Raw genomic sequence first — 144,179 nt, forward strand, 5'->3', positions numbered from 1 at the left:
TTTATAATATACGCTCTGTATGATATCATGAAAGTATCATACTGATATCATACTCATATTATGCTGGTTTTCTCGACCAGGACAGGGTGGCATGAAACGTAAGAAAGAAATGAAAGATTAGAAAGTTCAGTGAAATATTTCGTGCAATCTCACTAGGCTGTGAAATGTTTCATATTTTTCAGGGGCTAGAGTATGCAACCCGCACTCAAACACACAAAAATAAAAGAAAGTCACAATTTTTACATTTTACGAAACACGAAAAGGAAGCGGTATTTGCCACCTGCACCAGGATGTTATCATAATGATATCGTGTTAGACCAGCATGATATCACACTGCCCTGGTAAAAGTGGAACATAATGACCTCGTCATTGAGAAATCACAGTGCTTCATGAAACAAATCATTATAATGTCACTCTGATATCATTCCAATGTCACTCTGATATCACTCCGACTTCACTCTGACTTCACTCTGACATCACTTCTGGCATCTTTCAAACATCTCTCTGACCATTCAGGCATCAATATGATGTCATTGCGATGGTAGAGTGTTCAGCAGACATGCAGACTTCACAGTGACGTCGTAGGTCGCACTGCTGCAGTGGCGTGGCGTGAGTGATCGATTATCGATATTTCTCCATTTGAAGCTATGGTAAAGAATCGATTATTAAGGTGTTCACTGCGAAAACCCTGTTTATCGACCCTTTTCCAAAGGTTTGAATGACAGATCTATCGATATACCGCAAAGCACGCCACGCCATTGTTATGAAGCACATAGTGGATGTCTTCATGACATCAGAATGATGTCGCAATGCCCCACTTTTACGAGGGTGACTTGGCATGATATCATGCTGATTGACTTAACCATTCTCATTTCTTTCTTTTTCTCTCCCTGTATTCCTCGATATTAGTCTGAGGGGCAGGCAATCAGCAATGGAGATGTTGCATGTGTGAGGGATTTGCGATCTGACTGCTGTTTCTTATGTAAAAGTTCGCGAGAAACACGATGGTGCCACTGGTTTTTCTCTGAAATTAACTCCCAAGCTCAAAAAAAGCTCTCAAGTTGAGGCCAAAATGGAGGGGATATCCCACGCTATCCTGAGAGTCCACCTCTACATCAAGACAAACTCTCCATGCAAAGATAGGGAGCAAATACATTAGCACGGTTGCCGTGTTTTCAGTTTTGGAGTCCCCAAATAAAGTGGCAGCCCTGTCAATATGTATTTGTTCCCTATCTTTGCATGGAGAGTTTTTTTTGATGTAGAGGTGGACTCTCAGGGTAGGGCGGGATATCCCCTCCATTTTGGCCTCACTTTGAGAGCTTTTTTTGATCTTAGGAGATGATTTCAGAGAAAACCAGTGGCACCATCGTGTTCCTCGCGAACTTTCACATAAGAAACAACAGTCAAATCGCAAATCCCTCACACATGCAACATCTCCATTACTCTTCTGTTTTAACCCGCCTGGTGAATAATGGATGGAATTTGTAGCGTTGAAAATACCTTCGACGATTTTGTTCTTGACGTATTCGTTCTTGGCTGGATCCCTGAGACTGACCAAGTCCATGCATCTCTGCCTGCACCAGTTTCTGCCACCGAGCCAATCGTGCTCCTCTCCCTGAGTCGCTGGCTCTTTCCAAGAGAAGTAGTAGCCTAAGCCTTTGAAAGTTTCGTGGATTTTCCCTGGAAAACAGATTAGACTTCAGTAAAATTGTTCGTTCTCTCATTTCCACACATAATGCTTTGTGATCGTACATAGGAGAAGGGACCACATTCCACAAGAACATAAAATGGGCCTGCAGCTAGTTGATCATTGAAATCGATGGACAAAGCAAAAGACTGATAAGAAGACAGAAAAATGGAGCGATCCTACACTGAAAAAAAATCTCGGTGTATTTACTAAGAAAAGGGTAAAATTACCAAGAATTCAGGGTTCCATTTGATCCCAGTTTTTTCTTGGTAAAATTACCATTTATGGAATTGGTAATTTTACCGAGAAATCTCGGTAAAATTATTGAACTTTCTCAGTAATTTTAATAGACCTTGGTAAAAATGCCAATATTTTTTATCGACTGTGGTAGAATTACCGAGATAAAATGGCAAAGTTACCGGGAATTGATTACCAATAAAAGTGGTATTCTTACCTGAAAAATACAGTAAAAATACCGGTTTTTAGGTAAGCTTACCAATCTGTCTTGGTAAAATTACCAATAATTGATAAAAAAAAAGTGAGATGATAAAGGTACCAACGGACTTTGGTAAAAACGCCGAGAATTTTTTTTCAGTGTATTGATTGAAACGAGTGGTTGTTATGGACTAAGGTGAAACATTTTCACTCGCTCATTTCCGCACATAACATTATGAGACCTTCCACCGAAAGAGGGACCTCATTCCACGAGAATTCACATTTTTTTTTTGTTACTAATGTTCCATCCAGGAGACGCATCAGTTCTGACAGAGAGATAAGCTTGGGGACTTAAACGCACAAGTAAAAAGATAAACGCGGCAAGATTTGAACGTTGAATGAAATGCTCGCACGAGGATTGACATCGACATTTTTCTCAAGAACCAGTTTTTCTAAGATACACGGAAAGAAATTAAATGTTGATTTAGCATTTATACTGTTAAAAAGATGTCCGACAAGTTTCAAATGCTGATTTAACATTTTAACAAATGCTAACGTAACTACGCCCACTGCAAAACGTACAAAATGTTATGTTAGCATTTTTGTATTGTAAAATCAGCATTTGAAACTTGTCGGACATTTTTTTAACAGTATGAATGCTATATCAATATTTCATTTTTTTCCGTGTAGAGCTCAAACATCCTCTACAATAATCTTGGGTCCAATTTAATAAACTTATTGCCTTGCTCAATCCATTCAAAAAAAGAAAAGAAAAGAAAAAAATAATTAACCAACAGAGAGGGTAAGAAATTCAGCAGATTGACACATGTTTTTTCACTAGTACGGTAACTCTTGATTATTCGACACGATATGGTGGTTGGGGTTGTGAGATGAAGAAAATGTCAGATAATCGAAACCATAAAAACAAAGACCGAAAAACACTAACTCTGAACTCCTTTTTTTGTATCTATGTTTGATGCATATGTGGCAATCCTCGCAAGTTGACAAATTATTCGTCCATTTAAATCAATTTAAAATATCGATTTGCCTAGAATCGATTGTTCGCATGCAATTAAATGGAGAAAAAACACGTTTGCCGCACCATACGAAGATTTTCACTGGTTGGCGGCGTCACAAAAAGAGTAATTGCGATTATCTAGAGATGAAATCTTTCCCCTCTCAGGAGTTTTCAATTTTTTTAAATATCAAAGTAATTAAAGAGGTCAGAGCCGGGAGTGCCCAATTATACTGCTCACTTTAACATTATAGCAGTTGACTCATGATCAAAAGTATGCCTTTCCTCCTAAAATTCTATTGTTGTATCGCTGAATTTCTTTATTTTTAGAAAATAACTATAGAAATTAAAATCTCTGGTCCTAACTTTTTCATATTATTCTTTGATTCAATGAAATGATTAATGTAAGAATCTTCCAAATCTCTCTTGTATTGATCACTATTGTTTACGATATTTTTCAAATTTTATAAGACAAGTGACTTACTTTGAGCGCAAAGCTCGGGTTTTGGCTGTTCCAAGAATCTTCCACCTGGGAAAGAACCAGCCGCCAAGGCAGCGGCAACACACACCGAGCTGATAACTAGGAACTTGAACATTTTTACCTTCAGAAAAAAAAGAAAAAATTCATCTAAAATGTGATACTCTAATATTTTTGGTGTACTGGCTTAAGAAAAAGTTGAAGTTGGTATGATGCAATGAGACATCGAGTTTTAAAATGTCATTTTTTGGACATGGCCAATTGGCCAAGCTATGATAGGGCATGTAGCCAATATCATTACAGTACTTTCAACCTTTTCATTTATAATATTTTCGGTGATAGTATTTAACGAATATTTTCAGATATTATATTCTCTGATGTAAGTGTACACGAATGAACTGGACCACATTTTGCAACAAGGGACTTCTTTTTCTGGATCATTCTAAATACAAAATATCGACGGTGTAAGTCCGCAACCACATACCTCGGTTTGCGACGTTGCAGATTTCCTGTTATACTTTATTTTTTAAACGGAAAACTACTCAACGGCAATTATTTAAGACTGCCGTGATTTTTCTTCTCCGAGCGAAGAAAATCTGCAAAAACTTCGAGGAATGATGTCGATTTGCTCTCCGTTAAAAAAATAATTCAGAGGCGGAGATTTTCAAACACCGCAAACGGGATATGTGATTGCGGACTTACGCCGTCGATTTAGCCAATATCTTCATAATATTTCCAACCTTATCAGATATTGTATTTTCGAAGATAGAATTTATGAATATTTTCAGGTATGATATTCTCTGATGCTAATGAACAAAGGTGATTCGATGGACGCCATATTTTGTGTCAGAACGCCATGCGATATATCGCATCAATTAGTTCCATTTTTTCAGCTACTCGTCATTTTTCTCCAATTTTGAGATCGCAATTCTGTTGTCAGGAGACTAAAGCACTCACTTACCAATTTTAACAAAGAAATTCAACGTAATAAAGGCGTGGTTTTTTTCAGAGAGAAAATGTCGCATTCGAGTGCAGTTTCGATATCAGTATCGAATGCGATATTTTCTCTCTAAAAAAACCACGCCTTTATTACGTTGAATTTCTTTGTTAAAATTGGTAAGTGAGTGCTTTAGTCTCCTGACAACAGAATTGCGATCTCAAAATTGGAGAAAAATGACGAGTAGCTGAAAAAATGGAACCAATTGATGCGATATATCGCATGCCGTTCTGACACAAAATATGGCGTCCATCGAATCACCTTAATAAAACTAATAAAAAAATTAAAAAAATACGAAGAAATGAAGAATAAACACTTACCTCCGTTATTAACAAGGACGGAAGAACAGTCGCCGGTGAAGCGGGTGTAGATTCTTTATATAGGCAAAACTCACCTTGAAACCTTCTCCCAAACCAACCCCATGTTTTCGAAGCCGTCCGATCATATTTCACGAAAGCAAGTCATGAGTCGAAGCGCATGCAACTTTCACAACTTATTTTTAGGCGAGAGCAATCTTTCCGCTATTTTCTCATGGCATTATTCATCCGACTCAGAATCCTCAACCCCCCTGATGTAAGGGCGTAAATCCATTTGCATGTGAGCCCTGAAACACGTGAAGCTATCCGGAGATCAGGGCTCAACTCTAGATACGCCCTTGCGTAACCGAGCGACGAAATTACGGGCCGCGGGCAAGATTCCTCCGTGGCGTGGGTATCGCTATCGAATGCCCTCGATCGATACATAGCATTGCTAAGGTAGAGATCTATCGATCGATTTTCGATAACGATTGGATAATCGACTCGTAGCGGGCCATCTCGGATGTTTTCGGCTACGCGTGGTGAGGAGCATCTGATCGATGGGTGATTAGCACCGGTGATTACTCATTAGACATCAGTATTATTCTGTCGTGCTAAGGAAACACGCCGTATGAGCCTTCAGGTGTTGCCAAATTTACTTTCATAAAACGCGAATTTCCTGTTAAACTTATGAATATTTTCCTTCCAATTTTTCAGATAATTTTGTTCGCAATTTCACATAAAGTCCCTGAAAATTTCAATGAAAAATACTCATACACTGGTAAAAAAAAACCTCTTGGTTCAAGAGTGCAGTTTCTTGTCGCCGGATTCAAGAGTCTGGACTCTTGTTTCAATGCAAAATCCGCTTGAATCAATGCAAAATCCGCTTGAAACAAGAGTTCAAGACTCTTAAATCCGGCGACAAGAAACTGCACTCTTAAGTCAATGCACCGCGGCATTGGTCCAAGAGGTTTTTTTTACCAGTGTATCTTCCTGCAAAAATATACATTTTATTGAGGGAAATTTGGCAACTCTCGAATTTTCGTACGGCGTTCTTCCTCAGCACGGCAGTATTAATTTTCGTGCCTCATTCACATCGTCACTTGAAGCCAAAGTGGATGGGTTTAGCCAAAATCAGCTGAACTGCATTGGACGTGGCCTATTGCATTTTGCAAAAAGGAGCCAAAGGCATATCGATGGAGGGGCTCGGAGGACAATGCGCATAAGTGTAGTTTTTGCAATTTTGAGAAATACATGTTTGAAGTTTCAAAATTACGTGAATGCTTATGGCGGAAAGAAAGTTCGAACTGACTTTTTAATGCTCAAGAATCGGAATTTGAGTGCGAATTTTTCACAGAATACGCTTTAGACTAGTTTTACTTGAAATCATGAGTACTAACTCAATTTTTTTTTTCAAAAACTGCACTATGGGCCTTGTCCTCCAAGCCCCGCAATATTGCTAGGATTGTGCAACTTACGTTCTTTGCAGAACAAGTACTGAGATCATGCAAAAAATTAAATTTACGAAGGTAATTTTCGTCTTGAACTCATAGTTTAATGGAAGTAAAGATAAAACTTCTTTAGAGGATCGGTTTATATTTGAAGGTAAAAAAAGTTGCACCATCTTAGTAACATCGGAATGCTCTTGTGGTTCCTTTTCGTAAAATGCAATCCAACTTTCCCTCTTGTAGTGGCCGTCACCAAAAACTTTGCTCAAACCACCAAAACTTTGAAGTGGAAGGGGGTAAATTTACTTTTTTTTTCTTTCGATCTACAGTCAAAATAACACGATACCAAATCGATGGCGAAACTGCGGAAATGCATATATCGGTTTGCGGCGCTGTAGACTTCCTGTCATACTTCATTTTCTTCGTGGAAAACTACTTAGAAAACTTTGGTGATTTTTATTCTCTGTGTGATGAATATTCTGTGAAAATTTTAAGTCATAATGTTGGTTGGGTCTCCTTGTAAAAAATACAGTACAAGCGGAGATTTTGAAACACTGCAACTAACATACGCATTTTCGCAGTTTCAACGTCGAAACGCTTGGGGATCGATTTTTCTATGAAGACGTCTTTTCCTCGAACTTTTACTTCAATTTAGTGAAGTTGCATTTTTTGAAGGGGATTCCTTACTGCCGTAAGGAAGAACGCCGTATGAACATTCGAGCGTTGCCAAATTTCTCTTGATAAAACATGTATTTTTGACGGCATTCATGCATACTTTTCTTCGAAATTTTCAGATAATTTAGATTAAATTGCGTACGAGAGTGACTGAAAATTTTGGAAAAAAAAAATATTCACAAATATCCCAGTAATTTCGGTTTTTATCGAAGGAAACTTGGCAACGCCTGAAGGCTCATACGGCGTTTTTCCTTAGCTTTTGGGGGTCAGTATTTTGGACATCAATTGGCCGATTTTAGACTTCTTGGTGTTGATTTAGGTTGCAATTTTCTGTACTCTCTGATTCGTGAAAATTTTTCAAAATTTTGATGTTAACTCCAACTTTTGAGGTGAAAAGTTCCCCTTTCAATCTCCAAGGGACGGGGGGGGGGTAGGGGTTCCCTTTCCGTACTCGTGGTCCTGGACTTGTTGTCAGTCCGACTTAAAATGAGCGAGGAAACTGCCTGGTACGGAAGGTTTGGACCATCCTGTATAAATAACTTCGTTAATATTGTTATTTAAAATGGGGAAAATACCGTCAAAATATACTTATAATTGAGGACACCGCACCAAGAACAGCCTATAGGCGTATAGGTCGTTATTACGCCCATCTGCTTTTTGGATTCTACGTACTCTGGACTATGCTGTGGTAGCGATAGAATATAGATAGGTAACGGCTCGAGGTCGAAAAACCTTTTTTTTCCGAGTTAAGTCAGGCCTCTGGATCGATGGGTGCAAGAACGACCTATAAACGGGCCTATAAGGTGCTACTTACCCCTTCCTTTACTCACTATCGATATTCTTTCATTTTGCGTTAATCATGCGTGATTAAAATGATCTATACTTCATATTGCCACCAAAATGACTGTTGGGCATAATCATGGCCTATAAATCGCTTTTTTAAATTAAATATATGAGAGTATAAACCCAAAATGTATCGCAAAATCTACCCGGCATCCTTCAATAACCATAATAATAAGAACTTTGCAAAACGATAATCCGGGTATCGGAACTTGGCTCTTTTGAAAACGCCTTCAAATGCGGCGCGATACCTCAGGCATTCCGGGGAGTTCAAATAGTTGTATCATTGCGCCTTAGAAATGCGACGGAAGATTAAAGTGGAAATAGCCTCCATGCACTCTGGGCTTGTCAATTTCCTTTGACATTTTTGCAGTGGTGAATGCATAGCTGAAGTGCGCTCCACCTAGAATTGTATTTAGCAAATGGAAAGTTTTTATACGAGGATTAAAAATAAAAAAGTGGTACGGAATATAACAAAAGAATATGAACTATTCAAAACGAAAATCCGGGTATCGGAACTTGGCTGTCTTGAAAACGCCTTCAAATGTGGCGTGATACCTCACGCCTTCCGGAGAGTTCAAATAGTTGTATCATCGCGCCTTAGGAATGCGACGGAAGATTAAAATGGAAATAGCCTCCATGCATGCTGGGCTTGTCGATTTCCTTTGGCATTTTTGCAGTGCTGAATGCATAGCTGAAGTGCGCTCCAGCTAGAATTGTATTTATCAAATGGGTAGTTTTTATACGAGGATTAAAAATAAACAAGTGGTACGAAATATAACAAAAGAATATGAACTATTCAAAACGATAATCCGGGTATCGGAACTTGGCTGCTTTGAAAACGCCTTCAAATGCGGCGTGATACCTCCCGCATTCCGGAGAGTTCAAATAGTTGTATCATTGCGCCGTAAGAATGTGACGGAAGATAAAAATGGAAATAGCCTCCATGCACGCTGGACTTGTCGATTTCCGTTGACATTTTTGCAGTGGTGAATGCATAGCTGAAGTGCGCTCCAGCTAAAATTGTATTTAGTAAATGGGTGGTTTTTATACGAGGATTGAAAATAAACAAGTGGTACGGAATATAACAAAAGAATAGGATCTATGCAAAAGGATAATCTGGGTATCGGAACTTGGCTGTTTTGAAAACGCCTTCAATGCGGCGTGATACCTCACGCATTCCGGAGAGTTCAAATAGTTGTATCATTGCGCCTTAGGAATGCGACGGAAGATTACAATTGAGGACACCGCACCAAGAACAGCCTACAGGGGTATAGGTCGTTATTACGCCCATCTGCTTTTCGGATTCTACGTACTCTGGACTATGCTGTGGTAGCGATAGAATATGATAGGTAACGGCTCGAGGTCGAAAAACCTTTTTTTCCGAGTTAAGTCAGGCCTCTGGATCGATGGGTGCAAGAACGACTTATAAACGGGCCTATAAGGTGCTAGTTACCCCTTCCTTTACTCACTTTCGATTTCTTTCATATCACTTTCATCTTTCATCATCTTATCATCTTTTCACTTTCGATATTCTTTCATTTTGCGTTAATCATGCGTGATTAAAATGATTTATACTTCATATTGCCACCAAAATGACTGTTGGGCATAATGGCCTATAAATAGCTTTTTTAAATTAAATATATGAGAGTGTAAACCCAAAACGTATCGCAAAATCTACCCGGCATCCTTCAATAGAAGGGTTAGATCACCCAAAAACACCAAAACAGGGTACCTGCATAGAAAAGTCTGCGCAGTACATCAAAAACAAAACTTTAAATGCGTTTTTCTCAAAACGCGGTTTCCAGTTATAGGCTGTTCTTGGTGCGGTGTCCTCAATTGGACCGCGTTAAGCAGAAAGGAGCCAAGCCACATCAGCTATTGCGAAATTTAACTGTCCAATTTAATTTATTAGGTACATGAAAACGGTGAAGCGGATTGGTTTGAAAAGTTCAGTGAATTTTCTGTATGTTACAAGGCAGATCCCCTAAAATTTTCAAAAAAATTCGCACAATCGTTTTCTTGTAGAAAATTAAATACCTCAGTTGAATGTGGTAACAGGCCATGTGGCTTGGTTACTTTCTGGTAAACGCGGTCCAATTAAGTCTAGAAAAAATAATGTTTCTAAGAACTTTTTTTTTTTTTTTTTGGGGGGGGGGTCTAACCGTGAGGTTAAAAGTGGTGAATTTGGCGCAAATATGACAATTTAAGCCCCAAATGCACATCATCCCATTTCAGCCACACCCACGCAGGGGTTTAGTTTCGGTCTGGGCTGATCTGCTCGGGGCTTAAACTATCATATGCCGGATTGGCTCGGAAGTTTAAAATAAAGGTGGGTTTCTAAAAATGTGAAAAGCAGGAAATTAAACCATCACCTTATGTTGAACACGGAATAAAAATCTGTCTATAGTGAAGAAGATAATTTTATTGCCGAGGAAATGCCAAATAATGATAAACGAAGGGGAAGAAATGTAAATACATCAGCCAAGACGGAAAATAGACAATTCAATCACAACAAATGTACCCAACTGAAGGAAGTCTAATGAAGGAAAACATCAACATTTTCTTTTAACCAAAGAACGAGTAATTATGATGCTATTCAGTATATAGCAGTAACCAGATAAGTAACACTTAGTCACCAAAGCTTACAGTTATAAAAGATGTGGAATTATAAATGCTTCGAAAAAGAAGTGTCTACAGGAAGGGGACAGTAAACGTTACAATGAACCTTCAGCACACCGATAACTTAAGTGCGAAATGACGTATCTTCATTGCGGCGTTTCAAAAATTCCGCTTCTACTTAATTTTTTCGACGAGAAACGAGCAAATCAAATAACTTGAAATTTTCGCAGAATATCCTGCTGGAGGGAAAATAAGGGGAGCTTTCAAGATATTACGTTGGTTATTTTTCCGGAGGAAAAATTCAGTATGACAGAAAGTCTGCAACTTCGCAAACGGAGATACGTGGTTTTGCACTTTGGCCATCGCTATCGGAGTGAACGTACTTAAGTTATTTGCAGTTAAGTAATAATCTTCAGCTTGAATTTTTTATGTTGTCAGTTAATGTAATTAAAATCTTAGTATGGAAAACTGCCCTCTGAGTTGGCAAATATGTAATTAGTTAGTACCTAAAGCTTAGTAAACTTGGAGCACAAGGCGCATTAAGTGCAGTTTTTGCTATTTTAAGAAATACGTGTTTGAAGTTTCGAAATCACATGGATCCTTATGGCGGGAGGAAAGTTCAAACTGACTTTTTGATGCTTAAAAATCGGAATTTGAGAGCAAATTTTCCCATGCATTAAGATTAGTTTTACTTGAAATCATTAATATCTCAATTTTTTCAAAAACTGCATTTATGTACCTTGTCCTTTAAGCCCATCAATCTGTGGAGATAAGTGGTTAGCCCTGGTAAAAATTGGCGATAGGAGCTGCGTTTCAAAATACCATAGGAGCTCTAATAGTCGACTGAAGAAGGCGATAGAAAATCATATAGCTGGCTGTAGAAAGTGGAAAAAATCATACGGCTGGGCTACACGAAGCGATAAAAAATTATAGAGCCGGGCTGTAGTTCCTATCGCCGGGCTTTACACTTCATCGCCTGGCCGTTGCTTTTTCGCCATCGGCTATAAAAGGCTATAAGAAATTGTGTAGAAATTCGTGTGCTTTGTAAATCCTTAAGTTTGTACGGAATCACCTTAATATTTACAAAACGCACATTATATTTTCCTTTACTACATATTTTTTTTTCATCAATTAAAATGAGAATAATACATACAGAGTGTGCAAACATTTCAAAGTCATGAGTTGAAAAACGCTGACCCCACGAGATTAAATATTAGAGCCTAACACAAAGCGGAGCGGCGGCACACTGGCGCCTACAAACCTAACAGGGATACTTCACGCATTCCGCAATGCGTGAAGTATCCCTGTTAGGTTTGTAGGCGCCAGTGCGCGTTTCGCGCTGGCTGCCCGCCCGCCGCGCGGCGTCGCAGCGTACCACGGCGTTTGAAGCAACTATTTCACACCAGAGGTATTGCACAGTATCATACGAAATTGCAGGCGCTCCAACATGTTAGGAATGGCAGGCATCCTTCAAAAGTACGGAGCTTTCCTCGCAAAATAAATCAAGATACTACTGCCCAAAAAGAGAGCGGTAGTCCAAAAACTCACCAAGTCCTGCCTAGCATCCGTAAGTAGTAACGTTTAGCATACACTTTATCGCCAGGCTGTTGCTTAGTCGCCATCGGCTATAAAAGGCTATAAGAAATTGTGTTGCCGGCTATAGAAGCTATTGGAAATCGTATAGTCGGCTGTAGATCTATGGTATTTTGGAACACAGATTCTATTGCCAATTTTTACCAGGGAGCATAGAGTGCTCTCAGACTTCAAGATGTTATTCTCGTTTAGTATTTAGGTCCCTAGATCTTGTTATCTCTTTTTATATGCTGTCAAATGGGTAAGATGCGTCGGTCATAAAATCGTGTTTTGGATGTTGATTCTTGTAGATTAGCTAAAAAGAATAAGAACCGTCCAAACAGCAACTTTCTGCGTTCAATTTAACCGAGATATCGCCTTTGGAAAAGTCGGGTTTTGAGTTTTTGACGTCATCCACCGCGGTGGTAGCACCGGGCACCCTTGGCTCCTTCCACCTTGCTTTCATCAGTCAGTGTGACGCACATTTACCAAAGACAACATTAATTGCACTAGTTGCCTTGAAACTCGACGGTAACATGAAACTCGGATGACAGCAAGGTGGAAGAAACTAAGGGTTTCACTACCGCGGTAGGTGACGTCAAAAACGCGACTTTTGAAACGACGATAAATCGGTTACCTAATATCGAACGTAGAAAGTTGCTGTTCGGTTGGATCCTATTATTTTTAGTGAGGCTACAGGAATCGAGCATCAAAACACGCATGACCAGCGCAACTTACCCATTCAAACACATGTTTCAGGGATGGAAAGTGAAATTTCATAAGGCTCGAATAAAGTTCGACAAAAGTTGAAATTTATTAACTTTTTTTTGCATTATTAATTAAACCTTTGGAGGTCTGAAAGCGTTTCAGATAGTCTTTCTGTTGATGCTTGCGGTATTATGCAACTCTACTGAAGGTGCCAAACACAGAGGGGGGGGGGGGGGGGCAAAAAGGGGAGTTTAGAGAGAGAAACCCCAACCTAACCTCTAAACTAAACGAAAAAATCTGCTACGCGCGAATGTTTTAGGCTCGGGGTAAAAAAATTCAAAATTTAGAATCACTGTTACTAGGCGTTTCTTGGCATCCTGAAGGTGATTCGATGGACGCCATTTATTGTGTCAGAACGGCATGCGATATATTGCATCAATTGGTTCCATTTTTTCAGCTACTCGTCATTTTTCTCAAATGTTGAGATCGCAATTCTGGTGTCAGGAGACTAAAGCACTCACTTACCAATTTTAACAAAGAAATTCAACGTAATAAAGGCGTGGTTTTTTTTAGAGAGAAAATATCGCATTCGATACTGATATCGAAACTGCACTCGAATGTGATATTTTCTCTCTAAAAAAACCACGCCTTTATTACGTTCAATTTCTTAGTTAAAATTGGTAAGTGAGTGCTTTGGTCTCCTGACAACAGAATTGCGATCTCAAAATTGGAGAAAAATGACGAGTAGCTGAAAAAATGGAACCAATTGATGCGATATATCGCATGCCGTTCTGATAGAAAATATGACGTCCATCGAATCACCTGAATGCATCCCCAAAAGTTTCAAAAAATTCCATGACATTTTCCATCTCTGGATATGAGAGTGTTCCTTGAGAAATGATATTGTTGGTTCTTAATTTGATTTGCGTGGATCCCTTGGGTTGGGCTTGTCGGGGTGTTTTTTACTCACGTGATTGTACATTGTTGCCGGTCTTCCAAAACTTTCGGGGCAATAGGGACAATCTGCTTTTCCTTCGTGGGATTTCAAGTGCTCCTTCAGAGTGCTTTTTCTGTCATAACTTCTGTCGCATTCAGGGCATTGAAACTTTTTTGGTTCTCTCGGTGGTGATGGTGCTGGAAAAAGAGGAGATAGAAAGTGATGGTATTTGAGAACAGGATAGCATGGCTGATGCGATAGCAAAGACAGCAGTGAGTGCAAAAATGAAGTTTTGAGAAAATGGGCTAGGGAGCGTCTAAGCGGATAATTTAATCGAAGAAAGTCTCCGTTCTTTGTCAAATTGCCACTAATCATCCGAAAGACTCCTAGAAATTGTTTGGATGATTAAATATCGACCGATTTTAAATCATTTGCATAAAAAGGGAACAATTCAGTTTCATGTTAGGCATGCTTTCGTGATTGCATTCTGGATACAAAACAAACACATTTTCAGGTTTAAAAGAGGGCGGCACTCTACTTAAAAGCTCTAATTTCATTGGCTCTCCGGAGGAATAATGCTACTCAAGGCTGTTTTGCCTACAACAACGTTATTTTTTGCGCACTTGCGGTTTTCTCGTTTGTCTCGTTTTTAAACAAATAAGATGGATTTTGCTGCTGTAGCTATTTCAGTGATTTCATCTAAAAGAGATTGGACGAATTTTAAAAGTACATGAAAACAACATGAAAACTGAAAATATATCTGCAGAATCAAAGAATCAAATCTGATTCATGTTGTCAATGGTAAACAATCAACAATTCCACATTGAAATAAGTAACATACACCAGTGGAAAATGAGATAGGATAGTGATTTGACTGCCGCAGTAGGTAGGTACTTTTTGGTACGTTTGAAATTTCTCCGAGGCTTCGAGCTTTTTAAAAGTGGGCATGTCCAAGATTTTGGCTCCAAAATACGCAATAAACGCACCACGCAATCTACTCACCTGGTACTTTCAGAATATTAAATAAAAAACAGAAGGTTTAGTGACCCATTCCGCCGTGCTTAGGAGAGAAGCCGTGTGAACATTCGAGAGTTGCCACATTTTCTGCAATAAAATGTTTATTTTTGAAGAGAGTTATGACTATTTTTTATTGAAGTTTTCAGATAATTTATATCTAAATACAAATTAAATTCTCTGAAAAAATTAACGGAAAATATTCTCCAATTTCCTGAAAATTCGTATTTAGTAAAAGGGGATATGGGAACTAACGAAGGTTCATACGGCGTTTTTCTTTAGCATGCACGGCACCATTGTTCTGCCGTGCTAAGGAAAACCTTCGTGTGAGCCCTCAGGTGTTGCTTAATTTTCTCTGATAAAACACGAATTTCCTGGTCAACTTATGAATACTTCCCTTCAAAGTTTTTTGGCGCGTATACGTAGTATACCGCCTTTTTTTAGATATTCTATTTGCAATTTCATCAATAGTTCCTGAAAATTTCAAGGGACAATATTGATAACTTCCTTCAAAATTAAACATTTTATCGAAGACAATTTGGAAATGCTCGAATGTTCATACGGCGTCCTTCCTTAGCACGGTAGTATGGTTGCACACTACTGTGAAAGTTTGAAACGGTATCTGAAGTACACTCACCTTGGAAGTGCCCTGTCGATTCTTGATGGCGTCTCAAGTTTGCCCTCGAGGAAAATCGTCTCTGGCATTTGGGGCAGATTGTTTTACCTTCCTCGATCACTTCGTGCTGTCTAATGTGCTTCCGGAGCTTTTTATCAGTGTCATAAGCCTTTGTGCATCCGGGTCTATCGCACTCGTACTGTCCTCCTTCCACAGCTTCGTCATCTTCTCAATAAAACATAAAATCCATTTTACAGCTCAACTTATAGGTTTTACAGAAAAAAAAGAGGCTGTCGTAATTTACAGCCGCATCAAAAATGCAAATTTGTCCGGAGACATTTTCTGCCAAAAATGACGAGAAGTGAAAGCTCCTCTCTACTTACAAACCAAAGGCTTCAAAAGCCTGTGTCACACGATCAAAATATTTCTTCAAAATGTCTTACTGCCACGCTAAGGAAGAGCGCCGTATGAGGCTTCAGACGTTGTCAAGGTTTCTTCAAGAAAAAACGGATTTTCTCAGAAAATTCTGAATATTTTTCCTCCAGTTTTTTTGGAAATTTTTATACAGTTTAATATAAAACATCTGAAATTTTCAAGAAAAAATCTATATATTGAATATCCTAAGAATTTTTTGGTCCTCCTTCGATCTCGGAGACTACTCGACCGATTTTCCTCGGATTTGTTTTAAATGAAAGCTCTCAGACTCTAGATGTGCCAGTATCCCTTGGTTTTTCACGGATGAAATTGTCCCTAAAGGTAGGCGTACAAAAAAACATCGTATTCAAGGAAGTCCTTCAATTCCTTAAAAAGGCAAAATGTTTGTAATTTGTAATTACTCGCTCCGCGAGTGACTGGGGGCCCAGGGGGCGAAGCCCCCGGCTAGCGGCGCAAGCAAGCGTAGCGAGCTGAATCAGCTATTATGTATAACTTCTCTCAAAAATATATATTTTTTGGAGGAAATTTGACAACAGCAGAATCCTCATACGGCGTTCTTCCTTAGCGCGGCACCATAAACTTACCTGCATCAGGATCACCCGCTTGACTGCTGCTGCCTTTACCTTTGCGCCTAACGTCTGTAACATATCAGCAAAATATGAATGGGGACAAAATATTGTGAACAGTGGCGTGGCGTGAATTGCGATGTATCGATTGTTCTGCCATTTAAACCTATGGAAAGGAATCGATAATTAAGGTGTTCGCTGCGAACACCCTGTTTATCGATCTTTTTCCATAGGTTTAAATGGCATAACAATCGATATATCGCAAAGCACGCCACGCCACTGCTACCGTCCACAGCAAAAACGCGGCAACTCTAATCAACACTCTGCAGTTTTCTTCCGCCCATACTGTTCTCTTACGAGAAAACCTGATCACGAAGATGTTTCATTTTGTAAATTTTAAATGGACGACTAGACATGGTACGAATTTAAGCATTCTGATACATGTTTCTTGACCAGAATTTCACGTAGAACACGATACGTACAAAGGAAATCACCGAAATCGACTCCTAACAAAGTTATTAACGTTTTTATTTCACACTGGTTACGAGGAATTTGAACTGCGCGCTTGCGAGGAACTCAAAGCTCTATGTGAGTCAAATCGTGCACTACAACGGTTTCAGCAAGCTCCTCGATCGAGCAATGTTTATCTCCCATCATGTGTTGTTCAAACTATAAACAACTTGCTATAGCCAGGGCCGGATTAAGGGAGTGGCCACATGGGCCGCGGCCCATGGCGGCAAATCTAAGGGGCGGCAAACATTTGAAATTTTTTAAAGTGTATGTATAAAAAAAAAAAATCGGATTTATAAAAACAAAATTACAAACGAGAAAAGGCGACAAAATCTCTCATTTCCTGATTTTATATTAATTTCTAATTTTGCCGTCTCTTAGTGATACAAGAGACAGCACCTTCAATAAGTCGAGTTGAGAGAGAGACCAAACACGCAATTTGGCCCGGAACGGCGCGACTTAGAGAGGAATGATAACGAGGACTTGAGATGAAAAGGAGAAGTCCTCGGCGCGGCGATCGGCATGTAACACAAATTAGCGCCTACAAGACTGCACGAATACTTCACGCATTGCATCAAACACCGTGCGGTCATTTCGGTCAGCGTGAAACGGATAGGGCCTATAAGAATGCATGAATACTTCACGCATTGCGCCAAACACAGTGCGGTCAGCGTGAAACGCATAGCGCCTACAAGACTGCGTGAATACTTCACGCATTGCGTCCAACACGGTGCGGTCTGCGCGGCGCGGCGGCGGAAGTTAAAATCATTGAACCACATTCATGTTTGTTCTTTCATAATTTTTTCGTTCATTTCTTATGCATGGAAGGCCTCGTCCGCACAGAGTTAGGTTTACGGAACTTGACTTTCGCGCAAATTTTCGTGAACTTTTGCTAGTAGTGTTGCCAGGGCTCTCCCAAAAAATGTGTTCAACACGAGTATATGCGTCTTATGCACCCCTCCCCCGCTGGCACGTTCATTTGATGGTTTTTATCGAGTTTCAAAACGAATGAGAAGGGGGCGGCAAAATATAGGCGGCCCATGGGCGGCAATAGTAGGTGACTCCGGCCCTGGCTATAGCTGAGCCAAAGCGTCAAGATTGAGGTTTCCAGATATTTATATCGCAGAGACTAGCATGATAACGTGTAGCGCGCGATGTGACTCACGTAGAGCATTGAGTTTTCATGAGCGGGAGGTTTGAGTTCATGCATCAAGGAACATTAAACATCTTTTTCAAGCGTTGATTTCAGTAATTTTTATCGGTTCATGTTCTGCGTGAAATTTTGGTTGTGGAACATGTAACGGAATGCTTGAATTTGTGCCTTATCTAGTAATCCATTCTCAGTAGTATACCACTGTTATTTTAGAACTAAAAAGGATAAATGGTCGTTGGTTTTTTGGTAATAAAACTTTTTTTCGGTAAAAAGCTGCAAAAAATCTAGAATGGAGTTACGGTATTTTTACTGAGGATGGCAGTATTGTTGGGAGGCTGAATCTTGCCTCTTATTTTTCTCACCTCCTACTCCCTCAAAGCACCTCTTAAACAACCCCATCCCTAAAAATTACACCAGCTGAGCCTAACTTTTTTTTCTATCTTTCATAGGACCTCGATACATTTTTTTCCGTTTTTTTTTTTTTTTTTTTTTTTTTTTTTTTTTTTATGATAAGTAACGGCTCCGTAATAATCCGTAAAATTATGAGGGCATTAAATATTACCGCAGATCATTTGAAAGACGTCAAACGCAGACATCAAAATGCCCCTGAGTTCTCGAGTGCAATTTTAGGTATTTTTCAAAAAAAAGTCAAAACCAATTTTACTGCCACCTATGGATTTTCCGGAAAATCGACTTTTGCTTGGACAGCAAACAGGCTCAAATTTGAATTAATAGTGATTTACGTAAGGAATAATAATTAGCTTTAGTTCCATTTGGGAGTGTACTTTTAATGATGTGTTGTTTGCTCGAGACCTTTCCATTTCACATATAATCATCATCACAGGCATTAAACAAGTGAACGCTACAGTGCACATAGTAGAATAAATAATACGACAGTCACTACATAAGCAATTAAATAAAAGGGAGAATGTCAAGATATTTCAGTGATTTTATCTAAAAGAGATTACCTAGACAATATTTGAAAGTGCACGAAAACAACATGAAAACTGAAACTATATCTGTAGAATCAATGAATCAAATCTGATTCATGTTATTGATGGTAAACCATCAACAATTCTACATTGAAATAAGTAACGAACAACAGTCGAAAATGAGATAGGATTAGTGTTTTGACTTCCGCAGTATTTTCCCGCGGTTTTGGCAATTGGCACGATGAAATTCCTCCGAGGCTTCGAGCTTTTTAAAAGTTGGCATGTCCAAGATTTTGGCTCCAAAATACGCAATAAACGCACCACGTAATCTACTCATCTGGTACTTTCAGAATATTAAATAAAAAACAGAAGGTATAGTGACCCATTCCGCCGTGCTAAGGAGAGAAGCCGTATGAACATTCGAGAGTTGCCACATTTTCTCCAATAAAATGTTTATTTTTGAAGAGAGTTATGACTATTTTTTATTGAAATTTTCAGATAATGTATATCTAAATACAAAGAAAATTCTCTGAAAAAATGAACGGAAAATATTCTCCAATTTCTTGAAAATTCGTATTTAGTAAAAGGAAATATGGGAACTGACGAAGGTTCATACGGCGTTTTTCCTTAGCACGGCACCACTGTTCTGCCGTGCTAAGGAAAACCTTCGTGTGAGCCTTCAGGTGTTGCTTAATTTTCTCTGATAAAACACGAATTTCCTGGTCAACTTATGAATACTTCCTTTCCAAGTTTTTTTTTACATTATTTTATTTGCAATCCACCCATCCATGAGCTCCGAGACCTCCTAATTTTGCATTTTTGCATAACTGGTAACGCTTAATTCCAGCCTTCTACCAAGGCTGATTTGCATGATTTTTGCGGCTATCGACAGGCAATGATCTCTAAAAGAGCCCGCTTTATTCAGATTTTGAAAACATGACCCAGGTTTTTTTATATTACGCGTGGTAAAGTATAGTTGTGAATTCTCCCATTTAAACATTGTATATATAGATTTTTATTTTTTGTCATAGTTCGTTTGAGTGTTCTAGTTGGCCGATTTTTATGATTTCGCGGCTACTGACAGGTGATAGACCCTACATGAGCCCGCTGTATTTAAGAATTTGAAGATAGGACCCAGGTTTTTTTTTACATAAGAGTAGGCCAGAGAGCTTAGGAAGGGGGCAAATTTGAAATTCCCGCCAATGAAAAATGGCGGGAATTTAAAATTAGCGGAAAATTTGAACTAAGCGGGAAATGTTGAATCTTGTCTCTAATAGGATAATGAATTGAGGTATGGTCCCAGTGCGTGGCGTGGCGTGAATTGCGATATATCGACTTGTTATGCCTTTAAATCTATGGAAATAGATCGATAAACAGTTTCGCTGCGAACACCTTAATAATCATTCTTTCTCATAGGTTTAAATGGCATAACAATCGATTTTATCGCAATTCACGCCACGCCACTGGTATAGTCCATTGCTACAGAACAGACCATCTAAAAGCGACGATGCGCTCCGTTCCGTTTCGTTTCAGTCTTGGCGTGAAGTTCGAAATAAATGCCGATTTTTTCATTCCTTTTTTATTGGTCCAACCGCTTCCGGCTGGAGGGAGATTGGACAAATGAGGGTCGGGTATGAAATCGTTTCATTTTTTTGGTCGTTCTTTTGTTGACGTGGGCCTAAGAGAGCGGAAGCGCCCTTTGGGGGTTGCACCGCCGGCAGCTAGGGGGCATAGCCCCCTAGTTTCATCCATGGCTCCTGAAAATTTCAAGACAATATTCATAACTCTCTTCAAAATTAAACATTTTATCGAAGACAATTTGGCAACGCTCGAATGTTCATACGGCGTCCTTCCTTAGCAAGGTAGTATGGTTGCACACTATTTTGCGAGTTTGAAACGGTATTACGGTAAACGGTTTGAAGTACACTCACTTTGGAGGTGCTCTGTCGATGATAGATGGCGCTTCAAGGCTTGCTTCGAACAGAAGCGTCTCTGGCATTCGGAGCAGATTGTTCTACCTTCCTCGATCACTTCGTGATGTCTAATGTGCTTTCGGAGCTTTTTATCAGTGTCATAAGCCTTTGTGCATCCGGGTCTATCGCACTCGTACTGTCCTCCTTCCACGGCTTCGTCGTCTTCTAAATAAAACATAAAATCCATTTTACAGCTCAACTTAGGTTTTAGAGAGAAAAAAAAACAAGCCGTCGTAATTTACAGCCGCAATAATGCAAATATGTCCGGGGACGTTTTCTGCCAAAAATGACGAGAAGTAAAAGTTCCTCTCTACTTACAAACCAAAGGCTTCAAAAACCTGTGTCACACTATCAAAATACTTCATCAAAATGTCAGGGTCAAGTGCTGTGATTAGTCCACGCTATCGAATAAGCTAATCACAACCCTGCCACGCTAAGGAAGAACGCCGTATGAACCTTCAGACTTTGCCAAATTTCCACCAAAAAATGTAATTTACTGGGAAAATCGAAACCAATTTTCTTCAAATTTTACAGACAATTTTGTTGGCAATTTCGTCTAAAATGTCTGAAAATTCCAAGGATACATACGTTTAATCCTTTTCAAAAATACATGTTTTATTCGGAGGAAATCTGGCAACTCTCGAATGTTCATACGGCGTTCTTCCTTTGCTCGGCAGTACACCTGACCTTGATATTTTGATGGCTAGCTTTGGTAGTGTGACACACTGTGTCACACTATCGTAGGAGTACTGTAAAAAGCATCTAAGCGCTTTTTTGAAGCCTCTAATATGTAAGTTGAGAAGAACTGGAACAGGTACAGAAATCTGCTAATATCTATAGGCAAATTATCGCGAGTGGATTTGGTTCGAGTTTTTAACTTCCTGCCAACCTCTATTATACAACAAAACAAAAAACCCTCCGGGCGACGGTGCGCCTACAACATTTGGTTTTCATGCTGGCGGCATTGACGACCACATCCTGGTATGTGGGGTTAATCGCTGCGACAGTCAATACATAAACGATTAAATGAAAGGAAGAATGCCAAATTCAATTCAGATTTCCTTGCACAATTCCACAAGACCCATCTCTCTTTCGATCCTTTCAATCCGCATTTCTCTAAACCATTCCACATGCAACACCGCCCATCCGCCCACCTTAGTTTTGATATTCATTATCAGGGCCGGATTAAGGGGGTGGCCACATGGGCCGCGACCCATGGCGGCAAATCTAGGGGGCGGCAAATTTCGCAATTTTTTAAATGAAGGTATGAAAAAAAAAAACGGATTTAGAAAAAAAATTATTACAAACGAGAAAAGGCTACAAAATCTTTCATTTCCTGAGAGTATAGTAATTTCTAATTTTGTCGTCTTTCAGTGATACAAGAGACAGCACCTTTAATTAGTCGAGTTAAGATAGAAACCAAACACACAATTTGGCCTGGAACGGCGCGCGACTTAGGGAGAAATGATAACGAGGACTTGAGATGAAAGGAGAAGCCCTCGGCGCGGCAATCGGCATGTAACACATATTAGCGCCCACAAGACTGCACGAATACTTCACACATTGCATCAAACACAGTGCGATTATTGTGGTCAGCGTGAAACGGATAGCGCCTACAAGAATGCATGAATACTTCACGTATTGCGCCAAACACAGTGCGGTCAGCGTGAAACGCATAACGCCTACAAGACTGCGTGGATACTTCACGCATTGCGCCAAACACGGGCCGGTCGGCGCTACGCAGCGGCGGAAGTTAAAATCATTACACCAAATTGTGTGTTCGTTCTCAAGGTCGATTTACACAGGTATGGAAAAGTTGAAAATTTCCCATGAGCCTCAGTACGTGTCACATGACTACGTGACGTAGGTTACGGGGCCCGTTTTTTAATTAAATTACAATCATATTAACATTCAAACGTTTGTGCGTTTAAACAGTAAAATTAATATCGCATTATCAAAATTGTGCAAAAAATCCCACAAAATTTTGACAAACGATAAACCGAACATAATAAATCAAAATAATCAAAACATTCAAAATGGCTGACGTTAAGGGGCCGCTGGAGAGCCAATCAGAGGCCAGTTGTTAAGTTCTGTCCATACCTGTGTAAATCTACCTTGGTTCGTTCTTTCATAATTTTTTCGTTCATTTCTTATGAATGGAAGGCCTTGTCCATTAGAGATAGGTTTACGAAAGTTGACTTTCGCGCAAAGTTCCGTGACCCTTTGCTAGTAGTGTTGACAGGGCTTTCCCAAAAAATGTGTTCAACACGAGTAAACGCGTCTTATGCAACCCTCCCCTCCGGCACGTTCACTTGATGGTTTTTATTGATGTTTCAAAACGAATGAGAAGGGGGCGGCAAAATACAGGAGGCCAGTAGGAAAATCCGGCCCTGTTCATTATCACGTACAATTTGGCAAAGTTGCTGTTCTCAAATTCCCACATTGACCACTCATGAATGGATCCCTTCGTGTCCACCCTCTCTTTATTCAAGTACTTTAAACATCACTTATGTCGAGAACAAAAAGAGGTAGTTACATTTCAGGCAATTTGGAATTCGTTGATGACGTAGGTGTGGCACACAGAAAAATTTTGTCTTCGACTTTTTGCTTCTTAGTTTTTTTTTAAAACTTAGAAAGCCGCCGGTTTTACCTTTAGGTTTCACGCGGGGGGGGGGGGGGGGAACTATAGGTGTGGTGCTTGGAGGACAATGCGCATAATTTCAGTTCTTGAAAAAAATTGAGATAATAATGATTTCAAGGAAAACTAGTCTAAATTCAAGGAAAGCTCCCATGCATTATTTAATTTTCACGTCCGTTAACGTACCTGCATGCGCTGGGTCATCACCCACAAATATAGGTGAATCGTACGGTATGTCATCCACACATATGTCAGGCTCAGGAGGAGACGGAGGTGTTCCATACGGTACGTCAGCCACACTAAAATTCTCATCCCTCACGAGGTTAGAATCCGCAAGTCCAGGTTCTTGAGTTGTTGGAGGCAGTGAAAAATCAAAAAACGAGCTTCCCCACCTAGAGATTTCAGATGCTGTAGGATATTGAAGATTTGAAGAAGATGGAGAATATTCTCCCTGTCCAGATGATTGATACTGCTGTGGGAAGGGATTCTCGTATGACGGAAAATACGGGGATGGAGGATTTTGATGAGATGGTGGAGGTGATGCAGGCTGTGGGGAGGGATAGTGGTATGACGGAAAATACTGGGATGGAGGATTTCGAGGAGATGGTGGAGGTGATGCATGCTGTGGACTGGTGCGACCTGAGCCGCTGGCACCAAAGTAACCTGAGCCGCCGGCACCAAAGTAACCTGAGCCGCCGGCACCAAAGTAACCTGAGCCGCCGGCACTAGTATAACCTGAGCCGCCGGCGCCAGTATAACCTGAGCCGCCGGCACCAGTATAACCTGAGCCGCCGGCACCAGTATAACCTGAGCCGCCGGCACCAGTATAACCTAAGCCGCTGGCACCAGTATAACCTGAGCCGCTGGCTCCAGCATAACCTGAGCCACTGGCACCATCATCACGCCGTGGGCGTCTCCTGTTGAGCAAATTGAAGAGGTTACTTTCGGCGCATTCGAGGAGGGTCCTGGGTCTCGGAGATAGATTGGCCCAGCAGCGTGGCATCTTAACGGTGCATTCGTAACGGCTGTGGCCTGCAAGTCTGCGGCACTTGGCCTCGGACCCCCCGTGGCAGACGTTCATCCCGGCCTGATCCAGCATGAGGAAAGCCTGACGACAAGTCTCGGATGCCGTTGTTTTGATCGTCCCTGGCGTGCTTGAGGTGATACCGCTGCACTGGCCATCCGCGATGTCGTAAGCCTGGATGAGTGGCTGGTAGTTGGGCGGCGGTCCCATCATCTGCTCATCGACGAAAGGAAGAAATAGATCACCAAACCAGGAAAGAATGGAGATGTTGCACGTGTGAGGAATTTGCAATTTGACTGGTGATTCTTGTGTAAAAGTTCGCGAGAAACACGATGGTGCCACTGGTTTTCTCTGAAATCAACTCTCAAGCTCAAGAAAAGCTCTCAAAGTGAGGCCAAAATGGAGGGGATATCCCACGCTACCCTGAGAGTCCACCTCTACATCAAAACAACCTCTCCATGCAAAGATAGGGGGCGAATACATTGACAAGGCTGCCACCTTATTTGGGGACTCTGAAACTGAAAACACGGCAACCCTGCTAATGTATTTGCTCCCTATCTTTGCATCGAGAGTTTGTCTTGATGTAGAGGTGGACTCTCGGGATAGCGTGAGATATCCCCTCAATTTTGGCCTCAACTTGAGAGTTTTGTTTGAGCTTGGGAGTTGGAGAGAAAACCAGTGGCACCATCGTGTTTCTCGCGAACTTTTACAAAAGAATTAACAGTCAAATCGCAAATTCCTCACACATGCAACATCTCCATTGTAATAATAAATCACTCTGGATAATTCGAATTCATAGATTGGCTGCCCTTTTGGGCCATAAGAGCTCCTTCACCGAATCCACAAATTATCGACATGTCCGTACTCTCCCTAGGTGGGTCATGACAACTGATGTAGGTACTCTAATTCGGAGGGTAAATGTACAATACCTTTACAGGGAGAGTATGACCACTCCTGGTACCACCTCTGATTGACTCAGTCATCTTAGGCTGACCAGAGCCTTCTAGTGCCCAAAAATGGCAGACGCTGTTAGTTAATGTAAATACAAAATGACTCAAATTGTCAATCAGAAGATGCAGATTACATGGTGCGGAAGTTGGTCGAAGAATATCGGAAATGAGGCATTGATGTTAGTGTGTCCAAGACAGAGAAGCTGCAGGTTGTGGGAGCAGCGCATCAACGGGAAAGCATGGAGCTTGAGGATGGACGGCGCATCGAAGAGTGTGACGATCATAAGTATCTCGGTGTCTGGCTAGATCAGGATGGAAGGATGGATAGGGCAATTGAGGACACCGCACAAGAACAGCCTATAGGCGTATAGGTCGTTATTACGCCCATCTGCTTTTCGGATTCTACGTACCCTGGACTATGCTGTGGTAGCGATAGAATGTAGATAGGTAACGGCTCGAGGTCGAAAAACCTTTTTTTTTCCGAGTTATATCAGGCCACTGGATCGATGGGTGCAAGAACGACCTATCAGCGGGCCTATAAACTTAAGGGCCTATAAGGTGCTATTTACCAACTCACGATCGATATTCTTTCATTTTGCGTTAATCATGCGTGATTAAAATGATTTATACTTCATATTGCCACCAAAATGACTGTTGGGCATAATAATGGCCTAAAAGCCGTTTATTTAAATTAAATATATTAGAGTGTAAACCCAAAATGTATCGCAAAATCTACCCGGCATCCTTCAACAGAAGGGTTAGGTCACCCAAAAACACCAAAACAGGGTACCTGCATAGAAAAGTCTGGGCAGTACATCAAAAACAAAACTTTAAATGCGTGTTTCTCAAAAGGCGGTTTCAAGTCATATGCCGTTCTTGGTGCGGTGTCCTCATTTGAAATAGCCTTTATGCACGCTGTGCTTGTCGATTTCCTTTGACATTTTTGCAGTGGTGAATGTATAGCTGAAGTGCGCTCCAGCTAGAATTGTATTTAGCAAATGGGTGGTTTTTATACGAGGATTAAAAATAAACAAGTGGTACGGTATATAACAAAAGAATATCAACTATGCAAAACGATAATCTAGATATCGGAACTTGGCTGTTTTGAAAACGCCTTCAAATGCGGCGTGATACCTCACGCATTCCGGAGAGTTCAAATAGTTGTATCATTGCGCCGTACGAATGTGACGGAAGATTAAAACGGAAATACCCTCCATGCACGCTGGACTTGTCGATTTCCTTTGACATTTTTGCAGTGGTGAATGCATAGCTGAAGTGCACTCCAGCTAGGATTGTATGTAGCAAATGGGTAATTTTTATAGGAGGATTATAAATAAACAAGTGATTAGAAATGAAAACAAATGAATATGAACTATGCAAAACGATAATCTAGATATCGGAACTTGGCTGTTTTGAAAACGCCTTCAAATGCGGCGTGATACCTCACGCATTCCGGAGAGTTCAAATAGTTGTATCATTGCGCCGTACAAATGTGACGGAATATTACAATTGAGGACACCGCACAAGAACAGCCTTTAGGCGTATAGGTCGTTATTACGCCCATCTGCTTTTCGGATTCTACGTACCCTGGACTATGCTGTGGTAGCGATAGAATATAGATAGGTAACGGCTTGAGGTCGAACAACTTTTTTTCCGAGTTATATCAGGCCACTGAATCGATGGGTGCAAGAACGACCTATCAGCGGGCCTATAAACTGAAGGGCCTATAAGGTGCTAGTTACCCCTTTCTTTACTCACGATCGATATTCTTTCATTTTGCGTTAATCATGCGTGATTAAAATGATTTATACTTCATATTGCCACCAAAATGACTGTTGGGCGTAATAATGGCCTAAAAACCGTTTATTTAAATTAAATGTATTAGAGTGTAAACCCAAAATGTATCGCAAAATGTACCCGGCAGCCTTCAACAGAAGGGTTAGGTCACCCAAAAACACCAAAACAGGGTACCTGCATAGAAAAGTCTGCGCAGCACATCAAAAACAAACCTTTAAATGCGTTTTTCTCAAAACGCGGTTTCAAGTTATAGGCTGTTCTTGGTGCGGTGTCCTCAATTAAGGACAGGATTATCCAGGGCAGGAGAGCCAGCGCGATACTGAACGGGGTGCTCTGGGATCAGAGCATTTCAAAGGTTTACAAGCACCGGATATATGACGCCATCGTTAAAAGGATCGTGCTCTATGGTAGTGAAGTGTGGCCTTTGACGAAAAGAACGCACGACATGTTGAGGGCAACTGAAATGGATTTTTGGCAGCGATCTGCCGGCATTTCGAGAGCTACATACACTGGAAAAAAAGTCCCTCGGATTCCGAGTCCAGACTCTCGAAAAATTTTGCTAGATGAAATACTATTGATTTAATCGGATTTTTGCTTGAATCGAGAGCCAAGCCTATTAATCTAAGCGAATTTCCTTTTTATTCAAGCAAAATTTGATTGAATCGATAGTATTTTTTTTGTCAAAGGTTTTAAGATGTTAGACTCTGGGTTCAGTGTCCCGCGGGTTCAAGAGCCGTCCATAACTTCAGCTGCTCACTCATAGGTAACTTATTATGAGAGCTGCTTTCTCCTCTAACCGACCGTTTTAGATATTTACATTTTTATTCGAGGGGCTTGGGGGACAAGACGCTTAAGTGGAGTTCTTGCTATTTCGAGAAATAATTAGTTAGTTAATATATTTTAAGACATTCAGCGTCACATACGTATTTGAAGTTCCGAAATAATGTATCCGCATGGCGGAAGGAAAGATCAAACTGACTTTTTGATGCATTCAAATTGGAATTTAGGAGTGAATTTTTCACAGAATATGCATTTAGATTAGTTTTACTTAAAATCATTATAATGGACCACTAGACAAGGTACGAATTTATGCAATCTGATACATGATCTTTAGCCAGAATTTCACGTAGAATACGAATTGCGCAACGAAAATTACTGAAACCAACTCCTAACGATGACATTGACTTTTTATTTCACACTGGTTATAAGGAATTTGAACTGCCCGCTCACAAGAAACTCAAAGCTCTACGTGAGTCAAATCGCGCAACTACAACGGTTTCAGCAAGCTTCTCAATCGAGCATGTTCATTGCCCACCATGTGTTGTTCAAACTATATGCAATTTGCTACAGCTGAGCCAAAGCGTCAAGATCGAGGTTGCCAGATTTTTATATCGCAGAGACTGTCATGATGACGTTCAGCGCGCGATGTGATTCACGTAGAGCATTGAGTTTTTATGAGCGGATGGTTTGAATTCACGAATCAAGAATCATTAAATATCTTCGTAAGGAGTTGATATCGGTAATTTTTGTTGTACGCATCGTGTTTTACGTAAAATTTTGGTTGAGGAACAAGTATCAGAATGCTGAAATTCGTACCTTGTCTAGTGGTCCATTCTCTATTTTTTCAAAAACTGCACTTATGAGCCTTGTCCTCCAAGCCCCTTATTGATCCATGTATGTAGTGTGCCAATCGTTCAATACCGAATTTTTTACATTCATGCTGACTTATCTGCTATAATTTGTATTCTACTTTTCGCTCACCGCCTCTCCATTGTGGTAGAGAATTAACGAAACCGACGCAATCAGTGTGTAATAGAAGGCCTCCATTCTCCTCTGGCACGAAGTTTCAATCCCAGCCCGACGACTACTAGAGCCACTAAGCTTTAAATACCTTTTATATACCTACACACACTTGAGGAAAAAAGAGGAAAAAGGAGGCCGAGGTTACTGAAAGTTTCAGTGACAAGTCTCATGTTACCTCTTTCTGCCACAGTATTTTAGTCCTCAGGAACACGCACACACGAAATATTTTATCCGACGGCATTTCCAAGGAAAAATATGCCGTATGCAGACGTTGCCAAATTTCTCAGGAAAAAATTGGGTTTTGAGAAGTTATGTCTTTTTCATCTTGAAATGTTCAGATCATTTAGATTTTTCGCATGAACTCTCTGCAAAATTGGAATAAAGTATTCACAAATTTTCCTGAAAATTTTAATTTTATCAACGGGGATTTGATCGATTATCGATATATCCTCATCTGAAGCTGTGGTAAAGAATCGATTATTAAGGTGTTTGTTACGAACACGCTGTTAATCGATCCCTCACATGGGTTTAAATGGCAGATGAATCGATATATCGCAAAGCAAGCCGCGCCTTTGATTTATAATTACGGAATATTTTTAGGGGGTGTGCACCGCTCTTATACGTAGGAAAACGCCGGTTTGGCGAGTTAGGTTAGGTTAGGTTAGGTTAGGTTACGTTACGTTAGGGGATAGATATTTGTAGATACAAGAAGAAGAGAGGTAAGGAATGGTCGCCCGAAACTTATACGACAAAAACACAAAAAATCAGTGGGAAACAAGGCTAAAATCAAAGATTATTATTAAATTAGATTATTCGTAGATATTGATAGAAATTTATAGTGAAAGGGGGTTGCGTACCCTCTCAAATATTAACTGACGACACCAAAATTTTGCATAGCTCTACTTCGGTATTCTGTTCTTAGATCTTCTGCGAAGAGCCAATATTCCGAAAGCACTAAATGTCTGTCGCATGATGTTGTTGCGTCATTCCGTGTGGCACATCAGGGTAAAAACCGCCTTCAAATACGATTGATACTGTGCAACACGGAGGAGTTGAAATATTTGTATCAAAGAATCGAACCCAACGTCAAGTGTCAGACTTCTCATAACGTCGCGTCGTCGCTGGGGTGTTGTATCATTGCGTGTAGGACATCAAGACATAAAACGCCTTCAATTACGCTTGATACTGTGCAACACATAGGAGTTGAAATATTTGTATCACAAAATCGAACCCAACGTCAAGTGGAAGCTTCTTAGCGATCGCTTTGATGAGAAACCGAAAGCACCAGGTCGTGAAATTCCTCTCGTCTGACCAGCCTACCACGGTTATGAAAGTAATCCTACTTAATTTATTGAAAAATAATTTCTGAACCTTTCCACATCCAGATTTTGGATTGTGTAATTTTTCTGAAATTTTACTCGAATGGTTTTAATAGACCACTAGACAAGGTACGGACTTAAGCATTCTAATACATGTTTCTCAATAAGGATTTCACGTAAAACACGAGTCTTGCGTCGATAATTACTGAAGTCAAATCCTAACTAAGATAATAAGGCTTTTCTTTTACCGGTTGAGCACAGGGGAGACTTTCATGAGCCGCGGCACACTACGGCCCAAAACTCAAGAGTAGGAAGAAATAAGTCTGATAATGACTGAAACATCACGAAAGTTTCGAGACAGATGCATTTTGAGTCGCTAATTTCGAATTTGATGTCAAATTGCCGACATTTTATCAACCTGACCTAGAAATTGTGGGCAAGTTCATGGCACGCTGCGGTGGGGCGTGCTGCCAGCTCGAAAAGCGTACTGACGCCTACAAACCGAAGGGGATACTTCAAGCATTGCGCAATGCGTGAAGTAGCCCTTTAGGTTTGTAGGCGTCTGTGCGCGTTTCGCGCTAGCAGCACGCCGCGGCTATCCCGGCGGGCGGGTGGTGACCAATTTCTTGCGGAGAGGACTCCCTGACAAAGAGACTCGTGTATCGTGTAATTTTTTTGGCGCGTATACGTAGTATACCGCCTTTGCGATCGTTTCGAACCCTGCTCGATACAATAACCGAGTCCCTTAGTTCCTTACCGAAAAGTGACTACCGCGAACTTCTGAGATTTTCCAAAGCGTGTAAAAAGTTTATTTATCCGTCAATAATTATGATTTAAAGTTGTTTCTCATTCTAGGGCTCGCTAGTTTATGTGCAGTGAATACCAAGAGTCTACGTTACTTGGTTTTTTTAAAAAAAGCCTAAGAGTACGACGCGCTGATTTAAAATATGCATATATAAGCGGAAGCAAGCGAACTGATTCGAGGATGGCTGACCAGCAGGCTGATTATTTTCCGCGTCGATATTGAAATCGTTACGTTAACGCCGTCGTTAGCGGCAAAAGTATAATCGAGCGATTATTTCACTCCGCGCCGATCGTTTAAACCGTGGCGGGATATTTGAGTCCGTCGATAAGTTAAAGGTTGCTCTACGGCAACCTCTAAGCTAACGATTCGCGGCAAGCTAACCTAACCTAAAAACATACCCGCGTGACGTCAAGAAAAGAGATGCGTTGTTTTCAACTTACGCCGCCGCGCAGTTGGAGCGCTGCTTGTATCGTAAACGCTCTCTGATTGGTTGATTATTATCTCTCACGTCGGCAACGTGGGGATCCAGATCGCTAACTTAACGACGGTAAGTTATCGAACGATGAATAACGATCAGCGGAATTCGATGTAAATGATCACTCGGCTAAAGGACGTCGTTAGAATTCAGTCGTTATCCGTGAGTCGCTAACTTATCGACTCGGATATCGACGCGGAAAATAATCAGCCTGCAGTTCGGCACTCCTTGAATGAGAATTTCACTCACTCCGTTTTGTTCAAAACGTTGCTTTGACATATCTCCACACCACTGTTATCCTTTTCAAAAGTTGGTACTCCTTGCTCTGATAGCCGGGGCCAGCAGGATAGTGGTAAGTGCAATCTGTGATGAGCCTCGAGACTCATTAGACCATTTGCTAAACCTGGCTCATACAGGAGTCCACTCAGCCCTCTCGTCCCCACGCTCCTGATCACTGCGTCGGCGTCACGAAGAACAATGGGCCTTGGGCCGCCTTGGGTCCCAACGCGGCCGATACCCGTACCCCAATTACTCACGCTTCATTAACCATTTCACCGTCACGCTAGGATTCGTCCAATTTTCAAAAAAAATTGTTTCGCGTGTATTTAGCAATTTTTTCCTTACTCTCCGTTAAAACACAAATAAAAAGAGACCTCATTCATAAAAATCGGCCGAATAGAAGAGAAGTTACAGTAATCGAAATCCGAAGAAATCAACAAAACCTCGACTTCTCGATACGAAAAATAAAATGAAGGGGAAAAAAAGAAAGTATAAATTACAATTAAATATAATTGACCTCAGAATTTGACAAGCAATTCATTTATATACCTAACGCTGAAAAAACTGGGAGAAATTACAAAAAATTCGCCTCTTGCAAGGGGCTTCTTTGTAAGAATTTTGACCTGAAGACAACGGTCGAATAACAGCAGTACTCCATACAATACACGGTGTGCCTGAACGAGTTAAACATTTTTTATACGTCCAAATCGAAAAATCGTTATATTTTTAACTACAATGTCTCTTGAATCGTTTAAGCCAAAAAAAAAAAAAAAAAAATTCCGTCGAGATTCTGGAACGCAAAGCCGCTTTAAAAGTATTCTGGGGCTATAATAGCTAAATCACCGGTAGTAAATCCCGTTATATTATTAAAAAGAAATTGACTCCATAGTTTAATTCCTTAGTTTCTTGAATACGATTATTTTAAGAACTTAAACATTTATACCACCAATTTTAGACATGGGGTGATTTCCTGAGAGCCGATAATATCACGAATTTCTCATAGAACCCTTCAACAGTGGCTTGCTTTTTTGGCAGCCGATTCGGCCATCGAACCGGAGTTTAAATGGAAGCTGATAATAACCCAAAGCTCTGAGAAAAATTTTGAGATGAGTATAAGAACGGTTTGTTGTAAGTAACGAGGAGAGGCGGGCAAAGCGGCTAAAATCCGATCTAATTTTTACAGTTTTTCTGTTGAATTAATGTTGCCGCGGGCTTCTGACTGTGTCCACACATAGTTTCTGTTCAGCATATCGATACATAAGTATTTACACACGTAGAATCTAATTTTCACGTCGGGGAGTCGACATATTTTGATTTTTTCGATTTTATACGGAAAATTGATGGTTTTTCGGGATTGAAATTATTATTGTTTCATGAAAAATAAATGCACCCAAAATGACTATAGCATATTGATTTTTACACATTTGCACTCACGAAATTGGTTGGTAAATTCAACGAGTGGGTGCATCGACCTGGTATATCAAGTTTCTGCAATTTTTTACGGCAAATCAGTAGATTTTCGGGATGTAGATTGCTTACTTTCAATTCATGAATGAATAAAGCAACGACATGGTTGAACTTCTTTGCATGGAAAGACGTTTAAAATAACAAAATCAAGACGTCTTTAATGCAATTGCATTTATATCGAGTCAATTTCTTTTCAATAATATAACGGGATTTTACTACCGGTGATTTGGGTATTTTAGCCCCAGAATACCTTTAAATCGACTTTATCTTCTAGGAGTTCGACAGAATTTTTCCTTTCTTCGCTTAAATTATTCCGTAGCACTTTTCTTCAAGAATCTGATAAGATTTTGCTTGAGGCAGATCAAAAAACTTAAATTCGATCGAATAGCTTTCTACATTCACAATACACGGTCTCGTCAAGGTGCGTCTTTGACCTCGCAGTGTTGGATCGTGAATTCTCTTGTTGTGCTGTTTGCCTGTTTTGAAATCTCTGTAAATGAAAACTAAAGGGGTTGATATGTGCGAGTTAATGACGCGCCTTATCAACACATTGTGTTGGAGTTCACTGCTTGTTTTTTTTTTTTTTTTTTTTTTTTTTTTTTAATTTTCGACTTTTAAAATTACACACTGGTCGTGTAAAGTAATTAGTGAACTCTCAACGCTAGATGAAGTGTAATAATGAAAGGCAGGTTGTGCGCCTTGCGCGCTGCGAACGGCTCATGAGCTTCTCCCCTGTGCTCTGTCGTTATTTTACATTGGTCACGGGAAATTTGGATCGCCCGGTCACAAGAAACGCAATTCTCTACGTGAGTCAAATCGCGCCTCACAACAGTTTCGGCAGGTCTCTCAATCGAGCATAAACAATTTGCTGTAGCTGAGCCAAAGCGTCAAGATTGAGGTTGCCATATTTTCATATCGCAGAGATTGTCATGGTAAAGTTTAGTACGCAATTTGACTCTCGTAGACTATCGAGTTTCCATGAGTGGGAGGTTTGAACTCACGCGTCAAGAAACATTAAATGGACGTATTTATGCTAAAAAGAACTATGCGCATAGGGTTTGCGTAGAACATATCTTCTTTTAGGTTAATTCTTTAGGTTATCCTCGTTTAAGTACGTCCAAATATCTTAATTAGGAGTTAAAATCAGTCATTTTCGTTGCGCAGCTCGTGCTCTACGTAAAATTTTGGTTAGGAAACATGTATCAGAATGCTTAACTTCGTACATTGTCTAGTGATCCATTGACTTTTTAACTCCTTTTGCAATTGGACGTATTTCTACCAAACGGAACTATGTGCATTAAGACATGAGCCCTGAGACCCATAAGAATATGTGTATAACAGAGCTCACGTCATAATGCACATAGTTCCGTTTGATAGAAATACATCCAACTCATCCACCGCGCGCATTCATCAAATACGCAGTTTTTCATTTTTGTGGCAAATAACAGCAAAAAAGCGTTTTCCAAGCGATTTAGAAAAAAAGCTGATTTCCTCTGTATTTGAGCTATAAGTACGTGACTAATGGACAGGAGCAAAAAATGTTGGAAAACTTGAATTTTCTACGATTTTTCTGTTAATTCTTCTCTCGGTGTTCTTGGGAACGAAAAAAATCATTGAAATGGGTCGACGTGTCATGAAATCGTTTAGATCATTTCTTCGGAGTGCTTTTAATTAAACAATTTTTTGCGTGTCTACATGACTTGGTGCTATCCAGACAGTCGCGACCACGGGATTTTTTAAACATTTCTTCTCGTGTTTTTGCGTCAAGGTTGCGGAAAAATTGATAATAGGATGTAATTTATGGGCTCAACCACGCTGAAGGAAACAACAGTACAAAAATTTGAGTGTTTTGTAAAATCCACCTCGCCAAATGAAAATTAATACCGAGAGAAGTAATGGACATTTGCCTTGAATTATTAGGATACGCCAGATTCTACTGCGAAAATAATTTTCTGCCAAATTTAAAGAAAAAAATTCGGCTAATTTGTAATTTATGGGAAGAAATATGGTAACGCTCGGATGTGAACACATCGTCTTTGCAGTCCAGGATGTATGAGAAAAGAGATTCAACCACTTTCTTTTTTTGCTGCGATAATACCTTTGACTTCCCCTCTATTGTGATTCACTGTTCATGGTGACCTACCATTTGAAGAGATAGAACTTTACACCAGTGGCGTGGCGTACTTTGCGATATATCGATATTCTGCCATTTAAACCTATGGTAAAAGAATCGATTATTAAGGTGTTCGCTGCGAACACCCTGATTATAAATCCTTTTCCATAGGTTTGAATGGCATAACAATCTATATATCGCACAGCACGCCACGCCACTGCTTCACACCAGTGGCGTATACAGGATAAGGTTCTGGGGGGGGGGGGGGGGGAGAGACAAACATCCCACCGGGGGGTCTGGGGAGTATGGAATACCCCCCAGATGCAGGTTGGGTCGGGGGGGGGGGCGCCTCCGGAAAATTTTCAGGATTTAAGCCCGGTAAAACCCCATTCTCTAACAATTTCAGTCATGAAAATTGATAAGAAGTTCTCCACTATTTTTCCCCTAAAAGACCTTAAAAAAGTGGAAAACTATTTATACAACTATGTACCATAGAAATAATCTAATGATAGAATTACACATTAGCCACTATTAACACTTATATACTCCTTAAACGTAGCTGACAGATACCATTATTGTAAAGTAGGTAGTGGCGGCATTTAATGAATCAATTATGTTAAAAATAAAAAAAAAATCTCTGAAAGGCTTTCTGAATTTTTTGGGTAAGCACCGATGAAGTGCTTTGAAAAAACTGATTTTTTACCAACCTGATCCCAAGTAGTGCTGTGCAATGGAAGTATTGAAATAAAGTTGCGCTCTCTTTCAATCAAATTGCGAATTTTTCTTTTTACCATGAAATTGCAATATTTTTACATTATATGATCGATAAATGCCAATTTTGAACAACATTCAACAAAGTGAGTCCCATGTGTCAGAAAAATAGGTAACACGATGTGCAATGACTGTGGAAAAAAGTTCACGAACAAGGGAGTTTTGAGATGATGGTTCACATTTAATATCGCGCCCCCTTTTAGTTGCGTTTCACAATCAAGATGGAGCATGTAGCGCCCTCATTTTATCTAGCTGCAACTTCTCCTCCTTAACAGTGTTTTATACTTTTCCCTCTTGAAAGGCGATCCATTCTCCGTTTAGTTTATTGTTCGCATCGACTTTTGAGTTTTGACTGCGATTCACTCATGAGTACTCATGAGTAATCTATGCTGTAGTTGGTGACTTGGTGAGAAGATCTATGCAATGGAAATATTCGCCAATGAGAAATATTAAACACTGACAATCAATAGATAAAATGAGAGAAGTAATGTACTTCAGGGTGTACTGCAGTGCTAAGAAAGAGCACGATTCATAAAAAATGACAGTTGTGAGAAAATGGACAAAAGACTTTTATTCATTTTTGCGCTTTTATTCATTTGAAAAATTTGTCCGTAAGGTCCAAAAAAAGGTTGACCAAACACTAACTTGTATTCTTCGGGACGCATAGAAAATTATCTGTCGCGCTCAATCACCCCACAAAAAAACGAAAAAACACTGAAAACAGGAAATGAATCACAGAACAAATGCTTACTATAGTTTTAAGTTTTGACGATTCTAAGTAAGTCGAATGGATGGAAGACCCATATGGCAGACGGTTGACTGACCCCAGATCTTTATCGAGAACTTATGAAACGCCTTCAATCCAATTGGATACAATTTTCGCTACTTACAGAAGTCAGCCGCCGATACCTGCATTATTTGAAGGGATTTTATAGGCGGACTATATCTAGATTTTACGCAAGTTGTCAAGTTTCTTCCTTAATTTAGTTGCTAAAGCATCGCTTTAAAAAACCTATATTACTACTACTACTTTCTTGCTTTCTTAACCTTCCTCCTCAACCCTTTTGTATTTTCAACGATGTAACCTTGATTTCCATGTAAACACACAGAGGTGGAAATGGCCTTAGATGCTAAAGCACCGCTTTAAAATAAACTTATCTTACTACTACTACTTTCTTTTTTTCTCTCTTTTTTCTTGCGAAGCAGTACTTAATTTACACCTGCTTCTTAACAAATGTGCTAGTAGCCACACATGTTAAAACACCTTTTTATTTCAAGCAATTAAAGATTCACTGAGTATAATTTGTATGTGTTACAGGTTGGTGCGCAGAAATAGTAAGTTATATGTGCTCATGTTGCTCGTAAAATTTTCGTGATCGCATATTTTCCTTTTCACATGCGTTTATAATTTTGTTATTTTGCTACAAGATGAATGAAAAAAAAAAGAAAAGAAAAGAAAAGAAAAAAAAACACTCAAAACTCCTTTTAACCCATTTTAATTATATTTTTGTAATTTAGTATATTAAAACTATACTCAAGCATTATACGATTCAATCTCTATTTACTGGAAAAGATCCTATCAGCGGAAAATCTAATGATGATAATTTCTTTGAAAAACTGTAAATATATTTATACAGTCAAAAAATAGATAATAACAGAAATAAATTAATAAATAAATGCATGCGACTGGCGTGGCATGCTTTGCGATTATAGATCGACCTGCCTTTGAATCTATGGGAAAGGATCGATAGACAGGGTGTTCGCAAGGAACACCTCAATAATCGAATGCATGTTTACCATAGCTTCAAATGGGGAAATATCGATAATCGATCATTCACGTTTCGCCATTGAACTAGTCTATGATAGTTACAATATAGTATGGTAGTGTTTCTGTATGCATGAAAAGAAAGCAAATATATATTTTAATTATATTTTTTATCATAGAAATGTGAATGAAAACCAGAGCTGTAGTCTGAAAATTGTCAGATGGAGTTGAAAATAATCTAATGCGAGGTAAAATTTGCAGACGTTACCACATGAATCTTCGATTAGATAACTAGTGATATTGCTGCAAGAAGTATATTTTTTTGGTCTACTTCAAAAATTGAAGGGGAAACGATAGCGTTCATACCCTTGCCGTAGGGCTTAGTTCCTCCAAAATTTAACCCAGAAATTGCTATTGAAAAATAATTGGTCTTTGTTTCAAGGGCTCCATAGTAGAAAAAAAAAAAATAAAATAAATCAACACGAACAAATATATAGAATTTGTATATCCTAATTCTGCTCTTGCTACGTCTATCGGGAAGCAATCGTCTTTTTTTTTTTCCTTTCTTTTTTTTTTTCTTTTTAATCGAACTTGGAAACGAATGAGCCATGGTTCCACCTGATACGTGAAATTCTTTATGGCACATGTATTGTGTTTCGTCCCCCCCTCTTTCATCCTTGATAAATGATGCATTTCTTCGATCAGTTCTTTTAAGAAAAAACTGAATTATGCATTAAAAATGTATACACAATTTCATTGATGAAGTATTTGAAAGTAACAGTCGATGGAATAAAGAATGCACGCCCCGAGAAACTTAAATCGGACGTATTTCTGCCAAACGGAAATGTGCATTATGATGTGAGCCCTTATGCACGGGCTCATGTCTTATAATGCACATATAGTTCCGTAAATTTCATGAAATAGTTCATGATATTTCACAGCCTCGTGAAATTCCATGAAATATTTCACTGAAACTTCCAAGCTTCCATTTCTTTCTTACGTTTAATGCCACCCTGGTCCATCATTTTCTCTCTTAGTCCATGAGAACCACCCAAATTAACCAATACATTGAAAAAAAAATCTCGGTGTATTTACTAAGAAAAGGGTGAAATTACCAAGAATTCAGGGTTCTATTTGATCCCAGTTTTTTCTTGGTAAAATTACCATTTATGGAATTGGTAATTTTACCGAGAAATCTCGGTAAAATTATTGAACTTTCTCGGTAATTTTACTGGACCTTGGTAAAAACGCCAATATTTTTTATAGACTGTGGTAGAATTACCGAGATAAAATGGCAAAATTACCGGGAATCGATCACCAATAAAAGTGGTATTCTCACCTGAAAAGAACAGTAAACATACCGGTTTTTAGGTAAGCTTACCAGTCTGTCTTGGTAAAATTACCAATAATTGGTAAAAAAAGTGAGATAGTAAAGGTACCAACGGACCTTGGTAAAAACGCCGAGAATTTTTTTCAGGGTAGGATCGCTCCATCCTCCCCATGTCTTCTTTGTCTATCACTTTGTCTACCAATTCCAACAATCAGCCCGCTGTTTACGGAGCGACTCCGGAACAGGAATAGCTATCGGATCGGGCACAATCTCGCACACCGCGAATAGCGAATGGCGAGCTGCGAGTGTGAAAAGACATAAAAAGACCCGGAGCACAAATTGTTTTTTACATCTTTTCAATAGATACGGCCGCGGCTCAGACGCGGCGTTATAAACGAGGATATTATCCGCGCCGTGACATCTACATCTCGCTCGGCGGCGCGGGCCAATCGCGCGCCGGGGGGCGGGGCCTCGCTGGGCCCCACCCCCGGGCCCCGCCTCGCCCCCTCCCCCTCGACGGGCCCCCACCCGGCCCAGCGCCAGGCATTAGCATCAATTTGTTCCTAAGTGCTGGTCAGTCGACATTGGACCGATTAGCTCCGCGTTCCTTGGTTCCGCGTTGTGCCTTGTGCGTGCGCCGTGGATTATACCTCCCCCGAGTGCCACTTCCAAGTGCCACCCCGAGTGCCAGTGCCACCTAATTGCTCCGCTTTGTGTTAGTGTTCCTCGCCAGTCGCGCACCGAACCCCCGAGTCTCAAGAGGCTTTTTCACACCGACGAGCCAGGATTTACAGTGAACCGAATCAGTGACCGGACTCAGTTCGTGATAATTATTCTTCAACCCCGGTTTCAACCCCGAGGAGAACTGTACTTCAAATCGTGCAACTGCCACCCGTAGTGTTACGCAGCGAATTCGTAGCGGTCGAATTGTCAGTGGCCTTGCAACTTTATTTTCCCACCCTCTCTCCATCAGTGTATTTCTCAATTGTTCTCCAATATCAAACTAGTTCCTATCGAAGTTTTTCAAATTTCCCTCGACTGCTGTGAAATCTCCCGACGATTTTCATCTCAATTACGTGGAACGCCTCCGTCTCAAGTTCTTCGTGCTCATCAGTGTATATTCACGTTAAATTTCCCCCGGTGTAATCGTCTAATTATAAACCAAAAGTTCCTAAAGAAGAAAAACCCTGAAGACTTTAACTATCTCCAATAAATATATATAATTCTTATATATATAATTATATATATAACATAAAGAAATATTCTAACTCACGCCGTTTAAGTTAGTGCAATTTTGACGCCGGATAGACTTACTTTCCAGCATCCCCACGAAGAAAAACCCTGAAGACTTTAACTATCTCCAATAAATATATATAATTGCGTTTTATATATATAATTATATATATACTATAAAGAAATATTCTAACTCACGCCGTTTAAGTTTAGTGCAATTTTGACGCCGGATAGACTTATTTCCCAGCATCCTCACGTATGAGATCTCCCTAATTAGTGCGACGATCCGAAGTGCAATTCGTGTTCGGGGATGAAGCGGTATAAAACCGGCGAGAATGTGCGCGGTTAGGACTTGAACCCTCGTCGTGTGCGGGAACAGAGACCCCAGGCAATGATGCCTCTAGCACCCACCCCGATCGTGGCGGTGCCGGCCAAGCCCAAAATCGGCTTCTCCATCGACAGCATCGTCGGGAGCAATGAGAACCAGAACCAGAACCAGAACCAAAAAACCTCCCTCTCGGTGAATTCCTCCCCGAGGAGCGACTCCATGTCGCGGACGCCCTCCCCGATGGACGACCGGATCCGGGTGAATTCCTCCCCCGAGTCGCACCGGTCGAGTCGGTCGGTGTCGCCGACCCTGGACCCGGGCCGGTCGCCACCGCCGGTCATCCGGCCGTCGGCCCTGCCGCCGGGCCACGTGCCCGGCTTCCAGAAGGGCCTCTGGCCGGAGCCCCTGGTCCACCCCGGACACCATATTCTGGCCGCGGCCGCCGCGCAGCACTTCCAACAGCAGCTCCTGAACAACGGGTCCTTCCCGGCGCACCCCCCGACCTCGGGGGCGCCGGCCCTCATGCCCTCTAGTCATCACCCCTCGCACCCGCCGCCCAGGGATACCTACCCCCTGTACCCGTGGCTCTTGTCCAGGCATGGACGCATCTTCCCGCATAGGTTTCCTGGAGGTAAGTCGAGACTATTTTGTACACCTTAAAGCGAACACACAATGAAAAAAAAAAAACACATTGTATCTAGAGTCTAGACTCTTGAAAACACTGACAAGAAAAAATATTCTTGATTCAATTGGATTTTTGCTTGAATCAATAGGAAGGAAATCCGCTTAGATTGAGAGGTTTGGTTCTTGATTTAAGCAAAAATCCGATTGAATCAAGAGTATTTTTTCTTGTCATTGTTTTCAAGAGTCTGGACTCTACATCCAAGCTATTTTTTTTTCCAGTGAACACTGAAAAAAAGGTGCTTGGCTCAAGCATGAAGATTCTTGAATTTGCCGCCAAGAATTGTTTTCATATTGATTTAAGCTGATTTTTTCTTGATGCAAGGAAAATAAGGCTTGGTTTAAGCATAAAAAGTAGTTTATATTGAGCAGAAAAATTCTTGATTTAAGAAAAAATACTTCGTGGCGGCAAATTTAAGATTCTCTTTTTTTCAGTGAATTTTATTTAGATGTACGGTACTACTTTTGTGCCCGAACCTCCGAGCCGCTATTCTATTTGAGTTCGGAACTTCCAGTTCGGTGACTAGCGATACAGTACAGAAGGATTAAAGTTTCCTGGGAAAGTCTCCGGTAATTATAAGGGAGGCTCCCAGAAATGATCGGAAAAGTCGTCGGAAAAGTTCGCGGGAACTACAGGGGAAGTTCACAGAAATTATCAAGAAGGTTACCGAGAATAATAGAGAACGTTTTCGAAAGTTATTGGAAACGTCACCAGGGATTACAGTGAGACTTTCCGTTCCGGGAATTTCTCGAAAAAATTATTAGGAATTACAGGAAGAGCTCTCGGTAATTATGGGAAAAGTTCCCAGGAATCATCAGGAAAGTTCCCGGAAACGTCTTCGCGTAGAAGTGTGAGAGACTATCATTTTCATGTGCATGAGTGTGCATTTTTGTAATAAAATACTTTCCCCTGGTTGTAGGTTTAAGACGGGAGTTATTGGGATCAATCCTGGGAAAATTCCACTTTCCTGGGATCGGAAACTTCCCACTAAGATCGCACACATCTTGTTAAATGCCTGTAGGGAGTCAGTCACGTTTTTAAAGATCTAACAAGTTTTTCAATCCTTTGTTATGGGACTCTCGAGTTTTGAACAATTTAAACGTGTATATCTTTCGGACTACGAAATTTTATCAAATTTTATCATTTCATTTGTTTCTGAGAAACTTTCAGAAGTTAAAATTGTGAGTACGTTGCATTTGCTAAAATAATGCCAAGCAGAAATGTTAATTTTAGAGCTCAATAAAATAATATGGTCTTTAAAGTGTCCAAGATTCACCTGATAATTTCTCTTTACATTTTCAAAGTATTCTAGTCGAAATAAGAGAAATATTCAAAGTTCCAATCTGAGTGAGAATATTTGACCATTTGCTTAAGTTGAAAACTTGTTTCATGCAACTACTGTACTTATGGCATTGATGGCATTAAGCATGTCAGGCCGTCCATAGAAAATTTGCCTCAATCCGCGCAGGCAAAATTTCAAGTAGAGGAATTTTTGTGCAGTTAAGTCAAGAAATCGAATTTTAAAGATTATTTTGACGAAAAACTCTTTTTCGCATCCTAAAAAATGAGTTTGAAAGTTATCCAGTTTCTTTTTGTACCTAATGAGGGTGCAAAGTTGAATTGGACAGATTATCTAGAACAAACTTTGCAACATTCATCATGCTGCTTAGTTTCCTTTCTAGTTTTATTATCTTGTTCACCGGGAGGAGCAAAAGAATGCCCGGAAACTTTCTGCGAATCTCATAAAATTTCAAGTTGAACTATTGATTAATTTTGGATGTAAGAATAAAACACGAGAGGAAATAATACAAAGTTTGATGCAGTTAGGTTGATTCTTCTTACACGCGTTCAGCTATAATGGATTATATATAGATAAATTAGATAGTTGGATTAGATAGATGTAGATTCGTGCACTTAACATGGGAAATTACATTTGAATTGCGCTGGAACTACTAATCACCTAAAATTCTCGATCCTGTAAACTTAATTTTACAAAATTCTTTCCCTGAAACTTCGTTCTTTTAACTGCAAACTTCAGACCGGCATCACTCAGCATTCTCGGCGGATATTTTATCTACACTTTTGTAGATCACTCGTCTAACTCAATTTAATGTCTTCGCGATTTTGGTTCTCTTTACTAATGACGATAATATTCAATGTATGGCCTGTAAGACCTGAAAAAGTACGATTTATCAGGAAATCGGTTCAAAGTAACGAGATTTCCTTTTCTTCCCTCTTCGAGATCAAGCTGCTCTTAAATTTGGTGCTGTGTCTTGACTTGGCGTAGTGCAATTACCTAAAAGATAAGAAAACCCATAAATTTTGCGTTCAAATTCGGGGAAGAATATAGTTCCGTAGAAAAGTTCAATAAAACTTATTTATTTTTCTCTATTTACATCCACTTTCTTATCACTCATAATTAGAACGACGATGGGAGAATGAAGAGCCATTCTCATGTTTAAATTATGATTTCAGTAAGCTATGACTGAATGTCACACGTAGTAAGTTTTTGTCACGCATTCTTTTCATAGATGAAGGATAGTTCAGATAAAATGTAAAAGTTTAACTGCCTCTGAAAAAAAATCTCGTTGATTTTATTTTACCACTTAATATCGATGATTAGTTCGGTACCTAAAGCTAAGCGCAACTAGAAATATTGTAAACCCCGAGCGCCTCTTTATCAGTATAGATATCATGTGATAATAATACAACAAGATAATATATCTGATAAGTTTCAATTAACTTGTCCGTTAGTTTAAACTCCATTGATATGGCCTTATAACGCTGGTACATTTTTACAGAGATGTAGCCAAAAAATACGATCACTAATATGATGAATGGCGTATTCTTCTAATAGTTTTTCGGTCTATTACTGTGCGACCTCGTAATTATTTGCAAATTTTTTTCTACCCGGGAAATATAGACCCACTTAAATTAGGTAGCAGTTTTTGATCATGAAATTTATGCCACAGCTTAAATTAATCAGTGCACAAATTATTGCCTCAAAATTACTATCGTTGAGTTGTTTCACACCCGCGATTTCGGAGCACTAATTAGGTATTTTACAGCAATGTATCGCTGTCAAAATTTTACTTACAAAAACTGTACTGGAAAAAAATGTTTTGAAGATATTATTTTGACTTAAAGCGTTGACTTTCAGCACGAATTGACTTATAAAACCCAAATTTTGTGGACAAGAAACGTCGCTTATAGTCAAAATAGTAGCTCAAGAGAATGTTTCACCAGTGTGTAGCATTGTGGTTATGGTGCATGTTTAAAGCAATATCTATCAAAAAATTTGCGAAAGATTCCGAATGCCAATTTAAAAGAATTTCCTTCAATTTGAGACAAAGATGTTGACAATACGCTATGACCATGGGTGCTTGTTTTTGTCGAGCAGAAACATTAATTTCAAGAAAGAATCATGCTCCTAATGGGTTTCAACGAGCATTGATGACTAAGTAATGCCAAAAACTATTTTAAATTGGACAAAATTAGACAAAACTAAATAAATTAGACAAAGTGAGACAAAATGTAGTTAGTACCCGTAATTTTCAATTCTCATCTGCATGTCCTTAGATTATGCATGTATTTGCTTGTAGTCTGTGATCCTCATGTAGACCACTGAAGATGGCCCTATGGGCTGAAATGCATTTGGGTAAATAAAAAATGTAATTTATGCATCTACTTGGCGTACCTTACTCGCTCCGAATCAAGTTTCATTGCAATATGCGCTCCTTCAAAACCTACTAAGTAAGACAAAATTAGACAAATTAGACAACATTAGACAAATTTAGACATATTAGAAAAAATTAGACAGAATTAGAAAAAATCGGACAAAATTAGAAAAAATCGGACAAATTAGACAAAACGCCTAATTTGACATGGACATCGGTTTGATCGTGTGAACGAAGCTTACAACGAGTGACAGGTTCTGGAGTTTTTGTCACGTGGCCCTTCATTTCTCCGGCGAGAGCACTTTCTTTCGAGCCTGGATTTATATTCGCGACCTTTCCTGCCGTTGTTTCCCCCTTTTTGCCGATAAATTTTAACTAGAAGAAATTAGACAAATTAGCAAAAATCGGACAAAAATGGACATGGACATCGGTTTGATCTTGTGAACGAAGCTTACAACAAGTGACAGATTCTGGAGTTTTTGTCAAGTGGCCCTTCATTTCTCCGGCGAGAGCACTTTCTTTCGAGCCTGGATTTATATTTGCGACCTTTCCTGCCGTTGTTTCCCCCTTTTTGCCGATAAATTTTATTGGCAATGACAAGAGAGCGCATCGGCGGAAGGCGGCTGTGCGGGGAAACTCACGACTGACCTGGAAGTGGACGATTATTTGATCACAAACTGACCCTTCTCCCCATTTATTTAGTGTAAAGGAAGAAGAATTACACGTGTAGACCGCCGGGAAGAAGAATAAAAAGCATGCCTAACGACTCTCCAGGCCCTCATCACAAGCTCAATTCACCACGGGCATAAAAAAGAGAAGATACTCGAGGTTAGATAGTGGGGATTTTTTACCTTCGGTGCATACAAATCGTCCCGGCTATTTGTCTGTATTTTATTTTAGGGCTCTGATTTACTACTTTTGATACCAGTATTAGAGTTCCGTTCAGTGGAAAGCGACCGATTTTTTTTATTTGACCTAGCTGTCTGCTCGTTGAAAGTGCCACTGAAAAAAAAATCGCTAGAAGAAGTTTTTTTTTTTTTTTAAATGATAAATAGAGCTGTCTCTAATGGAGGGAAAACTTTTTTTTACCTTTATTTCGAATTTTTTATCCATACGAGGAATATTTAATATTGATTAATATTTATTTTTAGTGAAAGAAATTCCATTCGATTCAACTAACGTCTCTGTTTAGAACTATTTTTTTTAAAAGTAATTTTGGTGTAAATGGCCAAATTTAGTTTCCTGTGTATCAGGAGACTTTTTCACTGAAAAAAAGAAAATTATTCTCATGTAAGAGAATTTTTTTTCTTGATGAGACATTACTTGTACGCACCAATTTCGTTTCAAATGGAGAATTTGCAGATGGCTAAAATTTGGTGTATTTCAGATTTATTTAAGATGGAACTGCTAAGAGAAGTACGAGACCATCTTTGGTTTTAATTGAACACTTATTGGAGGAAATATGACGAAATAACCGAATCTGCTGAAAAACGTGTGTTTAAATGGGAAATGCCGCCGGATGACGCCACAAAGGCGGGTATATTTTCTCAATTTTAAATCACTATTTCCACAATTTCCCGTGGAAAAAAAGAAGAAAAAAAGAAAAAGGAAAATACGTGAAAAATACAGCGAACTTAGGTCATTAAACACTCTCGAATGAAGCAATACAATTTTTCGTGCAAATTCTCCATTAATAATTATGTTTTTTTAAATTAAAGTGGTAATTTCTTTTTCAGTAAATAGGATAATCTTGAGGAAAGAATTGACCATAGATCACATTTTTTACGCACTTATTTCTATTATTTTACTCCGCTGAATTTCTGTGCGAATATTTATTTCAAGTCGAGGTAGTAATCAAATATAGACTCGATGAGACATTTTTTTTTTTCTTCTTCTTCACAAGATTCAAGTAGCCCCTATAGGCTAATCCCACGCTTTGCAACCAGCCCCAGGTGACCATCGTCTGAGACCATAAAACTCAGGTCACCTGGACGGGAGTCGAACTCAGGACCTCATGGTTATCGGGCCAGCGCTACAACCACACTACACCACAGGAGGCCGACTTTCTGGAAAGGAGCGGTAATTTGTTTAACAAAAAATGGCAGTGTAATGGCAACCAGGTCTAGTTTCAGCCGAGGACAGCTAGATCACGAAGAGGAGTAATGTCGCACCTTTACAAATTGATTTGATGCGCCAATTAAACGGGGCGAAAACGTGCGTGGCGCTGAACTTTCAAGCCGTGTGAAACTTTCAACTGTTCCCGAGCCGCCTGTCAGAGGGCAAATTTAATAGCAGTCGAGGAGCTCTGAAAGTGGGGAGACTTGTGGAAAAAAGTAAATACCAAAGATTCGCGTTCTGACGTACCACGGAGAAACTTGCTCAGTCTTTTTCAACAAAGCTACATTTTTAGTTATTCCAGTTCATAGCGGAGTATTTGGCCCTCACAATATGTTCAAAGAGCAGTTGAAATCTTAAAATTTTAGCATCTCAGGTTGCATTTCAAAGCCCGTTTGTGCAACGTACTAAATATTTTACTTTAAAAAAGCCATATTTAATTTTTGAATACCAACGATGTAAGTTACTAGTTACTCAGTTGCTAGCATAATCAACTTTATTCAATATTTAATAACATTGTATATAATTCTGTTCCCAATAAGTTAACCATAATCTAATACAAAAAAAAAGAAAAGCCATAACGACGATGATACCACCAGGTGGTGAGCGCCGCGCGCATATAGTCGTAGCATTATACTTTAGAATTTCAGGTGAGATTTTGTTTCATCAGTCATCTACATCTATTTACTCTCAATTTACTGATTTGTCAAGTATAGATTATATACTCCCTATGCTTCAGTGAGAAATAAATTGTATTCAGACCCGGGATACTCAAACATCTAAAAGGAAAAAACAAAACAACAGCAAATATTGCAAAATTTTAATTGAGGGCCTTGGAGTTTAAGGCGCATGAGTGCAGTTTTTGCTATTTTGAGAGAAATTTTTTTGAAGTTTCGAAATTACACGGATCCTTATGGCAGAGAGAAAGTTCAAACAGATTTTTTGATGCGCAAAAATTAAAATTCGGGAGCGAATATGCATAAAGACTAGTTTTTTCTTGAAATCATTAATATCTCAATTTTTTCAAAAACTGCACTTTCGCGCCTTGTCCTCCAAGCCCCTAGTTATTAAAACTCAAATCTCTCCTCGCGTGGTGTAGCTCTTTTAGAGGTTTATACAAATCAATAATAGTTTCTATAAATAAAACTGCAATTCCGATATTTCGTTCCGCGTTGTTTCTCAGAATATGGCGCGTTTTATTCCTCATGTTTCTGCCTGTAAGTTTAGGTTCCATATCCATTTAATTTTAGATTCTTTACTCACTTTATTTCGCTCTCAACAAATTACCTACTTAGGTCACATGCGCGACCGAAACCAACGCAACTGTGACAATTTGATCTCTCAATTATCAAGACCTCAACAATTCCGTGTGATTAATGATCTAGGTCGCAGCGAGAAAAAAAAAGCGAGGTGCAGGTCGGAAAAAGCGGAATGGCTAAAGCATGCGAAACGACGCGCAGTGGATCTAGTCAATAGGAGAGGTCGGACAAAATTTGGAAATTTTAAACGCTTATAACTCCCTTAAATCAAAACTTTGAGATTTTAAAGTGGTTCCAATGGTTTCCTCGTGAAATTTTCTTCTCGAAGCACCCCTTAAAATTTAAAATGTGACTACACGGAAAAAAAAAGAATTGCTGACTCAGCAATTCAATTGCTAAAAGCAGTGAGTGCAATGTTTCAATGTAGATTTTACAACACAAAAATGCTACTTTAACCACCTCCATGGTTAAATTAGTTTACAATGTGGTTAAAGTAGCATTTTTGTGTTGTAAAATCTACATTGAAACATTGCACTCACTGCTTTTAGCAACTGAATTGCTGAATCAGCAATTCTTTTTTTTCCGTGTAGACAAACATCAAAATTTGCGATTTGTGTCAAAAATGTCATGTCCTACTTCTGTCAAATTCTTGTTCCACTGTGCGACGGAGCTGTCATTGTGCAATGTTGGAAGAATTCGAAGGGTCCTCTTCAATCACCGCAAAAAGCGCACTTTTGTGGTATCCGGCCTGCCATTTAAACTCATTAAAAACGGTTATTTTTCAAGATTAAAAATTAACGTCAAATTCGGTAAAACATAAAAGTCACGAAAAAAACGGATGGATTACGCCTGTTGCTTAACGGACGGGCTGTTTTCCTCGTCTTGATGCATTTTTGCGCGAATCGCATTGAAAACGTTGCCGCTTTTTGCTAGTTGAAAGTTGCAATTTGTTGAACTCAAATCGCTATTTTTCCGTTATTTTATAGCATTAAAATCGCCAAAATCATCCATATATTTGAGGCGCTGGGCGCGGAATCGGTCTCTCTCTCTCGCACAGTGTTTCAAAATTCCAACCGTTATTTTTTATTTTATACTAAAAAAAAACATAAGAAAACGGGTAACCAACGCTATAAAAAACAATAAACACAAAGCCTTGGACGTTCCAGGGTGCACTGAAATTTTCGCTTGACATATCGTTTGGACTTAAATCATCGTTTCTTGTTGACAAAATTTGGTTTTTTAATTTTTTGAGTTAAGAAATGTTGTTTTGTTATCGTTTTTTTAACTTTAACTTGAGTATGGTGAAACGACGCTTTTTTAACTGAAAAAACTGACTTAAAGCTACTTCAGCACGTATATAATTTAAAAAAAAAACAAAGTTTGTCGACAAGAAACGACGGTTTAGATCAAATTAGTAATATCTAAAGAATTTTTTTTTTTTTTTAGTGCTCGACTAAGACTATCAAAGAGTTGCCCGTTGAAATATCAAAATCCGACTTTTTTTCTTTACTAAATTCGAAGAAATCGCTCAACTAAAAATTTTCGCCCCGTGGACTAGGTTCCTCTCTCCTATGAATGAACACAGTAGGTGTTCCACTGTTCCAACCCTTTTTTTTAAAAATACAAAATCGCAAATTCATTCAAATTCACCGCACATTTTTACCGATACACAGAAAATTGGCATTGACAAAGTAGTAAGTTCTTGCTACGAGAGTATACCCATTATTCTCGTCGATAAATCCGCAAGAATCAATCAATTTGATCGCAGCTCACGGGGCACTCGATATGTTCACTCAAGTGTGAATTGGACTAATTTATCGGAGATCTGGCAAATACCCCGATTTTAAAAGAGGGAAAAAACGCGACTAAATTCGCAGTCGCGATGCAGTTTTTGCGCTGGAAATCCGCGAGCAAATTCGACACCTAATGAGAGGAGATTGCATTGTCTCGTTACATATAATAGCGAGAATTTATGCTTTAATTAGGAGTTATCAGCATCGCGGAGCGGTAAAAAAAAATCCGTTTATCTCCCCCGATTTTTTTTATCTCGCCGCGAGCAGAGTTCTGTCGAGGAGGAAGGAAAAAACAATAAATAATGATAAAGAACAGTAAACAATGGATGAGTAACACTCGCAGCTTCGAAAAAATACACGCGAATTTAAAGCGAGCACGTCTTAATTATGGGCATTGCTGTGACAAACAAGAATTCCAGGCATGTGTGTTAGTGTGAGTGAGGTCGAGCAGAAAAATTAAAACCAGGAACAATATAATTTAGGGCTTAGTCGCTAAACGGCGGGAAAATAGCGATTATTGCGGCATTCGAACAATTAGGATTTGACTTATTAGGCGGTTTAGTTTTCGGCGGAAATACAAGAGGCACCGTTCGAAATTTTTTCCTTGCGCTAATTTTAAAGCTACGAGGGTCAGCGTGGCTCCTCTTTAGTGCTAATGGAGAATTTCCTCGTGACAATAATTCCATGGCCTCGTATGATAATAGTGCTCGATGAGCTGAGCTCACAGAAGTATCTACAAAGTTGTCCCTGCTCTAGTGGAATGAGGAAAAAAGGGTTTCAAAATTCAGAAAATCAACCACTCTGTGAAGTCATAGGGAAGCATTTTCGATTGGATTTTTTGTGTTAACTCTTTCAATGATTGTTCGATTTTTTTACACCTGCTTCGCTGACTTAGTAGTTTCCATTTTATGAATGAACACCGTTTAATTTAGACATTTGTGAATTCTTCAATTTTTTTGGAGAGATCGAAGAACGATTGAAAAACTGTGGAAAGGTGGAAAAAAATAATGATAAATAAATTCAGCAAATCAGAATAATTTAATCCTTGGAATCTAATTATAGATCAACTATTATGTAAAATTTAGTCGGAAATAAATGGCGTAAAAAAATAAAAAAATGTATATATTTCGCTCTAAACAATTTTTCGTAATAAAAAAAAATCCAGTGACATTTTTTTTAAATTTTTTGGACTTGAATAAAACTTCCGACCATTTTTTTTTCAATCCATGAAAATTGCAAGTTCCCGACGAGCTAACGTCCTGTAATTAACAGTAGGAATCTGACGGGCAAAGCTTTTGTTACGCACACTGGAATAAATGTCTAAGATCTAAGAGTTCAGACTCTTAATAAATTTGACAGGGAAAAATGCTCTTGAACCAATCGATATCGATACAATCTCACCCGTTCGATGTATCGAATACGATCTATCGGGTTGTTTCCTTAGGTTTTTTAACGTGGCACCAGCGGGTGAAATTGAAACGCCTCAACGCCTTCCTGAGCTTAGATGACACTCGTCATACGCGCCTTTTTGATTGCCTTTTCGAACCCGAACGAGGCGTTTTAGAGTCGGGGCCCCTCTCTGCTCTGCCAAAGGGGCAGGGCGCAGGGCGATGCGAGCACAATAAAGCGACAGGTATACCAACATAATAAAAACTTGATTTAACTTTCCTGCCCGCGGGATAAAAGTCAAGTCAATCATTCCGTATTCAGGTCCCATTTTTGAGGCTGTTCTCACTCCAGAAGGCATTCACGCGCCTCTGCCGGCGGCATCGTTGTCAAACGGCTTAATAATTCCCGAATTCTCCCATCAAAGTAGTGTTAAATAGTGGAGTACCTTTATAGGGAGAGTATAGACAACTCGATTTATGTAGCACTTTGAGCTCAAAAGAGCCACAACTAGAGTCCCTTTATACTGAGAGTAGTGAGAGTCAAGACAATGTGAATCCATTTCTGATTGGGTCCCGTATTTTAGGCCTTTACAGTGTCACAAAAGGGGAATAAAGATTACAGTTTCACCGATTGCAAAGATTATAATCTGGAATGGACCAGGGAATTACGGGTTCGGCAAGGAACAAACGGAATGAGAGAAGGAACGGAGAAAGGAATTTGAGAATGGGCCGATCAAAGATTACAAAAAACGTCCAATTTCTATAATCTTTATTCCCGTTTGTGACTTCATGAGGGGGTGTTGTCTTGACTCTCAGTATAAAGGGACTCTAGCCACAACGTGAAAAACGAAAACCACTAGAAAAGTGCCGCTGCCAACCTATGTGTTTGGAAGAATTACTCAGTATGGCCGACAGCGCATTACGAAAAAGCGTCTTTAAGGATTTGAAACTGAGTAAATGTCAGCGAAATCAAACGAGAAGCCATCCCACAATTTTTTCAGCGGTAGTTTTCCAGAAAAGGCGAAAAATGATGGCATGTAGACCTTAAACACCTAGAGACCAAAAAAAAAAAAAAGAAAGAAAAAATATGCATATTTTTTATTTCATGGAAGAGGAGGAGGGGGGAGGATCCAACCGCGAATACCCAGTGCTGCCATTTCCTGGTATTAATTCCGAATTTCAGAACTTTCAAAATAATCCGAAATTTTCCCGGAATTTTGGGGATTTTTGTCATTTTGGCCGATTATTAAATTAAATTTTACATTGTTCTCATGGAATTTGACGATCTTTGGAACTAAATCCAAGCGTATGTCGGAATTGTTTCCCGGCACTTTGAAAAAATCGGAATTTGTCTCGGAACTTTAGGGAATCGGAATTCTTCCCGGAACTTTGGGAAATCGAAATTAATTCCGGGAACCCCGGAACTTTCGGTAAAAGAAAATGGCAGCACTGCGAATACCAAACTGTGCGCAACCGAAGGAAGGCAACCGTCCGAGCCGAATGAAGAGACTAACGATTCGCTGAAAGAGAATAAAAACAAAGAAATAAACCCGCGATTAGAATCGCCTACTAAATAGTGGCCTCAGTGGGGGGGGGGGGGGAAGGGGGGTAGGCGTGGGGCGGGATTTGAATGGCTAATTGCCCAACGTAGGATTATCAAGCCGGGTCATTTGCTCTTATCTTGGGCCAGGATTTTCCACATTAAGAATTCAATAAATTAATCACCGGTGTGACTTCAGCTCCTAATTACTCACCCCCCTCCCCCTCCACCGCCTATCCGCGGATCCTCCGATGAGAAACGGATATTTTTCGAGGGTGCGGATTATCAAGGCGTAGAGGAAATCGTGCGTGTTCCGCTCCCACCCCCCTTCCTCCCCCTTCCGTGTTTCCGCCTTTTTCGCTCTCTGCTCGGCTTTCTGCTGCATCAGGGGGCCTCAACTTTTGAGTCGAGAAAGAAGTTCCCGCTGTAGCGTAGCGCTCTGAATCTGGACTTGCACGAAAAACAAATGAAATTGCCGATTTTACAACTTGATATTTAAAAAAAAGTCCGTTATATTGCAACGTAGATAAAACATTGCTAATTTAACCACCCCCGTGGTTACGTAACACGTCGGACACATTTTATTTTAACTACAAAATTGTTAAATCAGCAATTTATTTTTTTCCATGTACGGTAAAGCCGTTTGCTAGAGATGTTTGTCTACTTTTTTTGTTCTCGTATTTTTGTTGACTTTTGTTTTTTGGTTTTTTTTTTAGTTTTTTTGGTTTTTCTTCGTTTTAGTTAAACTACATCTTGCACTTAGGAACTAAAATCTTCTGGCTTGGTTTAGAAACAACGTATGTACCATTGGTTTTCCTTGCAAACTGAAGACCAATTATTCCTCAAAATTTTAGACCATATTTTGCAAGTAGGAACGACAATGTTAGGCTTAGTTTAAGAACAACGTATGTGACATTGGTATCCCTGTGCGCATACGTGTTCATACAGATAAACCAGATATTATAGCAGTCCTGTGTTGCAAAATTTAATGCATTTGTTTCTTTAATATCAAAATACAATGTTTCTAAGACAAACCTATTTTTCGGTGTGCTAATAGGGTTATTTTGGGGGCTTTCTCTGTCTCATGTGTTTTTGCTGCTTTTTGTGGTTTAAACATTCATTATAAAAATTTCGCTTTTTTGGTATCCTTCTGTGGTCGAACCCACATGATTTGCCTGAGACATTTCTGAAAAATAAATGTAAATAGAAGTGCACTGAAAAAAAAATCTCGGTGTATTTACTAAGAAAAGAGTAAAATTACCAAGAATTCAGGGTTCTATTTGATCCCACTTTTTTCTTGGTAAAATTACCATTTATGGAATTAGTAATTTTACCGAGAAATCTCGGTAAAATTATTGAACTTTCTCGGTAATTTTATACTGGACCTTGGTAAAAACGCCGATATTTTTTATCGACTGTGGTAGAATTACCGAGATAAAATGGCAAAGTTACCGGGAATTGGATTACCGATAAAAGTGGTATTCTTACCTGCAAAAAACAGTAAAAATACCGGTTTTAAGGTAAGCTTACCAGTCTGTCTTGGTAAAATTACCAATAATTGGTAAAAAAAGTGAGATGGTAAAGGTACCAACGGACCGTGGTAAAAACACCCAGACTTTTTTTTCAGTGTGCCTGAGACAACATTTCTGAAAAATAAATGTAAATAGAAGTGGGAAACTGAGATGAGAAACCACGTAGGAAAAAAATGAGGAAAAAAGGAGGGAAACTCGAGGGCTCAGCGAGCCCTGACCTACCCGACACGTTATCAGTTTTCATTGTCATCGCCTTCCGCTTCCCCAGCGTTCGTGGGTACCGAGCTGCCGTGATAGCGAAGAGAGCAGTAAGTGCATGCTGGGTTGAACCTCGAGACACACTAAAGTATGTAGTAACCGTGGCTCATTCAAAAATGCACTCACTGCTCTCTTTGCTATCACGGCAGTGAGTAGGGCCTCTTCGCATAAATACTCATGACTTGTCAAGCTCAGCCTCGTATCAACGTTTCGATGACCTACGGCGCACAGTGGATCGAGTCAATCAGAGAGGTCGGACATGAAATTTTTGACAATAACTGCAAATTTGGATGTTTATTCCGTCACATTTTATAGTTCAAGGGTGCTTCTGGAAGAAAATTTCACGAGGAAACCAATGGAACCACTTATAGAACCTCAAAATTTTGTATAAATGGAGTTATGAGCGTTTCAAGTTTCCAAATTTTGTCCGACCTCTCCTATTGACTCGATCCATTGTGCGGCGCCGAGTAATGAGATGCGGGACATCTCGGCCTCTCTTTTTTTCTGTTTTTCGTTTTTCCAAAGTTGGGTGATCATTAAAGCAAGCGGGTTCTTCATTGACGGAGCCAGAAAATTGGCAACATTCTTTTTTCTCCATTTGAACCTATGGAAATTATCGGTTCTTGAAGGAGCCGGGTGATCCCACAAGAATCGATTATTTAGCATAGATTTAAATAGTGGAAATTCGGTATTGCCAAATTGCTGGATCCGCGCCCTGTCTTTAGAGTGGGCAAATACAACTTTACATCCCACTTTTCTAGTGCTGCGTTAAAGTCTCTTGGCAAGTGGATGAACATGGGTCAAACCAGGATACTTAAGCGGGGAAAGGCACAGTAAGCCTTTTCATCGAAAAGGATCTGGGAGGCTCAGACGGAGATCCCACTGTGAAGAATCCGAGACTGCTCACTAAGGGGGGGGGGGGGGGTCTGAAGGGCACCAAGAAAATATGTCGAAAATTGAGCCGTGTTAAGAGCAATTTTGAGCTGTTTTCACCTTAGAACTGATTGACCTTTGGGAATTTGTAGGATTTAAAACGCTCCACGAAAGATTACACTGAAAATATCTACTGAAGAGAAAAATTAACGCCAAGAGCGACAACGTTGTTGCCGCTGACGTCTCTGGCGTTTTATAATTTTCATTCTTTCTTACGACCCTCGACTAACGAACACACCCCTTCTTTCCCACCTATTTCTGGCTTTGTGCGGCAGAAATACGTCCAAATCTCTGGTAATGAATCATAACCAGGCGTATTTGAGCATTGACTTCTAAAAGTAACTTTAAAACGCGTAAACAGTATGCCGCCGTGCTAAGGAAAAACGCCGTATGAACCTTCAGGCGTTGCCAAATTTCCTCTTATGAAACTCGAATTTACTGGTAAACTTACGAATACTTTTCTTCCAATTTTTTAGATAATTTTGTTCGCAATTTCATCTAAAGTTCCTGAAAATTTTAAGGAAAAATACCCATAACTTTCGTCAAAAATTAACATTTCATCGAAGGAAATCTGGTAACTCTGAAATGTTCATACGGCGTTCTTCCTTAGCACGGCGGTATAGTAATGCGGGGCTCCTAGAGTCTCCAAGACAAATGAGGGGAGGCTAGAGTCCCTTTATACCCAGAGTTAAGACAACTCACTTTTGTTTGGACTCTGGTTGGGCTAAAAGTGGCCTAAAAAAAAATCCAATTCTGATTGGTTCTCGCTCATGGAGGCCGAAACGAGTGCACCAATATGGCGGTACCTCGAATGTGAACAAGAATAATGAAAATATTACCTAAATGTGGTTTATCAAGAGTAAATTGTTATTTCCATCGGTCCAAAATGAAAATAGATTAAGAAATTATTCACAAACCAATCTCATTTTCTTTTTAATTGATCAATTTGTTGATGTTGTTGTTTTTGTGTGACAGACATCGCAGGATTCCTGATCCTTATCCCTCAATATCGTTCGTTTGGGTAAACTCGTTTCGGCCTCCATGGCCAGCCAAAGCCGGCTGCCAGTCAGCTGATAATCGAGTTGTCTTAACTCTGGGTATAAAGGGACTCTAGGGGAGGCTTGAGAACCCCTGCGCGGGGGTGGCGAAAGGCGAAAGGGGTGCCGGGTGGCGTGACCTCTGACCCGGTTACAACTTGATCAACTCGACAAGATGCGGCAAATTGATAAGAGCGAGTTTACAACGGTAATTAACTGCATCAGCTGTTGGATCGCTCGCGCTCCCGGCCGAGACACATTTCAGCCGAACACGTCGACACTTGCCGTGATAACGCCGATATTATTAAATCATTTAATAGGTCCCACTTCACCCCGCAACTCGCCCTGTCCCGCGTTCTTACCCCGTTTTGTTTATTCTGGCTTCGTGTGAGAACGTCTCTTTAAGACGTTCAAGACGTGCCGCGTTGCGAAATCACACTAAAAAAAAATTCTCGGCGTTTTTACCGAGGTCCGTTGGTACCTTTACCATCTCACTTTCGTTTACCAATTATTGGTAATTTTACCAAGACAGACTGGTAAGCTTATCTAAAAACGGGCATTTTTACTGTTTTTTTCAGGTAAGAATACCACTTTTATTGGTAATCAATCCCCGGTAACTTTGCCATTTTATCTCGGTAATTCTACCACAGTCGATAAAAAATATTGGCGTTTTTACCAAGGTCCAGTAAAATTACCAAGAAAGTTCAATAATTTTACCGAGATTTCTCGGTAAAATTATCAGAAAAAACTGGGATCAAATAGAACCCTGAATTCTTGGTAATTTTACCCTTTTCTTAGTAAATATACAGAGATTTTTTTTTTTCAGTGCAGTGCTGACATTTTATGTTACCGAAGATTCTGTGGGGCTCCCGGAATTATTTCCCTAAGTTCCGAGACAACGTCCGATTTTTCAAAAGTTCCGGGGGAAAATTCCGAAATACGCCCGGATTTGGTTCTGAAGATTTTTCTAATACGGTAAAAAAAAGAGGAAAAATCAACAGATTTGATCAAATATTCGTCTTGGGTCTGTAAGACTCGAATCCGTCAGAGTAGTATTGAGGCTGAATATATTTAACATAGTGTCCCAAAATTTCCAACCCCTTCGGGCAATATACTATTCAAGATAGGTAGTATATGCTTTGAATACTAGAGAATAAAATACAAACTTCAAATCAACCGTACTTATAGAAAACGGTTTAAGAAGTGTTTCTTCATTATGTGACAACACTGTTCCGTTAAAACTTGGAGCTTTTAATTGAAGTCAAAGTTGGCGCCACGAGCTGATGTTTTCATTTCGGCCGTGTGAACTTGGCCACCCCCGCACTGCCGTGCTAAGGGAAAACGCCGCATGAACATTTGGATGTTGCCAAAATTCCCTCATAGATAAGTTATTTTTTAGGAAATTTGTGAATACTTTTCCTCGAAATTGTCAGGTACTGTGGATCAAATCGTAGGTTAAATTCTCTGAAAAATTGAGCCAAAAGTATCCGAAAGTTTTCTGAAAAATTCGTATTTTATTAGAAGAAATTTGGCAATGTGTGATGGCTCATACGGCGTTTTTCCTTAGCACGGCAGAGCAGTTCGAACCTTGCTCACACTCCTTGGTCGCACCCCTTTCAATTTTTCACTTTAAGTGATTGACAAGACGCTCTTCACATAGCTGCCGAGTAGACCGTTGTATACCGCGCGGTGGCGTGGCGTGCTTTGCGATAAATCGATTTATCTACCATTTAAACCTATGAAAAGGGATAGATTAATAGGGGGAACAACTTAATAGTCGATTCTTTACCGTAGCTTCAAACAGGAAAATATCGATAAACGATCATTCACGCCTCGCCACTGGTACACTGAAAAAAAAATATCGGTGTATTTACTAAGAAAAGGGTAAAATTACCAAGAATTCAGGGTTCTATTTGATCCCAGTTTTTTCTTGGTTAAAAGTACCATTTATGAAATTGATAATTTTACCAAGAATCTCGGTTAAATTATTGAACTTTCTCGGTAATTTTACTGCACCTTGGTAAAAACGCCAATATTTTTTATCGTCTGCATGTGGTAGAATTACCGAGGTAAAATGGCAAAGTTACCGGGAATTGATTACCAATAAAAGTGGTATTCTTACCAGAAAAAAACAGTAAAAATACCGGTTTTTAGGTAAGCTTACCAGTCTGTGTTGGTAAAATTACCAAAAATTGGTAAAAAAAGTGAGATGGTAAAGGTACCAACGGACCTTGGTAAAAACGCCGAGAATTTTTTTTCAGCGTATACCGCGACCGATGCAACTTCTTTGTTGCTTCTTGCAACAATTTTACAACCAAAATTGCTTCTTTTTTAAAATTGTAAATAAAAGCGAAAATGCCCAACAAGCAGACCCTTTCTTACGAAAAAAGAAAACAAAAATTGGTTCTCTGCTGCTAAACTCGATCTAAATATGAATTCATCTTCACGCTAGAATACTTTGTTTTGTGGGGGTAGCTAAGGTAGCATTATCATTGAAGATGGAAATTGATATGTTTGGCAACCGAGCCTTCTGTTCCCGAAGAATTTTCCGCTTTAGCAAGGCGTAATAATTAGAGAGTCTGGAGTCAATTTGCCGTCTATCGATTTAGTTACGTCAACATCTAGTGATTACTCTTCCCTTTTTTTCCCTCTTCTGCCCATCATTTTTTCGCCGTGATATTTTAATTATCTCTTTCTATCAGCTCTCGGAGCTCGCGTTTGACATGCAAAGCGAGGAGACCTGTCACCTCCGCTTTTTTCATCGCTTCGGATAAATTCATCCACGGATTACTAAAGTGTGCGCAACTATTAGTGATTATAGAAGAGCACCTTGCGTGAAGTATTGTTTCCAGGAGGGGAAAAAACACTCCGCTATGTTAGCACTTTGCAAGGTCCGTTAGGATTTCGCACACAAGATTTGACGAAGAAACACTTTGTGACGAAGAAAAACCTAGTGTCCATACTTTCCCTATAAAGGCACTCTACTTAAAGGAACTCTTTTTTAGCGGAGGCTAAAGAGTGGCATCGCATAGAGTACCTTCATAGACAGAGTATGGCCATTCGTATCTTTTTACTACAGATAAACTGTGCCGCTTTCTGATTGGTCAACGAGTTTTAAGGTTTCATGATACTCTTACGGCCGTAAATAAACAAACAAGATGGCGGCTCACCGTAACATCGATAAGAAGCTAAAATTTGACAAAAAATCCAATTATACGGCAGTAACAATTTAAACTAGCATGTCTACGAATAACACACGAAAAAACACATGAAAACACTGTTAAATCGCCTTTCGCCTTAATCACAGGAGGATGTAAGATGTGCATAACCTCAAACTTGCTCGCTGATAGCAGCCATCTTGTTTGTTCATTTACGGCCGTAAGAACATCGTGTCAGCCTATTTTCACGCGACCAATGAAAAACCGGCACAGAAATGGCCATACTCCGTCTATAGGAAAGGTACTCTAGCATCGCATGAAGCATGTTCTGCGAGGAGAGCGTATCGTGTAGAATCCCGAGTCTCCTGGTTGGCATTCCCGCCGGCAGAGCGCGCGATGAGCCGCGGGCCACGCTCGTGCGTGTTGACACTACGTATCGTCATTATAAGCGTGAAGCGTTTGCTAAACCTCGTCCAGGATAATTAATGACGGCCTCAGAGCGCGGCCACCGAGTTGTGCAAAAATCCGGCCTCTGCCCCTCGCAAACCGATCCGACAGGCGAATAATCCCGCTCAAAGCGGCAACGGGTCATCGTTCATGTTGCCAGATGCGGGAAAAATTTACAAAATTCACCTGAAATGCGGATTTTTTTTTAAAAGAAGGCAGAAAGAAAAACAAGCAGGAAGCTCCAACGCATTCGCGTCGGAGAGCGGCTCTGGCGACAGTAGTTGTAGTCAAGAATGAGGGCCTAGACACATTTTGTCACTGATGTACAATCCGACAACTGTCGATTCATGTTTTGTAACTTAGCAGATTTACGTAGCCGGTGTATAAATGTGTATTGGCCCTTGATATGCAGAATGCATGGCACTATCACTTGTTGTATACTTTTAATTTTGAAGGCTCTTTGGAGGTCCGCATCCTAAAAAATTTCTCCCACAGTATTTTTTTTAACTTGTCGTTGTGATTGGGCGCCAATTTCTTTCAATTGAGTGATCATCTTCTTTTTTTGTCAAATAACTAGTTTGTGCAACAATAAGACTGAAACTGACTGTAACTGAAATTTTGTCTTTTTAGATATTTGGTTATTTTGTATTTATTAGATTGTATATTTTCACAGCCCTGTGATAAGAAACTTTGGAATGCATGGTTGATAAGTCGTTTAGCGAGGCTGCAAAAAATTTGCATTTTTATATCTGAAATTGTAGGTAATGGTTTTGAATATCGAATTGCGATATATTACACGGTTAAGATAGGGCTATATGTCTTGTCGTAAGCGGCGACATAGAGTCGATGTCATTTCAATAATCGCCCCGATGGCCACGGTAGTTGTGTGCCGTCTGCCCACGTAGCAAATGGGAGGCGAAAATGGAAGTCATCAGTGCATCGGTGAGTGTTGAACGTGAAAATTGCGCGGGCCGCGCAAATTTCGCGATCATCGATGTGTCGGGGCTGAGCATCCATCATTTTCTATCTTGTTTTGAAGCTATGTGAGTTGTGATAAAGTACATAATTTTTTTGTATTATATTACTGTATAAATAGTGTAAAATTTGTACAGAACTGTTGTACAAAAATAGTTTTTGTAAAAAAGTGGGACTACTGGCACGTCGATTCCATTCAAACTCCCCCAATACGCCGCAGTACCACAAAGGACCATGTTAACCAAATCACCTTCATCATCGCCCATTTTTAAGGACACAATTTTTAATTCAAATCCAACTTACTTTTATCAAAACTCCATTCGTTTATCAAATCACATTTATCGAGTTCATTTAACAAAATCAATGACGGCCAAATATCATTATCTCACAGCCAAAAACCTAACCTAGAATCCACGGATGTTTACAAAACTCAAATTAGAGAACACTCATTGGTTCCATTAATAAAAATTGATTTGGCCGCCTTTTTCTTTGCAAGCAAAACGTGTTAACATGTCTGAAAATGGATCGGGCGTCAACACTCAACGAGTGCACTGATGGACTTCCCTTTTCGCCTCCCATTTGCTACGTGGCAGGACGGCATTTGACGTTTTACGGTTTCCTTGGTAACCTTTGTTTGCTATCAGTGATATCGAGTAATATGACTAGGGAAGCTCCAACAGTGGTTGGAGCTTCCTTAACCGCGAAACTTTAAAATTCAAATTTTCAAATTTGATGTAAAGTACATTTTTTCCATTACGAGATTAAAGCACAGACAAGTTTTGAATTATTGACGTATCACCATGATTACAAAAATACATACACAACATTAGCATTGGTTACATAAAACAATATGCCAATTAAAATAAGTCATGAAAGGAACATAGCCGAATGGCGCCGATTCCCATTAACCAACGCGCGGTTCTCCAATGTAACATGGTCCAATGATACTCCAGCTGGGGGACCGTCCGGAATAGCAAGCTCCCCTAGTGCAAAAAAAAAGCACCAGAGCGCTAATAATAAGAGGAAGAAAAAGAAATAATGCAAAATCTCTTTTTTCACCTTTGCCTGTCTTTTTTGTTGCTGTTCACAGTCTCCTTTCCGAAGACGAAAACTTTGCTCTTCTACACTGCCGTGCTAAGGAAGAACGCCGTATGAACCTTCTGGCGTTGCCAAATTTCCTTTGATAAAACACGAGTTTCTTTGTAAACTTCTGAAGATTTTCCTTCCAGTTTTCCAGATCATTTTGTTCGCAATTTCACCTGAAGTTCCTGAAAATTTCATGGAAAAATATTCATAATTTTCTTTAAAAATAAACATTTTATCGAAGGAATTTTGGCAACTCTCGAATGTTCATACGGCGTCCTTCCTTAGCATGGCAGTACATCCGAGTCTGTAAGACCACACTGAAAAAAAAAAAAATCCGGCCGTGAAAGTCGCACTTACGGGCTATATATTCATATCGTCCGGTTTCTGGGCTCCGAGGCCGAAAGAGCCGAAAGTACCGGGCGTAGCACCCGGAGCGATCGAAGCTACGGCTCCAGCACCCTCAAGTTTCGGCCTTTGAGCCCGGAATGGACGGAAATTCTACATAGCCCGTAACTTTCTTTTCCTGTTTTCTTCGTCTTCTTTACGAAGACGAAGACTTCGCTCTCCTACACCCGAGTCTGTAAGACTAGGATTAACCCTTGGTTAAAGAACGAGATGTGACAAGGATGTGGGGTGCCCGGGGCATCGATCACTGTCAATAGCGTCTGGTCTCGAGCTTGGGTTTGCGATCGGGGATTCGCGGTTGCGCGCTAATAGCGCGGCCCATTAGGCCCAGTCTCAACGCGACGACTGCCGTGTTACGGAAAAGAGCAGTAAGTGCATATCCGTACGGGTCATGTTTAGCACGTGCGTTTATGCGTCTCGAGACTCGCGCCGGACCGCACTTACGGCTCTTTTCCGCGAAACTGCAGACGGCACCGCAAACCAAAACCGAATCAGTCACCGGTCGGCCACGACTGCGACCACGGGCCCGATTCCCGATTCAGGTGTGAAAGCTCCGCGAGGGCCCAGCTCTGAGCGCGGGTAGGAGCTTGGGCTTGCCATTCTGAGCGGGCCCGCGTTGTAATAGCAAAACTCCGCCGTGATAGTGAAGAGAGCAGTAAGTGCAAAGATGAAGTCTTGAGAACACGGGCTCAGAAGCGTCTGACCGGAAAATTGTAACGAAAGAAGCCTCCGCTCTTTGTCGAATGGACCACTAGACAAGCTGCGAATTTCAGCATTTCTGATACATGTTTCTTAACCAAAATTTCACGTAACACACGATGCGCACAACAAAAATTACCGAAATCAACTCTTTATAAAGATATTTGGACGTATTTATACGAAAGGGAACTAAGCGCCAAATTTCCAAATTTCAGTTTTTAACGGATCTGGATTCTCCATGTAATAGGCTGCTCTCACACGTAAATATGCCCCCAAAATACTAATTTCATCCCCTGGAATCAGCCCCTGAAAAATCGCAAAACAGGGAATCAGCGATTACGAATAAAATCAAAAGGAACTATATGTAATTCCCTTTGATTTAATGCGCTAACCCGGATTCCGAATTAAATCAAAAGGCGCTATCTCCACTTGAATCACTTGATTGCCGCGCTCGCGGCGAAGCTTGGTGGAAACTTGGTGAAATTTAGTACCGGGGGGTATTTTTGGACGGGAAACTCGAATTTTGGGTCAAATTTTGAAAATTCAGAAATCCAAGATGGCGGACATGGCCTAAAATGCTATCTCGGCCCCTATCCAGCCGATCTTGGTGAAACCCAGTACCAGAGGGTATTTTCGGACGGGAAATTCGAATTTTGGGTCAAATTTTGAAAATTCAGAAATCCAAGATGGCGGACATGGCCTAAAATGCTATCTCGGCCCCTATCCAGCTGATCTTGGTGAAACTTGGTATCAGGGGGTATTTTCGGACGGGAAACTCGAATTTCGGGTCAAATTTTGAAAATTCAGAAATCCAAGATGGCGGACATGGCCTAAAATGCTATCTCGGCCCCTGTCCAGCCGATCTTGGTGAAACTTGATATTAGGGGGTATTTTCGGACGGGAAACTCGAATTTCGGGTCAAATTTTGAAAATTCAGAAATCCAAGATGGCGGACATGGCCTAAAATGCTATCTCGGCCCCTATCCAGCCGATCTTGGTGAAACTCGGTATCAGGGGGTATTTTCGGACGGGAAACTCGAATTTCGGGTCAAATTTTGAAAATTCAGAAATCCAAGATGGCGGACATGGCCTAAAATGCTATCTCGGCCCCTGTCCAGCCGATCTTGGTGAAACTTGATATTAGGGGGTATTTTCGGACGGGAAACTCGAATTTCGGGTCAAATTTTGAAAATTCAGAAATCCAAGATGGCGGACATGGCCTAAAATGCTATCTCGGCCCCTATCCAGCCGATCTTGGTGAAACTCGGTATCAGGGGGTATTTTCGGACGGGAAACTTGAATGTATGTATGTATAAAGTCGCTTTTATAGCGCTCTTTGGCGCTCTGCGACCCCTAGCCGCCAAAGTCCCCTATCCTCCCACAGCCCTTCAGGGAGTTGACAAACCCTCATTTCTTCTAAAATCCCCTGTCGCCACCCTTTCAATGGGCGTCCCCTTCGTCTCCTTCCAGGAGGAACCCAATCAAGCAACTTCTTTGGCAGCCTTTCGTCCGTCATTCTATTGACATGACCATACCAGACAAGCTGTCTGGTCATGACGTCGAATATGATGTCATTTTCGACTCCCATGATCTGACGCACTCTTTCATTGCGGACCCGATCTCTCCTAGAAATTCCAGCAGACCTCCTCCAGAAATCCATCTCCGTTGCTCTTAGCATCCCCTTTGTCCGCTCCTTCAGCTGCCAAACTTCACATCCATATGTAAGAATACTCTTGACTACAACGTCGTAAATTCTCCTCTTGTTCTCCTTGGAAATCCGAGGGTCCCAGAGGATTCCATTTAACATCGCTGTAGCCTTCCTTGCCAGGGTGTTTCTTTCCTTAATCGCTTGATCAGTTCTTCCATCCTGGGTCAACCGCACTCCCAAGTACTTATAGTGCTCGCAGCCTTTGATCTGCTGCCCATCCTCCAACTCAATGCTTTGCTGATCACCGCCAAAAGTCATCTTCTCAGATTTGGATATGCTGACTTCCAGACCCCACTTCCGATACTCTTCTACTAACTTGCGCATCATGTATTCCGCGTCGTCTTGATCTTGAGCAACCACCACCTGGTCATCAGCAAAGCACAGAGTGAACAGAGTTTCAAGATCACCCAAGGGGACACCCATACCAGAACATTTCTTTTTCCATTCTTTTAGCACGCACTCGAGATAAATTTTAAATAATGTTGGCGACAAACAACATCCCTGTTTTAAACCCTTAGTAACATAAAATCCCGCTGACAACCCCCCATGGCACTTAATTTTGGTAAAACTCCCTTTATAAAATCGCTTAACAGCATCAATCAACCCCCCGTTAAAATTCGATTTTTCCAAGGCCTCCCAAAGTTTCACCAACGGCACACTGTCATACGCCTTCTGGAGATCCACAAAAATTAAATGCAGCTCCTGAGCTACGGCCATTTTCTTCTCAATGACCTGGACAATAACAAAGAGGTGATCTATCGTTTTAATGATTCCAGATGCGTGAATTCTAACCATCCGCTAATTAAAAGTCAATGCTCTACGTGATTCACATCGCGCGCTAAACATTATGACAGTCTCTGTGATATAAAAATCTGGCAAGCTCAATCTTGACGCTTTGGCTCAGCTATAGCAAGTTGCTTATAGTTTGAACAACATATGGTGTGCGATGAACATTGCTCGATTGAGAAGCTTGCTGAAACCGTTGTAGTGCGCGATTTGACTCACGCAGAGCTTTGAGTTTCTTGTGAGCGGGAAGTTCAAATTCCAATGTGAAATAAAAACGTTAATATCTTCGTTAGGAGTTGGTTTCAGTGATTTTCGTTGTGCGAATCGTGTTCTACGTGAAATTCTGGTCGAGAAACATGTATCAGATTGCTTAAAGTATTACTTTGTCTAGTGGTCCATTGCACCAGAATCAACTCAAAATTTGTGTTGGTTTATGTTTCACTTCCTGTATTAACCAAAAATAACACAATCACACATATATTCCTATCAGCGAGTGGTCAATTCGCAAAAATCGATACCAGCAACAGCCGAGGGAGGGAGCGAAGGGACTAGAATTGGGATACTCGGTACGACGTACACGCTATTAATGAGACCCTGCTAAAAGCTGGGCCGGATTGTATGTTTAACTACCAGCCTGTACGACTAGTTTAACAAACAAGGCAGGCCATAAAGGGAAAACAAAGTAATAGGGCCATCTAATTGCCCAATTATCCTGTTGAGGCCATGATCGGGGCACCGTGTGATTATCTCCGACCTGGAAGGTGCTGTTCTGGAGAGCTTAATATCCACTGGTATTATACCATCCGGCGTTGTCGTTTTTCACGGGTCTCAACAGCCCCTCGCGGGAAGGAATCTCAGGAATTTCAACCGCCCGGAGCGAACTTGAGGGCGCTTTCCAAAAATTAATCCCACTGAAAAAAAATATCGGTGCATTTACTAAGAAAAGGGTAAAATTACCAAGAATTCAGGGTTCTATTTGATCCCAGTTTTTTCTTGGTGAAATTACCGTTTATCGAATTGGTGATTTTACCGAAAAATCTCGGTAAAATTATTGACTTTCTCGGTAATTTTACTGGACCCCGGTAAAAACGCCAATATTTTTTATTCACTGTGGTAGAATCACCGAAAGAAAATGGCAAAGTTACCGGGAATTGATTACCAATAAAAGTGGTATTCTTACCGGAGGAAAACAGTAAAAATACCGGTTTTTAGGTAAGCTTATACCAGTCTGTCTTGGTAAAATTACCAATAATTGGTAAAAAAAAGTGAGATGGTATAGGTACCAACGGACCTTGGTAAAAACGCCGAGAATTTTTTTTTCAATTTATATAAAGCGCTCTAAGCGCATAGATACAAAATATTCCAGTGGGCTGATTTTTTAAATTGATGGAAAAAGTTATGGACAACACTGCGAAATAGTATTTCGCTCAAGCATAGTGATTTCTGAAATTGGATATGATGATGCTCCGCAGCCCGCGACAAGACATACAGGGTGTCCCAAGATTAAGTGCGAATATTGAAGGAGTCGATTCTTGGGGTCAAAAGAAGCCGTTTATGTGGTATAGCTAGGATTGTTTTATTATTGTATTTCTGAAATTGCTACCGAGAGTTTGTTCGTCTTGATTCAAGCGAATCTTCCAAAGGAACCAGAGAAAAAATGATTAAGATAAGCAATATACATAAGCAATGTACATTGAACAGCATCATTCTTGGTTCGAGAAAAAATATTTCTTGGCGGCAATATTTAAGATGTGTTTTAAGTGAGAGAAGACGAAGGGGAAATGGAGCAATCCTATTGGTTAAAACGAGTGGTTCCTATAGACTAAGGGAGAAAATTAAAATAGACTAACTACTGTGTGTGTTGTTACTTAGCTCCTTTTTGCATTGCAACTACCCGTTTCCACTAACAGGATCGCTTCCATTCTCTCTTTGTCTTCTTTGTCTACAGCTTTTCTAACAACTTCAATAATCACCCTGCAGTCGACTAAAATAAGACAAATAACTGTAGAGTTACGAAACTGACTCGTATCCGATAGCTTATTGTAACGCATCGTGCAAATTATAACTTATTTACTCTCCACTTTCCTACATTGGCGTTAAAGTCTCCAAGTCTATTTGCAATCATTCAATGATTCGTCTTCCTTGGTCCATTGCAACCGTCCGGTTCCACCAATGAGATAGCTACATTTTCCTTTTGCCTTCTCTGCCCGCAGAGACCAAACAAAGTGGGGACGACTATCCTAGTTTGTTCCGTGTACCTTTCCCCGCCTTTTAAATACAAAATCTGTGACAATCAGAGCATTTTTTTAAAAAAAAGATCTAATTGTAGAACTCGTGCAGGAGTCGTACCTGATTATAATAAAAACGGCAACTGCGCATGTGTCTGAATGGAATCGGCTGCCCACTTACCAGAGGATGGACCCTTGTACACACACGTACATTTTACTTTAAATACGAGGTACTTACCTATTTTATAGGCTCGTATTAGTGAGCTCGTATCGGGACTGGGTCCGTATTTTTCTAAAATTCTGCCCGTGGAATAGCTCACGGTTTGGAATTCCTCTGACACCTCTCCATCACTGATTGACTCCAGGTGGTTCGTTGATGATACTTAATGAGATCCCACGTCCATCCAGATTTTTCTTCGCTTCGACTGATTTTCTCAAGAGGGCAGATTTTTAATGGACGCATTTCTGCCAAACGGAACTATGTGCAGTAAGCCACGAGCCCTGAGACCCATTAGAATGTTTGCATAACAGGGCTCATGTCATAATGCACATAGTTCCGTTTGGCAGAAATACTACATTTTGCAATAAAGAGCTATTATTACTGCCTCATTTCATAAAGAACATAAGTTGCATTAGGTTCTCTGTGCATATATAAATGATTTTATACACGAGCTGAGAATAGTAGTCCCTTATTGTAAAATAAAGTACAAATGAATGGTATTATATAAGAAATTGAATAAATTTGGCGAAAATCCTCTCTGCATAGACACATTACTTTTAGACTTCTTAGATTAAAGTACGAACGGTTATACCTCTGAAAAATCAGAAGAGAAATATTCACAAATTTTCCTGGAAATGTGTGAATTGTCGAAGGAAATGTAGCAACGCCTCATAGCTAATACGACGTTCTTCCTTAGCACGGCAGAATAAGGGAGTGAATTAATAGGAGAGAGTTATTCGACGGTGAAACTACCAAACCACGTATCTCGTTTGCGGTGTTTAAAAATCTACGCTCACATTTTATTTTTTTGAAGTAGACCAAATCAATATCATTCCTTGAAATTTTCACGGAATTTTCTCCGCACAAAGAGGAAAAATCACAGAAATTTTCAATACTGGATGTTAAGTAGTTTTTCATTTAAAAAATAAAGTATGACAGGAAGTCTGCGACGTCGCAAACCGAGATACGTGGTTTGGTAGTTTCACCGTCGTATTGTGGTTTGAAAACTTTCAAAGCTTATACGTAACGTGAAAGAAATAGGGGTTTCCATTAGCGTTCTCTTAGAATCAGCTTTAAATAACAACCCTTAGCATTTAAAATATGAAGAAATGAACACACAAATGTGCAATTTTAGTAACAAATTCCGTATGCAACCGTTGTTTAAGTTTCGTTTCACCGCGCGGTGGAGAATATGGGCTCGTATTAAAATAAAAAGGCTTAAGTAGACGCTGCGACTGTAAGTACACATGCTCACTTGCATACGCGCGGGCAGTTGCGGAGGGGAAGGGGAGGGGGTAGAGGTGGAGGGGGGGGGAGAAATACAATACAGCTACATTCATAAACGGCAATTAAGGTTTTGAGGGAGACGGGAGACGGGCAACTTGTTTATGGCGGAGTAGACTCTCGAGGAAAGGAAGGGCGGGCCTTGAATTCCTGGCTGCCAGATCGTGCCAAAAATGCCAAAATAGGCGCCGTCTAACCCTAGTCTGACATACTCCGGCGGGCCTCGCGACTCATACAAACGCACGTCGGATGAGGATGTAGTATAAAAGAAATAGCACACGGAAAAAAATGAAATGTTGATTCAGCATTTATACCGTTAAAAAGATGTCCCACAAGTTTCAAATGCTGATTTTACATTTTAACAAATGCTAACGTAACTACGTCCACTGCAAAACGAACAAACTTAAATGTTATGTTAGCATTTTTGTAATGTAAAATCAGCATTTGAAACTTGTCGGACATCTTTTTAACAGTATAAATGCTAAATCAACATTTAATTTCTTCCGTGCAGGAAGGACGAGCAGGAGGAGAGGGAATAGAAGAACAGAAGGGACCGGAGGAGGAAAGAGGAGGAACGGGAAAATGAAGAAAAAGGAGAAGAATACTAAGAGGGAGTAGAAGAACAGAAGAGACATAAAGAGAAAAAAGAAGGAAATTAGAATTAGAAAACCCTTGAGAGGAAAAGGGAAAGAGGAAGGAGAAGAGGTAATAGAAGAACAGAAGGGGTCAGAGGAGGGAAGATGAGGAAGAGGAAGATGAAGAAGGGGACGAAGAGAGAAACAAGAAGGAAATTAGGGAGAGGAAGAAGGGGAAGATGAAGGAAAAGAAGGAAAATGGCAAGAGGGAGAAGGAAAACAGAATAGACAAAGAAAGAAACGAGAGGAAAATTAGGAAGTGGAAGAAGGGAAGAGGAAAAAAAGAAGGAGAATGGTGAGAGGGAGTAAAAGAACAGACAAAGAGGAAGAGGAGACAAGAAGGAAATTAGGAAGAGGAAGAAGAGGGCGCAGGAAAAAGGGAAACAACGAGATGGAGGAGCTGAAGGACACGAAAAAAAGAAAGAAGAAGAGGAGGATGTTGAAAAAGAGAGGATAAGGAACAACAAGAGGAAGAAACAATGGAAGAAGAACAGGGATCGAGAAATTAAGGTGAACATAGAGAAGGAGAAGATTAAAGAGAAGAAGAGGAAAAAGAGGAGAAAAACCGGGGGGAAGAGAAGGAAAAAAATCAGGATGAAAAACAGAAAAGAGAAGGAGAGGAGAGGAAAAGGAATAATGACAGAATGGAATAGGAAGAGTAGAGGAGGAAGAAGAGCAAGTAAAAGAAAAGAAGAAGAGTAGGAAGCAGAAAAAGGGCCGAGAGAATAATCCCTCGTTTTTTCTTCCGCTGTCGTCCTACGTTTTCTCTTTTCTTCTTCTTCGTCATCTGATTTATAACGCTACCTCTTCTGACGTATGCTAGGATTTTCACACCTTAAGTCTATCAAATTGGAGTTAACCTCAACGATTTATGAAAAAAGGCAACACTGGAGGGACGTCACCGGGATCAAGCGACGTTTAGCGAGCAAGCTATTAATTACCGAGGGCATCTAATTAATGATTAATTGCCGAGCCATAAGCAGATGCTATCTATGAATATTCTGAAATATATAATTATACACTTGCGCTGGCGCTCTCTGGATACGTAATTAATTACCCCGTGTTTGTGCTCCCGAGCAGGGGAAAAAACAAAACAAAACAAAACGAAAAACAATAAAAACAAATAGCTCAAATCCTTGCGCCAACAGCTTTTGACGGGCGCTCACAAAGTTAACGCCGAGGTGAAGGGGGGGGGGGGGTTGTGACTGGGCAAACCGCTTATTTAATTCCTCGCTTTTCGATCAAGCTTTCCAGATTTTGCGATAAAATACGGATATTTTACGTGGGATTTTGTAGGGAAATATGCTGATTTTTCAGCAATAGCTGGCAATAGTGTTTTCGATGTATTTCATTCTGCCTTCGCGTGGTCACTTCAGGGCCGGATTTCTGACGAGGGTTCCTTAGGGTTTGCTACTAAGCCGAATGGGTGTGGCCCATGTACTTAAATAGGCTCCAGGGTATGGTTTTTAAACCAAAAGTGTACTTCCATCATGGTATCAAACAGGAATCTATCGGAAAATTTCCTGTTGCACGGCTGAGTCTTGCTAGAGTACCTGGATAGGGAGAATATGGACAAGACGGTAGTTTGGAGGATAAATGGATCGTATTTGATAGTGGTTCGATGTATCGTTTGGTTCAAAACATTAGAACACAACCTGAAACAAAAATTTTAGGATTTAAGTTGAAGAGCGGAAGATTAGAAAATTCCCAACAATTTCACTTTTTATTGCCATTTTATACTGGTAAGAATAAAAAATCTATCCTAGGGTACTATCCTCGTACTAGGGAAGAACGCCGTATGAACATTCGAGAGTTGCCAAATTTACCTTGATAAAACACGTATTTACGACGAAATTCATGCATATTTTTTTTTTAATTTTCAGATATTCTAGATCGAAATGCGTACAAAATTGTCGGAAAATTTTTGAAAATAATATTCGTATTTTTCTCGGTAAATCCGGCTTTTATCGGGAGAAATTTGGCAACGCCGGATGGTTCATACGGCGTTCTTCCTTAGCACGGCAGTACGACTCCACGGCGATGGAAACAATACGCACTTAGTGAAATTAATAGACTCTAAACGACGGGCAGGAACGGCAGATAGAGCGGTCAAAATGAAACATGAGTTGCAATATGCGCTATCCGGGTGCAATAATAGCGCATCGTGCTCCTCCTCGGATTGAAAATCTCGGCAACAATGTCGGCAGACGGCGAGCAATTGTTGCATAATTACTTGGCGCACTGCAGTGTCGTGTTGCGGAAAAGAGACGTGAGTGTATTTCTGTATGAACCGTGGACATCATATGCACTTATGTGGTTCGAGGCTCATCCTAGAATGCACTTAGTGATCTCCTCCATAACGCGAGAGTATGGTGCGGGTCCGGGCGAAGAAGGCGTCGTGTGTACGAACATGCGTGCTCGCCGGGCGTAAGGAGTGAGGAGAAACCGCTGGGCCCAGTTGATAAATCAATTACAAAACGGGACAGGACAATGCTGCCCATCCTAAGCAAAAACATCGTATCAACACCTAGACCTTGCCTCATTGAAGAGTGTGTTATACTGCCGCGCTAAGGAAAAACGCCGTATGAGCTGATTTCACAGAATATTTTATATTTCCTTCTGATTCGCGGAATAGTATAAAAATAGATTTAAAATTGAGAAAATGCACCGCCTAGTGACGTCATCTGGCAGAATTTCCCATTTAAACACACGTACTTTAGCAGATTAGATCATTTTGTCAGATTTTCTCCAAAAATTATGTTCAATTCATGAACCAAGGGTAAATGTGTTTGTTGTGTGTCCTAAACGCAACCATGAAAGTATGTAGAAGATTGACTTACGACTGTCTTGCCTTACTTTGACCTACATTGAAAATGAAATAAACCCTTTTTATGTAATTGAAATTTTTAATCGTCGAACCAAGGGTATCCTCGAGTTCAGTTCATTCAGTAGTTTCTAATGAAACACAAAATTCAGCCAATTTCAGACACCTGCAAATTCTCTATTGAAAGAAAGCGTGAAAATTGGATAGTTTCCTCGTAAAAAATAAAACAGGTGAGTAGACCTGCAACGTTGCGATCGGAAATACTTTTTTACATCAATGATCGATATTGGGAGGGGAGGGGGCTTGATGGTAAATCGATTAAAAATCGGACCCTAGCGAGACTATTTAAACGGAGACGAGGGAAGACGGCCCCTCCATTAAAATCTGCAAATGTAATTGCATAATTATGAAAGCCTTCGACTGATCAATCCGCAGGGACTATTCTCGACGAGTAATTTATTCCTCTGATTTATTCTATCCGTGCTCTTGCCACTCCTTCTGAATACAAGTCCATTTCCATAACCGCCGCCTAAATGCACAAATCCAAAGGTTCGGGGTGGCCTTGTCTCTTCACGTGGCAAGTAAAAAGTATACGAAGAAAGAGACACTTCGGTATCAATCATTATACTCGTGCTATAAAACTACCCTTCTCAGCAAGGGTGTGTTTGTGCGTGCGTACATACTGCACTCATACATCGCATTACGGCGCGCTTCGAGGAAGAGGAGGGTTGAAACCAAAGTGCTAGGTAATTTCCTCCAAATCGGAGGACAAAGATTCGGGTTCATTAGACCCGAGTTTGTCAGGTTAGGGTCAAATCGGTTCTTGGGATTCTTGCGTAAAAATGATCGAAAGCTGCCGTGAAAAGCAAAGAGAGCAGTAAGTGTCAAATTTTCGAAATCGAGTTTCCTTCAAAACTCGTATGATCTCTTTTAGATGCAATCACTGAAATAGCTAAACCAGCAAAATTCAACTTAATTGTGTCGAAACGAGGTTTATGAGAAAGCCGTAAGTGCCCTAAAAATGACGTGGTTTCAGGCAAGACAGCAGTAAGTGACAACATTTCTCGAGAGAGCCAATGAGAACAGTGCTTTCAAGTGAGTTCCGCCCTCCTCTGCCAATTTCTAACCTGCAAATGTGTTTGTTGTGTGTCCTAAACGCAATCACGAAAGCATGTAGAAGATGATTTACGACTGTCTTGCCTAACACTAACCTAGCATGAAAATGAAAAAAAAAATCCTTTTTATGTAATTAAAATAAAATCGGTCAATTTTTAGTCCTCCAAACGATTACTATGAGTCTTCCGGACGATTATAGTGGCAATTTGACAAAGAACGGAGGCTTCTTTCAATGCAATTTCTGCTCCGAAGTCACTGAGCCCATTTTCTCAAAACTTCACTTTTGCACTTACTGCTCTCTTCGCTGTCACGGCAGCGCAGTGGCGTACGCACAATGAGTGAAGTATCCATGCAGTCTTGCAGGCACTAACAGTGTGCACCGTGGAGTACGCGCAATGCGTGAAGTCTTCACGTAGTCTTGCAGGCGCTAACATTGCCGTGATTGTAATAAATATAATAAAATCGGTCAATTTTTAATCATCCAAACGATTTTCTAGTTTTCACAAAACTTTATTTTTGCACTTGCTGCTCTCTTCACTATCACATACAGAACAGTTAAACATACCTCCGTCTCCATTTCCGCGCAGCCTCCTAGCCAACGCAACGCAGGATGAAGATAGGCGTCGCACATAGGCTGTAATTAAAGGAGGTAAATGCGTATAGATTTATAATTATCGTGCAAGGAAGGCCCCGAGGGTGCGAGTTTACACTGTAGCTACAATTACGCGCTCGGTGTACCCAGCTCGGCGTGGCTAATCAATTGGCTCATTACATCACTACCATCCAAGTCCAAACAGCCTAACCTCATACGATACCCATCGCATTCACGCGATTCTATCCGGCCCGAGGGACCAACGTGTGCTCTACTGGGCAAAAACCACCCAATGCAAAATACTCTCAATCGGCAGTTATGCGGTTTTTTCTCGCTTAACACGCAGCGGGTTCCCGTTTAATTCGCACCTATCAAAAAGATTTTCATGCAGATTGTCGAGCCTTAAAAGCCTTTAATTGGCTGTAGCTAACGGCCAGTGGCGTGGCGTGCGTGAATGATCGATTATCGATATTTCCCCATTTGAGGCTATGGTAAAGAATCGATTATCAAGGCGTTCGCTGCGGACACCCTATCTATCGATTCTTTTTCATAGGTTCAAATGGTAGATAAATCGATATATCGCAAAGCACGCCACGCCACTGCTAACGGCGAACGGGAAGCCGGTGCGTGGGGGATGAATTAAAAAACCGCGTAAATGCTAATGAAAACACCCCTTAGGAAACGCGTTCTTCAACAGAAGTGCCGGTTGGCTCCTCAGACTTGGTAGAAAGGCGTAAATGTTGTGAAAATTGTATGGAGATACGCGGTTTTGCATCTGAGGGTCGAATCGGTGGCAGGATCGATCGGTAATAAAACTCCCTGTAATTGAGCGCAATGTTTTATGGGTTATGAGGTTTAATCCGGCTGAGAATGAATACACATGCTATTACTGCCGTGCTAAGGAAGAACGCCGTATGAACATTCGAGAGTTGCCAAATTTCCCTTGATAAAACATGTATTTTTGACAACATCCATGCATATTTTTACCTGATATTTTCAGATATTTTAGATTTAATTGCTTACAAAAATATCTGAAAATTTTGGAACATAATATTCACAAGTCTCCCGGTAAATGCGGATTTTATCGGAGGAAACTTGGCAACGCCTGAAGGTTCATATGGCGTTTTTCATTAGCACGGCAGATTAGCGCGGGTAAGTAAGAGGTGTGCAGAAGGGTTAATGAGGGTAGATTCGTATTATTTATGTTGCTCGGGTGAAAAATGGAGAGAGACAAAGTACCTATCGTTATTTTTTTTTAAACGGATGTGACTTTATTGGCCGATGTGTATATCATTTCGCAGAAAGTTCAAATGAAAATTGACCAAAATTTGAGTATGTTCCTATTATATCTTATCGTGTCAGCGGGCCGATTATTGAAATTGATGAAATTGATAGACAAAGCTATAGGCTATGAAGACAAAAAGGATATGGTGGAGTCCTATTGGTAGAAACAGGTGGTTGCAATGGACAAAGGAGGTAAGTAATAGACTAACTAACGACGACCGACAAGAGACCCGACAGATAGTCCATCATTTTCCCCCTTAGTCTACAGGATCCACCCGTTTCAACCAATGGGATCGCTCCATACTCCTTATGTCTTCTTTGTCTATAGCTTTGTCCATAAATTTCAATAATCAGTCCGCAAGGCGTATCTCTAGTTCAACATGAGCTCCAGGCTCCGGGAGCATGGAGTTGTACGGAGAATAAGGTTCACGTGGAAATTTAGGCACGCTCTTTGGTCAAAGAAGCGATGAAATTGGACATAAAGTATTCCTCCCTCGTGATTTCAGCTACTCGCATAATCATCAGCGCAAACCGCTTCTATAAATCTTGAAGTTTCTTTTCTGTGGAAGTTAGCACTGGGTATCTAAATACCTCACTCAATTATAATCGGTAACTGTTTTGGTCGTAAACTCGGAGCCCCGCTGAAGACAAAGCGGTCAAGGCAGAATTATTGCCGAGGAAGATCTGGAAGTCGGTTACCTACCCCACGCTATTTCGCTAGTCCCGGAAACACGTAGCAGGCTATCAATGTCATTACTCTTACGTGCTTTCCTGAAGCTAAGATAGGAGCGATTCCTGAGAGCTGGCAGCACTGTTTTTCCTCCATTTAAATGTGTGTAAAATAATCGATTCTCGGTGAGGTAGCTTGTCTCCTCTGAAATCGATATTTTTAATGGATTTAAATGGAGGAAAAAATGTGTTGCCAACTTGCACAATCGCCATTGTTAGAGTCAGTGGTAAGTTTGGGTGCTTCATGCTTTGTTAATTTTCGGAGATCGGCCGTCTGTTAAAATGTGCGTTCGCGCAGAAAGGGACCTGAAAAACGGCACAATTTTCAGTCAAGCAATTTTTGCTGCATGGGATGACTTGAAGTTATCGAATCAAAATACAGTGCCACGCTTTCAGCGGACACACGGGTGAAAAAAAGTAGGTAACCGACATTTTGTGTTGATATAGGAAGTAGAACGCGAAGTAACCTAAGCGGGGGGCTAATATTTATAAAAAGTTTTTCTTAGGGTTACATTCATCAAATATTTGGGTTGGATTGACTTAATCATTGGACTAAAAATTTCCAAACTCGTCTAAAATCAGAGGCGAGTCGGTGGCTCCGCTCTTTCAGTCCAGTTACACGCTCAAATTGAGCCAACCAATTAGGCCTCTCATTGGTCGCATCCTCACCTCAGGTCTTTTTCCACCAATCAGAGCTTCAGTTTGATGGCTCAATTTGATTGTGTAACTGAACCTTTTGGCGATTGATATGTTCGTGCAGCACTTTGCCGCAAAAACCACCACAATGAAGATTTCCCGCAGCGTGGCAATAGGTCAGTTGCGCTGGACACAGAATCGTGTTTTGATGCTTATTTCTCGCAGATTAGAAGGAAATAATAAGATCCGTCCAAACAGCAGCTTTCTACGTTCAATATTAACCTATTCAATTTCGCCTTCAATTTTTAATGTAAGCAACATGGGCTCCCACGTGGTCGAACAGTGGTATCATCGTTAAGTGTCACGCTTAATCGGATCACATACAGACGATGTCAGAAACCGAATTTTTCAAAACGCGACATCTAGGTTAATATTGAACGTAGAAAGCTGCTGTTTGGACGGATCTTATCATTTGCAGCTAATTTGCAAGAATTTAGCATCAAAACACTACTCTGTGACCAGCGCAATTGACCTATTGCCACGCTGCTGTCGGGAAATCTTTATTGCGGTGGTTTTCGGGCCCAGTTTGGCAGCATCGCGACGGTGGCGCAACGTGTATGTGCGAGTGTTTGTCGCCATTTTCCCCCTAATTGCGCTAATTATCCTCAATTACGCGAAACGGTGAGCTTCGTTCTGCGCCGCCCTCGGCTCCCAGGTGGAGTTGTACTTGCACGGTGAGTTACACTACGATTTACTCACCGCCATCCTGCCGTGCTAAGGAAGAACGCCGTATGAACATTCGAGAGTTGCCAAATTTCCCTCGATAAAATGTTTATTTTTTAGTAAAGTTATGAATATTTTTCCTTGAAATTTTCAAAATCTTTAGGTAAAATTGCGAACGAAATTATCAGAAAAATTGGGAGGAAAATATTCATAAATTGACCCGGAAATTCGCGTTTTATCCGAGGAAATCTGGCAACGCCTGAAGGTTCATACGGCGTTTTTCCTTAGCACGGCAGCATCGCGCCCCACACGGATTTTCCTTTTGATGACCTTGCTAAAGGCACAGGCACAGGCAATGGCCAGTTCATTCAGGTTCGTATTCATAGTACTCAGTGCTTACAATGGAGAATTTGCACGCAATTTTTTTATTGCTTCATCTGAAAGTGCCTAATGAGCTGAGTTCGCAATATTTTTCATAATTTTTTTCTGACATGGGAAATTGGAGAAAAATTGATTTAAAAGTGAGAAAATGCGCCGCCTTGTGACGTCATCTGGCGGCATTTCCCATTTAAACACAAGACATGAATTTTAGCAGAATCGGTTATTTTGTCATATCTCCTCTAATAATCGCTCAATTTATGAATCAAGGGTATCTTCGTGTTCAGTTCACTCAGAGGATTCCACTTAAACAGGAAATTCATCAAATTTCAGACCCTTGCAAATTCTCCAGTAGTGGCGAGGCGTGCACGCTCGATCATCGACACTCCCCCTTAAAAGCTATGGAAAAGAATTAATTATTGGCGTTTTTCGCTGGTCACAGAATCGTGTTTTGATACTTGGTCCTTGTAGATAGGCTAAAAATAATAAGATTTGGTTAAACAGCAACTTTTTACGGTCAATTTTAACCGAGCTATCGCGCTTTGAAAAATTCGGTTTATGACGTCATCTACCGCGGTAGTGACACCCTTGGTTTCTTCCACCTGAATTTCCTCTGAAGAAATGTTTAGGTATTTTCGAGAAAAGTTTCGAATATTTTCCCCTGAAATTTTCAAAATATTTACGCTATATTCTGAACAAAATTATTTGGAAACTTTGAAGACAATTATTCACAACTTTCCCTGAAAATTAGTGATTTGTCACAGGAAAATTGGCAACGCCTGAAGGCTCATACGGCGTTCTTCCTTAGCACGGCAGTTTAGGTTTTAGGAGATCTTTAGTAGAGCACCATACCCAAAACCAAAACCGACGTAAGTGTTTTTTTAAAATAAGTCCGTGCGATTAGGATTCTAAATTCGTTAAATGGAATATTGAATATTGTGATAGATTTGAAGGATATCCACTCAGCGCAGCGGAGTTTATTTCCTCGTTCACGGTTTCGTGGCGCGGCGCGCAGGCGCGTGGACATTAATCGGTATCCAGCCGAGGCTGGCATTAGTAAGAACGACGTAAGTGCAATGTATATTCCGTGCAGATTCGGGTTTTTTCCATAGCATGGCATCATTCGACTGGAAACGGCGACCGGGAAGGGAGTGAAACGGGCAATTGATAAAAACGGACGTCCAACTTGCAAATCGTGTAACGACCCAACCACAATCGCTCCGTTATGATCTCGCAGTGTAGCCAATGTAACCTCTCTTTCCCTCATCCACATACGAACTCTTGGGCCCAACCAGAGTCCCTTTATAATGGGAGTAAAATACAATGCGAATCCATTTCTGATTGGTTTCCGTATTTTAGGCCCTCACAGTGTCACAAACGGGAATAAAGATTACATTTTCACCAATTCCAAAGATTATGAACTGGAATGGTCCGGGAAATTGGGGGTACGGCAAGAAACAAATGGAATGAGAGAGGGGACGGAGACAGGAATTCGGGAATGGGTTGATCAATGATTACCAAAAACGTCCGATTTGTGTTATCTTCATTCCCGTTTGTGACATCCATAAGCCGCGTTGTCTCAATTCTCTCTGTAAAGAGACTTTAGGCCCAACAAGGATAGGTACACAATTTCCAATATCCAAAGAGAGGGGCAATACTCAATTGTGAATAAATAATAAATTTAAAAAATAACTTGCAGATGTTCACGGTATCAACCATGAAACTCCCAACAAACAAGTCGTCGACGTCATGGACGTCGTTATAAGAATTGGATTTCTGAAGTAATAAAACATAAAATAATATTTGAATAATAATACTTATATATAATAATGCACACAACTTTTCTTAAATACACACAACAAGAATTAGAAAAACATAAAAAGTTAAGAACACAGAAAAGAATGATAAAAAAAATAAAAAAATAATGATAATAATAAAAAATAAAACGAAATGAAATGAAATGATATAAAATGAAGTAAAATGAAATGAAATAAAATGAAATAAAATAAAATAAAATGTAATTTAAGGAAATAAAATAATATATAACTAAAATAAATAAAATAAAAATAAAAATAATATAAGACGCACAAAATTAAAATAATAATAAATATACATATACATGAAAACACCCCATTTAATATATATATTTTTTTAAAAAAAAACAATTTCTTTGCCCAATGAAACTTGTATTGGATCGGTAACAATGTCCGATCTCGCGTGCAGTGTGCCACGAAAGCGGTTGTCAAACTTGGAGTAGAAAACGGCGATTTCGTGGGCGCGCGAGGGGGGTTTTGGGGGTGGTTCTGGCAAGGCTGGGCGCACTGAAACGCACCCCGGGGCGTGTTTACTTGGCGGACGAACGTGGCGGTGACAAACGGGGGACATTTGGCGTACTTACAAATGTCCGTGCATTAATAGAGCTCGCGCGAAACGCAGAGAGTGTGAGACCATTCGTGTCTCAACCAATAATTGCTCCGTGGCAGGAGGCTGGTCAGTACTGGTCACCGCTCCACCATTTCACCACTGTTGCCGGCAGCCGTAATGGACCACTAGACAAGGTACGAATTTCAGCATTCTGATACATGTTTCTCAACCAAAATTTCACGTAGAACACGATACGCACAACGAAAATTACCAAAATCAACTCCTGACGAAGATATTTAATGATTCTTGATGCGTGAATTCAAACCACCCGCTCATGAAAACTCAATGCTTTACGTGATTCACATCACGCACTAAATGTTTATCATGACAGTCTCTGCGATGTAAAAATCTTCAACTTCAATCTTGACACTTTGGCTCAGCTATAGCAAATTGCTAATAGTTTGAACAGCACATGGTGGGAAAGGAACATTGCTCGATTGAGAAGCTTGCTGAAACCGTTGTATAGTGCGCGATTTGACTCGCGTAGAGCTTTGAGTTTCTTGTGAGCGGGCAGTTCAAATTCCTCGTAATCAGTGCGAAATAAAAACGTTAATATCTTCGTTAGAAGTTGATTTCGGTAATTTCCGTGGTGTGAATCGTGTTTTACGTGAAATTCTGGTTGAGAAACATGTATCAGATTGCTTAAATTCGTACCTTGTCTAGTGGTCCATTGGATTAAATTTTGCAATGGGCTACAACTAGACAAGATTTAAACTAAAAAAGAAAAGAAAAAAAAAACCTCATTATCCCTCAAAAAAATCTTACAAAGAATACGATTCCCACATCGGGGAATCCAAACATCAGCTCCTAAAAAAGATATTAACAAGAGTTTTTCCACAGATCGAATGGAAGTCGAAATATAAAAATGACGTCATTTGAGGGGCTTGGAGGACAAGTCGCATAAAATTGAAGTTTTGAAAATTGATGTACGAATTATTTCAAATAATACTAGGTACAGTCTGAATGCATATTCAGTGAAAAATTCGCTCCAAAATTCCAACTTTTAAGCATCAAAAAGTCAGTTTGAATTTTCTTTCTGTCATAAAGTTCTCTAAAACTCTAAAAAATCTTACAAAGTATACGATACCTACTTCGGGGAATTCAAACATCAGCTCCTAAAAAAGATAGTAACAAGTGTTTTTAACACAGATCAAAAGTTGAAGTATAAAAATGACGTCATTTGAGGGGCTTGGAGGACAAGTCGCATAAAACTGAAGTTTTGAAAATTGATGTAATACTAATTATTTCAAAACTACAGTCTTAATGCATATTCAGTGAGAAATTCGCTCCAAAATTCCAACTTTCAAGCATCAAAAAGTCAGTTTGAATTTTCTTTCTGTCATGAAGCTCCGTGTAATTTTGGAACTTCAAACATGTATTTTTTAAAATAGCAAAAACTGCACTTATGTGCCTTGTTCTCCAAGTCTCTCATTTGTATTTTGAAGTTTCACCATCATCAGTTCTAAAAAAATTCGTACTGATGGTTAAACTACCAGACCACGTATCTACTTGAGCTTTCGTGATTTTTCTTCTCTGCGTGCGAAGGTTGCTCTGTTACACCTTCAGGAAATGATATTGATTTGTTCTTTTTTTAAAAAAATGAACGGGGGTGAAGATTTTTAAACACCGCAAGCGAGATACGTAGTTTGGGAGTTTCACAGTCGATATATTGTTCTGAAGTTGATTTGCGATTCGTTCTCCCGAAATTTCGAAGGGGATGCTTAATTCATACCTTTCAAGTAGGTAAACTTGCATACCTATAAAAATGAAGGGGACATTGGTCTCTTTTTCGTTGACTCGGAGACTTAAACGCAGAGCAGAAGAGTCGACGAAGCGAAAAGTTAGATGGGTCAAAACAAGTGATACAACTTCATTAGTACAGAGAACGAAGGGAGAAATGGCATTTGTCGGCCTCTTGTGGTAGAGTGGTTGTAGCGCTTGCCCTGTGATCGGGGGGTTCCGGGTTCGATTTCCAGTCAGGTGACCCGAGTTTGATGGTCTCGAACAACGGTTATCTGGGGCTGGCTTGATTAGGGACGGAGGGGGATTGGGCTCTAGGGATGGTAAAGCGCAGGATTATCCCTCGTGGGATACTTGAAAAAAAAAAAAAAAAAAAAAAATCAACCGTATAGCTCTATGTGTTATTTTTCGATGAGAGTAAAGGGCGAACCCCAATTGGCAACGTGATGTTAACGCCTGGATAAAATCAGCGATTGGCGGAGTAAGTTTACTTATTAGTATATAAACGGCCCGGGCAGACGCGAGAGATATCAATCTTGAAGCGTAATAAAACACGCTCCTTTTCAATTGAGCTTGTTTCTCTATTAGAATCGGATTTGAGTGAGAATTTATTCCCGCCAGGATCCAACTGGACGGCCTCATTGCCAAACTGTCACCGGGTCACCGTAGAGTTTTCTCCCTCCCTGTCTATATTTTATACTGTTATCAACAAATTTGATTAACTTCAAAGGATAATCGAGGGGCTTGGAGGACAAGGCGCGTAAGTGGTGTTTTTGAAAAATTGAGATATTCGTGAACTCAATTAAAACTAGTTTGAACGTATATTCTGAGAAAAATTCACTACCAAAATCCAACTTTAAAGCTTCAAAAAGTGAGTTTAAGCATCCTTTCTGCCATGGCTCCATATAATTGCGTTTAAACGCGCATATTTCTTGGGGGAAAAAAAAAAAAAAAAAAAAAAAAAAAAAAAACTGCACCTTGTCCTCCAAGCCTCGCAATTTACACGTTTTTTGTCAAAAAATGAAAAAGGTAAATTTTGTGGATATCTTTTATCAGAAATCAGCGAACAATTTTGTTTTAAAGAATATGAAGTTGGTTTCATTGCTGCAAACTTGAATACATTCCGAATAATTTTTTAATATCTAAGGATCTTTCAAACATATTTAATGATATCTCCACTATCTCAGGAAATAATGCCGAGGAAGCCTACCAAATACTCGAAAAATAACCTGAGTTTACCACCGTAGAAATGCCACTGAATGACGTATAGCTGCGTAGCGCCTATTGGGGTTGTACCGCTTGATGGCTGGAGGGCCCGTAGTTTTTCAAAGCTGATCATTTGCTAATTTGTATAAAAGTACACTTAATTTTTCTTGTTTGTGAGTGAAGTAATTCTTAATTTATCGTGGTTTTTGTTTCGTTCCAGGTCCAGACATTCCAGGATTTTTATTACAACCTTTCCGAAAACCAAAGAGGATACGAACGGCCTTCAGTCCAAGTCAACTCTTAAAATTAGAACACGCGTTCGAAAAGAATCACTACGTTGTCGGCGCAGAGAGGAAGCAGTTAGCCCAGTCACTTAGTCTAACCGAAACTCAAGTAAGACTTTTTGCCCAATTCCTTTTAATTTATCAAGAACTTGTATACTTTCAGACGTGAGGGGTCGAATTTTCTCCTTCGATAGGGATGCTCCTCCATAACGGGCTCAACTTAGATACATTCCTTTGAGCTTAGGAGTTTTATAAAAAGAAATTAAAAGGCACCATCTTATCCCTCGAAAAATTCAACGAGGGAACAGGAAAGAAATCGACAACCCTCGATTTATACAACTAAAAAGCTATATTTTTACCAACACTTAGTAAACTGGAAAAAATTGACTTGTAAGCAGATGTTTTTTGGAATTAAAAATAGATTCCGAAGCGTAAGGCGCCGTTCGTAAAATACGTGACGCTCTAGGGGGGGGGGGGGGTTTAAACCATTTTTTTAAAAGGGTGAAATGATAGAGTATTACGTCAAAAACGAGGAAGGAGGGGGGAATTGGAGCAGAGGCGAATTTATATATTGTTACGTACGCCATGAACGGTCCTAATGTCCGTTATATAGTTAATCTTCAAAAAAATAAAATCTGAACGGATACTTTTGAGCTCTTTGAGTGACTTAAGTGTTTCCAGAATTTAGCGATCGTCATGCTCGCAGACAGAACAACCCCCTATACTGCTGTGCTAAGGAAAATCGCCGTATGAACACTCGAGAGTTGCCAAATTTACTTCAATAAAATATTTATTTTTGAAGAAAGCTATGGATATTTTCCCTTGGCATTTTCAGGAAATTTAGGCGAAATTGCGAACAAAATTATCTGAAAAATTGGAGGAAAAACGTTTACAAATTTTCTCGAAAATCCGTGATTTATTAAAGGATATTTAGCAACGCCTGAAGGTTTATACGGCGTTCTTCCTTAGTAGGGCAGTATACGGCCCGATTGGCGGAGGGGGATGATCGAGGGGTAGGGTGAGGAGGGGCGGGGGTGGAAGGGATCGATTGCGCGGGGAGGGGGGGGGGTCGGATCGGGAGTTATTTCGGCGTAAGATGTAAACTGTAAAATGTTCAAGGACCAGATTATCGGGGTAATGGAGCATGGCGGGGGGAGGGGACGGCGCGGTGATAATTGGCGTCTGTTGTCGAGGATATGCCTCGTTAAAGCTCCGCCGCTCACCCCTCTCGTTTCATCCCCTCCACGGCTCCACCCCACCCACCCTCAGGGCCCCGCCCTCCGCAAACTTTCGGTCGGGACCGTCTCCGGACTCCGGCTCGGTGGGAAGTAATGGTCGCATGCGGTGGCGCTATTATTTGGACTTATTAATGCTAAAAGGAACGAAGCTAGTGAGTTGTGACCGGATCTGTGAAAAGCGACCGTATTTTCCGGGGAGAAGTTTTCCTCAACGTTTTGCAAATGCGCAAGGGATGAAAATCTGATTTTTAAGTTACTACTAAAGTGTAATATTGCCTTGTTCTAGTGCTACACTGAAAAAAAAAGTTCCGTCGTATGAACCAAAGTTCGGTGTTCCGTTTCGTTCTAACCAATTCGGTTTGTCAAACCAAATTTTCGGTCCCTCAAACCGAACTATCGGTTCGCATAACCGAACTTCAACGGTAAAGTGAACTGAAGAACAAAGTTCGGTCATATGAATTGAATGTTCGGTTACACGTACCGAAAGCTTAGTTTGACGAACCGAATAGTTGGGATGATATGGGACACCAAACGTTCGGTTCATAAGACCGATTTTTTTTCAGTGTATCAAAGAAATACATTGTAGAACTTTGGGATCCTTATTGTATACGGCACACCCCTAAAAGGGAACTTTGATATAGGTAGAAGTCAAGTTTGACCCGCAAATCTCAAAAATTGAAGGGAAATATTAGTCTTGAAGTTCAAAAGACAAAAATGTTTAGGTCGCAGAAAAACGAGTCTACAGTGTTTGCAAAAAGTTGAGGTTAATTTTTATCCCGGAAGATAAGGCTCCTTTTCACGATCCGTAAATCAAAAGAGACCATGCAAAAAAGAAAAATTTTGCACGCCGAAAAAAGGAAAATTGATCTTCTTGGAAATAAACTCGTAAATTCGAGCGGATTTTAACAAATAGAACCATCCGTATCTCTCATCATCACAGTTCGCTCGCAATAACGCAATAATTCCCTTCGCTACCTATACTATCAACAGGGTATATGGATTGCATTTTGCAAAAAGGAACCACTAGCATTGCAATGATGCTAAGATTGTGCAACTTCATCTTTTGCAATAAAATTGCGGAAATCGTGAAAAACTATGAAAAGATGGTAATTTTTGTCTTAAATTTACAGTTTTTAGCGAGTAAAATGGAAACTATTTATGGATAATCGGGTTTTTCCTCCAAGACAAAAGAATAAGTTGCACAATCTTAGCAACATTGCAATGCTAGTGGTTCCTTTTTGCAAAATGCAATCCATATGTACTCTTAATGTTCTTTCCCCCAATTGGAAAATATAGGTACATCGACAGTGGCGTTGACAAAAAATATCTTAATTGGATTAGTGTAAATCGATGCAGGAGGAAAGCACGTAGGTTCCCACGAGACCACTTTCTTCCCCCCTTCCCTTCTCACCTAATGATCTACGAAAAAAAGAGAAAAAAGACCCGAAATAAAGAAAGCGCACTGTCCGCGGGGGGACAAGACCCCATCGGATTCGGTTGTATCCCCCGGGGGACACGATTAAGATGAGCGCGGCCCAGAATTAAAGCATTAACGGCCAATCGGAGTTGGATCTCGTCGAATACACCAATAAAATCGGACAAGTCCCCGGTCCTTTTCCGTCCAGGCTTGCCAACTTGTCCCGGCTTCGGGTGACGGGGATACATCCGTGCTAAGGGCAAACGCCGTATGAACCTTCAGGGGTTGCCAAATTTCCCCTGGCAAATCACTAATTTTCAGGAATTTCTTTGAATATTTTTCTGCCAATGGAGATGTAGCATGTCGACGGTGAAATTACCAAACCACGTATCTCGTTTGCGGTGTTTAAAAATCTACGCTCACATTTTATTTTTTTGAAGTAGACCAAATCAATATCATTCCTTGAAATTTTCACAGAATTTTCTTCGCACGAAGAGGAAAAATCACAGAAATTCTCAAGATTGGACATTAAGTAGTTTTTCATTTAAAAAATAAAGTATGACAGGAAGTCTGCGACGTCGCAAACCGAGATACGTGGTTTGGTAGTTTCACCATCGATGTGTGAGAAGTTTGCAATTTGACTGTTGATTCTTATGTAAAAGTTCGCGAGAAACACGATGGTGCCACTGGTTTCCTCTGAAATCGTCTCCCAAGCTCAAAAAAAGCTCTCAAAGTGAGTCCGAAATGGAGGGGATATCCCACGCTATCCTGAGAGTCCACCTCTACATCAAGACAAACTCTCCATGCAAAGATTGGGAGCAAATACATTGACAGGGCTGCCACTTTATTTGGGGACTCCACAACTGAAAACACGGCAACCCTGCTAATGTATTTGCTCCCTATCTTTGCGTGGTGAGTTTGTCTTGATGTAGAGGTGAACTCTCAGGGTAGGGTGGGATATCCCCTCCATTTTGGCCTCACTTTGAGAGCTTTTTTTGAGCTTGGGAGATGATTTCAGAGAAAACCAGTGGCACCATCGTGTTTCTCGCGAACTTTTACATAAGAATCAACAGTCAAATTGCAAATTCCTCACGCATGCAACATCTCCATTCCTCAGTATATTTTGTCAGTAATTTGATCTGAAGTGTCTGAAAACAAGGAAAAACATTCATAATTTTCCGCCAAGATGAACAGTTTATCCGAGGAAATTTGGCAATTCTCGAATGTTCTTCCTCCTTAGTACGGCAGGATGGGGAATTTTCCGCCCGACAGCCTGGCAACGCCGCGCGGGGCTGATTATCGTTCGCCCGTTATCCCTTGTCCAACATTTTTACGAGGCTCCGATTCCAATTGCGTTAGCATACGGCCCCTTTTCCGAGACGTCATGGCGTTATCGCACGAATTCGGAGTCCCCGCTGTCGCCGAACCGACGGAAGACAGCATTAACTGCAAAAGTTGCGATCTATTACTTTGAACGTTGCGACGAGAGCTAACGAAGCCTGACCTAACCCAACATTTTAAATTAAGAAAGTTAATGATTCAGAGTTCTCGAGCAAAGTTACATATAGAATCATTCAATTCATACACATTTTTTAAGACTGAAAAGAGCAATATAAGCGAAGTATATGTACGCCCTAATTATTGCAAAGTAGAAAAGCAAAACATACCAAATTTAACGTATACTGATTTGAAATAAATCTAGATCAGATTACTGAAGTAAAAAGAGGTTAATCAGAATTATATTTAAATTTAATATACACAATGCATGCAAAATAGAAGATTGTTGATTGGACTGCATTTTGCAATTTGGAACTATAAATTCTGGCTCTTCTGGAAAAACACGTATGTGCAAAGGAAAACTAATGGCACATACGTTGTTTTTAAACCAGGCTAGAATTTATAGTTCCCAATTGAAAAATGTAGTCCGATTAATCCACGTGAAAAGGAAGAGATAAGCCGTAAAAAATTATTGATCACGGGTTGATAGTATCTTTTCAGTAACTAAAGTAATTTTATTATATTCTTTTTACTATAAAGTTATCAGAAATCAGGAAAAAATTTTAAGAAGGAAGCTATCACATAGGCTTGAAAATTTCATCCGTCAGTGACTATCAAAGGTAATAAATTATCTGATCGGCTTTTCATACAATATCATGATGAAGTGAAAAGCACACCAATAGGTATCCAGTAGCGATACAAAATATCTCCTGAACTGCACAATTGACAACAGTGGAGGGCTCTTTAAAAAGATGTCTGCGGATGACCGAAAGTCAATAAGAGTAAACGACAGCAATAACAATGTTATAATGAGCGCTGAAAAGACCCGTGTTATGACTTCCTTTCCTGAACGAATGGCCAATCACAGGACTTGAGTTTGAAGAAAGCTCCCGCGGTGTCGAAATAAGAGAGTGCTTTCCCTGTTAAAGGTGACCGTAAAAGACAGGTCATCGCGATGAAGTTGCCCATTGAATACGAAACAAAAAACCTTTGGGGAATATGAGATGCGAGTTGTGGAAAGTTACTTTCGGAAAGACATCAGTTGTGAGAGCTATGCTTATCTTTGCAACATAAAAACCCATCGGAAAAGAATCGGCCTAACTACTGTGCATTCCAAAAAATAATGCAACATCATGACTTGAACTGAAAGAAACGATGTGCTAAGCGCCTGAATGCAACTATTCGTGTCTAACAGATGTCCAAGTTGCAGAGCCAAGGAATTGAAGGCGCGCTGGTTTTCTCGCGCGCACCGAAATGACAACTTAAGCAGTATAGATTTTTATCTCTCATTCAGGTTTTGTGTAGGAAACGATTTGCGGAATGAGCATGTTTCCATTAAATTCTGAGAGGCTTTTTATGTTTTTTACATTCGTCAATATTCGGATGTCCCGCATTAAAATTTAGCTACTCGAGCCCATCCGCGTGCGAAGAAACAGATCACAGCCCCCTAACACGTAGCAGATGAGGCAGAAATGCAAAGAAGGGGAAGAAGGAGTGAAGAAGAAAAGGTAGAAGGAAATAGAAAAGAAAAAGAAGGATAGAGGGAAACGGGAGCAGGAAGAAAAACAGAAGAAGAGAAAGATGGAGGGAAATAAGGAAGAGAATAGAAGAGAGAAAAGAAGAAAAACTAGAGCAAAATAAAAAAGAAAAAGAATGAGAGAAATACAAGGAAGGGAAAAGGTTCAGAGAAAAATAGGAAAGAGAAGAAGTGAAGAGGACTAGATAGAAAAGAAAGAAGCATGATTACACGAGGAGAAAGGAGAAGAACAGTAAGAAGGTCAAATTTAAGAGGAAAAGAAGAGGAAGAAGAGGAATGGAAGGAGAAGAAGAAGAGACAAACGAGACATAGAAAAAGGAGTGGAAGGAGGAGAGGAGAGGGAGAGGACGAAGACGAAAGTGAAGAGGAAGAAGACGTAGAGGAAGACAAATAAGAAGAAGAAGAAGAAGAAGGAGAATAAGAAGAAGAAGGAGAATAAGAAGAAGAAGAAGAAGAGAGTAGAAGAAGAAGAAGGAGATAAGAAGAAGAAGAAGAAGGAGGAGAAGAGGAAGAAGAAGAGGAAGAAGAAGAAGGAGAAGAAGAAGACGACGAAGAAGAAGAAGAAGGAGAAGAAGAAGGAGAAGAAGAAGAATAAGAAGAATAAGGAGAAGAGGAAGATAAAACGAAGAGGAAGAAGAAGAAAAGGAAGGGTTGGATTTGAAAGAAAACAACCTGATGGAAAAATACGAAACGAGACAGATATTCGTATGATAGCTCGTCGGAACATGGCGTGGACTCCCCGTGGAAAATATGAGGAAAAGCGGAGCGTGACGAATAAATCACCGAGCAATTTATTCACATGCACAGCGGAGCATTTTCGCGCGGAGAGGCGGTTGTCATGACGACAAAGGACCTTATTTCCCGCCAATAACATTGCATACGATTTTCCTCGGCTCCCCCGCCCTCCCCCTTCCTCCCGTTTTTTCTTACTTTTTTATTGTACGATCTTTACATCCTGTTTCCTGAGTGTAACAATTCAATCACTCTTCCGCCCCGGGTCCCCGTCTGCAACCCGCCCGGGCGGGGGGAGTGGAAACTTTTAGAGGTTGTATATAACGAGGGTTGTTCCAGTCGGGTTCCAGAAAGATATTAGTTTCCCAAATACATAAAACCGTAGCCATCGGGGTTATTTTCGCTCCGTATTTCATCGCCTCCGTCCCTCCAACGCCCGGGATTCTATCAGATTTTTTCTAATGTATTCAAGTCTATTTGTCTGGAAACTTTGGTCGAAAAGTACCTTGCCGAGGCATTCTTTACCCTCCGAGGTTTGTTTCCTCCTATTGTCGATCAATCTTTGCGTCTCGATTTTTACGAGGGAGGAAAAATTAGTTAAATTCGATATGGCGCAGTAAAGGAAGCGAGCAAAAGGAAAATGAGGAAATATGAAAAATGTAAAGGAATCCGAGGCAGGGTACGAATGGAATCACCTCGCCCCGATACTTTATCGCCGAAATTTCTCCCTGAATCCGTTGAAGCGAAACAAAAATTTTCAAAATCAATCCTTCACATCATAAAGAATGATTCACTTCAGAAAGGGCAAGAATGAAAAACACCATAAGCAATATTTCCTCATCAACTGCGTGATTGCAACGAAGTCCCCCTGGTAGAAAGATCATTCCTCTAATTTTGAGTCGAACTTTTCTTATGCAAAAATCAGAGACATTTTTGACAAAAATTGCCCAGGCTCATTCTTATGAAAAATCCAAATTTTCGCGCCAATTCTGCAACCTGGACTGGAGTTACGTTGTCTCGTCCAAAAAATTCTCTACAAAATGTGCTTTTAAGAGTAATGACCAATTTTTTGCCAAAAATTTAGTGAGACACGTACTATTATTTATTCCAAAATGTATTAGATATTTTAATGTATAGTTAATTCCGGTCTCGAATCGCCTTTAGGGGCCTTTCAAATATTACGGGGAGGGGGGGGGGGGCGTTTGAGCCAGCGTTACAGAGCGTTGCGGGGGGGAGGGGGGTAAAAAATCGGAAAAAATGCGTTACGTAATACTGCCGTGCTAAGCAAGAACGCTGTAAATCCATCAAGACTCTCCCTCGTTTTTTGGAACTTAACACCTTATAAAATAAAAACTGTTCTGAAGTTCTGAAGTTCTTGATTGTACTTGCGAAACAATCCTGTAATAACATTGCTCCAAGGTATACACTGGGGAAAAAAACGCATTGGATCTAGAGTCCAGACTCTTAAAAACATCGACAAGAAAAAATACTCTTGATTCAATCAGATTTAAGCTTAAATCAAGAACCAAGCCTCTTAATTTGAGCGGATTTCCTTTTGATTTAAGCTTAAATCTGATTGAATCAAGAGTCCTTTTTCTTGTCAATGTTTTCAAGAGTCTGGACTCTAGATCCAATTTGTTTTTTTTTCCAGTGACACAGGTTTTTTTGCTATGATACATTGTTTCCAAAAAATTTAAATTGGCGTTTACGGCGTTTTTGCGTTGCGCGGCAGAGTACCTGAACGGCCCCTTACCGTGAGAGAATGTTACGAAAGCAGCGAACGGACACGGACAATCGGACCAAGCAACGGCCATGATAGCCCCGCGATCCGAGGGGTTGGACCATGGCGCGCGGGCCGGGCGATGCGCACGTGCAGGGATGAAGCGAGAATCCGGGCGAGCACTTAGCCGCCGCGCGCTCTAATGGGGGATCACGGCGTTTTAATGGAGCCCTGCCCGAAGAGACTCGTCCGAGGGGTGTAGCCGACTCATGGCGACCTCAATCCGCAACCCCTCCCAGCGCCAGCTTATTTTTTCCCGCTCCTTAAGTTATTTCACCGGGCTCATAACTCACATACGCTCCGAGCTGAGTCAATATTATCTTTCCATTCTCCTCGCGTACGCAACCCGCAACACACCCGGACTCTGTTGTCGCTTGGGTTTGATATTTGGAGTGCCCCCTGCAGGCTGATTGTTGAAAATAATAGACAAAGCTAGAGTATTGTAGCTTTATAGACAGAGTATGGCCATTTCTGTGCCGGTTTTTCATTGGTCGCGAGAAAATAGGCTGACACGATGTTCTTACGGCCGTAAATAAACAAACAAGATGACTGTTATCAGCAAGCAAGTTCTGAATTTTCTGAAATTTGACATTTTCAGCACTGTAAATTCATAAATTATATTCAGTAACAGTTACAACAGGTACATTACTTGGTTACAGCAAAATGGGTATATTATTTGGACGTATTTCTATCAAACGGACCTAAGCGCCATAGGGTGAGTAAGGTAGAGGGGGGCTTGGATTGGCGGCGGAATCGGGCGTCCGGCTTATTCCGTCCTATACTCGCAATGCTTTTCCATGGCGCTTAGGTCCGTTTGACAGAACGCGCTATCCGGGATTCTAAATTTCTCAAAAGGAACTCAAATTGGCGCTTTGTTCCGTTTGATAGAAATACGTCCATTTTGCATCCTCGATGCGAAAAGCACGGAGAAAAGTTTTTATTAATCCGACCTGAAGGACCATGAAGAGGCAAGTTCGTTGATTCGGTCCCAGGGACCTTGAAGAAAAAAGTTTGTTAGCGAGCTCGACGAGCACCATCATATTCCGATCAAATTCGTATCAAATTCGTGTCAAGATCGTGTCAAATTCGTATCAAACTCGTATCAAATTCGTTGAGCAAGCGTTGCACCAAGTTCAAAAAGTTAAATCTGGGTAAAAAGTGGCAACACTGGTACGAATACTCTGCGACATGGAGCGCAGCATGAAGAGCCAATTTTCACAGTTCGTCAAAGCACGTTTAGGAGATAAAAATCTTGGCCGAGCGAGGCTGAAGGGTTGAAAAATGACGGGCTGAAAAGGCTATTTGCTCGCTTATTTCGTTTTCATTACCCCCGGGACCTGCGGCTTCGGGGCGCGATCCTTTTAAAGCGGAAATTCTCTTAAAATACCCTCCGCTTGTTTTGCTTCGCAATCGCTTCGTTAAAATAACACCCCGTCTCTCGCCTTGAGAGCCTTTCTCCCGCCGAACTTCGCGCATAAGCTGGTGACTCCCTTTGAGTTTGTGCAATTAAGTGACTCATCGCTTCAATTTTCATTATATTACTTTGGATTTATCCAATCCGTCCTTTTATTTCTAAGTTTGCAGCGTCGGTTATTAAACAAATACTAGCGGCGCATTCTCCGAGAGTCCTTCGCGCCATCAGAACGCTGAGCTGCTTAGTGACAATGGAACACTGGCTAATACAAAAATTAAAATCCTTGTCATGCAGCAATGGGCTAATTATGTTTCTTGTTTTATGGAAAATTGACCTTTGAAGTCATTGAATAATTAATAACAAGCACGCGTATGACCTTCATTTTGAGATTGTTGGTAGAGGTATAATCAAACATTCGTTAAAATATACGTGCATAAACTTCAATTCGGAAATTTGAAGGCCATGGTGTAATTTCCTCAAAGAGAATGCAGAAATTTCCAAATCAGCTTCGTAGCAATAAAAGATTTTGCGATGTTGAAGATAATTATAGTTGGATGAGGAAAGACATATTCAAGACAACAATCTGTAAAGAAAGTAATATCCAATTTATTGAGGAAAGGCTTCATCCTCACCCAATGTTATCTCCAGAGACAATTTATTTTAGAGACACCTCACAGGTATTTTTGCTTGTAGTGTAACGGTTTATTTCGGAAATCAACACTCAGATTCGACCAATGATGACGCATGACCAGGAACTTGGTCTAGGAATCCTAACTTAAGGTCTCGATAACGATCATATTCCCGAACCAATTACCATCAAAGTGTCGGGAGTCATCAGTCTTAAACTCGTTAATTTGCTTGAGTTTAAAATGAAAACTTAGCAGAAATGTTTCCTGAGGCAGGAATTGATGAATGGTGGCACTCCATTCTGATCTTACTTTGAACAAAATAGTGCGGCTCGTCAAAATTTGATGGTAGATGGTGACCATCAGTCATCAGCATGTCTACTTTGATCGGAATTGGTTCGGAATTTGATCGTCTATCCAGGGCTTAAATTCGCGAAACCCGGCTAAGCAAAGTGCTCACCCCCACATCCATCAGGCATCGCATTGGGCAAATTATTTTCGACTTTTTGCCCAACACGTTGCTCATCAACCATCATTAGGGGCACCAAAGCGGTGAGCTTCGAATTTAACTTTTGCCTCAGCTGATTACATTTTTGAGACTGTTAGTTCAAACTCTCCAAAATATATTCTTCACAGTTATCTCATTTAAAAGTCAAAAGCGCACTCTCTATAATCGTTTAATTAGCTGTCAAGATGTGACCCCCCCGCTCCGTCGCTGCGACAGCTTTTTCTGTGGTCTCAAATGACATCTCACGAAGGAGCCTAAATTTGCATCAGAGGGTAAGGAAAAGCGAGAAAAAAATCCCAACTCGATTCGGAGCGACCCCTCGTATAATCAAGCTATCATTTGCCCTCATCGCGATCCATTACAGGGACGAGAATCGTCCCATGTGTGAGTGTGCGCTCCAACAAAAACACCACAAGAGGTGGGGGGGGGGGGGGTGCGAAAATGGTGTTATGAACCTATTATGATTGCAGCCCTTCGCGCGATAATAAAGTACGCGCAGTGATTAAACACAATGAGAGCACGTTAGCTCGGAAGCATGAATTATTCACGTTTTATATATATAAGCGTCATATATATATAAATAGGTGTTTTTACCCCGGCGGAGGGTGCTTAATTGTAACCGGTGGCCGTTGATTGGCGCGCGGATTTTTACAAGCGTGATGATTGGCCCCCGAGGGGTTGCGGGGTTGCGGGGTGCAGTTGCAGTCCCGAGGGGAGGCCAGAATAAATAGTTGTCATCTGCGCGCGTTTATAAAACGTCCCCTCTCGTATTTAAAGTTTTATTGGACCAGTTAGAATGGGAATTACAACCCTCGTCCTCTCGACCACCCTTCCTCCCCCTCTCGGCTCCGCGCTCGGCGCACGCTGGGCGAAAGTCGAGTTTTTACGGATGAAATGGATGGATTTGACGTCTTTATGCTAAAAGGAACTATGTGCATAGGGTTCGCATGCAACATAGTTCGTTTTAGCATGAATACGTCCGATTTGACGTCTTTAAATCAGAAGGAACTATATCCATCCTGATATGAGCCCTAGGATCCATAAGAATACATGCATGACAGGGCTCATGTTATAATGTATATAGTTCCCTTTCATTTAAATACGTCAAAATACACTGTGAGAAACTATGCTGCCGTGCTGAGAATTAAAAACCGTCATAGAGCATCAAAATGGTCTGCAAACGCTTTCGATAGATACAGTATTTTCAAGAGGATTATTTTTCATATAAATTTCCAGAAATAGATAAATTTCGAGACAACTTTGTTGTACTTCAATTCAGGTTAAGGGTGAAAAGCAAAAGAGGGGTGATTAATGTTATTTTTTCTTTATGAGACCTTATGTAAGGTAACAATATTTAATTAGGATTGTCTGTAAATATACCGATTTTCAGCATTCGGCCCATTTTCGGTTTCATTCCATTCATTTTACGGTCTTGCCGAAAACTCGGTCCAAAAAGGTTTTTTTTTTAAAAAAAAAGCCTTTTATTCGAAGCAAATACTTTTGCTTAAAATGAGGAAAACTAATGAAAGGGAAACTATTTAAAGACATTTCTTCAGGTCCAATTACACGCGATCAAATTGAGCCATCAAATTGGGTCTCTCATTGTTTGCATCCTCACCTCAGGTCTTTTTCCACCAATCAGAGCTTCAGTCTGATGGCTCTCAATTTGATCGTGTATCTGAACCTTTTGGATTTGTTTCTGTTTAACATCTTCCGATCTCGGCCCGCGGAACGAAGAGCGCGTACAACTGCGCGGCGAGGTTCCGCCAGTTAGTAACTGGCAGAAATTCGTCTCTCTAAACTGGGCGAGCTTTTGATTTACATTAGACGCTCGTTTTGGCTTCGCTCCGGCTCCGGGCCTTGAAATGGCGGGCATCGCGGGATGCTGTGAATAGCGCCCAATTAAAGCCGCTCTTTTTGCCCCCCCCCTTCCCCCCACCGCCGCCGCCGCCGCTCGTGGATGCGAGTTTAAGTTGCGCATTGCAGTCACCGACTCCGGATTATCCGCTCTTAATTTTCTAAAATCCGCCGTCCGATTCGGCGGGGGTAAAATATGCATGCGCACACAAATCAAGATCGAGTTACATTTCAAAATGAGGCGCCTGCACGCTCTTGGATCCGCGATTTTATGTACGGGGTGTTTCGCCCGACGATATCTATTTTTAGCTCTTTCATCCTCTGGGTCCGTATCTTTAACGGATTGCGTTGAGCAAAAAGAAACCAAGACACACCGGCTATTGTTTACTGGGGACATTTAGTTTTTACACGAAAACAGTTGTGCGGATTTTTGCGCATATTTTAGTGAGTTTTCTGCATGGCACGAAACAAATTCCTTAAAATTTTCAAAGGAATACACGCATACGTTCTCTCGTAAAAAAATATGGAGCGCCCAAGCAAGCCTTTCTTAACCACACTTAGCACACCACAACATAACGTAACCTAACCAAACTTAACCTCACCTAACCAAACCTAACCTAACCTAACCTCGCCTAACCAAACTTAACCTAACCTAACCTAACCAAACCTAACCTCACCTAACCAAACCTAACCTCACCTAACCAAACCTAACCTCACCTAACCAAACCTAACCTCACCTAACCAAACCTAACCTAACCTCACCTAACCAAACCTAACCTATTCAAAATCCGCCCGCGACAAAAATAAAGCTCAGATAAAATGTGTTAATTTCATGTACAAATGTGTCATATCACAGCTTTTGAAGCGCACCTAACTTAGTCCGATAGCCATCGTCGATGGTTGATACCACAGAAGACGCGTTGATTTTAACGCGAATTTTCTTTGTTGCAGGTGAAAGTTTGGTTCCAAAACCGGCGGACGAAGCACAAGCGGATGCAGCAGGAGGAAGAAGCGAAGGCGCAGCAATCCTCGGCCAACAAGAACTCGCACCACGTCAACAAATGGAAGCAGGAGACGGCGCAGTCGGCCAACAATAACAACAACAACAACGAGGCGAGCCCGACCAATGAGCGACCGCCCTCGAGTCAGTACGGCACCGACGCCGGCCCAGGACCAGGGCACGGACGCTACGGCTCCGAAAGCCCGACCCACCTCAGGCACCGCGAGTACAGCGAGGGGTGTAGCTCCGGCTCCGAGGCGTAGGTACCGTCGGGGGAAGAGGGAGTAGCGCCGTGATGCTCTTTGAACACGGAAAAAATCAAATTGCTGATTTCAAAATTTTACAGTTCAAAAAAGTGCCCGACATTCACTGAAAAAAAAAAAAAAATCTCGGTGTATTTACTAAGAAAAGGGCAAATTTACCAAGAATTCAGGGTTCTATTTGATCCCAGTTTTTTCTTGGTGAAATTACCAATCATGGAATCGGTAATTTTACCGAGAAATCTCGGTAAAATTATTAACTTTCTCGGTAATGTTACTGGACCCCGGTAAAATAAAAATGCCAATATTTTTTATCGACTGTGGTAGAATTACCGAGATAAAATGGCAAAGTTACCGGGAATTGATTAATGATTATCAATAAAAGTGTTATTCTCACCTGAAAAAAAACAGTAAAAATACCGGTTTTTAGGTAAGCTTACCGGTCTGTCTTGGTAAAATTACCAAAAATTGGTAAAAAAAAGTGAGATGGTAAAGGTACCAACGGACCTTGGTAAAAACTCCGAGAATTTTTTTTCAGTGTTCGATGTAAATCGCGGAAAAAAATAGAACTACGCCGAGCACCAACTTTGCTTGAACTTCTGCCGGATGTGGTATAGTGCATGAAAACATGTCGCTTTTTAGAGGAAGTAAGTTCGGAAGTACAGGAGGAATGTGCTTAGGACAGTCGGTGACTGTGCTCAGAACAGTCGCCGGCTGTGCTGAGGTGCAGATTCTGGTGTTCAGCGCGGTTCTATTCTCACCGTGATCTTACAATAAACAATGTTAATTTATCCGCCCTCGTGGTTTAATGCTTTCCACTATTCTGCCGTGCTAAGGAAGAACGCCGTATGAACATTCAAGAGTTGAAAAATTGCCTCCAATAAAATTTTTGTTTTTTAGGATAGCTATGGATTTTTATCCTTTAAATTTTCAGGAACTTTTGGTGAAATTGTAAACAAAATTATCTGAAAAATTTGAAGGAAAATATCCACGAGCTTACTAGGAAATTCGTGTTTTATCAAAGGGAATTTGGCGACAGGCTGAAGGTTCATACGGCGTTTTTCCCTTGCACGGAAGTATTGTAAAATGTACATTTGAAACCAGTCGGACATACTTTCTTTTGCAATTTAATTGTCAAATCAGCAATCCAATTTTACCGTGATAACCATGTTGAGTCCGTGTTTCAGTCTCCCTCACGGCAAAACCACTTTCCTCGCAGGCCGGGCCAAACTTAGCTGTGTTTCAATTTTACCTAGGTGTAAGTAATACTTTGTTCCTTTTCGTAGGTTGTAGGTTTTTAGCCGGTCAATGAGTTTTATGAGTTTAAAATGTCCATCATTTGTGACATTGACGCCAAAGGCGCATAAAAAATTGAAAGCAAACGGATAGTTTTTTTAATCTCCTATCATTCGGACACTAATTGTAAAGTCAAAAATACATAATGTGGTATGAAAAAAAAAAAATCGGAAATATGTTGTAAAAAGCAGCCTGTTGTCGTTCTCTACAATCTATGGTCCGAAAATCGTTTCGCTGCAATTTTCGGAAGTTGGCAACACTAGATTTTACATCCATTTAAAGCTATTTAAAATAATCGATATCCATCGAGGCAGCCTCGCTCAAAATCGGTCATTAATAACGCATTTGTATGGAGGAAAATTAATGTTACCAACTTCAAAAAATGCCATTCCAATTGTGCAAAGCGATTGAATAATGACGACAGTTTTGCTTTGCATAATAATTCTCTCAATTGTAATATTTGTTTAAGTTAAAGTTACCACTGAAACTGTGTCTCTTTGAGACAAGAGCCGGAGATTTAAGTTTGTTGTGCAATCACGAATTTAACGAGCGAAGTATTAATAATCGTTCAAACTTTAGAGACTCAGTCACGCTTTTGTACGCAAATTACACGTAGTTTGCACCGAATGAGGCGCAAACATTATCTCCTATTACGCAACAATAAGATTTTTTTCAATACCTCGATACGAAAATGAATAAATATCATCGAAATTTTCAAGCTCAAAGCATGCCCTACGATTAACAATATCTTCGTGTGGGTCTTTAAAATTAAAAGCCTCTTTGAATGATACGGCACTCTACTTTCATATCGTCTGATATTACTCGATGTGATAAAAATCAATGTTTTTTCAGACAGTTATACATGACTTGTGGTTATTAAATTCGTGCGTCAAGTTTCCTCAACGGTCCAGTTTCAGTTTTTTTTAATGACATAATTTTCAATGGCGTATACATTGAAAAGCGCCAAAAGGTATGGTTAAATTTAAAAAATTATTGGTGTTTCATATTGAGTCTTGAATCTTGACTAAAAGTGATCATAAAATAACCATTAAAATGTTGGTCGTTTGAAATTACAAGAGTAACATTATGACTTAATGGTAAAAATGTACGATTATCGTTGGTTATGGCTACTACTAATAAGGAGCCCCTAACGTAGTAATTTTAACCATAGTTTTTTCTTAGTGTAGGTAATTTCAAACGCAAGTATCAGGACTGGACACGAAAGTGGATTATATTATGCGATGAGGGACTACTATTTTTGGCCCACTTTAAAAACAACATATCGACGGTGAAAGTCGGCAATCACATAACTCGGTTTGCGACGTCGCAGACTTCCTGTCATACTTTATTTTTTAAATGGAAAACTACTCAACGGCAACTCTTTAAAACTGTCATGATTTTTCTTCTCAATGCAAAGAAAATTCTGCAAAAACTTCAAGAAATAATATCAATTTGTTCTCCTTTATAAAAATGACGCAGAGGCGGAGATTTTCAGACACCGCAAACGAGTTATGTGATTGCCGACTTTCACCGTCGATATGCACTATAGGTTTCCCTATGCAGATATGCGCCTTTTTGAGAGAGCCAGAAATAGTGGTTCCTTATTGCAAAATGTAATCTAATTGCACGTCCGTTATGTGGACCGCATTTTGCAATAGGGAACCACTATTTCTGGCTCAATTAAGAAACAACATGTATGCCATTGGTTTCCCTATGCAGAACGGTGCTCTTGTGGAGGAGCCAGAGAGAGTGGTTCCTCATTGCAAAATGTAATGCATGTATCATACTGATAATAATTACAGTTGTGTTGAGATAAAATCAACACGACATGTCTGTCACGTTACTTGTGAACCATCGAGACGTCCTACAGACATTTTGGTGGAACCAAAAGATTAATTGACACCCCCCCCCCCATTCCAAAAAAGGGGAAAATCAAATAATAGCCATAGAGTAGAACCTCGGGAGAGATCATCGCTCAACAAATGCCCCGGGTTAATTTTCCGTTAATTTTTTAATGAACAAGTATTTAAAGCCGCCCCATGAATCAAACTCATAATTGGCCGAACCACGAGAGATAAAAACAATTACCGGCGAATTTCCCGGCCGACGTTATTGTTCTCAACCCCCGGGTCCCACCCCCACCCCCCGCCCCTCCAGCAGATCCATTATCCGTTTTCCGGGAGAGTTAGCAATTCTAACAGGGGGATAATCGTTTCAACCCCATTAAAGTGCGCAGCGTCACCGGGCTCTGTTGACTCTGTTGATTGTTGCGGCCCGTTGCCGGTTCCCGCTCTATGATAAAATTCGCCTCCCCCCAAGTCCTAAGGAAAAACGGCGTTCAAGCGCTCGAACGTTGCCAAATTTAAACACCAAATTTGAGAAAAATATGAATATATTTTTGCGTGGAATTTTCGAAAAGTCTTGATTAAATCGTGAGAATAAATCTCCAGAAAATACGAAGAAATTGATTTAAACCTTTTCTTTGAAAATTCATATTTGATAGGAGGATATTTGGCAACACTATGAGCGTCATACGACGTTTTTCTTCAGCTCAGCAGACGTTTTTGTTTAGATGAGTTCATTTGACAACAATGCTGTCGAGATTTTCGGGTGGCTTTGTTACCCCCAGCGCCCTATCACGTGGCGGAACTTCCGGCAATTTATTAGCCCTTCTCGAGGTTGCCAGACCGTCTCAAATAATATGAATGTTTTGTCGTAAGTTATACGGGGAAAATCCTCCATTTTTTAGCAGATTTGCCCACTCTGGCTCCCCACAGCCTAGACGACCGCAGCGCAATTTCCAGAATTTGGAAATTCTGTTGCTCTAGGAGCATTCTACAGAGAGAATGTTTTATGATATGTTCAAATAGGCGCTTTGTACAAGTGATGACGGTGAAAATACACGCGGAAAAAAGAAGAAGAAAACCAAAGAATGATGGATTTAATATTATGCATTGTTATTGTTTCCTAATATGAAATTCTGCTCTCACTTTTGCTAATTATTACGCCAATAATTTTAACTATTTCTTTTACATTATTTTCATGCAGTAGGTATCATTCAAGGAGGCTTACCGAGTCGATTTTTTTCCACACGTTACAACCTAATTTTTAAAAATAAAATAACTATCTAGAAATCTGTTTTCATTAGATATCATTTGTTTGTGTCCAAAGAGAAAAAAGCTGAGTAGCTTCCAATTTTTATCCTGACATAATGTTTAAACTCAAAAAATGTGATAGATTGTACAGAATCAATGTGTATTTTAATTAAATTATAGTATATTCACGAATAATGAATGTCTAAATGACGAGAAGAAATGAATTATGTGCCAAAAATTACTTTTAATTATTGTAAAAATTGAAAATTTAGGTTAGCTTATTTATTTTGTTCCCTGCTTGATCAATTATCTAGTGAACTCCTGATTATTATGTTTTCTATGCTAAGACTGCGAGAATGTATGACATCTAAGTTCCCTGTTTTTAAAAAAACTTAAATTTAGCAGAAACGTAGAACAATGCCATAGTTTCTCTCTTACTTACAATGATTTAAAAACAAACCCCTATTTTTTATATTTAAGCTGTGTTAGCTTGGTTTAAATAAAATAAAAGCAGACGCATACCTGAAGACGTAAATGTTCAAAAATGATATTTACATAATTCGGTTGGAATTTATCAACCAGTTGGAGCGCAAAGGCTCCAAAACAAAATTTTGCTTAAAAAATAAATAAATAAATATGGAAACGGAGATTTTGAACGACTGCAAAGTAGTTGCGCGTTTTTGCAATTTCACCTTGAATATTCGGTTTTAAATCGACAGATTCATATTCATGCCAAAAATCAGAGGAAAAAGTTTCTGCTTCAAATCACGGCGCAAAAGATAACGTATAGTGTTATCTGCCCTTTATTTTCAATTAACGCAGTTATCTAATTTGATAAGTACTGCATGACACTGATTTATTATGTAATGCTTCACGAATCTCACCTTACACACACAGATTACCTTAATAATAATCGGAGTTTAGACGCCAGAATACGGAATCACTCACACTTCATAGGGGTACTTTCATATTTCGATTAATTTTTTGGGTAAAAATGTTTTCAATAAAAGCTTGTCCTACCGGATCTTAGCATTCTTTGTTCGTCGTTACACTTGCAAATATCATTTGCGCAAATGAATACATTCATTACATACATGACAATGTGCCCCCGTTAAATATGATTAGAAGTCAACAAAATGATAATTAAATTTCCCGTAAATAATTTCTGAAATGCATTTCTTTTCTTTTCTTAAGACGCAAAGGCGGCATTCATGAATTTTGCTTATCGTAATACCCTGTTAGTCTTAATTTTGCATCGAGCACATGTTTTAACCAGCTCCATTGCATTAAATATTTTCCACAAAGCAATTCCAATTTGATGAATTCAATGGAAACCCCACATTTTATTTTACATTTTTTTCACTCACACTAATCAGTTTGTGACTTTTTGTTCACAATCTAAGAAACAAACATTTATTTTCCTTTCTGCGTAGATTTGAAAATGTTGAAAGTACTGTATCAAGTCAAAGCAAATTCAATTGATTCAGTATCTCGCCATTTTTCGTGAGTAGGTATTGGGGAGGAAAAATGTAACAACCACCCCTACCCAATGCTTTCTTGATCTCGAGTTATCTCTCATTTTTACATTTGCTTGTGTCTGAATATGGAGAATGACTTCAAATATAAGGGTCAAGTTAACTGTGTAAAGAATTCAATGTTGCATCATCAATTTTAAATTACTCGTTTGAGGTAATAATGAACACTCTGCCAACAGCTGATGGTAAATCTCTTAGAATTTATAATAACACCTAATTAAAGAACAATTTTCAATTCAAAGTGTTCGATGAATAATCGTTGAGATCTCCTGAAAGATTATCCAAGTTTATTATTAGTCCAAGTAATTTGATGCTGATCATGCAACCAATTTGCCTTCTTTTTACTTTCCTTCAAGTTCGTTGATAAGAAATTTTAGTTGCATTGCATTCGCATAGAACTGAAAACTACTTACTAGTTTAGACCCAAAATGCGTGTTCCTGTTGAATAAATTGTGTTTATAAACTGTACTGTAAACAATGTAAATATCTCGATTTGAAAGATGTAAATACCTTCTGTAAAGCTTCTGTCGCCAAGGAATGTGTAAAAAATGATTGTAAATTTGAATGCAATGAAACATGACATTAATATTATGAAGCATTGTTATGAACAGATGTTTGTAAAAATGTCCGATTGTTTTGTAAATTTTGCTAGTTACACTTTGTAATTTACTTCTTTTATTTATTGCGATAAAATATAATTTGTGTCATAAAAAAGAAAACAATAATTGCTTTCAATTTCTTCGTTTTACCAATTTTATGAGGGTCTTATGATTTTATATTCAAAGATATAAATAAAACAGGAGATTATCAATTTGGAAAAAAAATACCATTAAATATCATTTATTTTCAACAATTTTCTAAAACTCTCTTTAGCTTCAGGTAAAGTCGAACAACTTATTTATTTAAAGAGTATCGTAGAGTAGCTTTCACACGGGGGAAAACAATTCACTACACAGTGTTCCAAGTCGTTATTATCATCACAGAAATAGAAGAAATTGAATCGACGAGAGCTGATTTTGCACTCATGAACTGATTTTACAACTTTTTGATAAAATCAACAGGTTTCACATGAACTTTTGGCAAAGGAACTAGGAACATGCTCTAGTTCTTGTCACGGAGATGAAAACCTTGTTGTGTGGATCGAACCTCAGTTTATAATGACGCTATGAGTGTCTCGTCACCAAAAAAAAAAAAAAAAAGATTATATCATTATTGATTATATTTGATATAATTATATTAGATTTATTCATATGATTCGATTATATTATCGAAATAATATCGATTCACTCTTATTGTTAGCATTCAGAGGTAACGTAACAAAAAATGAAGAATATCAAAGATGATGACACCACTGATAGCGTCTACGGCTAACTAAAGTTTTCTGTGCAGAGGACCGAAGTTTATAGTTTTGGAAAAGAAAGTCACCTCAGATGACCGAAATTTTTCGGGAAAAATACGGGTCTTAGTAAGGCTATTAAGAACTTCGATTTCCGACATTCAAGGTCAGTTTCCATGCCTGAAAACTTCAATTACCCCGCTTAATATTCCAAACGAACCGAAATATTTCTTAACGTGCATTACAGCACTTTAAAGTCGACCCTGTTTAGTAATCCGGTGGGCTGGTCATTGAAAATGTACTAATCGATTGACAAAGAAGATGAGAGGAAATAGAGTGATCTTGTTGTTTGAAACTGCGGGAGTGCTTATAGACAAAGGAGGAAATGATAGACTGACTATAGGGTCTCTCTTGAGTCGCAGTTAGTTCATTTTTACTTCCTGTATCCATTCACCACCCGTTCAGGATTGCCTCATTCCTTCTTTGTTGTCTTTGTCTCCTTTGTCTATGGCTTTGTCTGTCAATTTCAATAATCAGTCCGCAAGACAAATGACTAAAGTTAAAATGAATAAAGTTACCAAACTGACTCGTCTCCGACAACTCATCGTAACTCATAGTGTAATTGATGATAACTCTACTCTCTACTTTTCTACATCAGCGTTTGAGTCTCCAAGTCTATTTGCAAGTGCGTACGATTTGTTTTTAATCGGGGACCGTCCTTAAATTATGTCATTAAATTTCCCGAAATTTGCGGGGTTTGGACAGCTCCCCCTCCCGGTAACGCTCCCTAACGCTTTGCTAGACCCCCTTAAAAAATTATGTGACGCTAGCCCCCCCCCCCCCCCCCTCATTTCGATAAAAGAAAGTATGAGTATCATCTTACATTTACTGAACGGCTTAGCGTTTCCATTTAGTAAAATAAAAATAGAACTGCAGCGAATATTTTTTAGATTCTTTTAATACTTCTAGAGACGACCGACGACTAATTCTACAGAAACTCGAAGATACATCACATAAAATGTTTACGTAACGCTCCGTTCTATATAACCAGTGGCGTGGCGTGCTTTGCGATATGTCGATTGTTACGCCATTTAAACCTATGGAAAAGGATCGATAAACAGGATGTTCGCAGCGAACACCTTAATAATTGATTCTTTACCATAGGTTTAAATGACATAACAATCGATATCGCAATTCACGCCACGCCACTGTCTATAACCCTCACCCCCTGTCCCTGTAACTAACCCTGTAATTTAGGGACGGCCACGTGGCACTATACTGCCGTGCTAGGGGTAAACGACGTATGAACCTTAAGGCGTTCCCAAATTTCCTTTGATAAAACACGATTTTCCCGGTAAACTTATGAATTTTATTCTTCCGATTTTTCAGACAATTGTGTTCCCAATTTCAACTAAAGTCCCTAAAAATTTCAAGGAAAAATACTTATAAATCTCCTCAAAAATAAACATTTAATTGAAGGAAATTTGGCAACTCTCAAATGTTCATATGACGTTGTTCCTTAGCAGGGCAGTATACTTGGGCAAAGAAAAGGAAAACCACCGAATATATGCAGAAAGCTGGGAGCTTTTCTTCGAGAAAAACGCACATAAAGCCAGTGGCGTGGCGTGCTTTGCGATACATCGATGGATCTGCCATTTAAACCTATGGAAAAGGAACGATAAACAAGATGTTCGCAACGAACGCCTTAATAATCGATTTATCACAACAGCTTCAACTGGATCGTATTCGATGCATCAAACAGGTGCGATTGTATCGATATTGATTGGTTCAACATGTAAAAATAGCCTCAAAGTCAATTCAGAGATCTGAAGGAACGGGTCTTTTGTGAGAGATTTTTTATTCTTTTGAGTATCAAATGACAACGAAAAGTGAAATTGTTAGGAATTTTTGCACTTTCAGCTTTTCCAATTTAAATTCAAAAATTTTTATTTGAGATTACGTTCTGTTGTTGGATCAAACGGTACATCGTACTGGTATCAAATATGATCCATGGGGAAATATTGATAGTCGATCATTCACGCCTCGCCATGACATAGAGTCGAAATTATAAAAACCTTGATAGAGATTCAGGTTCTTCGCGGATAAAGATTTTCGTGCTTTCGTAACCAAAAGTTGCGTTCATATTCTCGGTTACAGCTCATAAAAAAGAAATCTCATGCCGCTAGCCGCATGACTTTAAAAGTAAGAAATGCGTTAAATTAATTTATAGCGTGGTTTTCCCATTTGTGGTCATGAGTTAAGCGGTGTCTTAGGGCGACGATTGCGCCGAAAAAAAAATTGGGGGTAATTTGCGACGCCGGAATGCGCGCTAATTCGATGTATCAAGCGTCAAAAAAGATTACCGGCGACATAATTTCGAATAATGTTTACGGATTGTGCCCAGGCACTCGCCGTATTGAATAAATTAAGTGTCAATCATCTCCTCTCACCAGCGCACACTTGAAAAGGATAAAGACACGGTGCCGCTTCTCGTGATTGGCAAGTTGGCAAGACAGGGTTCCGTCCGTGATTTGCAATTTATCGATTTTTCGATAGATTGCAATTTCCGAATTTTCCTAAAAAATCAAGCCTCACCAGAGAAATGTCAATTTTCCGGAATTATTACGCACGATGGACAACACCGAAAGAAAAATGTGCTCAGCTCAAGCATGCTGATTCTTGAATTTGCCGCCAATAAGTTTTTTCATCTTGATTTAGGCTGAATTTTGCTTGATAAAACAAAAATAATGCTTGGGTGGAGCAAAAAAATAGTTTATGTTAAGCAACAAAATTCTTAATTTAAGAAAAAATAATTCTTGGCTGCAATCTTAATATCTTTTTTTCTAGTGAAAACCAAGGTCATTTTCGAATTCAGCAGCCAACATTATTTAGCAAACTATATACTGCATGTCTATTCCTTACCAGTGTTCGAAACTCACCTTTGAGTTTCAGGAGTCATGTGGCGCAACAAGTTCAATTTTTAGGGGCCATTGAAGATTTTTTAAGGGCCAAATTGACTTCTTGCCTACATACCACGTGTTGATCGAGGCATTTATCAGAAAGAAAATCCTCATCTAAAAAATGAGCTTTAGAAATTCAAATTTAATCGATAATCGATTCTGTATCATAGCTTCAAATGGGAAAAGCTATCATAGCTATAGGAAAAGGGGACCTCGGTTTACGGTGGTAAAATTTTTAGCGCAGCAATTAATTTTTCTATTCAACCCGATATAAACCTTCTTTGAATGATTAAACTTTCCTCTGAACTGGTAAACTGATTTTGGTCAGCCATTTCCGTGATTCGTCCACTGTGAAATGATCGAGAGAATCAGCCGCAAATCGGTTTGTGCCACTAATTGGTTTAACGATTCTGATTCCCTTTCACGATCCGTCATTCTATCTCATTCTTTTTCATTTTCCTCCGTTCAATCGGCCATCGCACGATTGGTCCATAACTTTTGCGGACGATTGGTTCTCATCAAGGCTTCATTCCACGGCGGTTTAAAACCTGACTCCAATCGTTAAACTGATTAATTTATTAGATATTCTAAGCAGATACAGAATGGACATTTGGTCACCAATTGACCATCAATTTGTTAAATCCATCAATTTGTCTTTCTTCGTTGCGATCTTACGACTTCTTGGGATAAATGGACTCATACGCATGCTAAAAGGAACTGTGTACAAATGATTTAAATATACAAAGAAATTATACTTTCGGAATTCTCAAGAAAAGAAAGAGAGAGTATGCCGTTAAGCGATACCTCCTATTTTTTATTTTTGCAAGATATTTCGCTGCATTCTTTTGAAATCGGTATAAACGAGGGATACATTTAACTTTGTATCGAAATTTTGTCCGGGTCAAACCATATCTCGCTCCGACTAGTTATATGTATTCCTCAATTGCTGCATTTGTGTATCGACGTATATCGAATGATTAGAAATCAGTCAATACATAGATATAGAAATAAATGCAAATAATCAGTATAAACATATGATTAAAATTGATTCGCTTAAAAGGTAACATCGATTCATAATTATAAAAGAGGTTTTCTTGTGTGAAGAAGCCAGGTTTCGGTTCCTAGTTTTCTTTCAATTGGGCTTCAGCCTCTCAAGCAAGTAGTATAATTTGTGCCCTGAATGTAATTCACAGAAATTCCATCGCTTTTGTTCATTACTCTATTTTTACACTTTCCTTCTGTTATTGGAAGCCAGCGGGCTGATGGTTGAAATTGACAGACAAGGCTATAGATAGAGAAGACATAAGGAGTATGGAGTGATCCTATTGGTTAAAGTGGGTGGCTCTCAGAGACCAAGGGAGAAAATGATGGACTGACTAAAGGGTCTCTTTTGGTTTGCCGTTATATACTAGTAAGTCTATTACTTACTCCTATGTCCATTGCAACCACCCGCTTCCACCAATATGATCCCTCCCTATCCTTTTTGTCCTCTTTGTCTATCGCTATGTCTACCGATCTCAACAATTAGCCCGCGGGAGCCTGGTTGGCGATTGCCGTACCCCGCCACTTAGAACAGCTCGACCACGACAATAGGCAAAATATTTCTAAGCCCAGATGTCTATCTATATTGATTGGCAAATTTAAAAAATTCATATATACAAGTGGTTGGTGGATACATTTTCGAAATGATGTCATTTTTTTTAAAAGAAAATAAACCCCAATACACATGCGTCCGCAGTCTCTCAAATATTATAAAAAGGTAAAATTAAATTTAAATACGATGATCTGGTACATGATAGTAGAATAATCGTGTAAAAATACTCATGCCGGCTGTGTATTTAAACCGTATAGGCAACATATTTCTAAGCCCATATGTCTATCTATACTGATTTTCAAATCTAAAAAATTGATATCAAATGGTTGAAGATACTTTTTCGAAACGGCGTTATTTTTTCAAAAGAAGAAAAATCCCAAAATTCATGCGTCCGCAGTCTATAAAGTATTACAAAAAGGTAAATATAAATTTAAAATACGATGATCTGGTATGCGATGGTAGAATAATTGCGTAAAAATACTCATGCCGGCTGTGTATTTAGAACGTATCGGCACCATATTTTTAAGTCCGTACGTCTATATATTGATTTGCAAATCTAAAAAATTGATAGCAAATGGTTGAAGATACTTTTTCGAAACGATGTTATTTTTTCAAAAGAAAAAATAATCCCAAAATTCACGCGTCCGCGGTCTATAAAGTATTACAAAAAGGTGATAAAAAATTTAAAATACGATGATCTGGTATGGGATGGCAGAATAATTGCGTAAAAATACTCATGCCGGCTGTGTATTTTGAGCGTGTAATTTGACACTGGTGGCGAGAATGAAGCACTCACGGGGAGTGCAGTTAACAATGTTCGGTCTGCCTTCTCCGCCGGGCGCATTGTTTTTATGCAAAACAGTCGCGGCGACTTGTGTGTCATTACATTCTCCGCATATTCTGCCGTGCTAAGGAAAAACGCCGTATGAGCATACGAATGTTGCCAAATTTCCTCTCAGAAAATATCCATTTTTGAAGAAAGTTGCGAATATTTTCCCTTGAGATTTTCAGACATTTTAGATGAAATTTCGATCAAAATCCCCCGAATAATTGGAGGAGAGATATTCACGAATTTTCCTGAAAACTCGTTGTTTTTCGAAGGAAATTTGGCAACGCCCGATGGCTCATACGGCGTTCTTGCTTGGCACGGCAGTATTCCTCACCCACCGAACTCACTCTCCAGATTAAGTCTTATTTAGACCTCCGCAGGCATGTTGTCAACTTTAATCGAATGAGCCTGCTATTCTTTGCGCATGAATCAGTGCATGTTACCTGAAACCTTACCCCCTCAAAAATTATCAAAAATGAGTTTTTCATGGAAATATCTTTCTTAAAAAACTCTTGGTATCATCGCATAGCGCATAAGTAAAGAAACTCCGGAAATTGACTTTTTTTTTTTTTTTTTTTTTTTTTTTAAATCGTATTCTTACGTAATTTTCAGTGCAAGCTGTAGAATTGTGAGTATTTCGTGGCCAAATGCTGCCGCAATGTGATTCCGTTAAATGATAAATTACCCACCGTGAATGTCAAGCTTGTTCACAGCATTCAAGACAAAAATAATGTTACAGAACGTGGAGAGGTGACTCTAACCCATCGGCGGTTCGCCTACAATTGTCGGTGTAGGCAACACAGGCTCCTACGTGGTCAAATAGTGGTATCATCATGAAATGGTAAGCTTACTCGGAAGTCGGAACACACACAAATAATGCCTTTTATCGGACGGAAAGAGCCTACTTAAGCGACATGTCAGTTTGCCTTCAATTTTTAGTGTAGGCAACACCGGCTCTCTCATGCTCGAATAGCCGTATCATTGTGAAATTGTTACCATGGTGATCGGAAAACTGTCCGCATACGCGATAAATCTGAAAAAGCCTGTTACATACTACGCAAATTGGGCACTATGGAGTGGAACTCAGAGTTTTTTTTATGTGCGTGATTTTCAAGCGAATTTCCCACACTGGAAAAAAAATCGCTTGAATCTAGAGTCCAGACTCTTAAAAACAATGACAAGAAAATATACTCTTGATTCAATCGGATTTTTGCTTGAATCAAAAGGAAATCCGCTTAAATCGAGAGTAGTTTTTCTTGTCAATGTTATTAAGAGTCTGAATTCTAGATCCAAGCGACTTTTTTTTCGAGTGCATTAGAAAATGTATTTAGTTGGCTGTATCTCTTGCGTGGAACAGACCTATTAGACTCTCGTTTTTCTTGTGAGTAAGCAGGTACCTATACTTCAAATTTTTCCAAACCAATGCGAAATAAACATGTTATTAATTTTAAATCGTAGTTAATATTCGTTTTATTTACGTTTTGCGAATCGTATTCAACGCGAAATTTTAAAAAAGAAACCCACAGCAGAATGATTAAACTCGTAGGTATCCTCTTTATGGTGCACAGTGGATCGAGTCTATAGGAGAGGTCGGACAAAATTTGGAAACTTTAAACGCTTATAACTCCATCCTTACAAAACTTTGAGGTAATAAAAGTGGATCCATTGATTTTCTTGTGAAATTCTCTTCTAGTAGCACCACTTGAACTTTGAAATGTTACAAAATAAACATCAAAATTCGCAGTTTTAGTCAAAAATGTCATGCCCGACCTCTCTAATTGACTCGATCCACTGTAAGGTGGTCCATTTCGCCAATTCCATGGTTGGCGCCAAAATTATCCATGAGTTTGGCCAAATCTATCATCGCTATTTTCCATGATTTGTGTCGGTTGATGTGTTTCAAGATGAAGCCACGAGCTATCACTTCGCGTTGAATTTTGCGATTGCCCAGAAATGCATAAAGTAAATGTATAAACAAGCGTCTATTTTCCCCGATGTTATTGCCTCATTCGCAAGGGAGGCGCGTGGTGGATCGCAACTTAGTTGCAACGCCACAAATTGCACGTCAATTCAACTTCATTCTATCCCTCACAACTCAACGACTCTTGCATTGTTGCCTATTTACCAATGAAATTGTTGCAATTTCAAGGCTAATTTTCACTTAAACGTATTGATTTTCCACAGAATAATTGGATTGCATTTTGCAAAAAGGAACCACTAGCATTGCAATAATGCTAAGATTGTGCAACTTCATCTTGTGCAAAAAAATTGCGGAAATCGTGAAAAAATATGAAATTTAGATGGTAATTTTTGTCTTAAATTTACAGTTTTTAGCGAGTAAAATAGAAACTATTAATGGATAATCGGGTTTTTCCTCCAAGACAAAAGAAGTTGCACAATCTTGGCAACATTGCAATGCCAGTGGTTCCTTTTTGAAAAATGCAATCCAATTGGACTTTTGGCATTAGAGCTATGCCATTTAACTTCAAAAAGGAGCACAGCTAATTGACAAGATACCACTTTTTAATAAGACAGGGCAAAAAGACTCTTACGAGACACATTCCCTCATCAAAATTTCGAGCAGAAGAAAGGAACCCATCAGAAACTTCCAAAATTAACTCCAACTTCCAAAACTTCCAAATTAAAGAAATTCGGATTGGCATTTTATATTATGCTCAATCAATCAAATTTCTCGCTCATAGAAAAAATATAATTAACGTAGGGTAGGTTAAATAAGTTATTGAGAGGGAGCATTTAATGCAAACATTAGTTCGATAGACGAATAATCAGCATTTGGTTTAACAAACTTGCAATCGTTTTGTAAATCAGAGAATCCATAAACTTGTCAAGACAAATTCAGCACGCAGAAGAACATATTTCATAGAAAATACATTGCAATTAGCAGTTTAATTCTCGACTTAACTTAATAAACCTCCGTTAACCGTTTTTTGTGAGAAGGGATTTTGAATTGATGTCCAAGAAAACGTTCTCTTCAATTTAGAAATTCAAAGAAAAAAAGGGTGTAGAAGGGAGATTTTTGCACTTTGTAAATGTCATACTAAACATTTCGCGGTGAAAAACGGGGAGGTAAATGGACCGAATTTATCAGAAAAGAATCAACCTACATTTTCGAAAAAAGAAGGTTAAGAATATTTTTGAGTTTCACCAGTCTTATATTTTCTTCTGCCAAAAACTGAAAATCGAAAAAAAGGAAATTGGTTTGTGAAAAGAGGTGTTAAAGTTTATTTTTCACATTGCGCCTTATTCAGGAATAAAACTCCATTCCTCTTTTTCTTAATTTCAACTTAATATGGGTTGGTTTCCTGCTGATGAACTCGGTCCGAATTTGAAGGGACCATTTTTTGGGTAAAATTGGCAACTCTGGCTCTGGAAGAGTCGCTCATCAAGTGAGTTTTTGTACATTTTTTTACACACCTCTCCCTTCCAGTTCGACAGTCTTCCAATGTGCACGCCAATAAAGATCTGTTATGGGATGGCTGGGAAGAGAGTCGTCCAAAGCAGCGAGAATATCTCGAGTATCTCCGGGAAAAACATGAGGAATAAGCAACTTTACTGCCCGTATGACTGCTCATCTCTTCATTCTGGCAAAATTACAAACATGGAAAAGGAAAAAGTAAATAAATATCACCCCGGTGATGAACTGAGGAGTAACATAGTTGTTAAGCAAATGGCTACACTCCCATGAAGCATAACTGGAAATAATTGCTCGTAAAAACGCGCCATTAGCTCTTACTCTGTAGCGATCTATTGCATGTAAGGAATTTTATCTCTCATTTCGCGAGCCTTTTTTGAGCGGGGAATTTGAGAGGGCTGCGGCGCGCCTTATCGCGAGTCCTCCTATTTGCCTTTTACAGATTACTGTAGGAAACAATTGAAAAAAATCAACACATACCCGCATGCCGATTGTGAAGGGAAATATTTCACAAGATACCAACCAATGACTTGACTCTTAAAATATGCCAATGGTGGAACTTGAGAAAACTTTGAAAAAAACGGGCCTAAGTAGACTCTCGACGATCCAGGATCATGGGAGCCAATCAAAGACGACGCAATCCAACAAATCAGAAAATGGATCACACACGCCTTAGCTCTTACTATTGGGGTACTCAAATTCACTTAAGATAAAAATAGGATTCAGTGCATGTGGGGAGCTGCCATCTTTTGCGGGGGTGTAAAAAGTAAAGCACAACGGTAACGTGGCGTGAATTGCGATGTATCGATTTTTCTGTCATTTAAACCTATGGTAAAGAATCGATTATTAAGGTGATCGCTGCGAACACCCTGTTTATCGACCCTTTTCCATAGGTCTAAGTGGCGTAACAATCGATAAATCGCAAAGCACGCCACACCACTGAAGTATAAGTGCCTAGAGAAAAAACTCAACACAAAAGTTTGGTTAATACAGGAAATAAAATACAAAATAACCCAAGCCTTCGGTTGACTCTGGGGCTTCTCAGTTTCTTCATCGTTTTCTGCGCTAAATTTACCGCAAACTGAACCGAAATCAACACAAAATTTGGGTTGGTTTGCGTTTCACTTTCTATGTTAATCAAAAGTAACACAAGAACACAAATTACCTCCCCATTTGAAGCTATGGTAAACAATCGATTATTAAGGTGTTCGTTGCAATCACCCTGTTTATCGATACTTTTCCAAAGGTTTAAATGGCAAATCATTCGATATATCGCAAAGCACGCCACGCCACTGACAACGGCGTCCGCAAATTTTCCCTCGCGGCGCGGCGGCCGGAGCCGTGGCCGTAATGGCCTCTAAACGGTGGCAGGTCGGGTCGGCTCGGCTATAAATTTTAATTAAGCGGCGGCTAAATTAAAATAAATTAAATAAATGCGCCCGGGTCGCCGATGGTGCAACGCGAGCACGGTTTAATTACGGCCACGGCCGTAAAAGGCGAAATTTGTGTTATTAATTGCCCCGTTCGATCGTTATACGGCCGCGGCCGTTTCGCACCCAGGGCCGGAACCCTCACGCCTTACGAGGCCGCTATTGCGGAGCCGTTAAAACGCGAAAAAATAACATAAAATAAACGAATAAAATAAATAAATTGAATAAATAAACGATCGAAGATAATTCGTCACCTTCCGGAAAAAGTATCACAGGCACCATGCGACGTTATAAAATTTCCGCCACCGGCTCATTTTTTTACAGGGAAATTTTTGGTTGAATCTGTTTGAAAAATTTCACCGAATTTTATTTGTGCTACCGATCAGATTCGGTGAAATTTCCAAACACGTTCAACCAACAATTTTTGTGTAAAAAAAAAATGGCGGCGGAAATTTTGAAACTTTGCCAGTGGCGTAGATAGAGGGGGGGTCTATAGGGGGGCTCAGGAAGGTCCAGGGGGTTCAGAACTCTCCCCCCTAGCCTCTTTAATTGTATACATTTTTTTGACTTTTGGAGGGTAGACATGAAGTATAATCAGGGCCTTACACAAAATAATGTAAATTTACCGTCACGAACCCCCCCCCCCCCTCTTTAAAGAATTCCTGAACTTTGCATAAAGCTTGTGATACTTTGGCCGGAAGTCGACAAATTTGCGGGGTTGAAGGACAAGGCGCATCAGTGCAGTTTTTGCTATTTCGAGAAATAACGGATTGAAGTTTCGAAATTACATGGGTCCCTATGGAAGAAAGAAAGTTCAAATTGACTTTTTGATGCTTAAAAATTGGAATTCGGGAGCGAATTTTTCACAGAACATGTATTATGACAAGGTTCACTTAAAATCATTGGCTGAATCATTGGATCAATCATCCTCGCTGTCTTCAAAAACTGCACTTATGCGCCTTGTCCTTCAAGCCCCTTAATTTTTTTACACACCCCGCACGAAATGTGATCGGACGAGAAGGCACGCTACTGCGATAATAACATGGAATAAAGAGACTATAAACACGACAAAGAGAAGCTGTTTCAATAAGTACTGTTTACGTTTGCGGTAGGTCGACGTTTTGGAGAGGTCGAATTATAACGGATACATACTTTTTTAGGAATTGAAAGAGTTTTCTTGAAACTTATTTATCGTTAAACCGAAGAAGTACTATGAATTTGCGTAAAATTTAATGGTTTTTCCCCGATTTTTATATTTGTAGGTAACCTCGAAATTGGTCTCAATAAGTACCAGATTGACCGACTCTGAGAAGAAAAATGTTAACATTGGTTCTTACGGAGCTTCCGCTTCTGTTGACGTAGTCTCTTTATTCTATGATGATAGTCGATTGTTTTCACATTATTTTAGACGGATGAAACGCATTGCTGTCAACTTAAAAAAGCACGTTGCTTTTGCCAGTATTTCTAGTTCGAGTTTCAGTCGCCTCGCGAGAAATTCGAGCGGGTCAAATTAAGATCAATTAAAACGGAGCAAATTAAACGGCGGCCTGAGAAATCCAGAAATCCTCGCTAAACCCGAGGCATAAGCACGTGAGCCGACATGGAAGTGAGTTGTCACCCAACGACGAAGACACGACTCGCGCGTAGAAAAAAAGAAAGAAAAAGGAAGAAAAAAAGACGGAGAAAAAAACTAACAGCATATTCTGAGAGACTCGTCCAGACTGTTTGGCTTTTCGGGTAATTACGAGGCGAGGAGTGAGGTGGACTGGCAAGTTGACTCGAATTCTTCGCCGCGTTGCCTTGCAGCTGAAAATTCTGCAAATCGTTATTCTAGAGTTTTTCTTAAATGGACTGCATTTTGCAATTTGGACCTATAAATTCGGGTTCATCTGAAAAAACACGTAGGTGCATAAGGAAACTAATGGCACATACGTTGTTTTTAAACCGGGCTAGAATTTATAGTTCCAAATTGCAAAATGCAGTCCAAATGTTCCTCTTTGTCTGGATATGAATTTAATGACTCAACATGGAAATGAAACTTGAACCTTTGGTTCCTTGAAAATCAAGCATTTTGAAAAAATTTCCGTTGGATCAGGAGAAATTCAAATTAATTATTCTTCTTCTGCTTCTTCTTTTTCTTCTTAAAATCGTCCTCGGTAAAATAATGATTCTTACAGCTGTCTGAAACAACGTCAATTTTTCCGCTCTTGCATATGTTTTTGCATATGTCTCGTTTTCAGAGCAGAAAGGAACCAAGTCACAGCAGCTATTGAAAAATATCAAAAACTGGGCAATTTAAATTTTTACAAGAGAATGTTTGTGCGGATTCTATTGAAAATTTTATGTAATTTGCTTCTTACTATGCAGAAAATTCACTGTGATCTGTATAAAAATCTGCACAACCGTTTCCATGTAAGAAATTAAATTGCCCAGTTAAATTTGGCAATAGCTGATGTGGGTTGGTTCCATTCTGCTTAACGCGGTCCAAATAAGATGAATTATGATGTTTTAGCTGTTTCAGTGATTTCATTTAGAAAAGATCAGACGAATTTTGAAAGAAACTCGATTCCAGAAATTTGATAGTTTCAACTCTCTCCGCTATCACGGCAAAGCTGTTGATAAGGTCTCGATACACGATCAAATTTTCGAACCAATTACCATCAAAAAGTCGGGAGTTATCAGTCTTAAAACCATTACTTTGCTTAATAAAAAATGAAAACTTGTCAGAAATGTTTCGTGCGGCACACTGAAAAAAAATTCTCGGCGTTTTTACCAATAATTGGTAATTTTACCAAGACAGACTGGTAAGCTTACCTAGAAACCGGTATTTTTACTGTTTCTTTCAGGTAAGAATACCACTTTTATTGGTAATCAATTCCCGGTAACTTTGCCATTTTATCTCGGTAATTCTACCACAGTCGATAAAAAATATTGGCGTTTTTACCAAGGTCCAGTAAAATTACCGAGAAAGTTCAACAATTTCACCGAGAGTTCTCCGTACAATTACCAATTCCATAAATGGCAATTTTACCCAGAAAAAACTGGGATCAAATAGAACCCCGAATTCTTGGTAATTTTACCCTTTTCTTAGTAGATACATCGAGATTTTTTTTCAGTGCAGGAAAAGATGAATGGTGGCACTCCGTTCTGATCAAAATGTGACGGCCCGTCAAATTTTGATCAAAGAGGACTGTTGCATGGTGACCACCAGTCATCAACTGGTCTACTATGATCAGAATTGGTTCGGAATTTGATCGTGTATCCAGACCTTAAATGATGTAACCAGTGCGTTGAATGATGTAAAAAAACGGCAACATCGGCTCACCATTCACCGGAGCTGGTCCGTTGTCATGAAGGCGACAACTTTTGAGGGCATTGGCAGATGAAAACACGGCGATAGCGAATGTCGCATTCCTGCCGATCATTACGAGAACCAGGTCCCGCCTAATTTTCTTGTTTTATTGCTCGCAACGACTCAATGCTCACCACTTGGGCTTCGCTATCGCTGGGAGCAATCTCATCCTCGCCTTCATCAGGGCACACCGGCCAGGTGGACCAAGCGGGTCGATTCTTGAATCGTTATCGAATGATCCCGATCGATAAATCCCTATCTTCACAATGGTATATATCGATAAAGGTCATTCGATATCGATTCAACAATCGAGCTGCAGTTTTGATTGCTCTCGGCCTCGATTTGGATATCTTCGCGGAGGATTCGGTAAAAGCAATGAGTCGGGGGACACACAGGAAAGTTTGGAGACTTAATCGCAGCGTAAGAAAAGGAAATCATTTCACACGGAGAAAAAAACTTCGTGTGTGAGACCCGAAGTTGAGGTTATATGGATCCCTGAAGTTTTCTGATCACGCATCCGAAAACTTGAGGTCGATCTGCCGAAGTTCCGGGTCAGACATCGAGGCACTTCGGTATGTACGGGAGTGCTTCAGATGTCTGACCCAAACTCTTCGGTATGTATCGAAGTACCTCAGGTCTGACCCGAACTTCGGTAGCTGGGCCTCAAGTTTTTAGACGCGTGATCCGAACACTTCAGAGATCCATAACTTCGGGTCCCACGCACAAAGTTTTTTCCTCCGTGCATGGCGAGACCCAATTCGTCGTATAGTGCCTGAAGAGGGAGAGTTAGGACAGTTTGAAATATGGAGCTCTTAGGGCCCAAAAGGGCTGCCAACCCTGAAAAAAAATCGGTCATGTGAAACGAACGTTCGGTGTTTCATATTATCTCAAATACTCAGTTTGTCAAACTGAGCTTTCGGTTCGTTTAACCGAGCGTTCGGCAAATATAACCAAACTTGGTTAGTCAGCTCACTTCACCGCACAAGTTCGATTTGACAAACCGAAAATTCAGTTTGACGAACCGAATCAGTTGGGATGATACGGAACAGTGAATCCTCTCAATCCTTTTTTTCTGTGAATCCTCTCACCCAAACATGTCATTGCCAATCTTCAGATTCCAATATTAAACGAAGACGGCTTTGAATGTAAAAGAGCGTTCTCTCGCAAAAACTAAGTTAAATTCAACAAACAACAGGTCATATAAAAATTGTGGTAATCTAAATCACTGTGAATAATTTGAGTTCATAGGTTGGCTGCCTTTTAAGGCCCTAAAAGCTCCATGCTCTGGCCTCAACATAACCGACATGTCCGTATTCTTTCTATATAGTGACTCCCTCAGTCCACTCGGTCATGATAGCTATGGTGAAAAACATTTCCTTATCCAGAACTTGCAATGAGTTGGGTGACACACACAGAAAACCCTGGAGACTTAAACGCAGCTGTAGAAAAGTAAACCATCTCATGACGTGACACCTCCCTGTTTGCCCGAGCCTAGTTGGTTATCATTGTCGGTAAAAAACGTTTCCTTGTCCAAGATTTTTGACGAGTCGGGAAACATGCGCAGGAAAGCTCGGAGACTGAAACGCAGCGGTAGAAAAGTAAACCATCCTATGAAGTGACAAATCCAAGGAAATATGTGCAAATCTTGCGAACAACTCGCGGGGATTTTATCCTACTTTGTTTGATGGCAGTGTCATATCCAGGAAGAGACCTGGAGTTAGGGCCATTTTGGACACCCCCTCTAATTTCATCCCCCCTAACCCCCCCCCCCCCAGAAAATATGGAAAGACAGATGTTAATCAAGGAAATTTATGGCCTTAAAACAGAAATACCTAAATTGTGCGATTGCAATATACCCAATGCAATAATCTCACCATACAAAATATTACAGGTAAGTATATATGCAGGGCCCAGTTTTTCATGGAGGCTGTAGTACTTTTTCCGTTCTGCTGATTCTCCTATACTCTCCTGGTTCTTGACCTTTCCCTTTTGTTGACCCAAGGAGGGCACCATGCCACCGCGACCTCTCTCCTTGTTCGGCCACTGTCTGGTCCATACTCCCGTTTTAGCGCATGGATTTCGATTAAAGGAACAATATTGGATTCTGCAACCACCGGTTCCTGATCTCTTCAAGTGGACTAATCAAGCGGCTCTTAGAGCTCTGCGATGATTTACCATTTGAACCCGTGGAGAAGTATCGATTATCAGGGCATACTTGAATAATCGATTCTTCGCGATAGCTTCAAATGGGAATATACACGATGTTTCACGACTGAAACAGGTAGCTGGTAAAACCGAGCAGGTTCATCATTTTAAAATCCTTGGAATAAAAGCGATCTCAACGGGCTCAGCAGGTCGACCCGATTCTTGAAATCGTTGTCGAAGGACCTTGGCCATCAACTCTCTATCTTGGCAATGCTGCTTATCGATCGAGATCAATCTAAACGATTCGATAATCAAGTTGCTAAGCTCACCGACAACGGACTCATTATGTCTCGCATCAATCGATTCGATTGATCGATTGACCCAAAACTCCCGGTATCGCCAACTCGGCGGAGAAAGATGAGGCGAATCACGATTAACGGTTCGAAAATCGAGGGAAGCGCGCCCCCTAGCAGCCAGGGGGAGGGGGCACAAACTCGCGAGCCGCTGAGAATGATACCGTCCATCGGTAGCAACCCCCCTGCCCCCCCCCCCCCTCGTCGGAGAAATCAGCGTCAATCATAACCTATTATTTGGTAGCGATCAGTTAAGAGCTAAGCAGAATCGATTACGCTGGTTAAATTGGACGGGGGGCATATTGGGGGGGATGAGGGGGCATTGGGGGTGGGGGTGGGAACGGCGATGGTCATTGGACGCCGATCGGATTGTGGGATTATGTCGGTCGCGACCCGGGTTAGCAGTTGCCGGATTTTCACGGGTTGTTTCAAAATTTCTCGGCCGGGAGTGGAAATCTAAAACATCCTAAGTGCTGGCTGTTTTGATTGTGGTGCTTTCCGCTGCAAGTGCTGCAATATGAAGTAAATGCATTCGCCGTGTGGTAATATCCATCAAGTAGAATAGCAATTTATTGCAATGCCATGATAAATTATTGCTACTTTATCGGAGTGCCAAGTATGTTGTCCATTCACCACTTACTGAGATTCATTTCAAATAAATTGAAATAAATTGCATTTTTTTTGTCGCATCGCAATTTTGCTACCTTTTTACTTGTGAGCCAATTTTTTCGGCGTTTCAAATCGGCATTTATCGATCGAACGATGTAAAAATATTGCTATTTCCTGGGGAAAAATTGCAATTTTACCGTATCAAATGCAAAATTATGAAAAAATTTTAATTGCACTGTGTTACTTGGGCATCAGGGCATATCTTCTGTATTTTGGGTCCGCCCAAGGATGAAATTCAGTAAACGGGAACTACTTACCGTGAGAGTTTTAAAAAACGACTTTTGTGCAGTTGTTCAGGACTGTGAATCTACTTTAAATAGGAGCGTTAATTTTAATTCAAATTTTAATTTAATCTTTAATTTTGTGTCATATGGACCCGTTTTAACCCCTAAGAAACATCACCCCCCGTTGAGAAACATCATATTTCAGAGTTGATGCACCGTTTTCCTGTGTACGATGTGAAGACACTTTCGAAAAATTAACGCACAGATTCGTCCAATGATATGACTCATAACCGAAAAGTTGAGCAATTGGTTTAGCATTCCTAACTTAGTTTCTAAAAGCTCGCCCTACGAATGTGCTCAATCCAACATTTATAAGGTACCCTCAGGTAAATTTCATTCGATTTTTTGCTCAAGAAGTCAGTCATCGATCATCATTCCGGGAAAATGTAAAGTTGAACTTAGGACACAACTGTTGCACTTTTCGGTTACTTTGCCTAGTTTGTTAGTCCGGGGTTTCTAAAAAGTACCACATTTTGCAATAAGGAACCACTATTTCTAGCTCATTTTAGAAACAGCATGTACATCATTTGTTTCCATATACAGAAATATGATTTTTTGGAAGAGCGAGAGATGGTGGTTCCTTATTGCAAAATTCAATCTAAATAAAGGGCCTAAAAATTTATATAACCTGTATAAATTTACATATTAAAACCTGAGAATCTTTTTATTGAACCGTGCGAAACTGAATATCTCAGGTGAAAGCCGCACTAAGCTGAAAGAGGTATGAATTTTTTCTCTAATGTACGAAGAGTGGAAATTCAAAACCTGGGAAGTACCATCAGGTGTTGTTATAGTTGGGCTACAGTTTCTATATGATTAAATTATGACAAAATTTCCTCATGGTTCTTTTTTATCTCATCGATGTGTACATAGCTCGTCAGCGCATAGATACGTCTATTCCATAGTTGAGCCTTGATATTCCTTTCAGGGGGGCGTTTTGGCGACCCTCATGATGGGAGTACTGTAGAAAATTTTTCCCCCTCATCAAAAAAAAAAAAAAAAAAAAAAATTCTCTCAAGAGGATCTCTTGACGTTTCCTGCCAGTTATGAACTATGGAGGCAACTCTGCTAGGTTGGAAGTTAGCAACAAGCTGATAATAGCACGGTTGATGGCTCGGCGTGGAGGTCCGTATAATTCAGGGGTTATTCCGACCTGGGAAGAGAGGAAGATGCGCAAATTCAACGACTCCACAACTCTGACCTCTTTCTGTTCCAGGAAATCATACAACTCTCCGATCATCTAGCAGCAGGTAACCTCAGAACAGTTATAAAGTCAGCTCCAATTAATTTGGAAAGGAAACCCAGCGAACAAAAAATGAATACATTTCAATAGAGATGAATCTCTAATTACGTCTGAGCTCACTAATTTAACCGAGTTCCACATTTTTTATCGATTGTAGAGCGTTTTCTTAACTTATAGAAAAACTGTGTGAATTTAAAAGAGAAAGGAACAAAATTGAAAAAAGGAAAAGAAACAGAAAACGATTAAGTAGATCATTATATTTTGAGCCGACCAAAAATACGATGTTTCCCCATTGAAAAGAAACCCACCGTCTCAACCATTTTCCGCCTGATTCGTGTTGGATGTTAATGACCAAAAAGTGAACAGCGCGTATCTTAATTGCAATGTACAAAACTTTCGCTCCTGCCAGTTTTACAACTTGAAATTTACACAGAATATTCTGCTGATAGAGATGAAAACTCAAAGATTGTTTCGAGGAAATCACGTATATTAGTTTTCCAAGGAAAAAGAAGAATGAAAGGAAAATTCAACGTCGCAAATCTATTGTGAAAGTCTGAAAACATGCAAATCAATAGTACAAGGTAAACAAACGAATACTATGCCAGACATTTTTACGAACTCATACAGACTGAGTGAAAAAAAAAATTAAGAAATAATGAAGGATCTAGGAAATTTGAGACGGTGCATTTTAAGATACGTGCTTTTAGAGTTTAGTCATTGAAATATTAATTTTTCAATGATTGCAGATCTTGGAATCCGCGTCCTCGCCTTGTTTAGCTTTTTATAGCCTCGAGGGTCATTTCACGAGCGTCGGGTGACGCGAGAACAACGCCTGTCTCTAATTTGTCTGAAAAATTTCAGCAATTTCTCGTCATAAAAAGTCCTGTCGCTCCTTAATTACGAGGAGTCAAGCCGAAGACGAAAGGTGTTAAGCCTCGTTGCCTTGTTAGTCACTGAATGTAAATATCAATAATGATGCGATTAAGATTTCAATCGTACAAAAAATGTATTTTCTGTAATAATTCATAGTACTTTAGCGTCGGATGCACATTATTCAAAGTACCTACTTCAGCATCGGATGCACGTTTGGAGGAAACTTATTTTCTTCTGACTGACATATAATTTGCATTCTTGAGAAAAGTAATGGATATTTTTCCTTGAAATTATCAGAATAACTGCATTAGAATGTGAGTGAAATTTTCTGAACAATTTTGAGGAACGCACGTACAAAATGTCAAAGAAAGTGGGATTGAATCTGCAAAAATTTGGTCACGGATGGATTTCCAAACAACATTTTTCATTAACGTGCGCGGCAGGGCTCTCATCAGATAGAACTTAGAGAAGAAGAGGAGGAAAATTATTGAGAGAAAAAAGAAGGATAATAAGGATAAAAATTGGAAGGATGAAGAAATAAAAATTTTCTTATATTTTTTCTACTTCACCTTTTTTCCCCCTTTATTCTTATTTTGTTTCTCTTTTTTTTGTCTTATATATTCTTTTTTCTAATTTGTGTCCTCCTTCTAGTTTCTCATAATTTCTCCCCTTTCTTTAAGTATGATTTGCAAATGCTTACATACTTTCTTTTTTTATTCACTTGTGATTTTCCTTCCTCCTCCTCCTCTCGTCCTTTCTTTCCATCAGATAGAGGTAAGGAAATACAGTCATATCTCCTTTGCAATGTTTCAAAATCTCATCTCCAATTTTAATTTTTCGGTAGGAAACCAACCAACATTCCCCCCACCCGAAAATTGTTGTAATTTTTCTTGTCCGTGTGGTCTTTATTTATTTACTATAAAAGTTTACGTGTAAATGCCGATTGGCTCCTTTTCGAGAAATTGAAATAGTAAATGAGATTTGGAAACACCGAAATATAAATGTGACTGTTTCCCAGAATTGTATCTTTTTCCTCTCTTTTTGCCTACCTTTCTTTTAATTTCTATAGCATCTGCATCTAACATATCCTAAAAGTCGCAATACCTTAGATCGTCAGACTGGGATTGAAATTGAGGTTTATGGATATGGATCATAGAGAGTCCAAACTTTTATTTCAGGGAATTTAAAAGTGTGGTGATAATTGCATAGAGTTGCAATGCAACAGGGTCGCAAATCTGCTCTAATTCAGCAATAAACTGCAACCGCGCGACACAGAAAGACACTTAAACTGACGCGTATCACAAATTGTGAGGACGAAAAAGAGAAAGAGAAGGGTAAAATCGGAAAGGAATCACAGTAAACTATTAAACTTGAGCGTTTAATTTAAACGTCGGCAGCTTGTCATTAAATCGACGCTCAGTTACACCAACGCCATGAACTCGTGTTTGTTTCCATTGGTTCTAATTTATTTTCTCCTAAACGGGAAGGCATTGATTTTATTGCACGTCGTTACGACTGCAGTTAATTCTAAGCTTGCAATTCTTGGAATCTTGATAACGCGTCGAATGTCACACACATTACCGCGTATACCTCCAAAATTCAGCTGCTGAGTGACATTCTTCGGAACTACACTCTTTTCTGGTCCTCGTTTTCATAATTTTATATGAAGGTGATTCGATGGACGCCATATTTTGTGTCAGAACGGCATGCGATATATCGCATGAATTGGTTCCATTTTTTCAGCTACTCGTCATTTTTCTCCAATTTTGAGATCGCACCTCTGTTGTCGGGAGACTAAAGCACTCACTTACCAATTTTAACAAAGAAATTCAACGTAATAAAGGCGTGGTTTTTTTTAGAGAGAAAACATCGCATTCGATTCTGATATCGAAACTGCACTCGAATGCGATATTTTCTCTCTAAAAAAACCACGCCTTTATTTCGTAGCGAATCAATCATAAGGAGGGTGAAAAGGAGATGAAGAAGAATTAGTTGAAGCAGATAAAGAAGAGAAAGCAGTGGAAAGAAAATGAGCAGAAGGAGAAGCAAAACTAGAAAGAAAAGTAGAAAGAGAAGAGGAAGATGAAAAAGTAGAAGTCTAAGCAAAGAAAGGATATAAGAAGGAGGTAAATAAGGAGAGTAAGAATGACAAACAGAAGGAGGAGAGGCAGAAGAGAAAGAAACCAAAGGAAGAGGAGAAACAGAGAGAGAAGTAGAAAGAGAGGAAGATGGGTCGAAGAGGAAGAAATGAAGAGGTAGAAGGTGTAACAGGAGGAGAAGAAGAATAAGGAGGGGGAGAGTAAGGAAGAGGAGAAGAATAAGGAGAAGGATGAGGAAAGTAGGAAGACGGAGAAGTAGAAAAAGAAGCAGAAGAAGAAGACGCAGAAGAAGAAGAAGACGCAGAAGAAGAAGACGCAGAAGAAGAAGACGCAGATGAAAAAGAAGAAGAAGCAGTGGACGAAGAAGAAGAAGAAGAAGAGCACTACCTACGAAAAAGATCAAGATATTCCTTATATCTGGCTGTATCTGGATTTCCACGTGAGCCGTGTTTCAAGTATGAATCAATGCTCTCTGGGGCTCATGCGCAAATCGAGGTACGTCCTAACGCCAGGGGATCGACGCTTTGTGTTGACATCCGTTGTATTTGGCCGGGTCGTGAAAGCGGGGTCCTGCGGGTCGATTTTTGAGTCGAAATCGAATGATCTGAATCGATAGATAGCATCTTTGAGATAGTGATTTACCGATCGAAATCATTCGATAACGATATAGCAATCGAAACTTTGAAGACTCCGAGGTGTGAGCGCGGTGAATTCTCTTGGATGGGGCAATTAATCAGTGGATTTTTTTGCCGAGAGGATAATTAGCTATAAGCGATACTCGGCCGCCATGATTATCCCCGAATAGAGCGCTAAGTATCCCAAAGTCTCCTTCGGCCTTCGTCCAGGGAATCCGGTTCCAACCTCGATTAGGATTCCTCGAGTCGATAGTTGCCACGTCTCTTGACGGCCGCCGGAGGCGATTCTTGAAAGTTGGCAATTCTGTTTGGACCGCGTTTAGCAAGGGCCGAATTTTGTCGGCTCTTTCACACGGAGGTGCAACATCCATCGATGAGTCCAAACCGCACCACCGGCCAATCAGAAGCGCTAGGCCGGACTTAAGTGCAGTCGAGACCTGTCCTAAGTATATTTAAGTACGGTGGAGGGACCGACAAAATTCGGCCCCTGGAAAGGAACCAAGCCACATGGGTTGCTTTTTGCAAAATGGAACCAAAAACATTCTAATGTCGCTAAGATTGTGGAACTTTTTTACCTTGCAATTTTAAACTGATCATCTGAACAAGTTTTATCTTTACTCCCAATAAACTATAAATTTAAGAAGAAAATTGCCTCGAAAATTAATTTTTTTCATGATTTCAGTAATCTTATTGCGCAGAATGTACCTAAGTTGCACAATTCTAGCAACACTGGAATGCTCTTGATTCCTTTTTGCAAAATGCCAATCACATCGGCTATATGGACAAATTCAACTGGGTAGTTAATTTTTTTTACAGGAGGACATATCGTCATTTTTCTACAGAGGGGATTTTCTTTTTTAAAAATTATGGAAAAATGATTTGCCATAGCGCTCGAGTGTGTGTGGAAGCACCTCTCTTAGAACTGTCGACAAGTCACGAAGAATGGCGACAGTGGCGTGGCGTGATTTGCGATACGCCGATTGATCTTCCATTTAAACCTATGGAAAAGGATCGATAAACAGGGTGTTCGCAACTAGCACCTTAATAATCGATTCTTTACCATGGCTTCAAATAGGGAAAAATCGATAATCGACCATTCGCGCCTCGCCACTGAGAGGCGGCGGACATATTCGGCATTCCTTGGATTCGCCTCGCTAATGAATGAGCTCTCTTCTGAAGTCCCGATCTTCTAAAAACAATAATTAAGGGGGGAAAAAACCATCGATGTTGAAGCCGCTGAAAGATGAGACCCGTGGAGGAATGAAGAGTGAAATATTCATCTTTTTTTTTGGTCACGTAGCAGTGTTAGATCAATCGAAACGGGGTCTAAGACTTGAGCAAAAAGTCACTCTTGGGAATTCCACATTTTCTCATCGGCAGAAAGACTCTCATAAACGGCTAATGGTGACTAATGAATGTCGCGGTTTTTTGAGCAAGGTCGCATGTCTCGCTCAGGCTGCTCTACATTTCACTCACCTGTCATCATTAGATGAAGATTAGTCTTGATCCTCGAAGAGTCTATTCCTATGGAGAGCTATTCTGCCGTGCTAAGGAAAAAACCCGTATGAGCCTTCAGGCGTTGCCAAATTTCCCCTGGCGAATCACTAATTTTCAGGAAAATTGTTGAATGTTTGTCTACCAATGTCTCAGATAATTTTTTGATCTAAAACGTCCGAAAATTTCAAGGGAAAATATTCATAATTTTCCTCAAAAATAAACATTTTATCCGAGGAAATTCGGCAACTTGCCGTGATTGTTATTAATATATTAAAATCGGTCAATTTTTAATCATCCGAACGATTTTCTAGGAGTCTTTCGGATGATTAGAGGAATTTGACAAAGAACGGAGGCTTATTTCAATAACATTTTCCGGTCAGACGCTTCTGAGTCCGTTTTCTCAAAACTTCATTTTTGCACTTACTGCTCTCTTCGCTATCACGGCAGCGCAGTGGCGTACGCACAATGAGTGAAGTATCCATGCAGTCTTGCAGGCACTAACAGTGTGCACCGTGCACTGGAAAAAAAAACACATCGGATCTAGAGTCCAGACTCTTGATAACATCGACAAGAAAAAATACTCTTGATTCAATCGGATTTGTGCTTGAATCAAAACGAAATCCGCTTAAATTAAGAGGCTTGGTTCTTGATTTAAGCTAGATTCTGATTGAATCAAGAGTACTTTTTCTTGTCGATGTTTTTAAGAGTCTGGACTCCAATGTCCATGGAGATTTAATGTATTTTTTTCCCAGTGTGGAGTACGCGCAATGCGTGAAGTATTCACGTAGTCTTGCAGGCGCTAACAGTGTGCACCGTGGAGTACGCGCAATGCGTGAAGTATGTCTTGCAGGCGCTAACAGTGTGCACCGTGGAGTAGGCGCAATGCGTGAAGTATTCACGTAGTCTTGCAGGCGCTAACATTGCCGTGATTGTAATTAATATAATAAAATCGGTCAATTTTTAATGATCCAAACGATTTTCTTGGAGTCTTTCGGATGATTAGTGGCAATGGAGATGTTGCATGTGTGAGGAATTTGCGATTTGACTGTTGATTCTCATGTAAAAGTTCGCGAGAAACACGATGGTGCCACTGGTTTTCTCTGAAATCAACTCCCAAGCTCAAAAAAAGCTCTCAAGTTGAGGCCGAAATGGAGGGGATACCCCACGCTATCTTGAGAGTCAACCTCTACATCAAGACGAACTCTCCATGCAAAGATAGGGAGCAAATACATTGACAGGGCTTGCCACTTTGTTTGGGGACTCCAAAACTGAAAACACGGCAACCCTGCTAATGTATTTGCTCCCTATCTTTGCATGGAGAGATTGTCTTGATGTAGAGGTGGACTCTGAGGATAGCGTGGGATATCCCCTCCATTTTGGCCTCAACTTGAGAGCTTTTTTTGAGCTTGGGAGTTGATTTCGGAGAAAATCGGTGGCACCATCGTGATTCTCGCGAACTTTTACATAAGAATCAACGGTCAAATCGCAAATTCCCCACACATGCAACATCTCCATTGCCACTAGTCATCCGAAAGGCTCCTAGAAAATTGTTTTGATGATTAAACATTGACCGATTTTATTATATGAATTACAATCACGGCAATGTTAGCGCCTGCAAGAATACGTGAATACTTCACGCACTGCGCGTACTCCGCGGTACACACTGTTAGTGCCTGCAAGACTGCATGGATATATCACTCATTTGCTGCCACTTTCTTTGGGGACTCCAGAGCTGAAAACCCGGCATCCCTGCTAATATACGTGTTCACGATCTTTGCATGGAGAGTTTGTCTTGATGTAGAGGTGGACTCTCAGGATAGCGTGGGATATCCCCTCCATTTTGGGCTCAACTTGAGAGCTTTTTTGGAGCTTGGGAGTTGATTTTAGAGAAAACCGGTGGCACCATCGTGTTTCTCGCGAACTTTTACTTATGAATCAACAGTCAAATCGCAAATTCCTCACACATGCAACATCTCCATTTGACGATGAACGGAGCCTCCTTCCTATGAAATGTTTTTTTTTGTTTTTTTAACAAATTTTCCTATAAATCTTTCCGACAGAAGCTTCCGGGTCCGTTTTCCTCAAAACTTCATTTTTGCACTCACTGCCCTCTTCGCTATCACGGCAGTGATGGCCGCGGCCGGGTTCCTCTCATCAACTCGGAACGGGGAACGGGGTTAGGCGGCCGGGCTGCGGCGGCGCCCTCGCCCATTCCATTCCATCCACCAATCGGTCAATTTCGTGAAGTTGCAAGCTCACCGTCGACGTTGACGTCGTCGGACGTCGGACGTCGGGCGATCCGTTGCTTTTCCCGCGCTCCGACTTCCCCGGTTCCGGCCGGGACCCGCCGAGCGCGGAGCTTTGAGCATGCGCTGAATTATGGAAGTGTTAAAAGAAAACAACTGGGTAAATAAACAATAAGTAGGTATGCGCCGACTATGACTCCTCCGCCGCCGCCGCCGTAGCGCTCGTTTACGCTCCGCCGAGGCGCTGTTGCCGCGCTGTTCAGAGAATGGAGAATTTGCTTGCACAATTTTTATTTCTTCGTTTAAAAATGCTGAAAGAGCTGATTTCACCGTATTTTTTGTAATTTTTTTCTGTTATGGGAAATAGTATCAAAATAAATTTATAAGTGAGGAAATGCACCGCCTAGTGACGTCATCGGCTCCATTTCCCATTTTAACGCATCACTGGAAAATAACACATTGGATCTAGAGTCCAGACTCTTGAAAACATTGACAAGAAAAAGGACTCTTGATTCAATCAGATTTAAGCTTAAATCAGAAGGAAATCCTCTCAAATTAAGAGGCTTGGTTCATGATTTAAGCTGAAATCTGATTGAATCAAGAGTCCTTTTTTTTGTCAATGTTTTCAAGAGTCTGGACTCTAGATCCAATGTGTTTTTTTTCCAGTGTTTGGCGGGTTGGATCATTTTGTCACATCTCCTTCAAAAATTGCTCAAGTTATGAGCCAATCATGCTCAGTTCACTCAGTAGTTTCCACTTTAACACGAAATTCATCAAATTTCAGACACCTACAAATTCTCTATTCTGCGGAGGGAAAAGACACTAATCGCAGTTCATCGCAGAAAGCGCCATGCGATGGATGCCAACATTTCTCTTCAGTACAAAAAAGTTACGGGCTATTTAGACAAACCGTCCGTTCCGGGCTCAGAGGCCCAAAGTTGCGAGTGCTGGAGCTACCGTAGCTTAAATTGCTCCAGGTGCTACGCCCGGAACTTTCGGCCTCTGAGCCCGGAACGCGGAGGGTATGTCTATAAAGCCCGTAAGTACGGCTTCTACGGCTTGAGTTTTTTTTTCTCGGTGAATAATCATTTAAATATGACATCTAGGACATGCTGATGAGTGATTTTCCTCTTTTCTTTATGTCCATATTATTCTTCTTAAATGGCCATGACGGTCCTGCCCATCTAAGTATATATGATTGAATGATACCAAAAAATGATAGGTTATAGTTCTATAATTAATATTTGCTGATTTATCCATAGGTTTAGAATTAGATTAAATCTGTATTTTTTTTTTTTTTTTTTTTTTTTTTTTTTTTTTTATTTATTTTTTTTTATAAGCCATATGTGTATACTCTGGTGATTAACTAATATATTATCGATATCTCCAATCACAGATCTACTCCCCTACAATCGACAGAAATACAAACCCACTTGCATGCGATGAACCCAATATTACTACCAAAATTCTGCAACTCTTCACCTCTCTCAATTTAAAAATCTAAATTTTCGTATACACTCCCATTTTCAAAATTCTCTGTAAATAGCCTGTGACGCTGAATGTCTTAAAATATATTAACTAACTAACTAACTGCTGAGTGTGATCTTCTGATGAGGTCTAATAAGGCCCAAACCAGTAAAGATCTCTCGGCGTGACTCCAACTTAATATTCCATGGCAAACTGCCTGAGCTGAACACTCTCCCCCCCTCAGTTTCATACTCGTGCGCATTAGAGTTCTAAAAATTTATTTTTGACTCTAATTTTAATTTTTGGTATTTCTTGGCTTTGTTTCCCCGCGAAATGGTGTGGACCCAGCACCATTTCTCCACCTTGTTACTAACTAACTAACTAACTAACTAACTAAAAATGGGATTTTCTATAATAACCAATTGGTAAGATCACAGCTGACGTCACCGCGGCACGGTATTTCGGTTCGACGTGGCGCCGGGGCTCCGAGGGAAAGGAGCCGTTTGGTTGAAATTATAAAGTGGACTTGGTATGGAAATTGATTGTTTATTGCGGCTCACGAGCCACTCGACGAGGTTAGGAAAGCGGGCGCGCCCCCTCACCCCCCTCCTATCGCCCCCCGCCGCCTCCCACCGCCGGGCGGCGAGGGTGTGTTCTCGCGGGCAACATGAGCGGGTAAGTTATTGATTTGAGTAATATCGGGGCATGCCCATCTCGGAATCGGGAATCGGGGAATCGGGGCTCGGGTAAATCACTCTCGGAGGATAATAAGATGGATTTATGTCTAATATATTTGTTATAATCGGGCCCTTGTCTTCTATCATTAGTCCTGGCGTTTTTTTCACGTCTTATCGCGCTCACCGCCATGCACTCCTTCCTGGCCGCGGACGGGGTACAAGTGGTTGCCAACTGGTTCTCGGTGGAAACTTTGGCCGCAGTCCAAATCCCTTCCGGGGGCTCGTTATTGAAATTGATAGACAAAGCGATAGACAAAGAAGACATAGGGAGTACGAAGCGATCATACGGGCTGATTGTTGAAATTGATAGACAAAGCGATAGACAAAGAAGACATAGGGAGTACGAAGCAATCCTTCGGGCTGATTGTTGGAATTGATAGACAAAGCGTTAGACAAAGATGACAAAAAGGATATGGAGGGATCCTGTCGGTGGAAACAGGTGGTTGCAATGGACAAAGAAGGTAGATAATAGACTGGCTGGCAACCCACGAGAGACCCTATAGTTGGTCCATCATTTTTTCCCTTAGTCTACGGGAACCAACCCTTTCAACCAATAGGACCGCTCTTTACACCCTATGTCTTCTTTGTCTATCGCTTTGTCTATCAATTTCAACAATCAGCCCGCTATTGGTCAATTGTAACGGTTGGTTCGTATAGACTAAAGGGAAAATTTTGGAAAGGGGCCGTTCAAGTATTACGTAACGCACTTTTTCCGATTGTTTTGCACCCCCTTCTCCCTTTTAACACACCCGTAACCAGCCCTTCACCCCTTTTGAATTACGTTACGCTGGCCTGATCCCCCCCTCCAATTTTAAAAAAGCATGAAAACGTTGAGAAAAAAGCTAAAAAAATAAATACGGTTTTTTTTGGGTGATATCTTCGCCTTCCGGTCTAAGTATAACGAGCGCCATGCGAGGTTAACAATTTTCGCCGCCATTTTTTTAAATAGAGAAATTGTTCAACGAAGCTGTCCGAAGATTTCACTGAATTGTCTTTGTGTTGCCGATAAAATTCAGTGAAATTTTCAAACAGATTCAACCAACAATTTTTCTGTAAAAAAAATAAAATGGCGGCGTAAATTTTGAGACGTCGCATATGGCGCTTGTGATACTGTGTGGCCCGGGGGTAACAATGTTTCGCTGAAATACGACGGGAAAAGATAAAAAAATGTGTGAAATACATGATTAGATTTGTTTTTTTCACAATGTCACCGGAAAAATGCACTTGGACCATTTTGAATAAGTTGACCATTGCAAAAATGATATTGAAATTAAAAGAGGAGAAGAATTCCCAAGGAGACAATATTTTTAATTAGCTTACAATTTTGTCCAGTTCATAGACACAAAGCAAAGGTTCATTCGGGAAGGGTAGGATTTTCAATATTTTGCACTTTTTTTTGGCAAAGTTTTTTTTTTCTTCCGGCTCGGATTTGTTACGTGACGCTGGGCTTGACCTAAAAAATCTGATATTTTTTATCTGACCCCTGGAGATTATTTTGCCTGGCTTTATCAAGAAGAGTAAGAGTAGAAGAGTAAGTATAGAAGAAGAGTAAAGAAAATGAAACGTTGCAGCAATGTTATTCCCGTGTTCTCACGATGCAAATCCACGTGGAACCGATGAGCGAAATAGTTTGTGCCCGACTTGAACTTTGGGCAAAGCTCTGGACTTGGAATGGACGACCCTCAATCTATGGATGCCGTTTCGCCGCAGCAGCAGTGGCGGCAGTATTAATTCAATTTCAACGCTGATTTCATCATCACGATTCGACAGAGTTCAGCACTGTTTCGCTAAGGAAGAACGCCGTATGAGCCTTCAAACGCTGCCAAATTTACTCTGACGAATCTCGAATTTTCGGGAAAAGCTAGTACTGCTTTTCTATCGATTTTTCAGACAGTTTTGTTCGTAATTTCTCTAGTAGCAGAACCATAGAAGGAAAAGATGAAGATTATGTACGAAAGTTAATTTTTTCATGTAATGCATGCATACGAAAGTGTTAAAAGTGAACTTTTTCATGAAACCGTTATGTAAAAAATTCATAGTTTTCGTTAGCTTTTCGCAAACATACTAAAAAATCTTCTAATTCGCGAAAAGCTCACGAAAATGATGACCTTTTTTTAATATAATAGTTACATAAAAATATTCACTTCTAACGCTTATGTATGCATATGCGTTATATCAAAAAATAAAAAAAATTGTCTACAAAAGAAAAATTTACCTCTCTGACACACCTCTGACCTACCTCTTTTGCATAAATGCGTCCAATCATCGGCAGACGGAAATATTCTCAATCTCTGAGAGTATTTTCCACTCAATAGAGAGAAAAATCAACGCTACGGCTCTGAAATATTTTTCCTCACAATGTATTACTGCCTGCATAAACGCGGAGTATTGCGACCTCTGGTGGGAGTTCGGGAAACTACAGGAATCCGCATTAGCTGAGTGCACCGAGATCACCTCCTTTCACTCAAATTATGTTTACTCACGGACTAAATTAGCCAGACAAATCACTCGGATCGATGACTTTGAAGCGGAGTTGCCATATAGAGTTACACTTTTTAATGAAAATTCTATGTCAAATTCCAACATACCATGTTTGGAGAACACAATTCGTCGTTTCCTCACGAAAGAACGTAACTCCATTTCAATGTTGCCAAATTCCTCCTCGCAAATCGCCGAATAACTGAGAGAATCTTGGGCTTTTCTAACTGAAAATTTTACAGATTTTTCCGCAGATTCCTTGTCAAAATCAGAAAAATTTAGATCAAAGTTCCACGCGTACATTTTTGTAAAATAAGTTAATTGTTGTAGTCAATTTAGCAACCTTGGAATGGCGTTACGTTCCTTCGACCGGGAGACGACGAATTACTAGATTATAGTGTACCTTTACGCCATTTCAACTACTTAAAAACTTTTTTCTTGTAGGATACTACTCAAAAAGTTCTCTCTGAAATTCTAAAATTCAGTGTTTTTACCCAACTTGAAATGAATCGTTGCACCCATAGACATTTTTACAGGCAAATAGTCAAATCAGGCATTTCATCACATGCCTGGTCAAATAGTCAAATGCTTTGACTTAAAATGAGATTCTGATTATTTGCTGATTTTAGACAAAATAATTCATTGATTGCACATAAGAAAGAATTCCGTGTGAAAATGTGAATCATACGAGAGTGTTCTAACCAGTTTTTAGCTCCTGAACGTACAATGGTCTTAGAAATTGCAGCATATATCATTAAACACGGACCTATCAAAATCTTATCACTTACATATAACATTGCTATAAACTGCTATCGCGGTTAAATTCAGCGTTTTGTGAGTTATCGCACATTTGTTTACACCCAGAATGCCCTGGTCAAAATTGGCGATAGGAGCTGCGTTTCAAAATACCATAGGAGTTCTTATAGCCGACTAAAGAAGGCTATTGAAAATCATATAGCTGGCTGTAGGAAGCGGAGCAAATCATATAGCCGGGCTATACAAAGTTATAAAAAAGTATACAGTCGGGCTATGGTTCCTATCGCCGGGCTTTACACTTTATCGCCATTGGCTATAAAAGGCAATAAGAAATTGTGTAGAAATTCGTATGTGCTTTGGATATCATTCAGTTTGATACGGAATCATCTCAATATTTACAAAACACACATTATATTTTCCTTTACAACATTTTTTTTCATCAATTAAAATGAGAATAGTCCGTGCAGAGTGTGCAAACATTTCAAAATCATGAGTTGAAAAACGCTGACTTAGCGAGATTAAATATTAGAGCCTAACACAAAGCGGAGCGGCGACCTACTGGCGCCTACAAACCTAACAGGGATACTTCACGCATTGCGCAATGCGTGAAGTATCCCTGTTAGGTTTGTAGGCGCCAATGCGCGTTTCGCGCTCTCTGCCCACCCGCCGCGCCACAATGTGCCACGGCGTCTGAAGCAACTATTTCACACCAGAGGTATTGCACAGTATCATAAGAAATTGAAGGCGCTCAAACATATTAAGAATGACAGGCATCCTTCAAAAGTACGGAGCTTTCCTGGCAAAATAAATCAAGATACTATGGAACAAAAAGAGAGCGGTGGTCCAAAAACTAAGTAAGTCCCAGTATCCGTATTTAGTAACGTTTAGCATAAACTTTATCGTCTGGCTATTGCTTAATCGCAAACGGCTATAGAAGGCTATAAGAAATTGTACAGCCGGCTACAGAAGCTATTTGAAATCTTACCGCCGGCTTTAGGTCTGGAGTATTTTGGAACACACATTCTACTGCCAATTTTTACCAGTGTGTTAAATCAGCACCTTTTTTTCGGAATGAGTCATTAATCGTGAGCTTCCGTGTTAAATATACCAAATTTCGAAAAATGTCAAAATTTGACAGTCATGCCCTAATATCCGATAAAATACCGAATTTGGCTAATTGTCTGCGACATTCATGTACAGTCCATTCTGTCCATTTCAGCATAAAAACGCCCGGATGGCAATCTGAGTAGCAGTCTGACCGCACTGTCCTGGAAAATGGCCTGCTGGTAAACGAGCCGGTTTGAGAGCACCAGGTCCCGAAATAACAGGGGCGGAGCTGTGAAGTCTCGCGCAATTCACCCCCCCCCCCCCCCTCCTCTACCAACCAGGGCTTCATGAGCTTGGGTCATGTGGCTCGCTCAACCGGCGCAAAGCTCGACCCAATAAGCTCGGCTCACGCTACGGAGCTGCTTTACACCTCACAATCGGCGCACAGTGGATCGGGTTAATTAGACAGGTCGGACATAGAGTGTTTGACTAAAACTGCAAATTTTTATGTTCATTTCGTCACATTTTAAATTTTAAGGGGTGGTTCTTGAAGAAAATTTCACGAGATAACCAATGGTCTCACTTTTAGAACCTCAAAGTTTTTTATAAACGGAGTTACAAGCGTTTAAAGTTTCCAAATTTTGTCCGACTTCTCCCTATGACTCGATCTATTGTGCGGCGATGGAGCCGCAAACAACGCGCGGTCGGAGGAAAGCTCGTGCGAATGGGCGCTGTTAAGTGGTTCAGAAATCAGAACTACCTACTATTCTGCCATGATAAGGAAGAACGCCGTATGAGCCTTTAGACGTTGCCAAGTTTCCTTCGATTTTTTTTATCAGTTTCCAAAGTATGATACAAACACCCATAACGGTGTTAATTATCTTGGTTTTCCAAATATAATAAACTTACAAACTAGCTAACCTCTAATTTTATTTTTTAACTTTCCATATATAACCGATTCTCACACATCACCCAGACTACATGTATGCTACTTAAAAATACATAGATAGGAATAAAAATAAGAATAAGGGGAACCTGGTGCAGGATCTTGCAAGACTTTAGCATGGCTTGTATTTACAAAATTAGTCTAATTTACTGTCTTTCTTCTTAAGTTACTAGTTAACTTTCATTTGAATGCTTATATAATCAACCATCTTTGCCTGCTCCTTGAGGTTACAGTTTAGAAATTTAGAAATTAATCAAACGAAACACCAAAATTGTTACTTCCTTCCTGCATTAGGTTCTTCCTTCGATGAAAACCGAATTTACTGGGCTAATTGTGAATATTTCCCCCCAAATTTTTCGAACTGTTTTGTACCCAGTTCAATCAAAATTATCCGAAAATTTAAAAGAAAAATGTGCATAAATATCGTCAAAAATACATGTATTATCAAGGGAAATCTGGCAACTCTCGAATGTTCATACTACGTTTTTGCTTAGCACGGCAGTGCGCGAATGGGACACTGGCACCTCCAGACAGGGTATAGATTGAAGCACTGCGCGACATGTTCTTTAATCATTTCACGAGGGAAAAATATGTCACAAGTGATGTCATTTGTATGATATGACTGTGAAATTTTGTGTCATAGAACTGTATGTAGTAATGCCACGTTGGTAGGTTGATTTCCTAAATTCCAGTGGGTTTTTCATTTCATTTATTTTTATAGGCACAATACAAATTTTGCACATAATTACTACTTTTGCTACTTTTGGAAACTTGCAAATGTCTTTAAAAGCTTACTTAAACTGCTAAGAAAAAATTTATATTTTATTTCAAGTTGAGAAATAGGATACATCTACACATGAAAGAGAGAAAAATAACGAGATTATTACAGAAATAAAAGTGCGTTTCAGAATTATTACAGAAATACAAGTGTTCTTATTCCCTTAGGTTGGACTGTTTTCTACGCGAGATTTTGAAGAAGAAAACATGTGACGTCTCTTTCTTATTCAGATCACTTTTAGTACTTCATTGAAGTATACAAGGTCATAAAGGATAATTTTCAACTTTCGGAAGACCGTGAAAAAGTCATTTTGGTATTTGTCGATTAATTTTTTGAAATGATTTTTAAAAAAAAGAAATAAAAAAAATACATGTAAAAAATTATAAAAAATAATGATTAAATGATAACTACCAAGAGTAGGTAAAGGTAGTAATGAACATTATCAATATGTATTAATATGACAGAAAATGTGATGAAATGTAAAATTCTAGCATAGATTTTGCACTCACAAGCTTCTTTTTTCCTACATGGATTTTTTATTTAAAAATAGCGCGAAAAATCTTCTAAAAATCAACATATTACTGCATTATCCCATAAAAGCGGATATCGTTTATTTTGATCCTATACGTCTCGTTGACAGCACCACAGTTCCACAGTACATGGTTTCTTACCCACATTGCATGCAAAACGCGTATAGTAAAAATCATATTACTGTACCTAAAAACGTCACAAAAGAGCGAGATATACCACTAGCATTTATTTGTCACAGCAGAGTTCGAGAATTCAAATGTCCCGCTCGTGGTGGATACGAAAACCAAGGAACAATTCGTCGTCGCTCTGACCTTCGTGCGTATCTCAGATTCGACGTGAGCCTTGTTTTATATAAAAATCCATGATTTCTGGGGCTCAAGCGGAAATCAAGATACGCCCCTATGCCAGAGGAGCGACGAATTATCGGTAAAAATAAATGCATATATTTGGGTTAAGCTGCGAATGTAATACGATTTAAAGACTAAAATATTTTACAGAATAGGCTCGCATAAGTTTATAGCTTTGTTAACTTTTTCTTATATAATATTCCCCATTCGTTGTTTTAAATACGATACATTTTACAATTCGTTTTTCAATACCAATATAAATATAAGCATCTAAAAAATTAAAAAAAAGAAATCAAATACCGAAATTAAAAACTAGGATTAATAGCTGAATAAAATTGGGCTGAAAAAAGCCGAATCTCTTAAATATATGTAATTACAGATTTGACTAAAGGGCCTCTGTCACTTCGCGATTATAGAATAGTCAAATCGCGATTTTGGGATTTGACTACAACATATATGGATTGCTTTTTGCAAAAAGGAACCAGGAGCCTTGCAATATTGCTAACATTGAGCAACTTCTTTTGTCTTGGAAGAAAAACCTGATTATCTTTTAACAATCTCTAATTTACTCGCGAAAAACTGTAAATTTGAGGCAAAAATTACCCTGTAAATTTCACATTTTTTCATGGTTTCAGTAATTTTATTGCAAAGGATGAAAATGCGCAATCTTAGCATCATTGCAATTCTTCTGGTTCCTTTTTTCAAAATGCAATCCATATGTATAATGGATCGGAAATAGTTGTTCCTTTTTTATTTACTTCAATGGGAATTAAGGCTCGTCGTTTCTGAAGCTGCCGAAGCAACCATTACCTCTACTACATGTCCTTGATTTTTGGGACAAGAACTTAGCAAGTCTTTCGGTTGGCGATTTTTTCAATTTTCTCTGGTTCTGTTCCTGTTCCTCCTCAATTATGGGTAGCCCATTCTCATCCAATTTAATCGACTGGAGAGTGCTTACGACGATTTGATTGCCGACGCCGTCCTTGAGAAAAAAGTTTTTATCGAAGACCTTCACTTCATCTAACGGCCGGGCTAGCGGACACCTATGAAAACATCATTCCTTTTAAAGAGTTTTGAAGTAAAGACACAACGTTCAGGTGGAATTTCAAGATGGAAAAACCGACAATGACAGTTTTGGGAAAAGACCAAGGTGCAATAGTTCGAGATAAGGTCCCCCCAGAGTAAAAAAGTAAAAATGTAAGTAAGTAAAAAAAGTAAAAATTTAAGTAAGTAAAAGAAAGTAAAAATTTAAGTAAGTAAAAAAAGGAAAAATTTAAGAAAGAAAAAACAAGTAAAAATTTAAGTAAGTAAAAAAAGGAAAAATTTAAGAAAGAAAAAACAAGTAAAAATTTAAGTAAGTAAAAAAAGGAAAAATTTAAGAAAGAAAAAACAAGTAAAAATTTAAGTAAGTAAAAAAAGGAAAAATTTAAGTAAGTAAAAAAAAGTAAAAATTTAAGTAAGTAAAAAAAGGAAAAATTTAAGAAAGAAAAAACAAGTAAAAATTTAAGTAAGTAAAAAAAGGAAAAATTTAAGAAAGAAAAAACAAGTAAAAATTTAAGTAAGTAAAAAAAGGAAAAATTTAAGAAAGAAAAAACAAGTAAAAATTTAAGTAAGTAAAAAAAGGAAAAATTTAAGTACATAAAAAAGTAAAAATTTAAGTAAGTAAAAAATTAAAAATTTAAGTAAGTAAAAAAAGTAAGAATTTAAGGTCGTATTTATTTGAGAGGGAAATCAACCTTATGATCAGAAATGTCCAATTGTTTTGTTTGTTTATACAATAGTAACTCCTTGCCTGACTTTGATTTCCTGTTGTGGATCCATTTTTCTGTTGTGAGAACAGAACTTTGGTCGTGGGAACAGAGTACTCTGTCCTCATAACGGAAGCTTCTGTGACTGTCACAAAAGAAGTGCAGGATCCTTGAGAACAGAACTATTTTTTCAGCGTACATTGAAATGTTTCAAAATCTCATATCCTATTTTAGTTTTTCGAAGGAAACTAATATTTCTATTCGAAAATTGCACTATGTCTATGTCAACTTACTTGTATTGCAAGGGATTAGTATGCGTTCGGCCGAAACAAATGTAATTCATCCAGTGAACCTCGTGACATGCGCAGTAATAGTACGGTAGCCTTTTTCCTAAAAGGAGATTAGCGAGGGCGATTGCCTTGTTCTTGTCGTAACCCTCCGGTGGCGGCATCTTGCGAACGCTCTTATCCTTCGGGTAAGGAATCTTTATTTTTATGAGCCACGTAAATTCCTGCAAAAAATTATGTTAATTTGTACAAATAAAATATTTATCGATTTAAATTTTCACTCTGGACAGTTTTGTATACTCTTGACATTTATTTTTGGCCATTTTGTCCTATAATACCGTACTGGAGCTCTTAGGGTCCAAAAAGGCAGCCAACCTCCTAACACAAAAAATATCTCTACCAATCTTCAGATTCCAATATTAAACCAAACAGGCTAGACATTTTCTTAAATGAGCGTTCTTCCGTAAAAATGAGTAAGTTTACACAATGACTAGGTCAAATATGAGCTTTACGAACGAAGGGTCGTGATAATTGGAATATTACTCACTCCGGATTATTTTTATTCGTAGACTGGCTGCCATTTCGGGCTTGAAGAGCTCAAATGCCAATGGTCCAATCGCTCCCGACCAGAGGGATATTGGCTAAAAGAGATCAGGTATGAAAATCGGGTATGATTTTTTAGGTTATTCTTTTGCCGAAACGCGGGTCAAGGAGAGCGTGGAGCCTCCTCTGAGGGTTGGGCCGCGTAGCGGCCAGGGGGCCCAGGGGCACACCCCCCAGTTGAACTGTATTGGTGTTACACTATGGTGCATTACCTGGAAAAAAACATGAACGGGAGGAAAGCGCACGAAATGATGTTTGCTGATGGCCAACATGAGCCGCCCGCTATCGGTGACCAGGAGGTCACCGGGGGTGAATTTCGTTTTCGAGGATTTGAGTTGCAACGTTGGCCACTCCTCCTGTATGTTGATGGAATCTATTTCTTCCCGCGATTTTTCCACAGGGACGGTTCCTTCGCTTTGACTCCTACTCCTTTTCATTCGCGAAAGCAAGTCACCTACCCCTTGCCACCTTTGTGATTTAGCGCTCGCAAGTCTTCGCATCGGTCGGCTGTCACCGATCAGCGACGTCAGGATGATTAACCCCAACAAAAAGGAGACCCATGAGCCTGCAACAAATTTTCACCGTATGAGAATGCGCCGCACACTGGATATCGAGTCAATGGGAAGGGTCGGACAAAATATGGAAACTTTAAACGCTGATAACTCCGTTCGTACAAAACTTTGAGGTTGCCGGCCAGGTTGGCCTAGTGGTCAGCGCGTCTGACTCTAGGCCAATAGGTCCCGGGTTCGAATCCCGGTGGTGGCAACAAATTTTCACGGAACTGACGAGTGGATCTGCAGAAACAGATTCCACTCGGCCTTAATCCCTGAAAATTTGGAAGCCTGGAGCATGGATGTGCTTAAATCCCATGATGTCTAAGGACAATAAATACTGTCT

The 144,179-nt window shown here is 39.9% G+C and overlaps 3 protein-coding genes across 3 annotated transcripts in view; 1 reads left to right on the top strand and 2 right to left on the bottom strand.

The window, feature by feature from the left end:
- The window catches only part of LOC109040211 (L-selectin-like), an 11,348-nt gene extending 6,315 nt beyond the window's left edge, over nt 1–5,033 (bottom strand). Inside the window, exons 1-3 of the mRNA XM_019056031.2 lie at nt 4,933–5,033; nt 3,622–3,739; nt 1,501–1,680 (exon numbers count right to left, since the gene is read on the bottom strand). Coding sequence (XP_018911576.1) covers nt 1,501–1,680; nt 3,622–3,733 — 292 coding nt within the window. The 5' untranslated portion in view covers nt 3,734–3,739; nt 4,933–5,033. The remainder of the gene's footprint in view (nt 1–1,500; nt 1,681–3,621; nt 3,740–4,932) is intronic.
- Nucleotides 5,034–40,739: 35,706 nt separating this feature from the next.
- LOC109040207 (uncharacterized) lies at nt 40,740–105,304 on the top strand. The gene is made up of 3 exons (XM_019056028.2): nt 40,740–41,637; nt 84,724–84,896; nt 98,345–105,304. Exons 1-3 carry the CDS (start codon nt 41,070–41,072, stop codon nt 98,654–98,656), a joined length of 1,053 nt encoding a protein of 350 aa, XP_018911573.1. The 5' UTR covers nt 40,740–41,069; the 3' UTR covers nt 98,657–105,304.
- A 34,427-nt stretch (nt 105,305–139,731) lies between these two features.
- LOC140225482 (uncharacterized) lies at nt 139,732–142,907 on the bottom strand. Its single transcript, XM_072304563.1, has 2 exons — nt 142,686–142,907; nt 139,732–141,687 (listed from the first exon to the last, which is right to left on the bottom strand). The coding sequence occupies exons 1-2, from the start codon at nt 142,841–142,843 to the stop codon at nt 141,414–141,416; spliced, it is 432 nt and encodes a 143-aa protein (XP_072160664.1). The 5' UTR covers nt 142,844–142,907; the 3' UTR covers nt 139,732–141,413.
- Between the last annotated feature and the right edge of the window lie 1,272 nt (nt 142,908–144,179).

This window comes from Bemisia tabaci, chromosome 9 (genome assembly GCF_918797505.1).
Source record: "Bemisia tabaci chromosome 9, PGI_BMITA_v3".
NCBI lineage: Eukaryota > Metazoa > Arthropoda > Insecta > Hemiptera > Aleyrodidae > Bemisia > Bemisia tabaci.

Bases quoted from the DNA above. Each gene is read 5' to 3' on its own strand.
- LOC109040207 (XM_019056028.2), top strand. From the start codon at position 41,070: ATGATGCCTCTAGCACCCACCCCGATCGTGGCGGTGCCGGCCAAGCCC. The intron at 41,638-84,723 runs GTAAGTCGAGAC...GTTTCGTTCCAG, and splicing joins CCCGCATAGGTTTCCTGGAG to GTCCAGACATTCCAGGATTT. The intron at 84,897-98,344 runs GTAAGACTTTTT...TCTTTGTTGCAG, and splicing joins TTAGTCTAACCGAAACTCAA to GTGAAAGTTTGGTTCCAAAA.
- LOC140225482 (XM_072304563.1), bottom strand. From the start codon at position 142,843: ATGCCGCCACCGGAGGGTTACGACAAGAACAAGGCAATCGCCCTCGCT. The intron at 141,688-142,685 runs GTAAGTTGACAT...ATGTTTTCATAG, and splicing joins ACTAATCCCTTGCAATACAA to GTGTCCGCTAGCCCGGCCGT.